This window comes from Rhea pennata, chromosome 3 (genome assembly GCF_028389875.1).
Source record: "Rhea pennata isolate bPtePen1 chromosome 3, bPtePen1.pri, whole genome shotgun sequence".
In the NCBI taxonomy this organism is placed as follows: Eukaryota; Metazoa; Chordata; class Aves; order Rheiformes; family Rheidae; genus Rhea; species Rhea pennata.
In genome coordinates, this window is record NC_084665.1 from 76,372,083 (window position 1) to 76,516,261 (window position 144,179).

Consider the following 144,179-nt stretch of genomic DNA (forward strand, 5'->3'; position numbering starts at 1 on the left):
AGCAGTTCCAAGGTGTTCATGTGTAAGCTGTTGCAAAGCTGGGCTGTGAAAAGAGTGGTACTTTTTAAAATGTATTTTTGTTAAGACTTTTACCATAATAGCTGTGTCAGCAAAGAAAACGACATGAGTAAAGCGATAATATGTTTAAGAACACACTAACTATGACTGAGAGACAGCTCCAAGGAGCCTAAAAATGAATGAGAAGAGTGCTGGAAAACTCTTCTCAGGGAAATGGCAGGATTCCTCTCCCATAGCTCCACAAAAGGTTAAGACCATAGCCATGGCAAATTTCCTGATTTCCCACTGCCCGTTGTATTCCCCAAATGAAGTTATCTGCTAGAGTGCTTCCAAAACACGACTCCTTTCAGCACATTTCTCCTGAGATTATTTCCATTCTCCCTGTTTGGGAAGAGGGGAGGCTGAGGTGTGGATGGCTGAAATGGTTTGTACAGTGCTACTCAGCCAGTCAATGATGCCACTAACTCGGTTACTGACGCCCGCCAGACTGTGACTTTACGTTCATTAGTACTGGATCTGTGCATCACTAGCTACAACTTTGCCTTCGACTAGGCATGAACATAAACCTTGCTGTCAAGCTAGCCAGGTATAAGGTATAGTGTTTATGTCAATTTTATACTGACCTTGTTTATGTCAATTTTATACTTGACCTTGTGAAGGTGAAACATCTCCAACCTTCAGCTCAGGAGCATTAAAGGTAGAGTTACCCCTGCAAAGTATTTGGTCACATTTGAAACAACAGCTGCCTGCTGTACAGTGCTGTGTGGCTACAGAAATCCTGATCTTCCTTAAGGTGCACTGAAAATGAATTTACCACCTCATGAAACTATGGCTGCAGGCTCCTTCTGTAACCACTAGCCAACCTCCCATCTCACTAATACCCACCTTTCATATGACTTTCACATTTTTTTCTGTACTGTATAAACATCCACTTTCCACAACTCCTGGAAGGCAGGTAAATGAAACGCTACTTTCCTTTGACGGATCAGGAAAAGGAGAAAGTGGCCAAATAACAGCTCCCTGCCAGTACACCAGCCTCTCTCAAGAGTACCAGGAAAGCGCTTCAATGACGCTCACCTTTGGCTAAGGTAAAAGAACAATAATGAACATGTTTTAACTCATGTTAAATTTTGAAACTTTTAAAAACGTGTTCTTACTTGCCATGGGTAGACAGGACACAATGTATTTTAACATGTTTGCTGGCAAATGCGCTGAAATGCAACACACCCTGTCAACACTGAGAATCTGAAGACATGTTAATTAAAAGTTTTCACTGACACATTATTTTTTAAATACACCTTTATCCTAGTCCAGACAAGCCTTTAAAGAAAGTGAATCCAAGAGTGGTTTTGGAAGCTGGAATCAGAGACCACTGCAGAAATTCTGAAACAATGTGTATTGTTTGGTGTTCTGCTTTGTGTACCACTTCTCAGAAATCTCCCTCAAGAGCTAGCTAAACTCTGGGAATGCAGTGAAAAGAGAACTGCAAAGAGAACTTTTCTGTGTGCAAAGAAGGCAAAAAAAAAAAAAAAAAAAAAAAAAAAAAAAAGATAATCAAAGTTTACACTGAGATATAATGCTCTGTATATGCCAATCTACCCTGAAGCCCTTTCTTCTTCTGTCCTCATCATTATGCAGAAACAATGTAACATATGCATAAGAAAGAAAACATCTTGCTTTCCCAGCAACTGTCAGACTGAGACAGTTAAGAAATTTCATTCTTTTTTTAATCTGTACATACTTTCTGATAATGAGAGAATGGGACTATATGATTGGAATAATATTAAAAGTTGCAAGTTCTAAAGCTAAATTTATATTATAAAATAGCTGCATCTGCCTGATTCCAAGAAATGAATATTTCATGATACCCTAAGTCAGCACTGAGATTTCTTTCTGACCCATCATTTCTATTTCTTTTAGTTTTATTCCAGTTTGGTATAATGCTACCAATAGCTTTTAAACTTAGTGTCACTCACAGAACATTACAAGCCCTTTACTAATATTTGCTAAGCTTTTATTAACTAAATACGCTCCACAATGTTTGCTAAATAGGATCCATTCTGTTTGAATGTCCTGCATGCTGGGAAACTTGAAACTTAACATAGCTTATGCATTTTAAAGGTATCATGCAGTTTGTCTTTCTCAAATAATAAAGAATTTTCTAATAAAGAAATCCATCAACCAACCAGATAACCAGCCTTTAGCAAGCAAGACTGGTTACAAAGAAAGAAAAAGAAAGGAACTAAAATCAAGAATAAGAAAAAACAACAACAAACCCAACCCAAAACAAACAAAAATTCCTTAGGCGATGCCAAAGCAAAAACACTCCAGTAAAGCTCAAGCCCCTCCTCTCCCTTAAAAGCAGACACAGGAAGACACAATAGCTTTCACAGAAGGTGCAATTATACCATTAAAGGACTGTTTCAAGGTATATGTTGATTCTGCTTTAAAGCAATATCATACTCATTCCAATAGCAAAAAATGAGCATTGGGGTCCCACTGTACTAAGTAGCATGTAGGCAAAAATAAGAGAAACAGCAGCTTTGCTGCGAGGCGTTAAGTATTTCCCACACTTCAGTTCAACAGGCAAAAATAAGAGAAACAGCAGCTTTGCTGCAAGGAGTTAAGTATTTCCCACACTTCGGTTCTACGGACAAACTGTAGTTCCCCAGCAGTTTCACTCTGGGTGATTCAGTGCTTCAGGAGCCCTTTGCTCCCTTCTTCCCTGCGCTCTGGCCGTGCAGTTCCACTCCCTCCATTGTGTGTGCCTGGCATTCAGCTGACCCCACGATAAACCATTTTAGCAAGCTAAACCAACAGAAAACTATTCTTTTTCTTTTCTTTTCTTTTCTTTTCTTTTCTTTTCTTTTCTTTTCTTTTCTTTTCTTTTCTTTTCTTTTCTTTTCTTTTCTTTTCTTTTCTTTTCTTCTTTTTCTTCTTTTTTTTTTTTTTGGGGGGGGGGGGGGGGAGAGGGAGTAGTTTCTTGATGGAGTAGCTCCTGTAACCGTTGGTGTGGCCAAACAAGTAGCAGCGATGACAAGCAGATGATACCTGATCTGACGTTAATCAGGTTAATCAAGTTAAGCTGTAGTGCCAATGACATTTGCTTCCGCAGCAGCGTTGCCTTGCACAATCTCTCCTGTCTGCAACTTCTGCTCATTTCCACTTCCATGCTCCTCCTTCCGCTGTGCTAGGGGAAGTGATCCGAGTAAAAGCGTATAATGAGGTATTCATTAGAATGACGTTGACATTTATAACTTTTTTTTTTTTTGAAATAACTTGTGTGCTTTAATGATGAATGCTGTCTGTCATGTTTCTACAGCATTTTTGATCAACAAGCCAGCCTGACTGGTAGTTTGCTGTCCGTTGATTTGCTTGCCTTTCATGAATTTCAGCTAGATTGAAGGGAACACTTAAATAAGAGTGTTTCCATGCAGAATTACACTGAAAAGTGTCATGAGGTATGAATTGAAATTGATGTTCTGGTTCAAGGCTAAATCAAGCAAGGAGGGGCTCAGGGCTGTGGAGTGAACAACTTCCATATCAAGTGCCTGGGGTCTCCCTGGAGCTCTTGCTGTGGGGAGAAAGTTAAGTGCCAAAGAATGTAATTTTGCCAGGCAGAGGCTAGAATGGTGAATCGGGCTTTAGGTTTCTTTGTACCTGAACAAACACACTGTAGCCACAAGGTGCAAAAGGCTAAACCAGTAAAGGTTAGAACATCATCATCACCTTTGCTCAGAAAGATTGTTTATGGTAGTCAGAATAAACACCATATGGTTCATCCTGGTCAATCTGGCAGAAATGTGTGTGATATGTACCATCATGTGTTCTGGTAGGGCAAGGATTTGATATCAGTGGTCTTGTAATCACCAGTTAACTAGAAAGCCACCTAAGATAGCAAGTCAAAAACATTTGTGACTCTCAGAGACTTGGATTCTTTATGTTTAGTTGTTGTGAAATATATCCCTTCACTCAGGAGCTAACGCTCTGACCTCTTTCTTTCCGTGAGGTGTGTTAGCCCCTTTGAAAGCTTAAGTCAGAAAGGCAGTCCCCTTTTATCAAGCTGCTCAGTGGTGGGGCTCAGGAAACATGAGTTTAATTCCCACCTAAGAAAATTTGAATCCTTTCATTTACCTCCCCCTGCTTTTCCCATGAAGTTTGAGGGTGAGGGTGTGTGAGCACAAATGTTTTCATTTTCTCTTGCTGAAGCTGTTCAGTAACTGAATTTAGAGTAGCTCTTTGGCATGGAGAATTACATAGTAATTGCTCAAAAAAAAAAAAAAAAAAAAAAAGAGCACGATTCTGCAGTCTAATTGTTTAGTGTGCTTGCTTGGGAGTGGGAGACAGCTTGCGTCAGCTTGTCATCCCTCTGAAAATGTTATTTTTTCTGGTTTCTAGGAGTTTTCTAGCTCTTGGAGTAAGGCCTGGCACGCTGTGTTAACTGACTGACCCAGTGACTACAATATACAATCACAGTCACTTTTTATCTAATACTTCAGCTCCCCCAATAATCAGTCCTTTGCAAAGAAGAACCAACTGATCAGGGAGAGCTGGTACTCCCTGGCACCGTGGTACTTGCACACATAGCCACATAACTTATGCTAGTGAGAAAAGAGGATTGTATGCCATGGGCCCTTCCCTACTACAGGGCAGGACCTTCTCCACACACACAACTGGGCCAAAGCCCACATAAACATCCGGTAGAGAGCATTACTCTGGAGATCACTTGTGCACAAGCCCACTCTGCCTTTCCAAGGAAGCCCAGGTGGCAGCCTGCTTTTAAAGAGCTGTCAAAACAGAGGACAGCTAAGGTGGGGCACAGGCCATTGGCTGGGCATCTCTGTTTCATAGCAGCTCTAGACTCATGGTTTTCCTTTATTCCTTTCACCTGGCATTTTGAAAAGCAGTGGCAGGTTATACATTTAAGTCCAGCCTGATGAATTCAACTGAGTCATAGAATCACAGAATGGGTAAGGTTGGAAGGGGCCTCTGGAGATCATTTAGTCCAACCTCCATGCTCAGCAGAGTCACCTACAGCATGTTAGACAGGGTTGCATCCAGGCGGCCCTGGAAGATCTCCAGAGAAGGAGACTCCACAACCTCCCTGGGCAACCTGTGCCAGTGCTCTGTCACTCTCACAGGGAAGAAATTCCCCCTCAAGGTCAGGCAGAACTTCCTGTGCTTCAGTTTCTGCCCATTGCCTCTTGTCCTGTCACACAGGACAACTGAAGAGAGTTTGTCCCCATCTCCTTCACAACCTCCCTTCAGGTACTTGTACACATTGATCAGATCCCCCCCTCAGGCTTCTCTTCCCCAGGCTGAAGAGGCCCAGCTCTCGCAGCCGTTCCTCACAGGACAGATGCTCCAGCCCTCTGATCATCTTTGTAATCCTACGCTGGACTCTCTCCAGTAGCTCCATGTCTCTCTTGTCCTGGGGAGCCCAGACCTGGACACAGGACTCGAGATGAGGCCTGCCCAGGGCTGAGTAGAGGGGCAGCATCACCTCCCTCAACCTGCTGGCAACACTCTTCCTAATGCACCCCAGGAGACCATTGGCCTTGGCCACAAGGGCACATTGCTGGCTCATGGCCAGCTTGTCATCCACGAGCACTGCCAGGTCCTTCTTTGCAAAGCTGCTCTCCAGAAGGTCAGCCCCCAGCTTGCACTGGTGCCTAGTGGTCGTTTTAAGTTCTGAGTTTGGGTTTAGATGACTGAAGCGCATATACATCCTCTTGTATATCCAGCTCCATTTTCTAATACCTCAGGAGAGACACTGGTTCATTGGTGCTTCACAGCAAATAAGTTAGATTTACCATCTTTTTCTTTTTTTCTTTTTTTTTTCAATCCATGGATCAGTGAAAAAATGAATCAGACTATTCAAATTATCATGCAGGAATTATATACTCACTACAACTTTGTTTTGAGTTACATTATGTCAAAGCATTTTTTAAATTAGAAAGTTTTTTCTGTTTGTAGTATGCCTTATAGTACCTTGTTTTTCATAATGACAATTCAAGAGGATGAATTTTGTATCCAGTTCTGCAAACTCCCAGAAGAGTCCGGTTATAAAGCAAGTGCTGTTGCCATGGGAGGATGGATATGTAGCATGAGAGCTACAAATCTAACAGGTAACTGAAATTACAGTATATTGAGGGGATTTGTTCAACTTCTTAGTGTGGGAAATGAATAAAGAAGGTCTTTTTCTTTCTTTCTTTCTTTCTTTCTTTCTTTCTTTCTTTTCTTTTTTCTTTTTTTTTTTTTTTTTTCCTCATGGTAGCTTCAGAGATTTGCTTTATAAATATTTCTACATCCACACAGGGAACTTTGAATATGTAGTGATGGATTATGACAACAGAAAGGACATTTCTGTAGCTGATACTCCAAGAAATCACATCTGGGAGGCAGAAAGGCTGCAAACTGCAGGCTAATAAATAAAGATGATTAAGAAATACGGGTTAACAGTAACTAATCTCATCTATTGAGCAGCTTGATTTAGAATGCCACATATGCATAATATAAGAGAAAGGAGGAAAGCAGGATCAATGCTCCAGGAGAACTATAGAAATACTGTCTGAATATGTAGGGACTGAGTTAGGAAAGCCAAAGTCCATCTGGAGGTGAATTTGGTGAATAATGTGAAGAGCAACAAGAGGGGCTTTTCAGGTATTTCAGCAGCAAAAGAAAGACTAGGGAAAATGCTGCTGAATGGGACAGAGGACCTGGTGACAAAGTACCTGGGAAAGGCAAGGTAGTGAACATCTTCTTTACCTTAGTCTTTACTGGTAAGACTGGCCTCCACAAAAGCCTTGAGACCAGAAGGGAAGTCTATAACAAGGAAGACTTACTCTTGGTAGAAGAGAACAAGTTAGGAAACACTGAAACAAACTGGACATGCACAGATCCATGGGCCTGATGGGATGCATCCACAAGTGCCGAGGGAGCTTGCTAATATCACTGCAAAGTCAATTTCAATTATCTTTGAAAGGTCATGGAGACCGGGAGGAGTTCCTGATGACTAGAAGAAAGCAAATGTCACTTCTACGCTCAACAAGGGCAGGAAGGAGGACCCAGGGAACTACAGGCTGGTCAGCCTCACATCAGTCCCGGAAAAATCAGGGAGCAACTAATCCTGGATACTATTTCCAGACATGTGAAGGGCAGGAAGGTGATAAGGAGTAGTTATGGATTTATGAAGCAGAAGTCATGCTGACCAGCCTGATAGCCTTCTAGAAAGAGATGACTAGCTTGATGAGTGAAGGGAGAGCAAAGGATGTTGTTTACCTTGACTTTAGTAAGGCTTTTGACACTGTCTCTCATAACATCCTCAAAGGCAAGCTGATGTATGGGCTAGATAAGAGGACAGTGAAGTGGACTGAATTGGCTGAACTGCCAGGCTCAGAGGGTTATTATGATCAGGGGCAGAAAGTTCAGCTGGAGGCCAGTCACTAATGATGTACCTCAGGGACTGATTCCGGGGCCAGCAGTGTTTAACCTCTTCGTTAATGATGGGACCAAATGCATCTACAGAAAGTTTGTAGATGATACAAAACTGTAAGGAGTGGCTGATACACCATATGGTTGTACTACCATTCAGAGTGACCTTGACAGGCTCAAGAAATGGGACAACAAGGACCTCATGAGGTTTTACAAAGGGAAGTGCAAAGTCTTGCACCTGGGGAGGAACAACCCCATGCACCAGCACAGGCTGGGAGCTGACTGGTGGGAGAGCAGCTTTACAGAGAAGCACCTGGGAGGCCTTCTGGACAAGATGAATGTGTGCCCACAGTATGCAGCACTGCAGCAAAGGTGGCCAACATCCTGGGCAGAATTAGAGAGAGCATTGCTAGAAGGTTGAAGGAGGTGATCCTTTCCCTCTGCTCAACACTGGTGAAGCCACATCTGCAGTGCTGTGTCCAGTGCTGGGGTCCCTAGTATGAGAGAGACATGTAAATACTGGAATGAATCTAGTGAGAGGCGACAAAGAAGATTAAGGAAGGGACTAGAGCAGCTGTCATACATGGAGAGGCTAAGAGAGCTGGGACTGTTGAAGGCCCATAGGGGATCTTATCAATCTGTATAAACACCTGGTGGGAAGGAGTAGAGAAAGCAGAGAAAGAGTCTTCTCAGGTGTATCCAATGCAGGACAACTGACAATGGGCACAAACTGAAATATAATAAATCATATATAAATGTAAGAAAAATCTTTTTTACCATGAGAGTGGTTGAACATTGGCACAAGTTGCCCAGAGGAGCTGTGGAGTCTCCATCCTTCAAGATATTCAAACCCTGACTGGCAGCGGCCCTGTGCAACCTGCTTTAGCTAACTCTGCTTGAGCAAGGAGTTTGGACTAGATGACCTCCAGAGGTGTCTGCCAACCCTCATTATTCTGCAATTCTTTGTCTTTAGAGATGCTTCTACTATGCTTTTACTCACTTCAGTGTAGGCATACTTTCAAGATGTTGTATTTCTATGACCTTATGTCTCAGTTGCATGCTTTATGAAACATGGATGTTAGCACTTCCTCTTACATGCCTTGTAAGAATAAATACAGTGAAGATTATGAGGTACTTTCAGTAAATGAGGCATACAAGTGCCTTCCACACACACTCATAGGAAAGAAAGACTTCAGAGTTATTCTTCCCCTGTACAGTACAAATTACAATAAAATGTGAGAAAACAATATCTGTAATAATTTTATTGAAACTATGTTCTAGGAAGCTGGGAAAATCATAGGTTAAATGCGAACCCCTGCCTCACAAGTTTCCATGCCTTCCTTCTATGTTATTATGTTAAAGCCTATACAGAACAGATGAAGTTGTGTCATAGTAATTTTTGTTTATTCCTTTTAAATTACACATTCTCACACCTTAGTAAGGTTTCCCATTTCCCCTATACAGCTATAAAAGGCTGGCTTCAGTCTGTTTAGGCTCAAGCAACACACACAGTCTTTTATTGACAAAAGCAGATGGCAATTTCCCTTGCGATCCGTTTTCTTTTCACTGGCCGGCATGTAAACCAGGGAGTGCATGCAGGAGGATACACTGCCATACCTCACTAGCCTCAGAGAACTCTCCTAGTGTGGTAAAGCCCCAAATCTGCCTGCCCATGATTGAGCTGAATTACTAGAAACTGTTTCACATTCTGCTTAGAGCTATTTTGACAATCTTTAGCTGTATCCTTTGTTTCTTTCTTCTTAGCATGTAAATGTTCTTTTTATAGCAGCTATTCTTACAGATTTTAGAGTTCTCTTTTCTTAGAGCTTCTCGTTCCTACTTCCTCATTTTTTATTTAAGTCGGTCCCTTTTCATACCATGGTACCTAAAATACATAAAGCCAAGCAGTGGAATCTTGGGTCTTTCTCAAATTATCCCATGATGCCTGCCTCTATTATACAGGTTTTAATCTGCAAAGTGACAGTTATGTGCTTTTTGCCATACTGCCTCTCACGCTTATGATGAGCTCTGGAAAACATATGATTATCTTCTTTCACATGCCTCTTTAGAACTCTTCTTTGCTATTACACCTACTGGCGCAGAGGAATGACTAGTTACTATATTGACTTCCATTTTTGCTTTGTATTTATTGGTAGTTCTTAGAGTTTGAGACCTCTCTGGGATCTGGCCTGTCCTTGTGGGCTGATGTTGCTTGTCAGTTAATACAATGATAGAAAAAGTGCAACATTAAGCTTCTGCTGTGCTTTAATCTCAGCAGTTCTGCCAGTGTCCCTGAGCAGAGTTCCCCTTTCTGAATCCTACTCGGCACTGCTAAAGAGTATGTGCAGCTCACTGGGTGTGTGGGCATAAAGCCTATAAAGAGCTTTGGAGCAACAACTGGTTTGACACAACACATGCAAGGAACAATTTATCTTTCTGTCTCAGACCAACATACACCATAGGCATGTTTGTTTGTTTTTCTTTATCACTGTCAGGATTTTTAGATTTTTTTTTTTTTTTTTTAATGGCTATGGCTATGTTCAACACTGTTTCTTTTAGAACTATTTCCATTTGGATTTTGCATTCATGTACAAAGAAAATTTTCTAAAATAAACTAGAAGTGCACCTGACAGTTAAATGCTTAGAGATCTAAGAGATCACACTCACATTACTGAAAAAAAACACAGTAAAATACTGAAAAGTTTTTCTTTAAATATGAATTTTATGAAACAGATAATATTTATAATTGCAGGAACTTCTTGCATTGTTAAACACCATGGAGCTTGTACATAGAACATTTGAAATGCAGCCATGGGTGATCTGGAAGACTTTAAGTAGCAAGCATGAAGATACACATTCTAGTCAGGACAGGGAAAATTCAGGCCAAAAATACTGGGAGGCACAACTGTTGTTGGACTTGCTGAGGGATTTTCAGTGCCCAAACAAAGCAGGTCTTTTTTTTTTTTTTTTTTTTTTTTTTTTTTTTTTTTTTTCCCTTAAGATCCCCTTCCAGGCTCTATGAACTTACAGCAAAGTGAAAATAAGTTCTTCTACAGGCTGCAGCTTCTGTGACAGCCTGAAATATAGTAATTCACATTCAGCCAGATTAAAAATGGAGCTTCCTATTGGCTCGAACAGGCAAATTGAGAGCATGCAGTCTGTAAAGTCCTTTCATTTTGGAAAACATGATTTGAGTCTTCACTGATACTGATAATAAAAAAGTCTCAAGATATAAACAAGATCTTATGATGCCGTCAACCTTTTCTGTCAAAGGGTCAGTGGATTCTTTTGAGATTTGGATAAGAAGAGTTTCTTTCTTCTTCACAAACACATCACTCCCCAGGTAGAGCTGACACCTGCCCATGAAAGCTTTTCATATCTCATCTTTCACACCTTGTATCTCCCACCTCATGCACACTCTCTTCATAGAGGCCAGAGCACAGGATGACTCCTGCCCTCCTCCTCTAGGGGTGCAGGACCCCATTCCCAGCACAAGCTCTTCTTCCTCTCCTATCCACTTCTTGGGACCTACAAGCCCATGTTTGACCCTAGGTAGGAGGCAGCTCTGCCCTGCTTCGGCATTTCATTGAGGAGAAAGAGGAGCTGGTTGGCTGACCAGGGATGAAGCCAGAGCCAGGAGTTGGGCTGGAGTTCGGCTGGACTAGGTCAGAAGGGCTCAGCACTGGTGCAATGTACGCTTAGTGCTACTGTAGCATCAGCAAGCAATCATTTCAGTATTTTTGGTATCATCTTCAGCAAGTACAGCGATGTTGCCCCTCTCTGTGCCGCTTAGTGTCATGGTAAAGGAAATTTATTCTGTTCTTTATCACCATGTTGCACTTTGAAGCTAATAACTGCATTGAAAAGGCATTGTGTAACTTTAGAAGGAGCCTGGGTGTCTGAAAGGTTTGACAAGAGAGGGTTTGGCATCACAGCACCAAAGTTCTCCTGGGACTGGGAAATGATTGTATTAGCTAGATGTTATTGTATTAGCTAGATACATATTGTGTCAGCCTGTGTGGCCAACAAAAGAGTGGAGAGGAATGCTGGCCACACCTTTCTTCAAACTGCTGTTTTGCTTTATCTTCTTCTGCCTGAGACAAGGCAGGAAACACAATTTAGATTTACATGGGAGTTGATACAGACAGTGATATAAGGCCATGCAGCACATGTACAGAATTAGGAGAAAATGTGAAAGATGAAATATTGCACTACCCAACTCACCAAATCACAAAATCTCTAGTTTCCAAAGAAGTTTCTGAAAACCTCATTGACTGCTGCATTTGGACACTATGCTACTATTATGTTAACAATGTTAGGTAGATACATATTGTTCCCTTTCAAGCAGATTTCACAGGGCTAGCTTCTGAAGTGCTTTGTTTTCTGACTAATTTCAATGATAGCTGATAACAAAATACACATGGAAATTGCAGGAATATGCTTTTTTGAGAACTGTTTTGCAACTGGATCTGAAAACCTTATAAAAGAATCTGCCATCCCCCAAGCTAGTTTCCTTACCTTATTGCAAATATTAATAACAACTATCATGTCTATTAGAGTAGCAGGACCAACAAAATAGAGATTTTCACTGTGGTAGTCTCTGATTGAATACCGAGTTAATAGGTAGCTCCTGCCAAGCCCAAGGTTTACAATTTAGATAGACAAGACAAACATGGGAATGAGGAAAAGGGAATGACAGCACAAGCAGAGACAGCTGCATAAGCATTGCCTTTTCAGGGGTGAGAAATTTTCCATTGATGGTTTATCAGTGAAGGTTAAACCTAAGGGGAATGGAAGAGCTTGTGGGAGGACAGGCTGGAAGGAGATAGAGAGGATGAGGTGCAGTTTGAAGCAGAGGAGAAGGTAAGCCAGGACCAGACCAAGCCTCCGATCAGCACAGAGCAAAAAAGTCTGCTGGAAAACTTCCAAAGATTCAAAGGTCCAGAGGTTCCTGGTTTGGCTCCTACTATTCCTATTATCTGGTAGCTGTCTTCCTCTTTTTTGCTGTCCTTCCCTAAAGCCATATGGCAGTAGGATTAAGGTGGGTGAAAAGCACCACTTTTCATAACCTCAAAGTAAGGGCATCTCCTCTGAATCACTTAGTGCCTGGCATTACTGCCACCATCTATTAAGTGCTCCTGTTTTTTATGGTGGTGTTCAAAGGTCTCGGACAAGATGCAGGATCTGCTGTCTGCAAACGTAGTAGGAGGCAGCTTTTCTCTTTGGCGTGCTCACAGAATTGTGTTGACAAAATGGACAAAGAAAATATTCTTGCTCACTTATTACAAATGGGAAACAAAGAGGTTACATGATTTCATTGAGGTCACATAAAATGTCAGCAGAAGAGAGAAAAGGGAAACTTAATTTTTCCTGAGCCAAAAGCTGCACTTTAAGTCTAAAATCTCTGCAGTCTGGTATGAACAGTAGGGAAGTTAAGGAAAGAGGAAAAAGGATTAGTGACGACAGAGCATACTGACTCACACCTCTTCATATAAAGAGCATCCATCAAAGCTAAGCTTTCACATGGCAGCACTGAAAAATGGCATGAAGTTCACATTCAGAATGAAAATATTGGCAGAAATGTAGTTTGGGATATATATTTTGTATATTTTGTGTGTTGTTTTTAAGGTCTATAGCATTGTATCTGACCACCAATGGATTTTATTCTCACAAAATCATGATGAGAAAGAAAAGTTTTATCCTCATCTTGGGAAGGGAGAATTCAGGCACAAGATAGATTAAATAAGTTATCTTCCTAGGAAGTCTGGGGCTGGGTTCAGTAGTGAAACAAAAGCTTTCTGAGTTTTATTCTGTATTCCTAAATGCCCTAAATTTCTTTTACTCAGCTGTATTTTTATGAAACTGAAATCCACTGTATATATTGTTCTCTGTGTGTATGTTGCTCTCTAATTGAGAGAGACATGTATGGCTCCTGCTTTCTTGCTTTGGGAGTTTGTTAGGAGTCTTTTTAACAGAATTAGGAGGAAAATATTGGACCTGCTGCAGGAGTAAGGAGGCTGAGGATGGTGAAGCTGAAGGAACACCTTTTTTGCTCACCAACCCCAGGACTGTTTGGCCATCTGAGTATTCCTAGGAAGCTGTTTGTGCAAGTAGCTGGAGGAATGTGGGTTTGGTGTTGAAAGAAGGAGTATTGGGAAGGGAAGCTTGCAAGAAGCAGCTTCATAAACATTGATCAACAGGATCTGGCAGGATGTGGTCATGATTGCTCCCAAAGGACACCCCCATCACCTCTTTCTCTTGAGTAATGCCCTGCGCATCATCAAGTCACACTCTCTTATGGTCTATGTGTTTGTCCTTGGAAGGTTGTGGATCAAGGGACTGGTTTAAAGATTGGGATGCTGGAAACCCTTCCTTAATTATCTCACAATTCATTTGGAAGAAATTTCAAACCTCTCCCATAGGTTTCCCTTGCTATTCTTCCCAAGTGAGCATTTTAGGATGCATTCTCTGTATTGGAATGTAGTGATAGTAATATGCTCTTGAGATCTTGTTTATTTTGCCTTTTTCCTCTTATACTGAGTCATAGCACAGCTATTCAGTTTACACCCCCCACCCTGCCTCAAGGATAAAGCAAACCATTGCATACAGTTTCCACTGCTTATAAATGCAGTTTTCCTGAGGCCTTAATCAGCAAAACATTTCAAGACTTAGTTCTACATTTTTCAGGTTGGGGCTCCGAACCTCAGACTGAATTTAGGTGATTACTAATAGGTTCATTAACCTGAAATAAATTCACATTCCTCCTATATGTATTCTAATACCTAGTCAACAACAAATGATAGGCTTATAAGTGGGCTTGCACCTGATATGCATTTGGGCACTGCAAGTTTAGATGCTAGAAGAAATCTGTAAAGATCTGGGAAAAGGACAGAGTACTGTATGGACATTAAATAGGTCAGTTATCTGTATTTTCTTACTCATACTTTGAACATTTTCTGTGAGTTCATAGCCTTCAATTGTCAATTATTTGATAGCTGTGTAGACAAGTATACATTGTATCCATTGTCTTATGGGAAAGAACAACCCATCATCCTAAACACTGTAAGTTTTACTCACCTTATCACTGCAGGAGCACATTGTGCCCTGTTAGCTGGTATCACAACAGAGGCTTTGCTTGTGTAAAGTTAGACTTCAGCATTCAACACAATGAGCACACTCTTACAACTAGTTTATACAAGGATTGTTGCCATTTTTCACAATGAGCAACATATGCCTGTATATAAACAGTCAACATAGCCTAGAAGAACTTGAAATTCCCATCTGGATAGTGTATGTGTCTCTCATATCCAGGAATTTTTCATACATAAGATACTCTATCAAAAAGTGATCTTTTTTTTTTTCCTGTAATTTGTGGAGAATGTTCGTGCACGGGATCCTTTTCTTTATTTCTGCTTACAGCTCAAATCTTCTAGGTATCATAATTTATTTTTAATTTATTTTTTAGGTAATCTGTCAGTTTCCCAGGAGTCTTTCAAATTGTCAGTCATTTTTATCCGATCTAAAGACCTTCTCTTTTGTAAAGCACTCTCTACCATGTTATGCTATTTTAATTTTTTTTCTCTGATTGTTGGTCTGTTTCACCCCTTGCAATGGCAGGAGAATAAACATGGTAGGTTCTCAGAGATTTGGTTTTATCATGAGAAAAGAAGGGCTTTGGCATTAGCTGGCTCCTATGTCTATTCAAGGTCCCAGAATCAAGCATAGAAATGAGAGCATCTAATCACAACCATCTTCTCTCAGAAGAGTAACTACCTTTGAATACTATCTACTCACAAACTTTTCTGCCACTCTAACCAGTGTAGTACATTCAAATGTAAGCAGTATTGTTACCACAGGAAGGACTATAAGGAATCATAAAATCAGTAAGGTTGGAAGGGACCTCTGGAGATCATCTAGTCCAACCTCCCTGCTCAGCAGAGTCACCTACAGCGTATTAGACAGGGTTGCATCCAGGCGGGCCTGGAAGATCTCCAGAGAAGGAGACTCCACAACCTCCCTGGGCAACCTGCTCCAGTGCTTCGTCATAATAATAAATTTATTTCTAGACACTCAGCAATTAAAATGTAGAGAGGAAAAGGCATAAAGACATCAAGGCTGTGCTTGAATATACCAGCTGCAAAGCAAGCAAGTTGGGGAGAGTCAGTGTCTATACACAGTGTCAAATCTCCAGTTGTGGCAGCCTTTATAGAACCTACTTTGCAGATAAGGCTAATGTTTTCAATTAGGCTATATTTTTTTCAGCAGTGACTATCTAACCCTGCTAACTTTGGGGTTAGTAAAAAAGTGAGCTTGTATGAGTCATTTTTGAACTTCATCTTCTACCTCTTTGTCCATGGTAGAGCTGAAATATGACTATAAGTAACTCTGAGGAAGATAAAACTAATACATCTAAGACAAACGAGAAATACAAAGCACCAGAGGGGAAAAACTCATTATTTGCATATAATGTGTGTATAATATTATGTGTATATACACAATATATTGTGTATAATCATACAATATGGTTACCCTTAACAGTTAATGTGCCTGTATAGTCCAGGCTCAAAATTTTAGCAAGAATTATTTTTCATTCGAAAAAGAGCATTTGCAGATTCTGTAGTACCTAATAAGACAGGATATTTTGCCAGAGGAGAACCTAACCGTCTGTAGCTTATTGCGTCATAACTTGGATGCTTATCTCAGAGCTGGGAGATTAGATTTCAGCTTTCAAAGCTGTTGCAGGGAGATTTCATCTCTCTCTCAGTTTGTGCTTTTGCATATACCCATCTCTACAATCCATTCATTATGTGCTATATAGGTAGGAAATGACAAATGACTGAAATCTTGAAAACTTTGATAGATGCTAAAACTGTTTTCTCAGTCTGAATAACAATAATAATATGATGTTTTGTTTTTACTAAAAATAAGCACAAAATTTATTGATGGCTTTCACTAATGTTTTGTGAATAGTCAGCATGTCAAACTCAGCCTAGTGTGCACTTCTAAAATTGTCCATTCCTGTGTACAGACTGTTCCGGACATATGTTTTATTAACCTTTTCTGCCAAGTTTCTCACTGTTGCTGTCACTAGTCCATCTCTTTTGCTGGCATCCATGGTAGCAATCACATATTATCAAGTAGGTCTGCTGAGAGAAGATGAAGTGGCATTGTAGGGCCAAGTGAGATTTTAATATTTGATTGAACTGATAGAAATCAAACCAATTCCACACTGCTCTCCCCATCATCCTAATATCTTCTGGAAGATATATTACTGAAAGTAACACCCAACTGTCACGTGAGATTTCTTCTTCCTGTCTTCTTTAGAGTGAAGTAGACATACCCAGGATATAATGATTAAATTGAATACTTTCTAGGGAGTGAATTTTTCCCATGCTAGAAAAGCCCTTATCCATATCAAAAAGAGATTTTGTAAAACTGTTGAGCATAAAATAGGAATTGTAGCATCATCAAAGTGAAATGAAAATGTTAATAACTGATGGTAGTTTCCCTTATTTGTTCTGCTATTAGAGCTGAACTTGTAGCCACCAAGAAAGCCTTTTCTTGCCAAAAAAGCCTGGCAAAGATGAAAATTCAGATACACTGAAGAAATTAGGAGGGAATGCTGAAGTATGGGTGTGGGTGGAGATGTCTGAAGGGATGTGTGAATCTGTCTTGTGCAGACAATCTTTACACACTAGAAAAAATAAATGTAGTCAAAGGGATAAATATTACCACCAACTGAAAAAAAAAAAAAGCACAAGAAGAATGCTCTCAAGCACCTGGCAGACAAAAATGCAGGAAATGTTTGTTCTTATGTGAGTCCATGCATTTAAAAACGAAGAAAAAATTACCCTGTAAGGATGACAGAATAGACATAAACTATAATAGGAGTATAGAGTAATTAAAGAAGAGTGCATACCTCTGATAATAATAAAGGACTGATTCCCCTAAACACTATGTAAGGATCAAAATCAGTGTCTGTTCTGGACAGTATCCTTGGAAATGATTCAGATATGTTAAATTAGATAGAAGTGGTTGTATATCTGGAGACTTTTATTCCTAATATGACTGTGTTTGAAAGAGTTACTCTGACAGGATTTGCACAAAAGAGAGTGGCAGAAAGATGTTGGAGTTAAAAAAGAAAGTCTCTGCATCAGTGAGAAGAGATCACAGGCAGCCTTGCTTGAAATGTTTGGATATGGACCTTCCAGCAACTGAGTTACCATTCAGATCTTGTTGTCCACAGCTGTCTGATGAACCTGACCTATAATACCTGTGCCAGGGAATGTGCCTGATTGGATAATTGGATAACTTTACAATCTCTTTTAAGGGTTAAAATCAAGCCTAAATGTCAGAAGAGGGGGCTCAGATGCAGTTGAAATGACAATGGTGAAGATTAATATTCAACCTCTGCCATTTACAAGTCTCTAGGGCTTGACAGCTTCTCACTAGAAGTCTATAAAATGCTTAGGCATGTTTGCTACACTTTGGGAAGAGCCAAATTCTTGAATTCTCTTAAGGGAACCAAGAAAAAAGAAATTATGTTCATCATATATAATTCACTCCCATGAGAAGGTTACTGAGTTGTTTGTATATTTTATATCAACTCATATCAGTTCTTAAAGTTGGCAATAAAACCATTACCAAAACTTTGGCAAGTAACTATGAAAATGTTCTGCCAGACACCATTAATATACATCAGTCTTGTTTCCTTTACATGAACCAGAAGACTATTTTCCTGAGGTGAATCACAAACAGTTTTTTTCCTAATAGACTTTTTTTTTTTCCAAGCTTACCATATGCCAATAAATCTAGGATAATTCATAGATTCATAAAGGTTAAGGCCAGAAGGCATGGTTAGGTCATCTGCTCTAACCTCCTGTACATTTCAGACCAGTGCATTTCACACAGTTACTGTTGTAACTTGCTCATTAACTGGTGTTTGGCAAAAGCACATCCTCAAAAAGTTACCTAGTCTTGATCTGGAGACATCAAGAAATCCACCACTCCCTGGGAAGTTTTTTCCCCCTATCAATTAATCACTCCCACAGTCATAAAAAATGGGCTTTTCTTTCTAGACTGGATTAGTCTGGCTTCAGCTCTGAGTCACTGATTCTTGGTATGCTTTTCTCTACTAGGTTAAAGATCCTCTTAGTGGCTGTATATAGAGAGCCTGAGACAAACTTAACAGACAAAATTGGAAACATTTTGAAAATATATTGAAAATAATTCAAAAAAAAAAAAAAAAAAAAAATTTCAACCTCCAGTCTTCTAAACTGAACATATGCCAAGGAAATATCCTGAAGCTCCTAATGGAGCAATACTTTATCACTTGCCACTAGTCCAGTTAAACTTGTTGGAAATACTGATTTGAATTCAGCTTTTCTGAAAGTATGGACATACCCAGAACTGAGGTTTACCTTCATGATTATCTCAGTCACAGACAGAGAATGTAAAAAAGCAAGGAACTTGTTCCATGTAACATTTTCTCAGGTAATCAAACAAATATAAGAAATTTCAAATATGAAAACTCCCCAGCCTTAGCTGCTTATTCTGTCAGGCTGCAGTTTATTGTTGTTATTGTTCTGCTTATAGTGCTGTGCAATAAACCATATTAGTGAAATGGTCCCATTTGTAAAGAAGCAAACAGGGAAATTGTTTGTTGAAGTATAAGGGAAAATGAGAATCTCTTAGTGAAACAATCTGATTAAGGGAGAACAACAGCAATAAAACCCAACTTTTTGGATGCTTAAAAAAATGTAACTCAGATTATTCCATAGGCCCTTCTAACAATGTAGCCCCAGAACAGTGTAGGCCCAGAACACAGAACAAATGATAGGGCAACAGAATGTGGTTCAGGGACGGAAATAAGTGGAAGTAAATGGAAATAAGAGGAAAGTGAAAAATGAAGGACTGTGGGAGAAACTTTACTATTGGAGAAATGTAGAAATTGTGGAACAGCAACCTGATATAAAGGATAAGAACTAAGATATAAACTTAGTAGGAATCAATAAAATTTGCAATAACTTTTTTTTTCAAGGTAGACTTATTATGCTAGAAAATTTTATTTTACGTTAGAAAATTATACTGTAATTAGCCTACATCTAAAGGCAGGTTGTAGAATCAATTTTAGTAATATTTTGCTGCTTTTGTCTACAAAGTACCTAGCAAGTTTCCTTGAACAAGCTTCAATTAGAGTAGTAAATATTCTTACAGCCAATTTCCCCCAGTATTATAACTGGTGGCAATGAAGATATGAATTCTTTGGCAAAAAAGAAAAAAAATATTTAAAATGAATATGCAGCTCCATTTACCTTATTTATTCAAGGGTAGACTATTGTCTTTCTTCTTATCTGCTGCTCCTGACAAATTCAGAGCCTAACAGTAGATGTTCCAGGTTATACCTGCTTCAACAGGAAGTTATAAACCTCTTAGCTTGGCTTCTTAAAAAAAAGAATTAAAAAATAATTATTTTTTTTTTGTCACACCATCTGAAACTACAAATATTATGAGGCAACATCTCACTGAGCATGGTCCTTGAAGCAATCCCTTACTGTCGTTTTTGCTCCATGGTCTTTCTTCATGATCTCCTTCTGTGAAAGAGGATACTGCAGGTCTTCAGGGGATCACTTATGGGGTCAGTTTTTCTCAGTCATTCCCCCATGCTGAAAGCCTTCATGCTTTATTTCTCCTCTTCCTGTAGACTCTTGGGTTCACTGTCAGGTCTCCTGGAGCTCTCTCAATGAGCACCTCTGTCCCTCATTGCCCCTTGCAGAGCTTGTTTATGGTCTCTTCCAGGTTGGGGCACCTCCATAATCTCAGACTATCTCCTCCGGGAGACAAAAGAGAGTACAGAGATACTGTTGGTTTCAAAAGGACCAAAGAGATCAGGTTACCAAAGAGATGAGATATGAAGTAGGTTTAAAAGATAGCTTCCAGAGCTTTGAAAATCTCCTCTTATTTCCTTGTGCTTGACAGCTCCAGAAAGTTATTTAGAGTGACTTTTTGTGGCTGAACTTAATGTTAAGTGATCCTTATATGGGATTCACTTGATACATGTTTGTATCTTGTCTAGAGACTCTTTACAACCAGTTGTGAAAAATGAGCTCTTTTTGAGTGCAGCTTTTCCCATTCTATGGCAGAGTTTTAAGATGAAATACATGAATTGCATCCCCAAAATACCTAATTCATAGATCTGAATTGCTCTTGTACCTTCCTCATGCATACGGCTTGCCCCATGATAAAATTTAGGGCAACTTTTGTGCTGCTTTGTGCTGTCTTCCATGAGCTAGGAGCTGCCAGGCTGCCATGTACAGCAGCTGAGCTCCCAACTAACCATCAAACCATTCTGCTTAACCCAGCTGTGCACATCATAGCACCAGCAAAGAAGATGACGACGACACTTAGCTTATATTTTCAGTCTAGAAGTATCCAGAGTAGCTGAAATCAGTGTGTCTACACCTATCTCTCCCATCAGCTCTGCTCATTTCCACCTCTCAAGCAGCAACATCTCTTATCTTTGTGACAATGACTGACAGAGTCACATAATCAGGGAGGCTTCTCTGCAAAGGCCATGCGGAGAGCGAGGGCTGCATTTCTGGGCTGCAGGTTTTATGGGAGGTTTTGAGCCATGCAGTCTCTTTTCCTCTTCATAACATCGTGCCAGACACAGCTGGGAGAGAGATCACAAATCAGCATTGTATAGATGCTGAAAGGAGGAAGGGAGTCTATAGTAGGAGCCATGTGTGAAAGATGAGAGTTGACAGGCGTGTGATTCTCAGCTTGGCCTGCCTGGTCTCTTCCCTGTCCTCCAGCACTGCGGAAACTTGTGGAGATGTCTCTTTTGGGTTCAAGAGGTATGAGAGTATGGTGGGAATTTTAACCCCTGTCTTCCTCCTAGAGGTGACCCATAGACCTAAGAGAGTGAGCTAAAAGATATATTCAATTAAGCGTAAAAAACTATTTGAAGGGAATTAAAAAACAAAAACAAAAAAACTCTCCCCACTCTGCTCTCGACCTTCCTTGCCTGATACCTGCAGTACCTTGTTAGATTTAACAGCAACTTAACAACACTTTACAAACGAACGTAAAAGGGGGAAATTATCCTTACTTGCAGCATTCTGACCCATTTGATGTGATTACCACTGCTGTAAATCTGGGTAAACTCTGTAATTTCAAACAAACAGCGCAAACTTTGAGACCAAAATTTGTTCTGCTAGTCCAGAATCCCTTGGGAACTTTATTGGAACCAATTTGGGGAATATGATCTCTTTAAAATACTTAAAATTCCCTTGAAAGTTCTGACAGTTTTTTTAAGCAATCAAACTGTTATAGTTACTCCTGCCTAAGGTCAGGTGAATGGGACATACGTCCTCCAGAGGTCCCTGTCAATCTAAATCTTGGAAGGCAGAGCTTCACTCTAGCTCTCCTCCCCTTCCCTTCCCTTATACAACTTGAGAGGAAGAGACAGAAAAGGAGAGGAGGACGTGTTGCTCTTTTCATCAGCTCTTTTTACAGTAGTCAGATTTAGTGCCTGTAGAAGTCATTTGTACAGCAAAAATGAGCCATTTTGCAGCACTAGAATAATTCTATTGTACTGTATTTCTGAAGAGTAGCAACGCTCATGGCTATTACTGTTAAATAGATTTGAATAGGAATTTTAGGCTGTATTTTAGGCTCAGTACATTATTCTAAATGAAAATAACACACTAATGTGTGAGTGATTTACACCAACATCAGCTGTCTCTGGGAAAAGTTAATGTTTGTTCTCATGCTTTCATTTTCCTGGGTGGAAGATTAAGTTCACATATATTTTCTGATTTCTTTCTTGAAGTGGTTTCATATTAGCATAATATTTTTGTTCCCACAATTTCACTCTCACATAGATTAGTAAACTGGAACACACCATTTTTGAAACATGCTTCTTATTCATGGAATGTGTTATTCAGACTTCTTTCCACACTCACAGCACACAAGCATAACTGTTGCAAGCACATTTTCCCCTTTGCTATAAGCAATACTCTTGCTTGTTTTCCTTTAGATGACTGTGTAAGGCTGTTGAGAGGACTGCATTTCAGTGCTCAAGAACTGGCTTTTTTCTTATAAGCCAAATACTGTGTTTAAGGAATATTGCTTGTAAATGTAAGTCGGAGGATTATTAACTGGGAACAGAATTTGGCCCTACATAAAGACTGATTTGGTATATACTGTTAGGAGACCTGTTATCAAAACCATGTCAATGACTGGAAAACAACTTACGTGAACATCTTACTTTAGGGTAATGAAATGCTGTGTATCCTGCTTCTAGGAAAGGAAAGCTATTTGCCCAGCAGTGAAAAAGCTTGTTCAGAGTTTTACTTACGTTACTACACTGCGAAGTGTTTAGACAAACTAGGGGTTCAACGAGCTACTTGTGCATTTTAACCACTCACAGTTTAACACCTTTTGGGGTAGGAACTGATGCCTCACATCAGTGGCCTAATCACTTGTTTAGAAGGTCTTGCTCTTTTCTCCATCTTCTCTCTACCTTGATTTATCTGTTTTTTTTTGTGGCGTGGTAGAATTTCATCATGAATTGGAAACATTCCCTGCCACCTCTTTTCATTCCTTGAAGAGTTGCTGCCCTGTGCTAGAGTTTTTCTCCTGCGAAAAGAGATGTGAGTCTCTTCTCCAGGCTCCCCTCCCCTGGGCTACAACAGGCAGTGAAACCAGGCTTGTTGTATCATACTTGAAGAGGAGAGAGTGCCTGGCTGTTAAAGTGAATCTTCCTTAGGCCTCAGCCTTCTGGGTTAAGAACCCATCCTGTGGCCTGTGTCTTCTTCTCTCCCAACCTTTCTCGTGGGCCTTCTCTTGCTCACAGAAAGTTACTGTGAAGCTTGTCTTCTTCTCTCCCAACCTTTCTCGTGGGCCTTCTCTTGCTCACAGAAAGTTGCTGTGAAGCTAACTGCTGCTGCAGAGCTCCATGACTATTTTAGATAAGTTATTCTGCTGATAGTATCAGCATAGTGTGATAGATCTGGGTGCCAACTCAAAGAGATGAAGTTATTAAATATATGCAGGAGCGCAAGCTTTTGGCAGGAGAAGGCAGGATAGAAATTATAACAAAATTTGAGGTTAATTTTTAGCATAAATAAGATAGGCAGAAAAGTCATTATTAAGATGCAAAATGGAAATCAGTTCTAACAGTTAATTAAGGAAAGTTTTCTGGCCATTTGGTATTAATGGAAATAATGATATGGGAAAACAGTAAAGATTTTAAATTGGAAATATCAAGACCTTCAATATTCGTTTCAGAGCTAGCACAGACATTAATAAATAACAGATTTACTTATGTTCTATTTTCTGAACTCACAACAACTCTTTCAATTTCTTAAATGATTTCCCTTTAATGAGCACTCAGGTGTTCAAAGTATTACAGGAGCATATTGACTTAGCCATGCTACTGAACATGAACCAGGAAGTCTCAGGATGTCAGCAGGCTTGCCTCCACTTTCACAAATACTTAAAAACTACTCATCACTTCCTCTGCCTGCAAATGGAAAAATAACATTTTTATCTGAGATTATACAGGAGTTTTCAGAAATCTGTCCCAAAGTATCAGCCTATTTAATCTCTGCCTCTCACTTAAAAGAGCTGTCATTTAAGCCCAAATTTTTGGTTCCAAATGAAGGGAAATGAAAAGCTTCTTAGGAGTTCAAGTGACTAGGGGAGGCAGTGGGGAGTGTTTGTTGGGGTGTGTCCATGGAAATGACATCTTTACTGGAGAAGCAAGAAGTAGCACTGCAGGCACCGGCAGAGACAGGAAAGCTGAGGGAGAAAGGGGCAGAATATGAGCACTTTGGGAAAGGCTCTGGCTGAATGCACAGAGATACAGTGCCATCATGTTCTGATCCGACTGATCTTCTGTGTTGAGGGAAAAAAAGCATTCTGAATTTCTTTTAAACAAGGTTGCATCAAAGGTATCTCAGGTCCATCACTAATTTGTCTACCCAGTTGGAAACACATACAAACAAACTAGTTACAACGAGACACTTGAGTCAAAGGTATAGCAGTAGTAACAAAGTCCTTGGAAATGAAGACTTGAACCTAGATAGCATATTCTTGCAGATTTCTACTGGAACTAAACCACTTTAAATGACTGGTTACCAAGCTTGTTACCATCAAGTAGCTTTCTTTCTTTTTTTTTTTTTTTTTTTTTTTTTTTAATGTGTGGCTATATGCAAATGTTTTGATACTTTCTTAAATAATAGAATTGCAAAACTCATCAGGACCTTTAACATCTGATCATGAGCGAAGGAACAGGTGGCGTTTTGAAGGCCACAGTTCTACCCACAGCTGAGGTCCATAATGTACTGCTCACTCTTGCTGAAATCTGAAGGTTTTGCTCCATCAGCTCCTTATTCTCCCTCCCACTCTCACCTGTTTTCTTTCTGTTCTTTTTTTTTAGTCTCAGCCATACCATCCTATTCCCATTTTGGCAGGTTAGTTTTCAGCAAGATTAGACTGGCTCACAGAAGGCCAGTGAGCACAGAAGGAGCTCAAGGAAGCACAAGAAAGACAAGAATATGTGCCCACAAGAATATGTGCCTGGCTGTGTGGTTGGTGCATGTCCTCCCTCTTTCCCCCCTATTCTTGATGACTGGTGATTTCTACTCATCCAATACAATGCAACTGTACGTGAACATGCAAATACACCTTCCCTTCAAGTTAGATGTAATCAGAGGAGCAATGCTCATCGAGCAGCTGTTCAAGCTATAGCCATGGCAGATAAACAGAAAGGTCTAGTTTGAATTTGCTTTATGCCTTCTGCTGTTGCTACATCTGCATTTCCACAAGAAAACATGAAGTCTGAAACGTTCTCGTTCAAAGAATGAGCTTCCTTTCGCACCTTGTTTGTTAGGAGCTGGACAGATGAATAGCTGCGGTCTCATAAAGGTGAGCAGGTAGTGACACACAAAACACTACATCAGATCTGCTCAGGAGGCATGAGCAATAGCGTTCCAGTGAGGACAATACAGCTGCTGGCCCAGGAATACATTTCTGTGACATTGAATTTTATTCACTGAGAGTTTGCCGTCTTGATTTCTACTCTTTGAGCACATACGCTATCTGAGGAGACAGTTAAGTCCTGTCTACACTATGCAAGTAACTAAATTTAATATCTTTTTTTTTTTTTTGCTTTCAGGTAGGATGTAGCTGTTTTTGTGTTAGAACACTAGCTAACTCCTTTCTTAACCTTTCTGTAAGGAACAAAACAGTATTCTAAATGGTCTGTTAAAACTTGCTCTATTTCTATCCACTATAGTAAGTATAATCAAACAATACTTTAACAGCAGGCATTTACAAACAGATTTTAAGTAACAGCAATTGTTTATTATACCTGTGCATCTGTTGTTAAAATACAGATGGAGACATTCCCCAGAAAAGGCTAGCTGTTCAGCAGTCATAAGGTGGCACAGATTGGTGGAATTAATAGAATTGCACTCATCACAGCTAAGGATCTGGCTCTTATTTATCTTTTCAGCAACTAAAATATTTCTTGAGAGAAGCTCCACCAAAGAACCACTCAATGGGCATGGTTTTCTGCAATTGCAAGCAATAAACAATGACACCATACTATTCTTCCTAGAGACTAATCAAATTTCATTTTAAAATCTATTAATATTTTTGTATCTAGTACACTTTTTGGGAGGCTGTTTAAGACCATTAGACTGCTTGTGGTTAGAAGCCTCCTTCTAACTTTCAGCTCAAATTTGTTGCAGGACACTGCTTACCCATTTTGTGGCAACACTGAGTTTTTAAGTTGCCTAATTTCTCCTCTCCTTTGAAAAAAAAGGAATCATCATCCCTCTCACCCTTTCTTTACTGGACTAAACAAGCCAAGCCTTTTTGGTTCTTCTCAGAGGATCTCAGAAGGCATCCTATTCCTCTAATTACCCAGAAACTCTTCTTCTTGCAACCAGTTCTCACTGACATTCACTTCCCTTGAGAAAGTCTGACCCAAACTGTGCAGAACATGCTGGTTTACCCTCTGTATGCTGACACAAGTGTTTTTCTGACTGAAGGCATACATCAAAGGCTTTGCATTTGCCTTTTTCATAATTGGACCACTAGCAGCTCCTAGGAAGCCTTGTGTTTAGTGAGTATTACCATGCTCTCCCTCTCTTTTATCATTTTCAGAAGTTAATCTTTCAATTTATAGCAGATGTTTTTGTTACTTGTTCTCAGATTCAAGGCCTTGCACTTAGTGCCTTTTAGATGCGTAGTTCTCAAGGTCATCCACTTATTTCTGCTTGGTATCTTCAGCCTCTCCTGTCCTGAGGATATCCTTAATTTTGTGTGTGGCTAGCAAATTTCATACCTCTGTGCTAAGAAAAAATATTAAGCAGGATCAGCCTCAGTTTTGCACAATCAGAAGAGTCACTTGGAACCAGACTTCCAGAAGTATTTAGATAGCTAAGATGAAGAGAAATCCATTGAAGGGTTTTCAAAAACACTTAAGGTGTTTTTCACCCCCACTTAAGGTGGGGTGAAAAATGCAGCAAAGTTCTGGTGTGTGATTGTAAAGCACTTTCCATCTTTTCTGAAGATGAAAAATATTTGTTTTGAGTGAGTGGATATAGACAGGATAAAAAAAAAAAAAAAACATTATTAGATACATAAAATCTTCCTGGATTCCTGTCTACATCTCTAGATACTGAAATATCTTTCAAAATATTAGAGGAGATCACGTTCCCTTCAGCCAGTGCTGTACCTGGGGCAGGTATTACGGTTGAAGACTGGGCAACACAATCAAGTGAGAAAATGTGTTTATTTAAATTTCTGTGGAACAATTTTGTAGACGAGAATGGAATTTGGCAACAGCAAGCAGAGCTGCTCCCAGAATCACAGGATACTAGAAAAATACAGTAGATGCTCTGCTAAAGAAATGTGATTCCTATTATTAAAGAGATGTTTTTGGTTTGAGTGTGGTGGGTAAGACATACTTTACTGAACTTTAACTGTAGCACGTAGGTGGAAGAAGTAAAAACAATTTAGAAAAGCGGAATGTATTATAGTTCATTTCTTGAAGGAAGAACTTCTTCCCACAGATGAAAAGATTACTCTAAGCTACTATTTTCTATTCCAGGTAATTCACTGAATTTACTGTACAGAACGTAACTGATGACAAAACAGGCCACACTGAAAGAACATTGTTGAAATTCAAAAGTTAGGATGTGTTACCACTGTGCTTTGTTACTGCAGCCAGTTCCCTTATGCACAAACATTATTGCATAGTTTTTAATTGCGTAAACACTCTGCTTTTTCCGAAGAGCTTCTTCAGCACTGCTTGAACAGAACAGCCAGCACTGATGGAACAGGCAGGCAGCCCGTGGTTTGCTTTCACCTCACTGTTCTGTGTGGCTGCATGCTTTGTAACCCTCCTTTAAAAACAGAATTACTAATTTCCATCTGGGCTTCCCTCACTGCTTTGTGAGACTGTTTTTTCAGCATGGGATTGTGAAGTTGGAGGGTTTATTTTTTCTAAAGAACAGAAAAATTAAACTGAAAGTGTCCATTGATTTTTGATGTCCAAACAGAGTTCCTGAGGAACTGATTTTTGACAGTACCTGTATTTACTATATAAAGCTTTCTATGTTCAAAGTCCAGCTCCCGCTAACTTTATCTTCAAGGCATGACATTTTTCTAAATCTGATCTCTAGTACTTGTTTTGAAGTGTCTGGGATTTCTGGTTGTCATTAGGGTTAAAAGATTTCCCTCAGATCAGTCTTCAGCCAGAAATGGTCATAGGGCCACAGAAAACTCAGGTTCAATTTTTGTTCCCTTGCCACATAGTACACAAGCTTTTGTTAGTGCCAGCTTTGCAGAAGGGTGGTGAGGAAAGTTTCACTGCCTTTTTCTTCAAAGGTCTCTGTTTTGTCCTGATGCACACACAGTAGGGCATTTTTGAAAACTTGAACAGCAAAAATGCCACTTGGCCAGGCCTGCTTCTGATTTACAACTCAGAAATAGCTTCAAAAGAAGAGCCAATTTATACATTAAATTTGGCTTTGGCTTAGTGTAATGATAACTGCAATGGATTGATTGCTTCATTTGAATTGTCCCCATTTTCCCTCCTCCATTCTTCCCTATGAATGTATGTTCATTGCTTATGTGTAAAAAAGGAAAATTTTCCTCTTTAAATATCCTTATTAAATTCTTTCAGGTTCTATGTTTGAGGTATGTCACATTTGGAAACTTTTCAGGGTTTTCCATACTGCTGGCTACTGTGCAATGTACATTTTTTTTTTTTTACTGCTAAGCCGTCCTATATGAGTTAAAATTCTTACTTTTTACAACATTTTAAAGGAGATAATTTTGTCATTAATCCAGAAACTTTGCAGCATACCACATCACAATTCACCTCCTACTCGTTCTTTAAGGCAATCAAAAATTCCAGATGTTTTCCTGCAACATCTGGTTCCCTGGCACACGCTTCTGAAGTAGTGCTTGCAGCCTTAAAGTTATGTCTTGGTTTTGTTATTTAGTTTATTGATGGGTTGTTGGAGTCATTGGTGGCACAGAGAGCAGTTTGCTAGACAGCTGCTTCAAGACTGACATGGTCCTGCAGATCTGCTGTGACTCTACTCAGAAATTTTTGGTACTCAGGAATGTGACGAGCTCAGCCACCTCAGCTTCCTGTCTTGCAGAAGTACGTGCAGCAGTATAAAAGCATACGGACCCAAAAGTGTTCCCTGCTCCGCCTCAGAAATGAGGAAGTTGGCCTCATGTCTAAATAATTAGCAGTTTTCTTGCCGAACACACTGTTAGGCTTTTGGAATCACAGCATCAGACTCTGTCCTGGGGGAAGGAGACAAAACACCAAAACATGCAGAGAGGGAGCTGGGGAGGGCCATACTGCCACAGTTTTCTTTTTCTTTTTTTTTTCTTTTTTTTTTTTTTTTGTTATATGCCTCATCTTGTAACTTTTACTTATGTAAAATCTTACTTCACTCATATCTCTTATCTATTCTCTGACCACCAAGCTAAACGGCCAGAATGTCTTTCAACCACTTTCTAACAGGGTATACACGGTGCAACAGGTCTTACAAGACACCTGCTCTCTTTATATTGATTGATAGATTAGCTTTAACATAAGATTTAAGGGTCCTGTACTAGGGGGTTAACAACTAGCTTCTAGTATTCCAGTTGAATGTCTGAACTTCTGGATTTTGCCTTTTTCAGGAGAGGAGAAGGTCTTGCTTTCATTCCTTTGCATTCTTCTCAACATCTCAACATTCCCCACGGCCCCTGAAAAAAAAAATCTAGAAAAGTTCTGTGTTCATCCCAGTGGGGAGAGAAACAAACATTGCAATGATTTTTCTGGGATGTAAAAAAACCCTTCCTCCCTATTTTAACAGTAAAGATACTGTCATCTAATGCATGTGCTACTGCTAGCAATATGTCCCAGCCAGGGGCATGTACTGCTTGCTTTTCATCAAAGCAGCAGAGAGAAATGGCTCTGTGGAACATACTCTGCAGTCACTTACTGAAACCTCAGAGAATGGCTCTGAATTTCCTGTTTTGAGCAGTTTTGCTGCCCCAGCAGAAAGGTTCATGAAGCTGGCATGAAGCAACCTGATCTCCAGCACACTCTTCCCATATGGGCAGGATGTGGCTCTCTATGTCCTGTCTTCTCCTGGTTATTTATTTGTGGAACTAAGTCTTTCATACTGACACAGTGTACTTGAATGCTTTTATATAAGCTTGGAGGCATACAATTTATAGTCCATAATACCATCAATTCCTTAATTCAAAATGTGTTTGCCTCCTCGTATCATTGTTGGTACTATCTGTGCATTATCAGAGAGCTGTTTTTCAGCTAGTTTCTGCTGACACTTGTGGCTGATGCTGGGTTATAGCTTTTCCAGAGTACTTAACTGAGAACTTTAGCTTACACACAGTGGTGAATTAAATGGGGTGGCTGAAGCAGACACCTCTTCTGCCCAACTTGTATGCTGGTGGTTGCTCCCCGCAGAACAGATAATTGAATAATTTATAAATTAGGATCTGAAAATAGCTTGGTTTAATAAGCTAGCTGTAAACTTCAACAGCTCAGAATCTTCTCCAAGAACTGCCCAGTTATCCCTGTAAGGGTAGCACTCCTTCAGGAAAGGATGGGGCAGATGGCAAAGCATCATGCACATTTCAGCCATCTGACTTCAATGTCCTGCTGCATGCAAGTAAGAATCCTTAGATATTTTATAGTGTCATTTTGTTTTATGGCAAAAAAACATATGAAAATTATTTAATGAATTAAATAATGGGAAGTAAACTAATGACCTAAATACGTGTGAGAGAATAAGCATGAGAAAAAGACACTAAAGACCAGCATACATGGCCAAAAGAAGAAGCAAGGGAAAGATGAAGACCTCAAATGTAAAGCAGATAAGGCTGTAGCCAGGAGGTCTTCTGCAAGTAAATGTGAACTTGTTCTGTGTTTTTGGTCCTCTGGCCAGGTGGGATACTATTAAAGATGGCTGCTTTTTAACCTAGCCAAACCTCAGTGTATGCTGTTATGCCAGAACATTTTGTACCTGTGCCAATTGGATGCAGAAGTCTCTTTGCTTGGAGGTATTTTTGGAGATTAGGAGGCCAAGGATTTCTCCAGATGTCCTGAACATCACCTTGAAGACCTATCATGCCTCTCTCTCGTGAAATGTTGCTTGGAGAAGAAGTAGGCTCATTTTTTTCCAGGTCATTTTTCTCACAATGCAGCTCTGATGTGCATGATGCTGTCATCTACCTCATCCTTTCTTGGAGGGATGCTGCCCTCGCAGGGATGACTGGGCAGCTCTTGAAGCAGATCCTGAGCTGCTGCAGTTTACAGAATAAGCAGAAGTCAACCTCAGACAATAGAACGGAGTGAAGTAACTTGTCATAAGTGATGGTTTAATGTCCTACTCCTCATTTGGGCCAGAAGCCCAAGGCTGAGTCTCCATTGCCTTGCAAATTTTCGTGCTGAACACAACAGTGAGGGACACAGATTGGGACCCTGGCTGAACTATTCAAAAAGACACAGTAAAACATACAGGTAACAAGTTTATTTGCTAACAAAAAATTTCTAACAGTTCTGTCAAAAGATGTACATGAAAGAGTGGGAAGGCTAGAAAGACCAAGGAGATGAGGAGTCCACGCCAATGAAGAAACACAGAGATGCAGAGCTGAGCAAAGGCCACGGGGAAGGATTTGTTTTACAAATGTTAGAGCTTTGGTAGACCTTGACAATATTCATGCTATGTAGTATCTGTGCCATTGTGAGATGTCTGAAATGGAACGGTTGTTTTATTTAAGCACATAAATTCAGCACTGAATACAGGTTTTTTTGTCCAGTACAGATAAGGAGCCTGCCATTGGGGATGAGTCAGAGTACTGGAGTGACAAATTCCTTATCTGCACCACGTTCCCATAGAAATGTCTGCTTCTGAATCAAAGTTACCAGTGTTGGGATGCTAGCTTCTCCTCTCACTCTCAGTATTGTATCAATTATTAGAACCCTTTACTTTCAGCAGATTTAATTAGTATGGTGCTAAATATGGTACTATGGCAACATGCCTACCCTAGGATTCCCTATGCTGCTAAGCCCAGTGCAGCTGAACTAATACAAAGGCTAATGGGAAAATTCTAATGACCATTATTAAAACTTAAATACCGGCCTTTTAATCTGACACTCCACAGGCTGCCAGTTGTTTCCCTGGGATGTCCATGGAGTAATTTAATGCAAAATAAACTTTGCAGTCAGTGGAGCTGCTTTACAAATGTTCCGTAACACTGAAAATCTTCAAAACTCCCTGAGTATAGCATTCAACAAATGATATCTGACCAGTTTTCCCCTACCAAAAAAAAGTTTAATGTGCACATACACTGCCACGATGCATAGGAAAAATCCTATGGAGCAGTCCAGCACACACAATCTGTCAGACTAAGAAGAAATAAAGGTCTGTTGTTAATTCAGACAAATGGTCAGCAGCTGCAAAATAGTTTCCACAAGAAACAGAGCAAAACCCTCTTAGTTATGGATAGAATATTTTACAATTTTCTGTTGCCATTTCCAGGGCCAAATACTACATATATTCCTACATAACTTTTATTCATATTCTCTATTATTTCAGCACCATAAGCTATAGCAACAAAAAACTTGTTTTAGTTTAAAAAATAATGTGATTTTTATAATGCTTCCTGATACCATAATCAAATTTATTGCCCCAGTCATATCATTGCAGAAGGTAAAAAGGCCTCAGCAGTGCAACTGCATGTTTCCTTATGAGAGTGCAGAGTAAGCTGCAAACACAAGGCATTTCCAGAACTGCATCTCCAGTGCTCCAACACTATTTTTATGAGTTATTTTCACCTATTTAAAAGGAATAGGTTAAATGGACATGTTTGCCAGCCTACTGTACTTCTCAACTTGCAGTACTGTCACTGAATCAGGGTGTCTGATCATTACATTCAAGAATACCTGTCATTTTTATTTTAGGTGTTTTTCTTCGCTGAGTCACTTTTTATGTGTGTTACGAGAATATACTACATCTCTAATACTTTGCTACTTCTGAGAGCATTGACAGTTTTAACAATTCTAATTCAAAGTATGCCAAGAAAGAAAAACATGGTGCTATACAAAACCTTTTCTGCTGCTAGGATGAGCTCGTGGCTGTTGGTACATGTTTCTGCATCTGAGGGATGACTACCTGGGACTGCAGCAGCACTGCAACATCTTTATTCTCTCCTGTGGCTTTACAGAAGCTGGCAGCAGGGTTTGCCAGGTCAGGAGCTCCTTTGTTAACCTCCTAGTGTCAGTGTTTGGCACTGTGTTAGCCAGCTCTACATTTGCAGGTGACGAGGAAACAAACACTGCGTTATGACTCTGTAACTCCTATCCCTTAATCACTATTTCTGTGATTTTTTTTCAGGATTGTATTGATGTTCCCCAGCATAAATCCTGGAGTGAAATCTTCACCTATGTTATTTAAAATGCAAATAGGATGCTGAAAACTTTTTGCTAGATACACTGAACGAAATCCATTCAGGGTATAACTTCTCTAGTCATTATTTTAGCCTATAATTTAGGAGACTTGAAAGACTATTGAGTTAGCAGACACTGGTATATTCCTGTTGTCCTTTGTGATCTGATAAAGGCCACATCATCTGCCACTTTTTTAATGTTAAAAAAAAGTGACAATGAAATAGTCCTTATTTGTCTACTTGAGACTGCCCCACTCAATAGAGGCTGGATGTAGATTTGAATGTAAAATAGATACACATTTCCTCCTGGTTTAGAGAGCGTGGGATCTTTCCCTTGCCCACTGCTGATTACATTGCCTGTCAGATTTAAGAATATCTACATAAACTACAGGATGCAATTTCTTCCCTCTCATCTGCGTTAAAACCTGACAGGGAAGTTCCCTGAGTTGAATGCATTGATTCAGCCCCAGAGACATGCGATCTGTGAGAACTGCATGGGGAGACATAGTCAAAAGGATTTAAAAATAGCTCAACATTTAACAGAGACAGAAGAGAGCAAACTGCAAATCCAAAACATTTCCAGAACTGCATCTCTAGCACTCCAACACTATTTTTATGAGATATTTTCACCCATATGAGAGGATATTCCTGTTTCTATACAAATGAAACAGCGTCATATAAGCTACGTTAAGCGCCACAGACCTAGTAATACATTTATGAAGGGTGGTTTGCTGCTGTGTTTTCTTGGGTATTTAAATATTCAAAGTTGACCCCTCTTGAGCTGTGGGTGAGGACATGGAGCCCTCTGGACTGAGCAGGATTTATGATGACATAGGTTCAACTCGTCTAAGGAGCTGAAAGGCTCATGGGCTGACATCGCAGAAGGGACGTACCCTGTCCTTCCGAGTGGAGCTGGTTTCTTATAAGTTCTTTGACAGGCAGTTCCATGAGAAGGGTGAACTTCGATACGTGCAATTCTTGTTTAAGTGTCTTAAAATGTCTGAAGGCACTGGCTTACTTCAGTGTCTTTCCGAGGAAAGGGCCAGCTTCCTCCTCTGAAAGGTTCTAATTAAACCGTACTGAGCTGCAATTCAGTCACACAGAATAAAAACACTGTTGTTAGACCCTCATGTCAAGAAATCTGTAAGCTCCATTGGACCTTTCCACACATTTTAGTCTCGTTTGCTATAAATGCTTCTGAAGGATAAAAGGACCGTGATTCTTCATTGCTTCCCCCACACATAGTCACTGACATTTTGGTCAAGTGAGAAAAAAGGAGTATAGAAGAGGATGCTGGTTTAACAATGCACATTTAAGGTGCAAAATAATCTTCTGCTCACAGCACTCATCATGATTCCAAATTAGACATAGGGTTATGTTAAGAACATTATTACATTTATTTTGCCCAGTTGGTTGTATTGTTTTTTTTTATTATTTTTCATTCAGTTTTCACTCTTGAAATATTTAAAAATTCTGTTACCTGCATTTTAATGGGAAAAACTATGGAACAGTTTTGATGCAGAAATTTTCATGAGATGCTTTTATGCATAGGTGAATGTTACAGGCCTGATCCAGAATGGAACCTTAGCAAAGCGTTAAGTTTAACTTAAAGTTAGGTGCCTGGCTCCAAAAATGGGATTTATATTGCTGAATCCCCTGCACTTTGAATGGAGAGGAGTTTATGAATAGGATTTGCAGCAGCCAGCACATTATGGAGGAAATGTTGGCAGCAGCTGTGTATGAAGTGCTCTTCCCCAGAAGTTTAACTCGGCATTAGTATAGGTATCCCTGTGAAAATGGATTCCTTGCCTAAAAACCCTGCCTGCACTTCAGTATCTAAGACAGCTGTCCTACTAGTCCTTTTTAAGGTGGCAGTGCTAGTGTAGAGCTGTGTGAAAGTAATGGGTGACCTTTTATCCTTCTCAGGAGCTGCAATGAGCAATCATCTTGGATGATAAATTGCTCTCTCCTGTTAAATATTACTTGGGGATTGCAAATCCCATCTCCTTAATGTTGCAAGCAAATATCTTCTATAGTTGCTGAAGTGGGCTCAGTTGATTTTATTCCCTTGTGAAACTTTATTTCCTCTCCCTTTAGGTCCTGGGTGTTTTAGTCGCACAATTTCCATAATTGTTTCTCAGCTGAAAACAACAACAAAAAAAAAAAAAAAAAAAAAAAAAGAACTTTTTTATTTATCTTAAAGAAAAAGCCAGAAATGGTCATTTTCATTTCTCTTCTGAGTAAACAGTGGGCATTTGTCTTATTTATTTACAGAAAAAAAAAAAAAAAAGAAAGAAATGAATCCACCTTGAATTGTTTCATGGGAAACTATGGCTTTTAAGCTGCCTCATGACACCATCTGTTTCTTCTATTGACCTGACATGAGGCAGCATGGGAGGGAGTGCAAGTTTTTTTGCCTCCTATACCAGCAGTAGCATAAGAAAGTATCTTTTTCTGAGCTACTGTTTCTTTAAAGTGCTTCTTAATTGTGTATGAGGAGCAAGAGAGATTTTTCTGAGGTGGTGGCTTTACCAAGAAATGACAGTGCACTTAATACCAGCATGTGTATGGTGCCCCATGGCCCCTCGTCCAAGAATGAAGGCATCTGTTTGCAACCTCGACCCAAATGAACAATGATCCTGCAGCAACTCGTGTTGTGGCTTCTGTAAAACAGGCTGCAGCAAGGAGACCTCATGCAATGCAGGTACATCCAGGGCAGCGTGTGCAAGAGACTGGTATGTGATGGTGCTGAACTGGAATTTCCCACAGAAAAGCTAGAAGTAAAACAGGAAAACTCATGATGAAAATCTAAAATGAAAAGCAAGTAGTAAGCTCACAACAACAACAACAAATTCCCCTTTAAGCGTAGTTTGGGTAAAAATTTTGAATTCTCTTTCTCAATAACTTTTTGTTTCTCTCTCTCTGTTAAATGTCTTAAAAGTTTAGTGACCTGGTAAATTCAAACTTGTATAAACAATCAGATTTTTGTCATTGAATAAGTTATAGTTATCGAACCTCATTGAAGTCATGTTTGTAATTCTACAACAATATGTCTTGAACTAGTAGACATAGATTTTTGTCTGACATTTTACCATTTGTAAGTAGTCTACTATCACCTTATTTCACTATGAATGTTTAATAAGCTGCCTTTTTCAAAGCACCCTGGAGTGAACTGTGGAATTTTAAATGTACCATTTCCTTTATAAATTCTTCAACCTCTGAGTTACAGATAAAAAAAGGTATAAGTATTATTATTGCCTCAAACTATCTTACCAATAGCTTGTTGATTTAGCAAGTAAATATTGCTTTAATTTTAGTATGAATGAGCAATAGTTGCAATTACTATTTAGACATAATTATATTAGACATCCTTCAGATTCCTTGCAGAAAAAATGCTTCAAAACTAGCACTAACTTAATTAAGCCTAGGCAAATACTCAGTATTTATTAGAGTATATATTAGATATGTACTGTAAAGTTACAGTATTTGTACAGCTGATATTATAGTCCGATGCTTCAGTGATGATTATGAAAACTAATTCCACCTAGCACCTACTGAGGTATCCAAATTATGCTTTTAAGACAGTGAAGTTGTAAACCAAAGAAGCTTAAGTTCATCTCTTAAGGATACCAGTTCCTGTCATTTGATAGAGATTTTTGCATATTCGGGTACATCCCTGTTTTACAGGACTCAGACAGATGAGCATGGCTGATCTTGCTATGGCATTTTTGGATGTTTTTGCCCCAAGTTGTTTGCTTGGCCCCTCTGTTGGACTCTGCTTCTCCACGGGGGAGCCGGCAGCAGGGAGTCCAACCACACCACTGCCAGACCGACACTTCAGATAAACCTGCCCTCTCCAGCCATTGAACTTAGCCCAAACTTTTATTGAAATGGCTGAGACAGAGGCACGTATTTCTTTCTGTTGTCTGGCAGAAGTAGCCTTGGGCACTGGGGCAAAGTAAAAAGCTGAGAACGGAATAGCTTTGTGAAACCTATGCATTTTTCCAGAATTTGCTCCCTTACTTCATTGAAGCTGCTTCCTATCTCTGTATAAAATTCTTTTTTGGGTTAATTATTACTCTTTTTTTTTTTTTTTTTTTTCAAGCAGATATCTTAGGCCTGAGTCTTGTCTTACTTGTGCAATTTTGCACTGATGCGATTCTACTGAGTTCGATTTATTCTTGACTCACACTAGTAAAAGCAAAAAGCTTACTGGGTACTTGGAACTTGTGTGGCTTCTAACTCCATTTTACGGTAGTCATTTGAGTGAGAGGAATTCTAGTATTAGGTAAAAGCTAAGACAAAATTCTCATTATAACAGCTCAAATAGCCGTTTCCCACATCAGTGACCTTTTCTATCTGGACATGTTCTTTCCTTGACAATGTAGCAAAATATTGCGGGATCAATGAATTCCCTGTGACTGCACAACAAGCTGAAAAGTTCTGTTTATTTGTCCCTGCTAATTTGTACGCTGCAATGTTTCCAAAAACTGCAGTGAACTGCTAAAATTAATGGATGCTCTGAAGGACAATGTATTTTTATTTGTGAGACCTCTCACAAAACTAGAAGTCAATCTTCAAAAGCAAACCTTTTGAAATTCCTTATAAAAAGAAAGCAAGGTTCTTATTTGCTTTTCATGGATATCAAAGGAATTTTGTATTTGACTCAGGGCATCTGGCTCTAATTGTGTTAAATAGCCGTAAGCATCTGACTTGAGCCATAGAAGCTGAGAAATCTCACTATGAGTACCACTTCCTCGTATATCTTTCAGATGCAGAAGGAATTGGGATTTTATTTGTTATTTTAGCAACCAGCCTCAAAGAGAAAGAAACCTGTCAGAAGCAGAATATTACAGTAAGTTTTGATTTTGGACTCTGCAACATGCTCTACCTGGATCAGAACAGGAGATAGAAATAGAAAGCTTTTTCTCAAAACAAATTGATTTGCTCTGTATGGTGTGCATTTTCAGTTTCATATGTTATGAATGCAAAATATTATATACATATTTACACACATATATTAACAGTATGTGTAGCACATGCTATTCTGTGAATGCCTTAGTTTTCAGTTCATGAGTTTTACAATGCTACTAAAGCGTTTTAGACACTAACATTTCATTATACTTAGAGTATACACGTGGCTCTTCCTGAAATTGTGTATATTTAGGAAATTACATTTTAGAGCTACGATGGAGTATTGGGAGGATAAAAAAAGAGCATAAAATCAAATTTAATGTCAGGCTGCCCTTTAAGATTGAGTCTTTTCTTTCATCGCAGTGTTCATTCATTTCTATGGAGTATGAGTAAACAGAAAGGAAATAGCTTTTGGCCTGACAAGTACTGGGAGGATGTTTCTGTGCAAGAATACTTTGTATGCTGTACATCCAGATAGTTTTCATTGCACTGGCTGGAAGAGATTGCCAGGCATTAATGTTATTAGTGCAAAATGCTGAAGCTGAAGAAGATAAATCCTCACCTAAATGTTATAGCTCAAGCATTTAAGAAGCCCAGTGAAACTGTGATATAGTTTTAAGGTAAAGAGGGCAAGAAAAATGAGTTTGTAAGCAGAAGCTGTCACAATATACAAATGGCTTTAATAGTCCAAAATTATACCTGCTGCAAATGTGTTCTGAGCTGGATTCTGCAAATTATGGAGGACAGTGGCCCGGATCCAACAAAGACCTGATTTTATATCATCCATGTTCCATTGATCAGGACTTTACAGTCCTGATGCACACAGGAAAAGTGGAACAGCCCAAAAGATTTTCTTACAGAAAGTGGCAAAGCACTGGACTGTGTTAATGACAGCTTCCTAGTCTCTTGCTTAATCCACCCTTGCCTTATGATTTTAGAAACAAGCATATGCCTACACCTGGACAAGAGTACCCCAAATAAGGCTAGGTGAATGGAAAAAAAAAGCTTCTTGCATAATAAATTAATAAGCATTCCATTCATTACAATATAATTTAAACAAAATCTCTTTAAACAGGAAAGTTTGACCGTCTTTTTTTGGTCTTATTTAGTTTTAAATGGAATGTCCTTTGTGTTTACAGTCTACTGTTCAGACAACTCCAGGCTGATGTGTTTGTCCTTGTGGTATTTCAGATTTCACACCTCATGCTGTAAAACTTTCCAGGACGAGTTCTGTGCTTTGAAGTATACAGTGTATGGCAGTAAACATTAATGAGTCATAAATATATTTAGCCCCAAAAATGTTTTACAGATTATACTTGCCTTAGTCTCTGTATCATTCATTATTCTGTAATTTCAAGAATGTGTAGGATGGCAAATAGCTCAAAATCATGAAGAAGTGAACAGATTTAATTGAAAACTTTGTATTTTAAAGGCTTAAAATAAACAATTAGATAATAGAGCAAATTCTTGTAGCCATGTGTTTTCTTGATCTGAATTACCAATAGGTTTATGCTGCTTCTTTACAATGGATAAATTGTTGCTCGAATGATAGAGTACTGTACCAAAAACAGCCGAGAGAACTAACAAACTCTGAAGAATACGGAAGTTAAAAGTGTAATGCTTAAGAGTTAATATTTTAATGAAGATAATGCTTGCCAACGTAGGCTAAGGGCTGGTCTAATGAAAGCAGTGTGTAATTAGTTGCCCTACATGCCAAGTCTCAGTGTGTGTGTGTAATATGTGTGTGTGTGTGTGTGTGTGTGTGTGTATTATATATATATATACATGTAGTACATTCAAGTGTATAGAGCTGAAGATAAATGTACAAAACCTCTAACAGGCATCTGCAGCTGTATAGCTGTGCTTATGTGCCTGTACTAAGCCATGTTTTCACAGACTTTGTGTGTACAAAGCTGTAGAGACACACACTCAGCAGAGCTGCAGCGAGATAAGAAGTTACCGTCCACCAAGCAGGCAGGGTGACACTAGTAAAGGGTGAGGGCTCTTCTGGGAGTGATGATCCCTTTCTGCCACCTTGATGGGTGAGGTCATCTGTCTGCTGCTCAGAAATATGTAGAGAACGTGGTTTTACCTGCTACTGTGCAAACTGAAAATAGAGGATGCTTCAAAATCACAGTTACAGTGATACAGGTATGTCTGTCATGAGAGTTACTCATATAATTCTGGCTAATTCCTGGCATTCTGGTGACATGTTTTGGGGTAGACAAGGCCTCAACACTAAGCTCAGAATGAAAGGTCATCACAGAGCTCGGACATTTTCTTTCGTGCTGTTTTCTCAGGGACTGTAATGGCAATGACACCTTTCTCGGTTCATTCCACCGGTGCATTCCTACTCCTTCTGTTTTTCATGTCATCTCACTTTTACTCCTGAGCCCCTGGGTAATATTAAGCACTCTGTTTCCTGTCTTAATTGGTGTGGCCTCCTCACACTTATTTAAGGTTTCAGCCCTGTGATTAGAGTCTTTGCAGGCTGACTCTGGAGGGTTTTGTAGGCTTGCTGGGAAATAGATTGGGCCTCTGTGTGCATGCACTGGCAGAACTATGTATTAAGTGCAAAGTCCTCACGGAAAGAAACTGCTTAATTATGACAATAATATGGAATACTAGAAAATTAGAAAAGTGCACACACACATATATATATGCAAATACACATAGTGAGGATATACAAGGAGTAATTCTTCCCATGATACCGAGCATGAGACATTTATTTTTTTAATAACAAAATAAAATATTTCTAATTGTCTAACTGATAGATGGGAAACTGCAGAAAAGCACTGAACATAAGGGAACCTGACATTAAATGGTTGGTATGCTGCCATGACATTTACTGAATTTTATTTTTATGCTGAATGTAAACCATCAGTGCTGCTAAATTTTATTCTTTGAGGAATAATGCAAAGTAATAGGAACATAAAATAGAAAAGAATGTAACTCTTGTGCGTGTGGTCAGATATTATATTTTATATTTCTGATTCAGAGAAAATGATCAAAAAAGATTTGTTTTACTTTGAAATTCCTCTACATACAAAGAGTAGAATGTTCTTTAAGAATTACTGTGTTACTTGAAAGTACAATCTTTAGCTTTCCTTCATTTTAAATCTAGGATTCTCACTATATTCATTTTCTTTCTTATTTCTTTCTTTTATCTCTTCTCTTTTTGAAAGGAGAAAATAAATACCACTTTCTGATGTGAACATTTTATGTGAATCCTTCAGCTGCTGAAGTTTAGGCTTGCTATATCCATTTTGTTAAACTGCACCAGTGGTAAATTACGACCATGATTCAGTATTTGTCTTTCCTTATGCATGTTAGGTAAACTAGGTAATTTATTGGCTTTACCTGCATTAGAAAGATAACCAGTACTGATCATTGGTTTTACCCCAGGTATATTTCAAGTCTCTTGCAAGCTGAAAATATTTGGGTACTAGAGCATGCCATATTCTTAAAGAGATGAACTGGCTGTGGAGAAAGTCCTTGAAAGAACAAACTCTGGGCAAGCAAAACAGGAATTCTGTATGGACTGGTAATTTCCTGGATGGTAACCTACCGTAGGTAGCTTAAGATCTCAGATTGATCCAATTGGTCAAGACCATTTGGGAGTCCAAGGAAATGACTTAGGCTGGGTCATTTTAACGACTTTCTTTTCTTAACTTGAATTAACATTAAGCCTGAAGAGGAATATATCTTCTTTGTGCCATGTCTGCAATTGGAGGGGAAAAAATATTTTAATGTTTTTGAACTCATACATATTCAAAGACCTAGTAGAAATAAAACAGCTCAGCTTTAATATACAGACCTCTTGAAGTAAGCGGCAGTAGAAAAATCTTGACCAGTCAACATTTTTTAAAACTTCAGCTTGCCTTGCCTATACTGATCTTTTTGCAGACATTAGCTAGAAATTTGCCCATTTTTTGTGAAAATAGGCCAGGCTGTGAGTCCATCAACACAATTTGTGGCTTGGGGCCCTTAGCTGTAGTAGAGCTGACCTAGAAAGAACTGGGAGCCTCCTTTTCTTCTGGTGAAGTTTCTTTCCAGGGGACTTTAAGGGTGTGGCAAAAGTTTTATGTTTAATTATAATAAAGCTGCAACCTATGAAAAGAAATGTATGCTTGCTGTTTATGTGTTCACTCTAACCCTCTGTCAAGGATGCTCTACCTTTTTTGTTTGTGGACATCAGTTTCCCAAAGAATCAACATGCACTGTTGTCCTGGTTTGTCTTTAAGGAAAAAATGGTTTTCAGACAAAGGATACAAATAGTAATGTTCTCAAATCTTCATGCACGTCAGTGAGGTGTTAATTTCCAAGCCTAGTCAGAACACTTAAGTGCAGTTTAGCAACACTCAGATAACCACGGCTCACCTCTTCCTGAAAGGGGCTGAGAGGGAAGGTTGCACCTCCTTTCTAACACATGATCTTTTCCCTGGAATACTTAGGGATACACTGAGGCAGGTTTTTCTCCCCATACCTCTTTCCAAACACAGGAATTTGAACTCTTTGCTTATTCTTTGTTTAAAGAAGGGGTTATGCTGCCTTAGTTGGGAAGACGATTTACCCTACCCGTCCTATCTTGCAGCTCCGCCTCCTTCCTAGTGATAGTTAACAGAGAATGAACGTTTTGTATCTCTGAGGGGTCCAGGACTTCACACAAACTCCCTCATGTTTGTAGAGAGCCTGGCACAATGCTACCCCAGGATCTACTGCAGTAATGATAAACTTGCCTGCAGAGACTCAGCAAAAGACAGACTTTCTCCATGGGGAATAGTGCTTTCAAGATATGACTGCATCCCAAAACAACACATTCTTAATCCAAGTGAACCTTGGCTGAAATACCTTCCATGGATTAAGACATCAGTGAATTAGTCTGTAATTCAGATTAGCAGCTCAAACTGTACTACATTCAGCTGCTCATTCGTCCGCTTTGCATTATTCCAACAACACAAAGCAGTGAGTGAATATGTCTCCGTACATTTCGTGTGAAATCATGGATCTGTATAATAGCTAGCTTGATTTGCCTCTTTTACAAGAAACTTCAGTGAGAGAGAAGTAAGCTGGAAAGGTCTGCAGTATGGCAGCTCTAAGATGTTTTTTGCCTAAGGGAGCATCATGTGTTACAGAAATCATGAGAAAAAAACATCCCTTTGAATGTTTTCTTCAGTTCAATTGCAATTTCCATTGTACTTAGTACAAAATATACAACCCTAATATTTCTCCATTTTTTTGTGGGACTTGCTTAGATTTCTGGTTTCTTTTCAGGGGTTTACCTCACAGTTTCACTCTTTCAATTCCCTCTTTCAGGTTGTGAAAAATCTCCCTAGAATAAGCACCCCATGGAGCCAATTATTTGCATGATTTGAAATGAGGAATTTGTCAAACGTAACCCTTTTTTCCCATCCTTTAACAGACAAACTCCCACAAACACATTTGCTGCTTAAAATTGCCTGTCAATGTAAAGTAAAGTCTTGTTAGAAAGAACTACGGGAAAGAACCTTTTAATTTTTCAGCATAACAAGCTTTAGGTATGTTGAGGTTGTGTGCCATATGTACTATGAATTCTGGTAGAAATTCTTTCATAATGCTGAGTCAAGCATTTCCCAGGACTTGCTTACACATAGCAAAATAGCACAGTATTATAAAAAGTGGTAGCTGCAGTAAAAATGACAATGCATAAAGGCTGCTTACAGTAACATGGAACTAATTTATTGAACGTAAACTTAACTTTCTGTACCCTATACATTGTATAATTCAGCAGTTCTAGAAACAGCGCATACAGCAATAAAAATAGGAACATGGACTCCTTACTGAAATTAGAGTAAATTTATCAATGGCTTCGGTGGGAAGGTGCTGAGCCCTGGGATTGTTTTCTAAAGAGTATTGATAAACAGAGCAGTACATTCCAAAACATGATGACTGGAAATACTTGGCAGTCTGAGTATGTACTTTGCTGAGAGTGTAGTTTGGAATACACATGGTATAGTCACAAAATGGAAATCTGGGCTTTAGTCCAAATAAATTTGATACTTTTATAGGGAAAGGGTTTAGGATATCTTTTTGTCTTCCATTTAAGACTAGTCCATATATTGTTTGTACATTGATTTAATTTTATGAGTGATAATAAACGTATGATAAGCTAGTTAGAACACTTTTGTTTTAGATAGAATTCAGACACATTTAAGTCATTTGTAATGATTTAAATGAAGTAAATTTTATAGTCCAGTCATTAAAAATGCTGACACCCCTCCCCTCCCCCCCCAAAAAAAGAAACAGTGTATAAACAAGCCATAGGATGCATTTTGTTCAATTGTCAGAACGGAGGATAAGTTTCTTTAGTATTATTGGTAAAACATGAGCTGCATAGTGCAATCTCTCAAGATAAAGTAAACACATTCTTTTGCAATTAGGATTAAAACCAAATCCTAATTATAAGGGATTTGTAGTATTAATTTGCTCTAAAATGGTAAATGTGGCAAGAAGTATTTACTCTAGGAAGAGAAATGCTGAATGTTGTTTAAGACATTTTACACAGAAGCTTACTGAATAAAAATAAAACTTACAAATGGATAAGACGCACTTGTCTAGAAGTGGATGCTGAATCAATGAGTAGATGTTACTGAATGTTTAAAACACAGGAAATAAGGTTTGGGCCTTAAATCTCCCTTGCGTGGACTAGTCTTCTCAGTTTTAAAAGGGTAGAAGGTATGGAAAAGACAGCACAGGGACAGTGACTGAAACTCAGGAGAGCAACATACTATTTCTAGCTCCTCCAGAGACCATGCATGTGTTTGTGGGAAGCATTTCCTTGTAAGAGAAAGCATTAGGCTTGACCTTGGTGGAAACTACAGGCTGTCAACCACTAAGGCTCTAAAATTCCTTAGACTTGTTTCGCTCTAGACATTTGAATCAGCTAGTTTTACACCAGCCCTGCAAACCGTCTTCATTCTGTGCTTATCTTTACTAAAAGTATTAGAAACAAACACACCTAGTTACTCAGCTGTCAAAATTCATACAGGGATTTGTATGAATAAAGTATAAGTTGCATTTATCCTGATATTTGGCTTCTCTTCTGAAACTTATTTAATATACTGAAGGATAGAGACTGCTCTTTATCAGAGGAAAATGGAGACAGGAGAGAAGTATATGGTGTTGTGGTGTACAGATCTCAGTAGATGGCTTTAAATTTCAGGTGGTGATTTAGAAGCAGCCAAAGAAAGAGGGACAAAGTCCTTAATGGGTAACATTCCTGGTGTATTCAAGAGAATGCCCATAGATAGCAGGTCTGTATTTATTGAAATGCCCAATTTTTGTTCAGAAAGGAGTCCTGAAAGGTGTTTAAACAAAGGCTACTCTACTTTATCCAATAGCTAGAGACAAATGTTTTAGTTGCTAGAAAAAAGAAAAATCCAGAAATGACTTTTTGGATATTCCCTTTTTCCTTGATTATAGGGTTTCTTGAAACCAGTTGAAACTCTGCAAGTTGGAACATTATTCCAGGTGTGTTCTATTACATCTATTTTAATAATTATTTCTATTACATAGGTATTTTAGGGCAGTTGCAAACTATATACTGTGAGGAATAATGACCACAGTCTCTTCAGTAAAGTTTCATTGGAAGTATTTCCTTTGTGCACAGTTTGGCTGGAGCAAAGAAGAATCTATAAGGAGGTTTTACGTTGACTCCACAAGGTTATAGGTAGTGGAATTACTTTCTATATAATAAAATACCTGTTTGCTCATATATCTTTGAGTGTATGCCAAAAGCACTTTCCCATTGTATAGAATGCAGAATATGGGTAGTTCAGACTGAATTGTATAAACTTTTATAAAGATTTCCGTTAATGTCAATGTACTATTTGAGCATTACTGCTTTGAACTTGTTAAATTAATTGTTTTTCCTCCTTACTTTGCTTATATTTTCTTTTTTTTTTCAGTAGAAAACATCTTAAAAGAAAGGTGTAATAAGATGAAAGTGATGATAAAATGAGCATAACTGTTAAAATGCTTGAGCCAGTAAAATTTGTGCTCACATCAAAGAACTGAGAATAATATATAATTTATGTTTCTTGGTTCCCATATAATCAATCCCACATCTTAATTAAAGATATGCAACCTAAAAATATGTAATTAAGGGTATGCAATAAACTTGTTATGTGATGTTTTCCTAATCAGGAACAATACAGATATCTCCATATGTATCTAAACCATAGATGTCTAAAATTCTTTATGTGCACACAGTGTCTGCTGGGTATGTATATATAACCATAAATACACAAATAGGGTATGTTAATGTCACCAAGCAGAAGCTGAAAAGTCCATAGATGGTGAAGGGGCGGGTTAGATGGGTAAAAGGAGAAGACTAGGAGCAAGACAATTATGTCATATGTAAATTATTCTAGGCAAGGCCTAAAACACATGTAGTATTTTATGTTTCTAAAAAACATGTATTTGTTGCATTTTTTTTTCTGGAAGATATATTTCAAGACACATATGGCAAATGCAGAAACAATAAAGACACAAACATTTGCACAGAGCTTTGAAGTGGCTTTGGGTCCTGTCTGAGGATTAGTTCACTCTGTGCTGCAAAATGACAGACTCATGAAAAGTATGTGTGTTGAAATAAGCAGGTCTGAAGTATGTATGATGAAAAATATAGTGCAAGGCATGATATAGGATTCCACTGTCTAGTCTATCAGATTGGTGTAGAAATGCCAGGAGTCAGCCAGTTTGTTGCTGAGACAGTGAGTTTGTGAACCTGCCAGATGGCATCTGGTTCTGATATTCTGTGGCTTTTCATGGGTGATTGAAGAGTCTTTCTATTTCTATGATGCATTTTGCCAGTCATAGTTGCTGCTGCTGTTTTTTTTTCCTTTCCTCAAAGTGGCCTGTACCACTAGTAGGTGCTGGCCTGTAACTATCAGAACTCGACAAAACTTACAGAAATGAAAATTCCTACTTCTCTGTTAACATTATAAAGTCAAGCAGTGTTATTGAACCTTTTCCTTATTATTTCAGGAGAATATTTAATAAAATTTGGATGAGCTTCAGCTTCTGGTGGCACTAGTGCCAGTCAGTCACAGCTAGAACCTAGAGAGAGAAAATTTGCTGAGATTAAAAGAATGTTCATATCAGAAAGGGAACAATTTTTGTAGCAATGCAGACAGAGTATGTGAAATACAAGTCCTTCTCCATTCCTCTTCCAAATATAGGTATCCTCAGTTTTTAATGACAAACTATTGCCTTCAGCTGCCTACCCCATTCTGCTACCAAACTGGTGGAGTAGAGGCAGCAGAATGGGTGGTGTCTTACTGCTTGATATTTATTACCTAGTTGGTGAATACAGATGGAAGCTGGTAGTTGTTTGATTGTGTTCATCAGATTGCAAATGAGGATGTTCTAGCATCCAGGAAATATTGCACTTAATACTCCTGAGAAGCAGGTAGAAATCTCCTGTGGATGACAGTGTGATGGGCAGCAGGAAACGTCCCCTCCACCTTGGCAGTTAAACGGTAATAGAGGCTTCACGTCAAGTTTTTCAGGCTGTCAGGCTTTCCCTACATTTAATTTTATATATAAAAAGCTGGAAATTCACAAGGTAATTGTAAGAAAATCTTGCTCCAGCTTAACTGGTATCCTGGGAGTGACTTTATCTTTTGAACTGTAGGAGATTTAAAACCAAGTTCCTTGTTTCACTCAGATATATTCCTATAAAATGTTTTTGTTCTGACAAAATGAATTGTTCCACTGAGACATTTCTGACTAACTTCAGTCATAATCCATTGAATACAATTAAACTCCTGCACCAGAAAGAAATAATTGTGCAGTTTGTGTTCTTGAATCTGTGATGCTTCAGAGGAGCTGGATCTACACAATATTTCCTTAATTATAATTTCCTAATTTTATGCATTAGAAGTCTGGGTGTGCAGTTACAGGGCTGTGAGCTCACTGGAGTCATGGAGATGTGATGGGATAGCTCATACAACTGAAGTGCTGTAGTGGATGGATACAAGCTCCTTAGGAAGGACAGGCCAGGATAGTGAGGAAGAGGAGTTGCTTTCTGTATGTGAGAGTAGTTTGTTTACATGGAGCTCTGACTGAGGATGGGTGAGGGGCCAAGTGAGAGCTTATGGGTCAGGATTAGCTGGCAGACCATAATGGATGATACTGTAGTGGGCATTTTCTATAGATCATCTGATTAGGAAGAATCAGATGAGACTTTCTGCAGACAATTAGAAGCTTCATATTCATAGGCCCTGGTCCTCATCGGGGACTTTAACAACCCTACTGGATCTGCTGGAGAGACAACACAGATGCAGGGCACAAGCAATCCAGGAGAGTTCTGGAATGCATTGATGACAATATCTTAACACAGGTAATCGAGGATCCAACAAGAAAATGTGCTCTGTTGGACTTCATCTTTACAAACTGGTTAGAGATTTGAAAGTTGGGGCAATGTTGGCTGCAGCAATTATGAGATGGTAGAGTTCAGGATACTACAAGGAGGCAGCAGGGCAAAAATCAGGATACAACCTTGCACTTTAGGAAAGTAGCCTTTTATTCTTTTCAGGGACTTGCTTGGAAGAAGTGGGATATATCACTGCAAAGAAGAGGGATCCAAAAGAGTTGGCTGAAATTCAAGAATCATCTCCTCCAAACACAAGAATGGTCCATCCCAACAAACAGGAAATCAAGCAAAGGTGGCAGGAAGCTGGTGCAAATGAGCAAGGAGCTTCTGATAAAACTTGAACATATGAGGGAAGGTGGAAGCAGAGACAGGCAACCCAAGAGGAATATAGAGACTCTGTCTGAGCATGCAGGGATGACGTTAGGAGAGCTAAAGCCCATGTGGAGTGGATACTGGCAAGAGAAGTGAAAGGCAGTAAGAAATGCTTCTGTAAGTATGTAAGCAATGGAAGAATGGCTAGGGAAAATATGGACCTGTTACAGGGCAGGAGTCCTGGTGACAAAGGACACAGAAAGGGCAGAGATATTGAATGCCTTCTTTACCTCAGTCTTTGCTGGTAAGCAATCTCAGACCCCTGAGACTAGAGGGGAAGTCTAGAACAATGAAGACTTACCCTCAGGGGAGGAGGATCAGGTTAGGGAAACTGGACATACACAAGTCAAGAGGCCCTGACTGGATGCACCCACAAGTGCTGGGGATTTGGCTAATATCATTTCGAGGTCACTCTTCATTTTCTTTGAAAGGTCATGGTGATCAGGAATGGTCCCAGAGGACTGGAAGAAAGCAGATGTCATTCTTATGTTCAACAAGGATAAGAAGTTGTGTCTGGAGAACTGCAGACCAGTCAGCCTCACTTTGATCCTTGTGAAGATGAAAAAGCAACTAATCCTGGATACTATTTCCAGACATGTGAAAGACAGGAAGGTGATCAGGAGTTGTCAGCATGGATTTACAAAGCAGAAATTGTGCTTAACCAATGTGATAGCCTTTATGATGAGATGATAGCCTGATGAGTGAAGGGAGAGCAACGGATGTTGTTTACCTTAACTTAGTAAGGCTTATGACACTGTCTCTCGCAGCATCCTCATAGATAAGCTGATGAAGTACAGGCTAGATAAGTGGACAGTGAAATGGATTGAAAACTGGCTGAACTGCAGGCTCAGAGAGCTGTGATCAGGGATGTGAAGTCCAGCTAGAGGCCATTCACTAGTGGTGTCCCTCACAGGCTGATATGGGGGCCAATGTTGTTCAACTTATTCATCAATGACCTGGATGAAGGGACAGAGTGCACCCTCAGTAAGTCTGCAGATGACACAAAACTGGGGCTGACTGTGCTGCTTTTCAGCAAGGCTTTGACAGGCCAGCAAAATGAGACAATTCATGAGGTTCAACAAAAGGAAGTGCAAGATCTTGCACCACAGGAAGAATAACCTCATGCACCAGTACAGGTTCAGTGCTGACCAGGTGGAAAGCAACTTTGCTGAGAAGGTCCTTTTTTTTTTTCTGCGTAAAAAAAAGAAAGAGACAGACTCTTCTCAGGGATGCCTGGAGATACGACAAGAGGCAATGGGCAGAAACTGAAATACAGACAATTCCATATGAACACAACACTTCCTCACTGTGAGGGTAGATGAAATAATAGGTAACCTGTAATAGGTTGCCCAGAAAGGCAATGAAGTCTCCATTCTTTGAGATATTCAAAAAGTGACTATACCTGGTCCTGGGTAAGCTGATCCTGTGTGAGCAAAGTGTTTAGACTAGATGATCTCCTGAAGTGCTTTCTAACCCCAAATATTCTTTGATTCTGTGAATTTTTAGCTATAACATCAATACTGATCATGACATACATCCAGTGTCTGAATAATTACAAAACCACAGGGATATCCTCACATCACAGATAGCTTGAGCTATCTGAGTTTCGGATGCCCCTCATTTTTCAAATTACAAAAGAAAACCTCCATTTAAGTTTTTATATATCTTAAGTCCAAGTTACCTGATTTAGTCAGCAAAAAATTTAGAAAACAAACTTTGTTTTGGTTTGGAAAGGAATCGGAAAGGAATCATATTTCTGGTTAAATTACCAGAGTCCCAACAATCCTAAAGTGTCTTCACAATTTTATCTCTCTTTTGCCCTTGAAAGCACATAAGTTCTTCACGAGGAAGAACTAGAAAGGTGTCTGCACCCAGTAAACGTGGCATGTAATTACACAGACATGAAGTGAGAGCAGAAACAGTGAAGACACAGACATTTGTGTAAGGCTTTGAAGTGATGACTTTCAGAGGTCCTGACGGAGGCTATCAAACTGCTGAGTTAACTGGCAGGTTAACAGTGCCGTATAAAAAGCCTGCCATTCATTTACTGAATTAGTTATGCTGCACAGATACATGTTCTTCCTTTATTTCTCTTGCTGTCTTGCAAGTCTATGGGGAGAAGTGTGAACAATTAGCTAATGAAGAGCACACTATGTCTAGACAGAGCTAACTGTTAGCAGATGACCACTGTTTATATTTGTCAGTGAGCTGAGTGACATGAGCTAAATAGATGTACATCAGGAATAGAGACCACTATATTCCAAATTACTTTCCTTCTTACAGTGTTTTCCCCCCACTTCATTGTCAGAAGCACAGATCGTGCTGAGTCTCAGCCTCAGCATTTGTTCAGTGATGGAGAGACATGATGATCAGACCTTTGAAATACTTACCTGCTACACAGGGTTTCCTCTTCTGTTCCTGCAAATTTTAAATAGAAATAAGGGTATGTGTTGCTTTTCACCCACTAGGGATTAAAGGCTCAAGGCTTAAATATTGCACTGGCAGCACTGTAAGAAACCAGAACTAAACTTGATGATAGGTGTTAGCTTGGAACTCAGGAATCAACAGATCAGTTCCTGGCTTTGTCACACATTTCCTGTCTGACCTTGGACAAATCATTTTGCTTCATTTTGCAGTGCCTTGCTTTCTCATTTTTAAGTGTGGATAAAGGTGCATTGTGCAAGGATAGAGATGTGAAAAGTATTTTGTTACTGCAGTTGGCAGAAGGACATGCAGATACTCCTTTCAATGAGCTTGTGAGTAGACTTTGTAGTAGATTTTCTTTTACATAATTATTTTGTGGAAGGTAGATGCACGCAGAAATGAAGGCATGCAAGTTCTGCTGTTTGCTAGTTCTTTTATCTGGCTTCAGGCACAGCTAGAGAGCTAGACCATTTTGTGGTCCTACAAGTATAAAACAAGAAAGTAAATATTCAACAAAACATACAACTGTAATACTTAGGTTGTACCATTAGTTGGTACAACCTAATGGTCCTAATGACATCATCTATCTTCTAGAAGTAAAATTTTCGATAAGCAAGAAATTTATGGTTCTGTCTCCTTTGAAATGGAATGGAAATATTCTTAAAGGGATTGCTATTAGGAAATGGTTTGGCTTTTCTTTCTAGCTATAAACAGATGCTTATTCATATTATGTCTGATTTACTAGCTAAGGCTGCTCTTCATCAGCAATGCATAAATCCCCCTAGACTGATTGGCAAGGCACAACAAATAAGCTGGCATACAGTGGAGGAGCTTGCACACTGTCTTTGCATTGATTTTACAGTCTTTCTCATACACTATTCTTACTGACTTTGGTGTTCCTACCTCGGTTTTAAAAATTTGTTCCCAAGAAGAAAAAGGGAAGGATCATGCTTTGTTTGTTCCCAGAGCTGGATACAAGCTGCACCATATATAATATGAAGATTTCAAAGCCTAGAAGGGACTGAGCACACCCTGTCTGCTTTGTGGTAAATATTTCCTTGAGTAAATAACATGGAAGATGTAAAAGGAGAAGGAAACATTGTGACTCCACCAATGCAGTACTGTGACATTGTCTATGTAGCCTTTTGAACAGCTGTCCATCCAGCCCTCCATTTGTTAGGCTGTCTGCTTTCCTGGGAGTGATCTGAAAAAGAACGAAAGCAAAGAGTGCATCATAAATCCCTAACAGACTGATAATGACCAAAAATTGTTACTTTTCTAGGGATGAGCTTGCTTATTATACAATCAGTTGTCTATAACAAATGGTGGCATAGGTAGGCATGATAATGTAAAGCTACCACCACAGAGGCCCTGGGCAGAGGCCTCGGCAGTGGTGGTACAAAATTCTCTTACCCACAGTGGTGGTCTCTTAGTCTAAGTGCGAGAGTGCTTTCGTTCATTACTGGGGCTTGTATTCTGGTGATAAGGAGCTTAGATATCAAGACTGCTGCTGACCCTGTTACACAGAACAAAATTCAATCACAATTCTGAGGTGAAAAAATGAAGTTTAGACATCTATATGTAGACTTCTACATTCTAATCATCACTCGTTGCTGCCTTTTCAGCTGCATGAAGAAAAAAAGGCACTTTTAGGTCATGATCTATGTGACTAATTTCAGACCTCTGTGTCAGCATGAGATAAATGTGAAACTACAGATATTAAGGATCTCTGCTGACTGTGAAGGAAGTCTAAGGTGACTCACTAAAATGAAAGTGGCAACACTGAATACCTTCTCCAGATTAGATTAATGTCACCCCAAAAGTTTTGACTTATTCTTCAGAGTTTGAGAATCACAAGGGTTATGTCCCCTTTTAAAATCAATGCACTTTCAAATTTCTCTTCCAAAAGCCACAACGCAAACTGAATTAAAAGACTCACATCTGAATAGGAGGACCTCTTTCTTGCTTGCTGTCTAAGGTAATTCCATTCCACACCTTCATCCCCCACGCATTAGAGAACCTGGCATTAAAATCTTTTCTGTAGATCAGACTGGTTGACAAACCTCTGCTCTAACTTAGAGGAACCAGTCTTTTTGAAGGTTGCCATTTTTGCACAATGCAAAAGGATAGAGAGAGGTCAGCTACAGTTCAGTAGGAAATGAGTGGAACACCACTGGATTCACTTTACCCAGGCTCCCTTACAGACATTTAATCAGAATGAATTTCTCTTCAGTCTCGTCAAGGCTGATAAACTTGTCGAGAAGGCCAAGCAGTTTATCTCTGCTATTAAAAGGTCGAGATTTGGAGAAGACTAAATCAAGGGAGCCCTTATTATTTGTATTTATACAGGATACACAAAGAGTTATCTTTAGCTTTCATTCTGTATTCTCAAAGTATTTGAAGTATAGAAGTGGAAACTGGGAATAATTTGTCTGTGAACTAGATGCCTGTGGGGTGTAAGCTAAAATGCTTTCTTTAATCTGACAATGAAGAGAATTTGTGTCATGGACCACACACTTGAAACAAGGCAACCAGTGGAAAGATAGAGGGAAGGGTTCAAGCATTAACACTAGGGTTTATGTACAGTATGTCTTTTCCTCTCCATTCTGCTCTAAGATGAAAAGGCAGTTGGTGGGGTATTTAAAAAGAGTTCTGAGTTGCTATGGAGCGTAGTAAGACTTTGGGCTTAAAACTAATGCACATTAGTGGAAAAAAAGAATCTTCATTGCTCTGCTGGTGTCTGTTTTCAACAATTTTCTTGTCTTTCTTTGAGTGCTCTCTCTTTGTTCAGAGGTGGGGGAAATCAGTTCATTAGGTGACCTCTTTAACTGAGTTACTTTCTATTTTTTACTAGCTGATGGTGTAATGGATTTCAGGGCTTTTGGTCAATGCAGGGTTTGTTTTTATGCAGCTTCTTCTTTGTCCTTTCTTTAATATACTAACCTCATTTTTTGCAGGCTGAAAGTTTGAGTCTGTGGTTATTCAGCGTGAAGTGTGCACATATTCTATAAATATGTTTGCTTTAAAATATATAGAGCCAAATTCAACCCTGTTACACTACCACTGGTTTTGCTAAGGTTATATGAGGCTGGGTTTGCCTCTGTGTGAAAGTCAGCTCAAGGGTTTCATCGTGATGAAGAGTCTGAATAAATGCATGTCACTTATTTGGGCTATCCTGTTTGTTCCCTCTAGAAGAGATGAAAATGTGCTAATAGTGATTTCATCATGCTGCTTCCCATTAGATACAAATACTATCTTGCTGACATGAAACACTGGGTAGTTTTTCATAATAAACGAAGCATAAATAAAATATAGTCCTTATGCTAGAGGACAAACAAAGGGTATTAAAAACATTCTAACTGTGATCAGTGAAATTCTCGTGTTCCAGAGTGACTTAGGCTCACTAGTCTGATTACATTTTCCATAGAATTTACGCTCCTGAACCACTCAGATTTTTTAGAAATCTCAAATGCAAGTACATAGAAATAAGAACTAGGCCTGACTTGCTGCAGGATATTAAAATCAGATGGCTGAAGACAGCCTCTAGCTGTCTGCTCTGCCTCTCTTCTGGATGGTGTTGCCCACAAGCTAAGGATCCCTTATAAAGAAGCTTTTGAGTTGCTACAGTGTTCTATGCAATACACTAAGAGAAAACTGAAATCAGAGCTTGTTTGCCTTACATGACTAGTTGAAAACAGGAGCTGATTTGCGAGTACATTAGATATTGCTGTCTTGAGCTGTTCACAAAGGTGGGGTGGACAGTTCAGGGAGTGAACAGCATAGCTATCCAACTTTAAAATGCCACTGCAAGTCTATCAGAAGCTCTGGTTGAAAAAGAATAGCCTTAGACACTCAATAATTACCCTTTATAGGGGAAGCCACCGTCTTAGCAGAAGGCTTGGTCCTGGTCTCTGTCTCTGTTACTGATAACAATAGAAGGAATTTTGCCCAAATAAGGGTACCATGGTTATGGCTGGGGAAGATGACACAGAAAAATGTTCCACATAGTTTTAGAAGGGCAGAAGACTTTCTGAGTTTGTTGACAGATTTTTAACCTGATCCTGGTGTAAAGCAAAATAGCCAGCACAAACAATATCAAGTACTCACCCTTCTACCTTAAGTGATTAATGTTTGGACATAAAAATTACCTCCAGCTCCCTAGACTCTCATCCTAGTCCCTTCTCAGTGACCCTGAAAACCTGTGTAGCTGGTTAGTAAATCAGCCCAGGAGGATGGAGCCATAGGAGAAAACAAGGTCAGCAGTGTGTCCATTTTCAGAAATGCCTTGCAGGTGGCATAAAGTGGTACCAAGTGCCATAGATGTGGAAGCACTTGTTTGTGTTAACCTGAACTGGTTTCAAATCTAGGACTGATCCTGGCTGCTTATGCCTAAGGGGAAGTATGTAGGGGAGGTCATAGCCCACTTTTCCCACCCCAGATGTTGTCTCATGGTCTGCGGCAAACACAGGGAGGGGATGCACTAACTCCAGAGAAGGGGTTTCCAGGAGAGGAAATGAAATTGTCTGAAAGAAATGAAGCTGAATGGATAGCAGGGGAAACAGAAATGAAACCAACCTGAAGCGATTTAGCAAGCCACATTCCTGTCTGCTTCTTTGCTTTGTCTTTTTAAGGACACAATATCTATGCAGTGTGAAAACTGCTGTCTGGAGTAAAAAATAATTGTAGCTGCTGTCTATCTCCAAAGCTAATGGGTTTTACTGATTCCATCAGGGTGAAAAAAGGAGCAGAGGACAGATAGACAGACAAAGAAAGAGAAAGGAGAGAAAGAAAGACAGGGAAAGAGCGAGCGAGAGAGAGAAAGCAAGGAAGGGAGGGAGAGAGGGAAGGAGGGAGAATTCTCCAACCATCCAATGATTTCCATTAAAAGTTCCTAAAAAACAGATAAGTAACAAGGAAAATCATGTATAAATCACTCATTTTATCAAAACAACGATTTACTTCACTTCTGGCAGACATATGTCTTCAACGATTTGTTCTCTGGCTTTCTGGTACCATCCTTGCAGAGAAAAACAGTGAAAGGAAGGACTTTAGGCTATGAGCTTCATAGCTTGAAAACATCAATATTTATAGGAGTTTGGGGATAACCTTGTAAAGCATTTTCATTTATATTTTCAAAAGTTTCAAAACCAGCCTTGGTGAGAGCTTTTCAGCTGTCAGTAGTCACTTCAAATCATCTTCATATTGTATTTTTCAAAACCAGCTGTTGGTAGGGAAAACTGCAGCATTACAAGATTGTGTATGGGTAACATACAGGCAAAGAGAATGTGGATTTGACAGGGGAACTGAAAGGGCTGGAACAATCCCTTCTTTCAGTAATGCAGCTCAATGCATAAACATGTTTCCATACATCCAAGTAGTGTGTGGCTGACCACCCTCCTCTCTGTATTCTCTCCATTACAGTAGCTACATCTGTGTATCACTATCAACTTTTTACAGCCAGCTCAATGAGGACACTTCAAGAACAACACTGGGTACTGGCTCCTAAACATTCACATCCTGGGGCTGATGGAGTCCACTGAAGGCAAGCAAAAAAGAAATGGTTTGCACCTTCGGTTCTTTCCAATCCAAGATATATTGACATATTTTCTAGATATTTATTTAGAATTTTTTCTCAAACTATATTTCTCCCTTCAGACAAAGGTATGAAATTGCTAGGAACTGGGCAGTAAGTTAGTTTTTAATACATTTAGTATTTTTGGAAAACACCATTTTTGAGGTTTTTCTTTTTTTTACTTTTTGGTCCCAATTATTTAGAATGTATTTTTGGAAATCTTGAAAACTTTCACACATAAAAAGGTTTTCACTACCTAACAACAATAGCTGCATAAGATGATGAAGTGAAAAGAGACATGAATTTCTTTATCTTTTATGATAACACAAATGTGCTAGATGAATAAATATAATAGCTATATTATAACTCCCCTTGAGTGTCAAAACTGTTAGTTTATCTGGATCTGTAGCATGTTATTAGAAGTCAATTATAGGAGTTAATTAAAAGTCAGAATTAGGCCTGCAGAAATTGGAAGCTAAAAAACAGGATAAAATAGAGTCTTTATGATAAAGCTGTTTTTGCTATTTTATAACCTTCCCTTTTGGTACTGAAAGAAAGTCACTGTCCTTATGTTCTTTTGGCTTTATTGTATAACAAAATAATTCTTGAAATCTCTTTAGCCTTTCAGGTAATACATGTTTCATTTTGGTGCTTAACACAGAATTTGGGATAAGCAGCTAAAATTAGAATCAGCCAAAAATATCAAAGAGGAGTCAAAAATCAGGCACACTTCTGTAGAAATTCATTTTCTAGCATGAGAAACCGTCAACTTGGAAAAATATTTTTTTCTGGCTTCCTGAGTCAGCCTAGAGCTTAGAATCAGTCCAAGCTCTTGAGCCAATAACAGAATTAAGTTATGGATCTGAAAGCCTCTCTAAGACTGAAACGAATCATGACATTTAAAACAAAAAGGTGGAAACATGGTGCTTGTATTGCTCTTTGCTTACACGATTTCCATATAATTAAAGCCGCGGGTCTGCCTATGATTATACAGGTAAACTGCTGTTTGGTTCTGTGTAAATAATATGTTTGCTCTGCTTGCTGGCAGGCTGTTCATCATGAGCTCATTTATTTGGGTTTCCCATACAAATAAGAAAACATAAGCCAAATTTTGGGCTAGTTTTCTTTGTCTTGTGAGAAAACCTGCACTCAGGGATAAAGAAGTTTTTTTTTTCCTTTTTTTTTTTTCCTTTTTTTTTCTTTTTTTTTTTCTGTGAATGGAATAATATCCCTGCTTTCCCTCCCTATTAGCAAATTCAGCTTCTCCTGCTAAGCAATATTTAAGAAACATCACAGGAGCTATAGAGAAGCTCCTCCTGAGTTCTCTATTTCCTGAAACTCAAGAAAGTAGCACCACTGCACAACTAGGTTTCTCCCTGTACTGTGAACCCTCTGGTCATTTCTCCCGAAGGGAGCACATGTTACTGAAGGAGACTGGAAAAATGCAGTCTTGAGCTGCATTCATATTGCACTAGATCCCCTCAGGAACTGATTGTGGAATGGTGCTCATAGTCTTCCCTTCTCCTCTTGAGGACAACAACCCGCATTGTGAATTCCTGATATGTGTTCACATTCAATAAGTGTTCTGGAGCGCTGCAGAAGTTCCTGTCCTCTCTGCTGAAAGACGCTCATGCGTGGAGAGTTTTATCAATCGTGATGGTGAGACTGATATTTCTGGTCATTTATGCTAAATAAATTCTGAAAAATTCCAAAGTCTGTGGGTTTTATTTGAGATAAAACCTGACCCTTTATGTGTTCTTCTGCCTAAGACATTCGAATACTTTAGATAGAAGAAGAGAGAGTTGAGGAAGTATGGCGCTTGCTTCAGTCAGACTTATCCATAAGTTCCTGCAAAGCTTTACCTTGTGCTGTAGCAATAACTTAATTTCAGCCTCCAGCTGTACGTATATTTACAGGCTACATCACATGTCATGTACTAAGGCATGCTCTTTCGCATAATACCAAACACATGTCAGTCTTTTGGATCCTCTGACCTTTGTAGCAGTTCATAATTACAGCAGTCAGGATTCAAGCTTCACAAAAAATCCTAAAATCTGAAGGCTCCACATGTGCATATTTAACCCCAGGAGAAGCATATTTTTGCCACCCTGATCCTTCCTTTCTTTTCTCTGTGATGTGAGAATAAAGCATTTCAGTTAACTAGTTTCAGATATTTTGATTGCTGACTCTGTTAATCTATTTGAAGAGAGTTCTCTTCCAATATAATTTGTAAGGTCTAATTTTAAAGTAACCAACAAATCTGTTTCTGAGACACCACTAAGAAACAACTCAAATAAAACAGCTAAATATCAAGACTGCAAGTGCAAATTATCTTTTGCAAGGCACTGATGAAATTCCTTTTCCATTGTCACTTCGGATGCTTACTTTCTGACAATCAGTTAATCATGGAAAATAATCTTTTAAATATGCGTTAAACCATAGCTATGCCTAATCATCCCATTAAACGTCATCAGGTCATTCTTTGCAAGATAAACAGCTTAAGGAGCATTCTTCCTTTGATCATGTTATCCCCTGATGCTTTTCAAAGAAGGGTGAATGCATCCTCCAGATTTCATCATTCCAAATCTTCAGTGAGCTTCTGCATTGTTCTTGCAATCTCCTCAGGTAACTGGGGTGTGCAGCTCTTTGCCACTTCAGACAGCAAAGATGTGTATGAATTGTGAAGTTTGGCAGGCTGTACTACTCTGTGTCTAAACGTTCACTGTTCACTTCATATGTGGAAGGGGCACTGGAGCACATTACTGAGGAAGAAGCTCCCACAGTGGTAATAAGCATATGGCTAAGTTATTAGGAACTATTCTAGGCACTGTTTACACTATAAATAAAGCTGACATTTTCCTCATGTGTTTAGACTGAAGTAAGTTAGGCCTTTAAAGCCTAAGGAGCTAGACTGCATTTGAGCTTAGTAGGGTGATATGCAGCAGCTGTGTGTGGATGTGCTTCTTCACAACAAGGGTGCTTTAGTCCTTCACAGTCAATCCCTGGGGCACCTCCTTTTCTTTCCAGTGACTATGTTGGGCCAAGGAACCAAGAATGAGGCACTCTCAAACTCTTTGCTGGGCCATCTGCCAACTGCTTAGATATCATGAGTATCAATAAGTAGGCTGAAAAAAAAAAGTCTCACAGTGTCTGGGCTCTTCAGCTTTGAGAGTAGTGAGAGTCTAGGGCATGCCATACTTAGTAAATTGAGGGATTTATCTTAAGTCCTGGTCTCAGAGGAGACACCCTGTCTCAGAACTGGAACTGTGGAAGTTCTCTGTGGAGAGCCACTTTCTGCAGTGTGACTACGCAAAGCTGGGAGTTTGTTTGCCTACAGCGTTTACACCAGGAGGCATACCCCTGGTCTGTGCTGTTACAAGAAATGGGGAAATCCAGGCATCTGGCTGCTGTAGAAACAGATGTAACAGTGAGGTAAGCCCCACTGGCTACCTCAGTGTGAGAAATGTAAACATGCAAAGCATGTAGTGCTTTACCGATAAGGGGCAGAATAGTAGGTAGACCTGCTTTAAGGCTATGAGGAAGAACACAAAACAGAGCTAAGATGATGACAGAAGTTGTTGCAGCCTTGATAGCCCCACTTAGAGTCTGTAGTGTAAATGCAAGCACGTTCATACACTGATGCTGAAAAGATATTAACACTGGTCAGGACACAAAGCCTGTCTATGCTCCTGATATACATTGCTAGAAGAATAATCCTTGTAGCACACTGTGATACAGACTGAGCATGCCTTGAAAGGCAAAGTGCCAAATGACAGACAAAGTCCAATCTGCCACATGGGCACAGATATGCGTTGCTCAGTGGTGGATATCCACTAGCTTTGTTGATGTGTATGTCACTGTGTCAAAGGGAAGTAATTGCTGCATATTAGAGGCTTCTGAACTCAGAAGTAACAGCTGGCCGTATGCTTTGCTTTGCAGTTATTTTATTGATGTGTATACATAAGACCAAAGGTCCAATGTGTACCTCCTTTATATGTTATATTTATTATTTTATAGCCCTACTTGGCAGATTGTCAGAGTAGATGGTAGTAATGTAATTTCTCTTACTGCTTTTAGCAGGGATTTTGAAGTAAGAGAATTTTCCTCAATGTATCCCAAAGTATTGTGTATCAGTATGGCATAAGAAAAACTAGACCTGGATCTTTAGGAATGCTTAATCTGCACTGTTGCAACAAATCTTTTTCATTAACTAAAAGTCTTTCATTGTTTTTTTAATTATTATTTTTTTCCCCAGCACTGATTTAAAAGATCTTTGTTTCAACAGTTTCAGTGGTAGAACTTCAAATATGGTGTCATCTGAGGAGAATCAGAAGAAAGACATCGGTTACAGGTTGCTGGGGCATTTAAGTCTGACCAGATGAGCCAGCACTTGTCTGAGTTCATCTGGCTATGCTCTGAGGAGAACGTGTGGTGCTGTGTGTTGTCTTGTAGTATGGTTTGCACCTTGCAGGAAGATGACATTATGCTTCCAGAGAACAGCTGTTTTCCTCTTCATTCCTGCTACAGGAAGCTTTGCCTTTTATGTCTGCCTACTTAATACCTCGGTATGATGACATGTTTAGAAGGATGGAGGTTCCCTATAGCTCAGCATAGAAAAAAAGTCACTGCTTATATTTTTGCTATGTTCCTGTTTTCCTCTCAAAGCTTTACCCAAGTGCAGGTTGCTGCTTAAATGGTGGCCTGTTCTACAAACATGTTTATAGCAGTGTTCATGTAGCTTGACATCGAGCTGGGTCGAAGAACTGACTCCAGGAAAAAACAACCTGATCAAAAACTTAGATGGAAATGTTTTTGAAGCTGCAGACTCAAGGGCTGTGAACTGACATCTCTCTGCTGACCTTACTGGATTCAGGAATGTGCAATTTAACAGCGTAGGCAATTGCCTTTTCCCTTCCACTGCTAAGCACTTAGTAAATACCAGGTATGCAAAGGGATTGTTGCAATAGTTTAATTTACCTATAGAGTCTGTCAGGAGTGCCTCCAGCATAGGTCTGGGATCTCTCTATGAGAGATGTGATGATTAGAATTAAGGTCTGAGGAAGGAAGAGACTCATTTCTAAAGTAATGAATGAGAAGATGCAATAGATGGAATCACTGTCTATAAGAGGGTCATTCAGAAAAAAGTCAATTCGTATTCTCCTCAGATGACACCATATTTGAAGTTCTACCACTGAAACTGTTGAAACAAAGATCTTTTAAATCAGTGCTGGGGAAAAAAATAATAATTAAAAAAACAATGAAAGACTTTTAGTTAATGAAAAAGATTTGTTGCAACAGTGCAGATTAAGCATTCCTAATTCCAATAATTTTTGTACATTACTGAAAATCATGCTAAAGACCCATTTGATCCTGTACTTTGTCTTACAGTGGCCTTTAGTGCAATTTCATAGAACTTGTCTAACAGTATATGATGATATATTTTGCACACAAATATTATATATATATATATAAAGATGTATAAAGATATATATATTATATCATACATCATCTTTCATCGCATTCTCCTATCTTCCTCCTATGTTTTGGATTTCTTGAGGTGGAAATTATATCATATCTTATATATATATATATATATATATATATATATATATATATATATATATACATACACACATATATATGTATAAAATAAACTACTTTTCCATGCATTTGTCTAGTAGCATTTAATGATTTTCTTACACTATTGGCATTTTGTGTCAATGTGTTATATAATGTAATTTTTTAATGCATAGATCAAAAGATTTTTTTTAAAATTGAAATCTGATTTCATTGTTTTCTTCCTAGTTCTTATTATGAAAATTATATATAATTTTTCTGTATTCACTTTCTCTAGACTATTCATATTTTTAAGGACCTCTGTCATTTTTTCCTGTACAAATTTGAAGAGTTCCAGTCTACTTAATTTTTGTCACAAAGAAGCCACATGACACTTCTGTATCTTTTTTTCATATCGACACTTTTTGTACTTATTCTGGATTCAACATATTCTTTTAAAGATGAACTCAACAGGATTGTACACATTGTGCAAAAATTGTTTACACTGTGAACTTACAGACTGGCAGGATGATATTTTATACTTCTCCCTTTATCTTGTTCTGGGGATTTTGCAGTCTGGTTGCTATTGTACCTCTGCTGCTGCCCTGGTCACCTCAGGGCCCTGCTGGCTTGGAGGGAGGGGACACGGGCCCAGGTGGTCCTGCCTCTCCAGGAGCTCTTGGTCATTTTTTTTTCCTTTTTTTTTCTTCTTTATTCTCCCCCTAAAACCTCCCTCAGCATCTCAAAACAGAACAAGAGTTCTCAATCAGGAAGAACAGGTTAAGTGGTAAAGTCATGCATCACAGTTAGTAGTAAGGATATTCATATTGGAGATGTTGTAGAACTATTGGGACAATATTATCTGTCCTTTCTGATTTCTTTATTTTATGGACTTGCTCTAAAGGTCATCTGTTCATACTTCAGTGTGAAACATTTTCATTCACTTCCCTCTAGCAGAAAACTTGCAAACTTCTCTGTAGTAAATATTGATGTAAATCAATCATTTTTTTATGATATGACTTCCTAGAGTGCTCTTTCTGTACTTCAGTAACCTATTAGCTCTGGAAACTCACTTGCTTCCTGTTTTATATTTTTTTTTGGGGGGGGGGAAAGCTTTTTATATGACTAGCAAGCAGTTTTTCAGACTCTTTTTTTGACACCTTATTACACATTTATCAGCATTTAAACACTTCTCATTTTTCTGGGTTTCTTCTGCAAATTTCTGCTTTTGAATGATGCCCCCCCTTAATAGTTTCTTGTACTCCCTCTTGTAATTATGCTAACTTTTCTTATGCTTTTTTTAGAATCTTTTCACTGTGGTATACATTTACTTTGAGCATCTCATTTTCATTTCATAAACTGTCTCCATAGCAACTGTAAGCATTTTTATCCTCTTAGCCACTCCTTTTAATTTAGCAAGCTTCTTAATTTTTAGTGATTCCTTTTCCTGAAGTAAACTACTACAGTAACAGAGTTAGTAGGCTTTTTTTTTTTTTTTTTTTTTTTTTTTTTTTTTTTTTTGGTTCTTGTAAGAATGCTGAATCTGGGTATACTGAATGCAGTATTGCAGAGTAAAATAGTGTTTATACACCAACACCATTCATAACCCCATAAGGGTATTTTCTTCTCTTACGGGTTCACTGATTAATTGCCTCAATAAGCAGTTGATTACAGAGTCTAAAAACTTCATCTCCACATCATACCAGTAACAACTGAAGTCATAGCACCTGAAGCCTACCTCTGTTATCTCCCATCCTGTGAGTCACTAGCCAGCTCTAATCCATATATATATCAATGGTAGTACAGAACTTAAATGTATAGGCATTTCCTTATATTTACCAATAATTTGATTTCCTTACCCTCTTCTCTTAAAAATATTGCACTTCTCTTCATCACTGCCCAGTACTTTATTATTTATGTATGGTTTTATCCATATATCAGTTTCACACAGGTGGTCTTCCTTCCATTAAATCTCTGAATGTCTATTAAATTAATACGGATATTTGAGTTTATTTACCTTTTTTCTTTTTTAAAAAATATTTGTTTAAAAACAGTTACCTAGCCTTTTTTTCCCCTGTAACCAATGCAATTAAGCTAATTCCTACAGGAAGCATTCTTGTGAATAGTGCTGTCTTGTGTACCTATTAGCTTTCCCTTTCTCTTCAGAAATTTAAAAAGGTTACTGGGTGGTATTTAAACTAATGCCAACAGTGTGATTCCAAGTTGGTTGGAAGTCATATTTCATCTGAACACTGGGAGTTTACATGATGCTGCCTTCCCATCTCTGGGACTACCCTTCATCCTCGGCTTTATCACTGTTTAGGTAAACAAGCATTGATTTCTAAGTCCTTTGGCCACAGAAGAACTGTTCAGTGAAGACAGACCTCACTTGAGACCTGCCTCAGCTCCTATAACAACTTTAAGCCTCTTTCTGCCTGTTGATGACAGCTTCAGCCTATTTGTGGGCTAAGTTTTCTACGTGCTGCTATTAAACAGACGCTGGTTTCCAGTGGGATTGCTGTTGCCTGGCATGTCAAATCATTTCTTTACAACAGAGCTTATCATTGTGTCACCTATCCAGCTCCACTGATCCTTCCCAAAAGTCCTTTTTAGCGTACGCACAGACTTATTTCCATCCCTTGATGTGCTGAGTGCAATAATCACTGGAGGCCCACGGTAACTTGCTATCCCTCTGGTCTGGCTAGCATGCTCTGATAGGCATATCTGGCAGCTGGGTCATGTGTACGTGTAGTTGGGGGAGGGCTGTTCCTGGGCTGGTGTGTGTGTGTAGTGGGACGCTAGAAATGGTTGAAGGAGAAGTGACAAGGTGTCACTGTCTTCACTGCCTCAGCTGCTTCTGGGGGCTTATGCAGCTGCACAGCTGGATGTCCAGCGGATAAAATAGAAGCTTTGCTCTTGGCTCCTTTCCAACAGGCTCCAAATGCACTTGAGAAATGTCCATGTGATAGTAAATGTAGCACCTGCTCAACAAACAAAACCCAAGTTCCCCCTCCTCCATTATACTGTACATCTGTTATTTTGCTGACATGGATACTAGCATAACAATTAGATTCACTGCTTGCCCTCTAAGTTGATTCCAGTTAAGTAGAAAAGACCTTAGTGTATTCACTCAATGATTTTTAGGCCCTAGTAAACATCAGCAAATTCTCCCTCCAATAAGATTTGTTCTACCTTGTAATAGCACTTGCGTGTGTAATGTTTATAATCGAAGTGAGACTGAGAGGCAACATTTCGTTCTGTCCAAATGCAGATTCCAGGCCTTAGCAGAGGAGTACTTGCATGTGGAGATCTAGTTCCAGATCTAATTAGAGATCCAAGAGAGGATATAGGCAAATAAAAGAAGGTAGCCACGTCAGAAATGACACTTATACACACAGCTAACCACCTCACTTGTCCTCTGCCCTTTAAGCCTTCCCTTCAGCTGGGACTAACTGGGACATCCTAGCTATCTGCTCAGTTTCAGACAGCTGCTGTTAACAGTGGAATCTGCCAGAGAAATATTCCCTTTTTCCCCACAAATGTGGAATTTCTCCCTTCAGGAAATCATACTAGTTCATGGTCAGGACAGTCAACAGTCATTCTTGAAGGAGTGACAAGGTTAAAGTTCAACTTCTCTCCTACTCCTCAACCTCTACACCTGGTATTTACTGTTGCTGCATGACTTTTTTTAATAATCTATCCTGAAAACATTTGCGCTTCATGGGGTTGTTCATATGCTGTGGGGAAGTATATGCCTACAACTGGAGGCTAAGTAGTTGTTTTCCCACATCCACGTCTATTTCTGACTTCATTTTAAGTCACTTCATATTTTTACTGCATGGTTTAGACCTCCTGCTATTCAGACAGCTCCTTAGCTTGGAATTAATGAGGATAAGATAATACCCCTAAGCATAGATTTAAAACATGCTGCATTTTGGGAGATTCTGATTCCTAATATAAACACTGAACTCTGTATGGTCCCCTAGAATGTATATTGCTCTGAAGCTGACATTTTGCAGTAACCAAGTGCAGGATCGCTTGTTCAGCATGTGGAGAAAGATGTGGAGGGGCAATTGGTGTGTGTTTATTTCCTTATCTTGAGTTATCTGGTTTAGGTTGGTACAAAATAATAACCATTTTATTCTGGGCCCTCATTGAAGACTTACCACAGAAATGCTCTCAAAAAGTAAATAAATCCATTACAGTAACAACTTTTTTGATAAATCAAACCAAATGAAATTCCCAAAGACCTTCATATCTCTGGAAATTAGCAAAATATGTTAAAGTAATTTAAGACAAAATGTATGCTTTTCACCAAGCATCTAAAAAACAATAGAGGAGAAGAGGACTGAGTAAGAGTAGCTCTGTATTCAACGCTGAATTTTCACTCACATATCATCACTGTTTTCCTTTTTGCCTACTTTTGGTGCAGTGTCCCTGATCCAAAAGCTCTAGTGAGATTTTACTCACTGCTTAGAAAACTGCCTCCATAAAAGTACTTACCCAGGCTGGGAGCAACTCAGTGCAGTCCTAACAGCTGGCGAACAAAAAAGGTACCTGCTTTCCTACGAGCCTTGTGTAATGGAGAAGCTCCGTTTCATTTTTCATTCACTTTTGTTAGAAGTCCTGAGGCCTACTTGTTTACCAAGTTTTGGGCGTGCTATTTTGACCTTTAGACTATTTTGGCTTTTTAGAATGCAGGAATTTACTTGGAGCAAATATGAACTGCATTTATTATGCTTCTGTTAGTTTATGATATGACTGCAGTGGCTATAACATAAGGAAGGTCTGGTGCTGTCCTCTGCCATGCAGAGCTATGCAGCAGGTAAAACAGAGGACGTAAGGGTATCTTCTTGGTGTGGAGAAGGATGGCTTGGAGCCCAGGAGGAGTCTGTTCAGGCACCCTGTAAGCAGCTGCTGAGAAAAGAATTAGTTTCCCATCACCCATACAGGCACCAGGGCACTATGCAGCCCCATCTAATGTTCAGGACATCAGCCCAGGCCCCAGTGAGACAGTGAAATTTCTGTGAGTGCTTTGGTTAGGTAACAGCTCAAGCCTGCTACTTAGCAACTCCTGTTAATTTAGACTCTGTGTGATCCAGCTACTGCACGTTTTTATCTCCTCTCCACCAGTAGCACCAATCTGTGTTAAAACAGGAATTTGTTCCATAAAAACTCTCCTTTGGGGAGCAGGGATGGTAGAAGAGGTACTCTCCCCATCATTCATGCTGCCTATGCAAGGATGTCCTATTAAGTTAGAAAAAATATTTTTCTTTCTCTCTGTCCCTTTTTTTTTGCTACCCAGTGTAAGGGCAGAGCACAAGTCATCTATTTTACAGAAAAAGCCTTGTTTTTATAGGGGATGTGAGGCTTCATCATTCAAAAGAAAGCACGATGCAGCTTTGCATAACTATTGAGGTTCTTTTCAAAGGTTAATTTGTTACGTCACATAGATTATCTGCTCAAATACTGTACATTCCCTTACCCTGAGGCACAGAGGTTCATTAAATGAGCTATGCAGTGAAAAAACAGCCTTTTTCTAATACAGTTTCTAAGCCTCCTGGCAGTTCTGTGCAAAACATCCTTCCTATGCTCTCAGTTATGCACAATCTTCCAAAAGAGACCCACTGTGCATCTGTCATAAGCTTTTTCCAGTGTCACTAGTAATAAGGATTAACCTCTCTATGGCTAACTCCAGAGAGTTAGCTTTTTTTACAGAGACATAATGAATGTCTGGGGGCAGAGAGCAAAGCTAAACTGGTGCAGGATCCTGGGCTTTAGCATCCACATCACCCTGAATCTTTTGACCTTCAAGGTATGGTGAAAAGCCAGTCTATTTACTCAGCCTTGTGCCCAAGGGAGGTAATTGTAGGAATTGGAAACATTAAACAAAGCAGTGCTCAAGGATGACACGTTATCTAAGACAATATTTTGTCAATTAACTATGCAAATTGTCTGAAAGTTTTTGCTGAGTAGAGAGAGTGGGGGGACACATTATGCAGCTCCCCAAACAAACAAATAAATAAATAAAACCATACGTTCTAATGATGGAGATGAAAGTCACTGAACTCCTGCTGTTTTGAACTCCTGTTCAAAAACCACCAGAGCACTATCATTTATTAATAGGCAGCACATAAAACTGGACTACTGCAACCGCTTTATCCTAACCTTCCATACAGTATTTATAGTGGGCCAAACTCACTCTCTTCTGGCACAGGTTGCAGCACAAAAGGCTGTCAGAAAGTGATGTTTCTGGAGATTCAGCACCTACCCTCATGGCCTCAGTTATGTTCTTTCTCAAGCTAGTATCTTCTACTTTTTCCAACTGTGACAAAAAACTGTATCCCCTGCAAAGAAGGGGCTCAGAAAGACACTGGGTGGTGAACTGTGCTCAGTGGTGGGTTTTACAGAAGTCTCCCTCAGTACAGGTCATAGTCTGAAGCCAGCCTTTGTGTTGCCTATGAGCTTGATAAGTTTGTGTGTTTTTGTGTTTTTGTGCTTCTTTAGGAGCTGACACTCTTCTGTGATGCAGTCTCGACTGGGAGGGAGAGCTGCTTACCTAAGCCAGCTTAGCCCACCACAAAGCCCAGCAGGGTTGCAAACATTTTCAAGGATGCCCAAAGACTGATCTCTCTTTATTGCTTCCAGGGTGCTGAGTTACTCCAAGAGGAGTCCTCTGTTTGCAGTTCAGCCACCCAGGACTGGGCAAGGCCAAAGCTTCACCCCACAGAGTGGTTAACTGCAAGAGGGCCAGTGAGTGATATTGCTGACATCTCGCCTGAATCTTTTTACTGGTTTGAAACGTGGCCTCTTGATGCAATCGGCTTGTTAGAGCTCAAATTTGGGTTTTAATTTTTTTTGGTTGAACAGATATCCTTTAAGAAACAGACTGCTTTGCTTTCTTAAAAATATCAGTTATGCAAGCAGAAGCAACTAGTACTGTGGCAACAGAACTGTTTTGCACAAATGTGACCTAAATTTCTCCACCCCGAGGCTTCAGTTGGTTTCAATGCATGAACCTGAAGGCTAAATGAAACTCATGGTGTCTTTTGTTGTTTTCTGAGGTATTTTCACCTCTTTAAAAGCACATCAGAAAACTCAGGCCTAGTATATGAGTCTGTAACCATGAAAAACTAAGGTAACATAAAGGAAAATATGTAGTAGATGTAAGGTAGGCAGTAAATAATTTCTATATAAAACCTGTGATTGTATTCTTACTTCTAAATAAAAAGTGGCTGAGCTAATTACATACAGATGGGGATTTGCACTTTGGTCCATTAAAGAACAGGTTATAGATGAGAATTGCTAATATTTTGTTGTCTGTGTGTCATGAATTAGATAGATAGATGTATCTCTTGCTGTTTTTTTATTATTATTATTATTTGAGAAACATTATATACCTTCCACATGTAAATCCACTAACTGGAAGTTAGTGCATATGGAAGTCTTCGGCACTTGTCACTAACTTGTGTAAGTAAATGAATGTTTAGCCACCACTGTGTGAATGGATTCAAGCACTGCTAATGATTTTGGAATTAGTTTATATACTGGGATGCATGGATTTCTTTATTTACTGGAGTGGCTAACTAACAAGCTTTGTTAGTCTAAAAGCTGTGGGCTTTTGTGTGTACATGCACTAGACATCTACTGCAGATTCTCAGATTGCATCCACTTTCTTGCCAAGATGGCAGGCAGCTGTCCATGTGGACACTAGCAAACACAGATGGAGCAAGTCATTCAGGATGGGATGTGTTATTTGCCAATTCAGACTTGCAAGGGGCTTAGCAGGTCGGCAGCTACCACAGCCTCACGTTGTCTTATTCTCTCAGATCAGCATAACGAATCATGCCTGGGAGACCAAGTTAATCCCTTTCAGGTTCCCTGGACTGTAGATCTTTCTGAATTTTCCTTTCTTTAGCCCTTTGTTTTCTTCCTGCTTTGTGCTGAAAGTTAACCACAGCAGCGAGAATGCATTAGGCTGCCTGGAATACTGTCTTCAATTCATTGTGTCCTGCTGGCACACGGCAAAGGCTGCACAGTGAAGAAACCCCTGCGTTACTTCTGGAATGAGTCAACAAGGGTTTTTTAAAATACAATATCTTTAAACACACACAAACATGCACACATAAGCTGGAGAGGCTCTTGTCCTGGTTTGAGGGTGGATACAAATCTGCTGTTTGAAGCCACCATGTGCCAAAAGGCTGCTCAGTCTGCATCTGTCAATCCAAGGAGTTATTAACTCCCTGAGTACTTCCCCATTTCCCAGTCCATGGCATGCAGGTGGCCTTCTCCAGCTGGCTAGAGGAACCATTCATCACTTCAAAAGAAGCTACAATGCCCTCTTCTGCACTCAGCCAGACTCACTCCTGCTCCTGCTAGGAGCAGACTCCTAGCTTGGGGCATTCTTCTTGTATGAACGACTCCCATTGTGTCCTATAGCTGGGGATATGGGATCTTTGAGGATTAATCCTGTCCTCACCAAGTCACATCTGTTCTCCATTAGATCAGAGAAAGGAGCCACAAATACCATCTGTACCTAGGGCTATTGTCTATCAATGCAACTCTAGCCTGCCCTGCAGTTGGACCTGTCCTTTCCTTGACCTGACTCTACAGTGATTCTTCCCAGCCTTGAGACCATTAAGTGTGATGCTGGCAAGATGAAATGCATTTATATGCTCTTATAAGAGTAAGTAGTGTGTGAGTAAACATTAGCATTTTGATAGCCGGGGCAAAATACACTTTATAGCACGTTAGTTGTGGTGGTGTTAGTCATCTACTGGAGATGGGTGCTTCTATATAGTAAATCCCTAGGAAAGAGAGGGTTGAACCTTTTATCTGTAAAAAAGAGTTATACTATCCCTAAATTAAAACCATATTTGGATTGCCTCACAAAGATCAAAGGTCATTTCCAGCCCTTTTGCATTTCTTCAGCATATCTTCACCCATTTACATTAGTGCTGAGTTGATCTGAGAAGTTTTCTGTATGAAATGAAACTTTTCCCGTTTACTCAGGGCTTGAATCAGCCCAGGAGTATTCAATAGCCAGGAAACATCTGTGTTTCCTAATAACATAGTCAGTAGGTATCTCATCTGCTTTGGGAAAAATATACAAAAACAGTGCTATCTACCTTCAGAGTTGTTGTTCCCTAACCGTGCTCTTATGGCTCTCTAACTGATCCATTAAATCATAACACTTTTATTGTGTCTTCATCTGCAACGTCAAAACATGATGATCTTTGAGACATTGTGAACACTAACACAGTGCTTTGAGAACCTCTGTTTCAGAAGGGGTTACCAGAAACTCCTTCAGATCTCCTCAAGCATTTAGACCATAACATTATAACAAATGTGCAGGACACACAGATTAGATGGAAGCCTTCAGACATCAGTAAGGCATTTATTATTACAATTATAATTAATGTTAAAAAACTACAAGTAAATAAAATGTATTTTAAAGCAGATTAAAGTATATATCCCCAAACCATGAGATGTAATTTACTATTCCAGTAATTCACTATTCCAGTTGTACTAGATTTGATTCAAGCTGTTTCCTTACACTTCAGTTTCCTCTCTAGCTCATCATGGAAGGTAAACTTCCCATGAAGAAATTTCCTGAAAAAATGATATCTAAGCAGAAGAAACTGGAAAATGAGCAAAAGTATGACAGTGAAGAAAGGAGACTGATAATTTTGGAAGAGGGGATATTTCTTCTGGATTTGAGCAGCCTTTTTATGGAATAAGGCAGCAAATTCTTTGCAGATGAAACTAGGCCAATATAAGTAACCGATTTTAATGATTCAGCAATGGAATTTAAAAATAAAACTGATACAGATGAAAATGATTCAAAATTTTAATTTGTACTTGACAAAACAAAACACTGCTAAATGTCTTTTTTTTTTTTTTTTTTTTTTTTTTTTTTTTGGCATGGGATGTTCCATTAAACTTAAACTTGAAATGAAATGCTTCAATTTTTAAGGAACACACACACACACAAAGCAATGAAAGATTAATTAGAGTTATAAAATATTCAGAAAGAATTGTCCAGCACCAGTCAAATGAACAGATAAAATGAATCACTAGCAAATGCAGAAGACAGAGAATAGACAAGTGGTGGCCAAAACCATCATTGATAAAGGACTGAGGAACAGACATTTAACACTTTTAGACACGGCTGCATATTTGCTTATTACATATCCAAAACATAAAATTTGGTTTTAATATTCTGGAAAGTGTCTCCCTATTGGTATAAAACTTTATTAATAACTAAATAATAATTTGTCCTAAATCGTGTCTGGTGAGGTTTCCTATTCCAGGTCATTAACAGCAGCAGACATTTTCACTCTGATTTCACTCTGATTAGGGATTTGATCCCCAAAGGATTTGCGTATTAAAAAGAGAGAGGAAAAGCAAATCATATATGAATCATCAGAAGAGTCTGACTTATCAAGTAGAAGTATCAAATAGAAGACACATCTACGTCCAAGGGGACACTGGATGTCATGAGCCTTGCCATGGACAGATGAACAAAGCTTGAATAAAAATTTTACTTTGGTTAAAACATGTTACAGTGCTGCAAGATGGAGAAAAGAGAGTTGTAAGCTACATCATGATTACCTAAGAGTCATAAAGTTTTGCTCCTGACATTCCTTGCTTACTGTTGTGATGGCAGAGGAGGACTTTGCATGTTACACGCTCTTTAATTTTGGGGAGGTTAAATTATAGAACTACAGGACAGGAAGAGACTTCAAGAAATCCCCTAGTCAACTCCACTGGCCCCAAAAGGCCTAGGCTTTTCCTAGGACAACCAGTCTGTGGTATAGGCAACAAGAGATTCTTTGACACCACTTTTTACTGGGTTATTTGCTACATCCCTTTAGCTGGTTAGCTGCTGCCACCTCTTTTCCCCTTTTGTGGTTACTGCTATGTTAGTTATGTTTCTCTTCATAGATTATATACTGATTTTCCTTCCTTGCTCTGACCATGAAAATCCTTTCTTCGACCATATTGTCCTATGCATACTCTTGCAGGTATTGGACTAGATTCATTAGCAGCTTTTTTTAGGCCATTTAGAAAAAATCTGGAATCTGTCAGTATAAGCAAGTAAAATGTTCCTAAAAGGCTAAACTGTACACACATATAATCTATATACATAGAATTAAGAGTAGCATCAAAGATATTTTAATTATCTTGTCAAATTGCAATAGGTTGTATTTTAGGTTTTGAAATGAAGTCAAGGTGGAGAGGCCAAAGCTCAACATACCTGAAATTAATGAGCAGATCAGCTGCAGGGATTAGCAAAGCTGTTATTCCTAAAACCACAAATTATTGTATTCTGCTATTTCTTCCATGACTCAAGCCTTTCATCTGGTAAAAGAAGTAAATTCAGAAGTCTAGTCACCAAAAACACTGGGTAGAGACAAGTTAAGTAGGTTGTCAGATTTCATCCAAGAACTTTTCAGACATGATGATATAATGCAAGAGGAGGTTACTTGTACTGCAATGAATAACTCAAAGTGTCAGCAGGATGAAGGGAAATAGTTCTGCATTCATTCTCATCAGGTTTTGTCCTTTTTTAATATTATAAGGATGTCAGAAATGTCAGAAATTGTAATTTTATCAGTTTGTCTCTTACATAATTTATTTCTTCTTCTTTATAAAAAGGAAAGAAGAGTGTATATCAAATTGACAGCAGTATTACAGTATTTCACCACTGTGTGAGATTTTGATAGCTTTATTTCCAAAATGTAGGAGGAGTTAACTACTGTTTCTAGTCTACTTTCAAATCCACTATACAATAATGGTTTTCATGGGGATATTAAGAGTGCTTGGCTGCTCTTTACATATTGTCTTATTCAATAATTGTTAGCTATCAAACTACTATTTACATTTACTGAGACAGTTTTCTTTTGGGGTTTCTCTTTCTTAGAAATATATCTAGTGAAAAAATTCTTACGCAGTCTTAATTCTGCTCATATCAAGCTTATAACATAAAACTGATTCCAAAGTAACCATTATTCAATAATCCTTGTAAGGTATATTGTGTTAACTGAAATGGGATCCATCTCAGCTAACCTGGGTTGGACTGGATGATCTCCAGAGGTCCCTTCCAACCTCAATCATTCTGTGAAAAGAACTTCTGTAATGGCCTAAAAGAGAGCTGCCTAACCTATTCATCTGAATTTGTCAATTTATCTCATCCTAGAATGGAGGTGTAAGGAATATGATGACAATAGCCATTTGGATATGGATTCTTTTGTTTTGTTTTGTTTTTAATTGCCTATTAAGGGACCCTACAGCAGTGATTATGGATATAGGTGACTAACTTCTGGTGAGATGAACACTGTCCTAAGTGAAGTTAGTAAGTTACATTTCTGTCTCCCTTTTTTATTTATTTTTTTGTTTCTTTTTTGCATGTGGATGACCTCTTATATACCTTGGATATTTACAGTGATTTACTAGCTCCTCTTAACGCAGTGGATTAGTTACAAAGAGTTAGTTATTCATCTTTCAAGATATAGTAGTTAGTTACAATTGAGCAAACAAAATACATGCATTGTTGCTCCTCGGTGCTCCCTGAATGACAGCTTAAAGTGATTCCAGAACAAATAGTTCAAAATGAAAATGAAAATGAAAAATTCTATCAATATCGGAACTGAGCTTCTAAAAAGAGGAAGAAATTCATCTGAGAGAGAAAAATGACTGATAGTGGCCTCTGGAGATAGGCTTTGAGAGTTGGCCTCAAACAAAATAAATAAGTTTTGGACAAGTTACTGTCTTCATTGATGTTGCATGGGTTACAAGAGAAGTAAAATAACAGAAGAAAGGAACACTATAGCTCTGAAAGCCAAAATGGTCTTCCTGTTGGATCTGAGGGAGGAACCTTATTTCTTTCCATGTGTGTGCACAGGCACATGCACATTTGTACGGGAAGGTAGAGAAGAAGGGGGTGGTAGTGTTAAATGTAACATGATGACAGTATTCATTTTCTTAAATTTGGAATAGACTTCCTGAATTTCCATGTGTTCTGCCAATTGTAGAGCCTATGTCAAATCTTATAGGAGCTGGAATTATATTTTACAATGTAAAAACTGTTTAAAAATGGAAAACTTTATATACAGATGGAAATAAGTTTTGATTTGTATGTTTTGTGGAGTATATATCTTTGAATTAATCAGAGGGTAGCCAACAATTATCCATATCAGTTTTTACATCCAGGATAATAATTCACTTACAATTCACAGCTAAAAATATATGTTTTACATTTATTTAAACAATATCTTCCATCTACAGGTATCTCTATCATGATATGTAGGTCATATAATGGAGTTGTTGCTTCTTATAGGCCATTTTTTTAAGAAAAAGAAATATTACTTTGCTGAAATCTAATCAGTTTGAGAGGACTGTGAATGTCTGTAAAGCTCAGAAGAAAAGATCAATAACAGCTACATTTTCAGATGGGCTTGAATGAACAGTTTCAAGACCTACAGTTGGCAGTGCATTATCCATATAAAGATAAACTCAAGCTACAAACAGAACTTTATGCAACTCAAATATAGGCTATATTTGAATTTCTTATAAAGATCTTATCAAAATTACTTATTTCTAAGGATGATGAAAAATCCTTTGCACGTGTGCAGATTTCCATAGTCAAACAATGCTAATTTCTAATGGGGTGTAACAGGCTTCATCATAAACTCCTTGAAGAATGATATGAATTGAATGCTAAAATTATATTAGGATGTGATTTATGTTATATGGTGTTGAACCATCCAAGTCTTTTGGGGAAATGGCTGTGAAAAGAGAATAGCTTCTAAAAGCTGGCTGTGCCCCAAATGCTAATAGATTAAGGAAACATAATACACAAGGTGTTAGATGGGTTTTTTCTCTAGTTACTTTGTTTAGCCAAAATTAATTTGAGGGACAGCACAAACTTCCTCCCTAGAGAATTTTTCTTTGTCTGAACGGCAATGACAAATTATGATTACAGGCTAATGTTGCATGTGAAGTTTCCCAGTTGTCACTGTGAGAAAGAGAGACATAAGACAATATAGTATTACTGTTTTTTTTTTTTTTTTTTAAGGTGATTTTTTTTTCCTAAAATATGAGATTGAAACAAGTTGCTGTATGATTGTAGCAGGGGTGAGAGCTTAGAGCAGATATTCTGGGAAGCCTGGAACAGTTGTGACAATTCCAGGCCAGGCTCAGATGAGACTTTTGGCTTAGGAAAGAGACAGCAGACAACCTGTACAGTTTTGCAGATTTGTGAAAAGCGTTTTCTTTTTCTCTCTCCGTTCTTTTCTGGCAGTTTCAGATGGATTTTTGTTTTGCCCAATTATATTGCAGTATGGACCATAGTGCATATAAATTTGGAAGTGCTTAATCAGTGAGCATGTGCAGATATGAAATTTATTTCCTGTATTTACAAAATTCAACTGTTGATTCATTTATTTGAACAATGCTAATCACTGATCAAATATTCTGTAAGATGAATAGCAGTGGCATAAAGCTCTTGTATTACTAGGCTTTGATTAGCTTTATAATGATGTTAAAAGCAGTGCTTTCCCAGTTTATCTAATCTTTCTGACTTTTCATCTGTGGCAACAGAAAACTGTGGATTATCCTTCTCAGTAAATGGCCTGGGTCCAATTTTCTGTTCAAATATTTTTAAAAAGCTGTAATAATACTAATACATTCCTGAAAATGCATTTCTAAGAGACAACTACATTCATCTGCTACTAGGAATCATCCTGAGCACATATCTTGACCTCCCAACATGTACATTGCTACTTTTCTTACAAGGCAAAAAACACAGTGGAGGGAGATATATTTTGAAAGAAGAGACCTTGCAGTGCAGTGTTCTGCCTAGCTTCTGTTTACAAACTGACAGTCTTGGACAGAATAGCTTAGTCTTTATATCCTTGTTTTTCTAACAAGCTCAGACAAACTTCTCTGATCACTGTTTCAAATATTAGTTCACCTAGCAAAACAAAAGTTAAATCTACAAATACCTGATTATTGGGACATTTTAGACACTCTGGATGGGGTATTAACAGCCTCTGAGCTTTAGTCTTCCCCTCATAACCTTCTCTTGTGTTGACCTTTGAAAGACAAGCAACTCTTTCTTCAAAGCCTGTATTGAATAGCTGTAAATGATTAGTTCAGTAAATATAGCTAAATATTGGCTGCAAAAGATACTCTTGAATAAGCACACAATACATGTGACAATGAAAAAAAGATGGACAGTTGCAATGCTGTTAAATTAAGAAGGCCTATAGTTTTTTTGATATTCATAAATGTCAGATGACATAATGATAAACAGTTGAAAATATAGATTAGGTTCTTAACATTAGATTTTGAACAAAATGCATAACCTTTCAAATGAAGATCCTGACTGTGGTTTTTAACTCATGACATGAATTCTGAGTTAGGATGAATCACACTCTACAGGGTTTTTTTTCATAAGCTTTGAGAAAACAAACATGAGAGCAGTAACTCTATCATCTTTTGAAATGTTCCTAGACTGATTTAGATTTTCTAGCTGAGGAGGTGGCGAGGACCCTGTTCTTGCAGTTGCTTCTACATAGGGCTTTCTACAATCATATTGCCTCTCGTGCATCCTAAGAGACAAGTCACATATCTCTTCTGTTTCAGCAACTTTGTATCTGAGACAGAGATATTTGACCTTCTGTAAAGAGATAACACTGCTTGCAGCATGCTTACAGACTGAATTTTTATGGAAGAGCCTATTTTGGGGTGTAACTTTCCTTTTTCCCCTTTGCAGAAATTGGTTTAAGGCGTAAATGTACTTCTTTTTCTTTTTCACTTCCAAAAGCTCTCAAACTACCCTGTGAAGATTATCCCCTGCTAAAACCAAAATCAGAGTATCACAAAAATCTTCTTCATAGTTAAATATTAAAAACACTCAACACATCACATATATCAACATGAGTCATTAAAGTTCAAAGCCTGGAGAAAACACAGCTATGGTCTAGTAAACAGCAGCATGCTTACAGTGGCATTACAGAGAACAAATCACTTACATACTTTAAAGGCATGCAGGCTAAGAACTAAGTTGAACAGGGATGGGTTGAAAGTTGCATGGTTGGACAAGGGGAAGTAATCCAACACTAGCAGCTGGCTTGAAAAAATAAGATGTTTTGCTCTTCAGTCATCCAAAGTTCATCTTGCAATTCACTGATGCAGCCACTGCCTGGAGGAGTCTGTGCATCTGTGCCGGAGGGGGCTTTTCTGACTAGCTTGTTAAGTTCCTGCAGGCAGTTCAGGGCCAACCACCTGCGCTTCAGAAACGTATTCTTGCCTTGGTGAGTAACTGAATTGCAGGGACTCCATCAATAAATATTCCTCCTATATAATGTAATTGAAGTGGTCCTAAAAGTAGCAACTTAATTAAATTAAGCGGATGATATTATTCACTCTACCAATTATCATAGGTCATTTTATATATAAGGAGATAATTTCTTGAAAACAGTGTCCTATGTATCCCCTAAGTGTTTTCATCATCTCATAATTGGATCTCAAACTGCCTCAAAGCAATTCTCATAACCTAAAATTGTACTGTTTGGACATTCCTCAGGGAACTGGGTGCTCGCATTTGAGATCATGCTCCCAGTGGTCATAGAAACATAGATAACAGTTTTGATGATTGTAATATCCAGGAATTAACCTCTTCAGACTCTCAGAGCTCAGAAATGAATAAGAAAGTGAATAACCTCCCACCCCAACTTTTGTCTCCTTATAGACATCTAAAATTCTACTCTATTCTAATTCACTTCAATTGGAATTCCGATTCCAATTACCTAATATAAACCACATCTCATAGCTGCCAAAAATTCTTGAGGAAAAGAAGAGAATGTGCAGACTAAGCATAGTGGACCCAACAGTATTATAGCCCAAGCAGGGAGAAGAACCAAAGATCTATATATAAGTGGCTGTGATTTTAAGCCTACACAAGTATAGGTTGTAGTCAAAAGGGATAGTTTTTCTCCTATCCTTTCTTTCTCCTTGCTTACCTAAGGCCCTGGTCACATCCTTTTGCTGCCACTAGTACTTGTGGACATGCAGAGAGCTCGATATCTTGAAAAGGATCCAGATGATGAAAAAAACACAGTTTTTGTTAGGTTAGCTTTTTAGGTCTCTGATCAAATTTACTCTGTGGCCACGTGAACTTTAGGGGAGGCAGTGAAACCAAACAAAAGGACCAGGAAAGGGCAGGTCTACCCCTCACATTTGATTTGGCTTAAAGCAAACAGGAAGGTGATTCACTCTCTAAGATTCATGTAAGCAATCTTCATTCCAAAAGGACAATATGGGAGTGGGTAATGCTCTCATGAACTCGGCAAAGTGACTCTATCCAGTCCTATGGCATTATGATCAGAATCTGTGCTACTTTTGCAAACAATGTCCTGAGAGATGAAAAAATTCGAAACGAAAGGGCAGTGCAAGTGCTGAAAACAAGATCTAATACCTTGCATCTGGTACTGACTTGTGACAGAAACATTCTGATCTCTGAACCAACGGCATTGGTTCTGAGGAAAAACAACAGCCTCACATCTTATCTTCTCTGAGAAATAACCATTGGGTTGACATCGCTTTAGTAGATCATAGGTGTGTCTTAATCAAGACTACAAGCATAATGTGTTCTCCTACCAAGGGCAAAATGAAATATAGGCCTGCAGGGCTGAAGTTGCAGTCATTATGACACTGCCAAAAGCATTTAATAAACCCATTCTCGTTTACTCTGTTCTATCTGATTGTAACTCTGTTGATAGTCATATCATTGCACTTGCAAAACCTGTATGGTGACTCTATAGCTCTCATGAAATGTACTGAGCTAATAATTCTAAAAGAAAATTTAAAATGCTTTAACTATATCTTAGCTGCCAACTCACACTGCTTACAAGAGATTTTAGCTGCCCACAAAATATAGAAATGACTAGGACATAGAGGAATGATTTCCATTATTCCAGTTTCTCAAACGTGGCTTCTCCTTTACAAGCACTTGAACCTTCTAGTACTTTATGGCCTTTCCTGGCCTGTCATATCCCATCCTATCCCAACCTATTCTATTCTATTCTTCCTCTGCATCCATTACATATCTAATGAAGAGGCAATTTGGCTTCCCTGTTGGTTACTAATCTGGATTATCAGGTATGCCATCCTGTTGCACTGAGCTAGTCCCAGTCAGTAAGTAGTCAATCAATGTAACAGGAAAAGAAGAGCTGCACTGACCATGTGTTTCACTTGTGGGCTATGGGGAGGAGTAAGCTCAGGGCTTTGGCAGAGGCTTCTCCAGTTACTTGCACGGTTGAATCATGGGTTTCAAGCCATGACAACAGAGGCCAAGAACTAAATGAACTTCTTTTTTTGAACTGTATTATTATTGAGCAGCACAGAGCGTATGAGTTGGGAAATAGGGAAGGGAAGAGGGCAGACACACACAAGGTGGGGGCATGAGAGGTGGAAGCACAACCTTGCTAGTAATACTTTCCATCACCTACTTAGGAGTGAACTTCTCCTTTTCCTACTCCTGGACTAACTCTTTGTTACTGTGGAGTAACTCACAGTGGCTTTGGCATTGACCACTGTGACAGCGATGTTACCATTCTCTGGTGAATTCATTTAAAGTAGGAGACAAAAGCTGAAGGTAGACCAATTCATCCTAAAAATAAAGCTTTAAATAAAGCCTCTTAAAGCCTCCTCTTTTTTTTTTTTTTTTTAAGATTACTAACCACTAAGAGCTTTTATGGTTAATGTAATGGATTCTCTGTCACTTAAGGGTCAAAATTTACAGCTCAAATAAATGCTTAATGCAAGAATTGCAAGGTGGCATTCTGTAGCCTGTGTCCTCTGTGATGATTGCAGTCCCTTCTGGTCTTCATAAGTGTGGGTTAGAGCTTTCCCAGACTAAGGAAGATATGCAGCAGTTAAATATCTGTGACCGTCAGGATCAAATTCAAAATTTTGTAGTAAGGAGACCAAAATATGGTGTCCACTCCTTGTACTTACACACAGAGAACGTTGAGCGTGCATGTGTATCTGTGTGTATATTCCTCCTCCTACAGTTAAGCTGGTTTTCCTGGACTCCTCTCCTATAGTGGCACATTTCCAGATCTGTGCTCCAGTTTATTGCCCATTCAGTCGTGCTGGTGCTGTTTGTGTGAAATAATCTGTATTAAGAAAAAAAAAAAAAAATCAGGAAAAACATACAGATGGGAAAGAATGGCAAGTGGCCAGGGAGGATGGGAGGTTCTCACTGTGCTTTTGCTACCAGCGAATCATTACACTGACCTGTACCTCTGTGCTTATTTGCCCTACCCTGGGCTAAGCAATGATTTCCTAAATTTACAAATTAATCTTATAAAAACGTGTCAGATCAACTGTGAGTTTTAACAGTGATATGGACCAAGAAAATTTGGAACGAGAATCCAGATGATTGGGTATAGGTGTGAAGAGATTAATGATAAGGTATTATATCATAAAAAAGAAGAAACTACCTGGGAAGAGTTAAGGAAAAAGAAAGAAAAGAGATTTATAACATTTCTACAGCCTACAAGGCACAGAACATTTATTTTGGCTAGGAGGAGAAGTTCAGAAAGAAGAAATAAATGGTGACTTTTTAAACTCTTGAAACTTCTTCAAATGAGTTATACTCCACCAGCATTTCAGTCAAGATTAAGAGTCCTAATCCTTTCCCTCTGACAAAGTCTCAGAAAGTGTCTCTACTTAGTGGATTTAAAACTGCTGATGTTAAGCTGAATGCTTTACATTTACATAGAAATGTAGTTACGAAACAAATGCAAATGATTTCAGAGCTTTATGAAGTCTAGCATCAAGCTGCTTTCATTGTCTAACACAACCCAAAAGTTGTGGAAGATAATCAGCTGCTGCCCTGAACAAGAAAAACACCTTTCTCATAAAAACAAATGATCTTTTCTTTCTGTAAATAATATCTTAAATATACAACCTACTATAACCACAGTGTTATTAAATCTGGTTCAGTGTCACAAATACTGAGTAGGACTATTAATTTTATGATGTGCTTCAAAATTATTTTAGACTAGCTTTTTAAGAACCTCTTTTTATGTATTGACATAACACAGAACTATTAAGGTACAAGTTAAATTATGCTGATTCTTTCCTTTCTTTCTTTAGTAATTTTTAGTGTGTGTTTTCTTTTTTTTTTTTTTTTTCCCCCCATAGCAGATACTATGTACAAAAGGACATAACTCCTAATGATGTAGGAACCTGTGGAACAATTTTTGTCCTGTTTCCTGGCATGGTCCTGCAGTAAGAGCATTTGCATTTTGAAAAAGCTGTAGGCAATTTTTATAAAGTTTTATAAAGGGTCTAGAATTTGTGGCAGGTCTATTTTTAAGTTGTTCCCAGAGTACAGGAACATGGATCAGAATGAATGATTTAACTGGGGGGAGATTTCTAATGTATCTTTAAAATGAGAATTAATCTGACCTTATAAATATGTTGAAAATAGGTTCATCAGATGACTAGTTGGGTGTATACTGCAGCTTGCATATATGTGTTGCTGTAAATCATAGGAATGAGAAAAAGGAAACTTTTCATACCATCTCATGTACCCGATTGTCAGTGTGGTTTTGTTCGTTGTATCATATATTTAAAGAACTTCTTGCAGTCTTTTAGAAATATGTACAATTTTGGCAATACATGATAGAGGGAAGAGTTTTTTCTCATTTCTTACTGCCACTCTGCATATCATACAACATCCCAGCCTTTTATCTCATTCCTTATTTTTGAGAACTGAAAATAGAAACATGAAAAAGAGAGGGATTTCTCTTGAGACAGGGGCTAATTGGCAGACCTTGACATTTGGGATCGCAAGTGTACACAATCACATCCAGCTCAGGTACCTTGCACACAGTGTTTCTTGTAATAGTTGTAGGATCATAACACTGCGCCTTGACAGCAGAATCCTGCAACAGAAACCCTGCCAAGTTTTTGTACACAGAGGTTTGCATTAAAAATGTTTGAAAACATGAATCTTCTTTCAGGGTGTATTTCAATGCATTGTCTATATAGGGATCACCGCCACTCTGGATGGTGCTGTTTTCAGGCACTGTAGTGCCTAATTTGGAAGTAATCAAAATTAGTATCTTACTAAGCTTCATACTATTTGAAGCTAGCCAAAACTATGATTTTTTTTTTCTGTTTAGATTACAATTGCTGAAAAGGATTTTGCAAAATCCAAACCTTCTAGCACAGGAACATCCAGAACTAAGAAAGTTCTGGCTCTCAGGCAGCAAATGCTGATGCTGGATACTTTAATGAAAGGTCAACAATTTTCTGGGAAAATGTATATTTAAATAAAAAAATATAAATAACCAGTTAATTTGATATTTACCTACTAGACTGTAATTTAAAATTAAATTACTAAAAGACATCTTTTTTCTCATCTTCTTTATGACAGTACCTTCTTATTTTGCAGTAAAGAGATTTAAACAAGATTTAAGTAAGAATATAGTGAAAGGAATCTGTATCTCTGATTTTCTCTGTTTACCTGTTTTTTAGCCCATTTCGAAGGCATAACCTTTCACAGATTATTCTCCTGCATATTTCTAACAGAGTAACTTCAAATGACTAATAGGAAGGCATTTATCCCAGTTTCTTCTGACGTTGGTGATGGGGGAGAAAGAGTGACAGAAATGTTTCCACAAAGTTGAAATCTAATAGAAAATATGAAGTACACTTAAAATATAATCATGTAGGAACAAAAACTGTGATGGAAATGGATATCAAGGTGTGTGAAATGAATAAAATTTGAAAAATAAACAGTTAATAAGAGTCTGTGCTTGTTCCTAGAGTGTCCTTGAACTTCCTTCTCCAGATGAACTCCATTTTATGAGTGAAATACAACCCTCCAATGTATAATGGCAGCATCTATCATTTGTTATACAACTGATCAGGTAACTCCTAAGTTACTCTTTACATGCCTGTTTCCCAATAGTTTGACAAGAAATCAAATTTAGAGACAAGCACTAATGAGTCAAAATTTTGGGAAATGACTATAACAACAGTACCTTACTAGAACAGTATGTAAAGTGGTATGCCGTAAGCTGATATTTTTATTAAGCGTAAATATACTTCCTAATTTTGCCTTCCAATTACATAAGGCATGGGCTGGCTCGCATTCTGAGAAGTGATAAGAATTCAGACTTTTACACCACCTCTTCAGCTTCTTGGTATGTAAATCACCCCATCTTTAAACACTGCTAGGCACCAGCACCCGACTGAACCTGTGTGTGTGTGTGCGCGCAAAAATTTCAGTCCTTGCAGCGAGTTTAAGGAGCTTATCCAGTTCCTAATAACTTCAATGACAGCTAGATGAAGTTTTGATGTCTTATATACAGTTTTACTTCACTTCTAAATCTGACCTCATCTAATTTTTCAGCAATATTGAAAGCCAGAATGCATCAAAAAGACTGAAAGCAGAGCCAAATGAACAAGGAAACCCAATTTTCCCTGTTCCTCAGGGGAAAGAAAAAAAAAAATCCAACCCTCATTTTAGCTCCCTGAATGAGGAGAAATAGCTTTTTAAGCATTTTTTTATTCTTTTTTTTTTATTTTTACAGCTAGATACCTCACTTGAAAATGCACAGTTAAAGCAATTATACCATCAGATATTTTTCCCATTATTTCATCTGCTTAAAACATCAGCCAATACTGCTCATAGGAATAATTTAGTTTGAAAAGAAAAATAACTTCATTATTGGAAAAAAGAGGTGACATGCATTCTGTTTTCCTTCCAGTTCCCTACCACTTTCTCTGTCACTAGTTGTAAAAATTCTCTGGGCACTAACCATGCCACCAATGGTTTTCAATGGTGAAATATTTGATCTTTAAAGTACATTATTTCTTAAGCAAGGGAAAAGTGTTACAGAATAGAATGTACCACTAATAAAGTTTGACCAAATATTCCTTTTCCACTTTCTTTAAGAGAAGAGTTTTTTATCCACAGTTCCCCTTCTGTCTCTCCTCACTTAATATACCTACCCAGGAGCCTGCTCTGCTCCAGACCAATCCAAGAGTAATGGGGCTAGTAGAACAAGATAGGATAGGAATAAGATATCAGGCTGCATATCTGGTTGCCATTGAGTGTCTGTACACTTCCTTGTCTAACATGTAACCTAAATAAATAATGAAAAATAGATCTTCATCTGAAATGGATTTTTATACTAAAACTCGGTAACATACTTCCTACACTGTAAATTGCAGGTGCTCCCGGTAACAAGGCTAATGTTTGCTTTAAAAAGTACAGAAAATTCAGGGAAACAAGGCCAATCTATACTAAATAAGGCTTTAACTTTTGTAGATTTTATTGTCCATGTACCTGACAGATTCAAAGGTTAAGCAATAACATACAGGCTTAGGCAAACACACAGATGCACATGAAAATATGTTTTTGAATGAAGCACAATAAAAGGATTTTGTTCAATTTTCACAACTGTATAGATTACACAGGGTATTTTTAATGGCTTGTATCAAAACATCATCAAGGTGCTGTAACTGGCCAGATTCAGGTCCCAGTCCCACCAGAAGAACTGTTGCCCAAACCTTTCTGTTTTTTTTATTCTCAGTCTCCAGAACATGAGAATGAAAGATACAGTGGCAGTCCACAGCTATACTGCCAAAATATCTTGCGAGAAAAAATGGGAAGTCACACATTTTGAATAGATTGGTTTACATTTTATTTCTGCACCTCTGTACTTTCCAGACTGTGCTCTTCTGTAACCCAGTCTTGTCTGAAGAAGTCTTCAGGTCACATTTCCATATTTTTACTAAAAATGAATGGTACCTACTTCTTGAGCAACCTAATTGGAATTAGGCAATCATGGCATATTTCTCTTCTGAGCTGCAAATACTCATTTAACAATTAAGTAAAGACAGTGAAATCTGGCCCTATTTGATTTAACTCCCCTATGCATAGCTCTTTAAGCTCAAGGCATTTTCTTATCTGCTGCTCTTCCTCTCTAAAAGAACTTACGAACTACAGGGACACCATGAATCCTTGTCACAGCAGGTAGGGGATTGAGAACAATGTGAAAATGCATTGCTTTACAACATTTCAGGTTGGCAGACCTGGCTGCACTTAGCATTTCATGACTTAGTTCAGTGATGTTCAAACGGCATCTCTGAGGCAGAGGACCACGTCTGGCTGCCACCGCTGTCTTTTCCCCAGAGGAGACAGGCAGCGGCTGCTTGAGCCATGCATTGTCTTTTTACTGCGTGCTGTGAAGCGCTTTGCTGTGTCAGCCTGAATCAATGGAAGCGGTCAAATGAAAACACTCTGGGGCCATGCTGTGTTACTAAGTGGACACAGTGTTAAAGATATGAAGGTTACTGTCATGATGGTGATAATAATTAAGCTGTGTTATCTTCAAATCAAATTTTCTACAAGAAGAGTCGTTAATTAGGCTAAAGTTTTCTCATGTTTCTAGATCTCTACTTTTCTCCCCAGGCTAGAAATCTCATTGTCATTGCTGACCCTGAACTTTTTTTTCTACCAGCTTCTCCCTCTGGTGTATTACTGGTTGGGTCTTTGCCAGAGTTTGCCCTCACCCTGACCCTGTCTTAGATGAAATACTTGTTTATACCTTACTCAGTTCTCAACTCAGCTAATGCAATCCCTTCCTTTAAATTCCCTCCTGGATGGTCTCCTTGAATTGTCTGGATTTAATTCAGTGTTGCCAGGAGAGCACAAGATGCAATAGGCCTGTTGTAATATGATTATTTGGTGTTGGAGAAAGAAGTGCAAGCTGAAGATAGAGGATTAGTACACTTTTTTTTTTTTTTTTTTTTTTTTTTTTTTTTTTAACATACTCTCTGTCTCTGATGTCAGAGCCTTGTTTGGCTAGATTGTTATCGAATGTGTCTGGGGTCTCAAAAACTCTACTACATGTAGGAGCTGAACCTTGGCTTCTGCACCAGGAGACAGGCAGGTGGGCAGTCTCACTTAGCAACAACAGCCAGCCAGGGAAGGGCAGGGGGAGCTGGCACTCTCCACTGGGATAGTGGGCTGTCAGCTTGCCTTTGCCTTTGATAAATCAGAGGACTCCAGCCTCAACTGTGGCTGCTGTTTTGAGGGAAAATGGAAATGATCTGCAAGATAACTCTGGCTGAGAGTGTCTTTAGCTGAGGGGTAGTAGTAAGAGAGAAGACTGGACAAGCTGGAGGGGTCTGTGGGAGATGGGTGTTTCTGAGGAATGGTTTCTAACAAAGTTGATAGAGAGCATGCTACTCCTAGCTATAACAACTTTTTAGGAGGTTAGCTTTCTCCCCAGTATAAAGAGACTGTGACCACTTCTAATTTTAGTTAGCTTCCATGAAGAATAGAGCTCTAAAGCAAAAGAGACTGAGAGAAAGCCTTTCAAGTGAAAAATGTATTTTGGGAAAAGATTGATAACGTTTGGGGGAAGTGAGCATTTATGAGCTCTAGGAAGGAAGGGACTGTGAGATGAGATCTTTAAAACTTTGGAAGAGAAATAGGAGAAGGTGTCAGAGGCATGAGGGATTCTACCCTAGAAAAGACTGTTTCTCTAAACACTAATCATCTCTAATTGGAGTAATCTCTAATCTAACTTCTGTCCCACACACATTTAACCTGGAGGTCCCTGTACAACATTGCCTTTGTTCTCACAGTCTCGCAAAAACGAGGGACTGACAGTGAGAAAGACCTTGAATAGGGAATAAACTGACTCAGTGCTTTTTTAAAACCACTTTCAAGGATAAGACTCTTTCAGAGACCAAACCTAAATTAAAATATTCCTAACAGTGTTGAAAGTGAGAGAACCTCCTTGCTTACTCCTTTCCTATTGACTCCTTCATGCTCTGCCTAGCCCATTCTTTGATTCTTCTTTCAGGACCTCATTACTTTCTAATTTAATCTAGTCTACCCTTGCCTTGAGCTGTACCTTTCCAGAAGGAAAGGAGGCAGGATCCGTCAGTGAGCACATTGCCTTGGCCATAAGGTTTAACAAAATCTTAATTGAAACAATCACACTTCATATAATTAGAACACATTTCTGAAGTATATCCCACCTTGATCCATCTTTATATCTATCATCTTTGATGTCTTAGTACCAAAAAGATTTGCTCAGATATTTTTTATTATTTTCATTTATAAATAAAATTATGATATACTGTTTTGGACAGTTATCCATTTTCATCTCACCATAGCTTAAAATTTCTTCAGAATGATTCCATTGCCTGTCAATGAGATGGGAAGACTGCTGTTGTCAAATTCTGATTCAGAGTTGCCCTGGAGTATTAATAACGAAGATCTTAATAGTACTCTTTTTTCATAATAAATATTAAGTTCCAATCGTATTTATATCAGGCACATACCCAAATAATTAAAGTCATCATTGAAACTATTAGCAATTACTGCTCTTAACTATATTGGCAGAAATGACAAAATCCTTGCTATGTTTTTCCTGTTAACTAATGGAAGACATGGTTTCCATGGGCTTTCAATCAGGCTTTAACATCAAAGAAATTTTAAGAAGACTTTAAAAATATATAAATGAATTTGTAGTACTTTGATTCTTCTTGCTTAGAATATCAGCTCTGACTTAGAACATTGATATACTTGGGCTTTTTAATTTGTGGTCATCAACACAGTAAAAATAATACGCCTTTCTGCTACTGAATAGAAAAAGTATTCTTACAAATAATAGCCACATTATAGTAGGAAATCCTCATTATCCATGCAGGAATTGTTGCAGGAATGAAAAGCCTTGTTCCCCAATTTCAAAGTCTTTCCTGGGCTTTCTTAGGGATCTTCATTATGTTACTTTACCTTTATGTGCCTTTTTTTCCATCTGAAAAACTGAGATAATGAAATTTTATGAAGTATTTTGAAATATAAGGTCATGAACTTTACGTATTTCATATTGCTATTCTTATTTTAAGAAAAAAACTCTGAAGCAGTTATACTGAGTGAATGATTCTGGTGAATAAGTGGTCAAAATTGTCTCAAAACTTTCTGAATCAGTTCTCAAATAGGTGCACATTAGAATATCTAAAAATGTAGGTCAGAAGACCATATTAATTGTAGCCATAAAAATCCACAAAAAGACAAGTTCAGAACACAGCTTAATATCTTCTTGCAATGCTACTGTGATCAAATTTCAGTTCACTGCTAGGTCTTCATCAGGGCATGATCAGATGGGAAAAATACATTTTTAACGATATGGAAGCTGCAATTGGTAAGACACCTAGAATGCATGTATACCCTATGAGGTTCACGTTACCCTTGTTTCAATTTTCCAGCTGAAGCAATAAACCAGTTTAACAGTTGTGATGTAACACAACTTGAATCCTTGTAACACTTTGTAAAACTTTTAGTTTTTGAAGAATTAGAATCTGGTTCTGGATCTGACCTTTGAAATTTAGAGTTATTTCTCTTTGACTTTGAATGTAGACCAAATAAAATAATTTACAACTTTAAATTGTATTCAGAGAGCGCATTGTTGCCATCCATTTTCTTTAATTCAGCCCTCTCAATCTACCATTTAAAGAACTTCCCTATTGTTCTAATCCGGGGTTGAAAACAACGAGAAAAGTATGTAAATGTTGGTTTAAAGAATCGTCGTTACAACTCTTTTTTTGTCATTTTTATTTTATTTTACTTCATTAAATATCCTCTATTTTACTATGGTTACAATGGATAAACACAATTTGACCTTTTTGTTTACCATATCCTCCAAACCATTCTGAAAATGAGTATGTGCAGTACCAAACATATGTGTCTGGGGGAATTTTGACTAGTGAGATCGTTAAAATTTGTGTAAGCATGTAAGAAGAAGGTAGACAACAAGAAATAGATCCTCAAAACAATTAAAATACATCAAGTTTATCCACTCTTATATGTAAGTATATAACATTTTAGATCTTCCACTCTCCAAAACAGCTTCTACCTAATGGTGGAAACATCCAGAAACTCCAGTTCCTCGGGAACCCAAAACTGCAAAGAAATATTTTTTTTCAGCTCACTATTTTTCTCCACCCAAACTCATCAGGTTCTTCATTGCCTGAGTTGCTAAACAAGCTTTATCCTACAGCGCAGAATGCAGTAATGGATGCTGTTTCCCTTCAGATCATGGTTATAGGAGGATATAGTGCCCTTGTTTTCCTAGCACTCAGTAGTTAGAGTACTCATTCAAGATGTGAGCTGAATTTCTTCTCTTGCCTGAGGGCATCTAAGTTCTACCTCCCCTGGAGGCAAACAGTTTTTAGGACATATGAATGCCATGAAGGCATGGGAAGTTGTTTTGGATCCTTGCTCCTGCTAGAGCTTTTCACCATTGTAGAAAATAGGCAATGATGCACGGAACAGAAAAGGATGTGTGACACCAGCAAGGAAGGGTGCAAGGGGCAAGTGGGACACACTCCTGTGGGGACAGACCTTAGTTCCAGCTATACACAATAAACAATTCATGTATTAGTGCATTTAAAACTATGTCTGAACTATCTCCCTTCCCAAAGACATGACTGAACTGCTGGTCAGTGGTTGTCAGCCTGCAGATGATGGCTGATGGGCCACTTACACTCTCAGTTGACTGTTTCTGAGAAAAACAAGCCTTCTTTTAACTGACTTAAATCTGCTAGGTGAGATTCTGCCATTGCCTGGAAATAACTCTAGAGATCTACAGCCCAAGGGGCATTAAGTAACTGTTACCTGTACAGAAATGTGAAAATGTCAAAGAGAAGCTCAGCTAAAAATCTTTTTGACCAAAAAGGCATTCTGGGTACTAGTTACAGACATCATGAGCATGTTTAAAAAAAACATTATATATATATATATAAAAATAAATATACATATATAATATATATACATATATATGTGTGTGTTATATATATGGTATGTTATACCATTATATATACATAACATATATATAATACACTTAAATTAAAGTATATATGCATAAAGTTGCCTCTTTTGCCTTAAGGTAATTAGTGCTCTATAATGTGAAAGTTATAGTTATAAGTGGTCTGGCACTTCAGTGATGTAAAAGTGTCACTCCACTACAATGCCAATATAGTTTCTTTAAGCTATTCTTTCAGTAAAGTGACTTAGTCCATACCAGACTCCTGCTGTATGGGCAGCACTGTCTAGGCCAGTTCAAATACTGCATTCCAGGTGCGTGGAGTAGGGGAACCCTTTTACACTAATAAAGGTTTAGGGGTTGATAAAGGCTAGGGTTTCCCCCTTGGATTTTGCCTTCACTTCTGTGGAATAACTGTTATCATACTGAATATATATTTTTATATTTTTAGAACTCATAATGCAGGCTTAGCTCTGAATAATAGCAACTGTTTTAACTACAAACAGTTAATTAAAGATTTGAAGAACTTACTGCTTTTATTTAAGAAAAATTCCATGAGGCCAAAATTAGTCTGTGTTAACTCATTTAAATTGAGTGACTTTGTATTCTCCCTTTGCCCCAATTACCAGATTTCTCTTGCGCTGAAGGAGCTCCTCCCATTGCCATTTCATTTTGAAGGGAAAAAAAATCTTCAGCCTCTTTCTCAGATGCTAATATATGCTAAAGTCCATTCCCATCTCATACTAGAACTATGAATTAGGCTCTTCAGGATTAAGAGAAAGATTGGTAAGTGCATGAAGAAAAATCTGATTTACATGCTGTAGTGTAGGCATAAGTTAAAAAGAGTAAGGTTTGTCTCTTTTAAACCCTTAAATTTATAATCGTTTAGAGAGAGACTGTGTTAGTAAGAACAAAAAATCATCCTTTACTCATGTATTAGCAAACAAATGTTAACTAAAAGTAAGTTTTTTGATATAAACAAAGCCATTCACAGCAAGAACTAAGGTACTTCAAATGTCACTGGAGATGTTCAAAACTCGGCTGGACAAGGTTCAGAGGAACAGGATGTAGCTTTGAAGCTGGTCCTGCTTTGAAAAAAGTGTTGAACTTTTTGACCTCCAAGGGTCCCTTCCAACCTAAATTATTCTATGATTCTACAACTATTAGTTTATATTAAAAGTATGGTTGCCCCTTCCACACTCAGATTTTGCATAGCATACCTGTGGAGTTATTGCTGATTGATTAGCACTTACTAGCTCCAAAGCAGAACAGTTTTACTTCAAATTCAGAACATTTAGTTTTCACTCTGAATTTTAGTCTGCCTCATTTGTGAGTTAAGCTATATGAGTACAAGTCCCTCAAAGGCCACGTAGAAAAGCAGGGTCTGTGCAGGGTGACATCTGGGTACTGTCCCAATGCCAAATCTTTGTCCAAAGCTGAGCTGGCAAATAGATAAAGTGAAGCAGAACACATTCAGTTTGAATTAAAGGCAGACAGCCCCTTTCAGGGCACACTTGCTCTGTCCTTCACTGTCTACATGTTCTTCCTGCTTTCCTACCATCAGACATAGAAATTGTGCAGCCACATCAATTTACCGGATTAACTTGCACTCTTAGTCTACTCCCCCACAAAAGGCGGTTTGGATCAGTGTGAGTGGCTTGAGTTTGAAGCGCCTGAGGGGTAATAGCACAATCTGTTCAGCCAGTTCAGGTTCAGAGTGGAAAACAGCAAGAGTCCAAACAGATAAAGCCTACATAGCAATATGTTAAATAAACCTACTCCTCATTAGCATTGACATCTTTTCCTTGAACATGTCAGCTTTTGGTTTTAATCTGCAACATGTGGATAAACCCTTAATTTCATGGTTCTCTCTTACACACAATATACATTACTTTACCCAGCAAAGCATGTTTCTAATGGTTTATCGTGTTTCCTGAAAGGGCTTTGTGAGCCTCCAATTGCAGCAGCCAGCCCCACATGTGCACTTCTGTGTGACATGTTTGTGCTAAGTTACTTGACAGCACTGAGGATGGACTGAGACTTCTTTCCAACTCTGAAGTATCTGATGTAGGATAACCTATCTTCTCATTCCTTGGTGGGTCACATAACTCACTGCAGGAGATGGAAATGATGATGATAGTTCAAGGTCTTGCTTTCCTGCTTCCCTGCTCAAGGTTATGTCTTGAAATACAAGACTCAGAGAATGCAGCTTCTCAAGGTGTGGTCATACCTGTAGTTGAAAAAGATACAGCAAAATTGCACCCTGAGGACCCTCTTTGAGGCAGCCCCCATATTCCTGGACTCTCCCAGTCTAGTTGTCCTTGCAAAGGCAATATAACTTTCCTTCCACCTCAGGAACTGTTTCAGGAATTAGTTTAAGCCATGCACTTGCAGTATTAATTTTCAGAGCATAACTTAAGTGGAGTCATAGAGTTAGAATTACTCTCTTAATTAACAGATGAGCTCTAGGATCATGTCCTTACTTGAATCAGCATAGGAACTTTTATAGAAATCATGATGAGAGACTACTTCAAGAAAAAGATCTTCTTGAAGGGCTCCTTTGTATAATTCCACAAATCTCTCCAAGTCACTCCAAATCACAGATTTACTGAGGAAAGGCTATAGAGATTAACCCCATGCAAAAAGTTATGAGTTAAAAAAAAATAAATCCCTAACAAATCTCCACTAGAGTTGTGCTGGAAAAAAAATCTGCCATATTTTATTCTACTACTTCACCTAATACTGAAATCTCAGTATGTATTATCCAGTATGTATATTTTTATGCACATTGTAATAAATTTGTGGGACCATGACTGTCAGTTTTTCCAGTCCAACAATATAAAGTTCAGGTCTTCCAAATTCTGCACCCTGCAGACCTCAGATTAGTCTCGAATGGCTTGACATGCTCTAATACTGCACTTGTATGTTTGTGAAGGCTCAATGGATTGGATATTACTTATGCTTGGATAATATCAGTGTAGACAGAATTGACATGTTTAAAACAAATTGGAGTCTGAGCAACTATTGATTTTTTTTTTGCAGCCAGTGTTTGGGCAGTTCTTCGTCAGGAAGACTGATTCTCTTTTTGACATTGTTATAGAGTATTTAGGGACTTCTGCATTTGTTTGTTTGGGGCTTTTTTTTTCTTTCCCTAGGCCCAGCAGTTGGTAGGCTAGTTGTTTACTTTAGCTCTGGTCACTTTGAATACCTATTCTTCCTCTTATCTCTCCAGTGGTATCCTCTCCATCTGTTCAGTTCATGCTAGCAACTTTCAGCCTTATCTTTTCAAACTATCTTCAGGAGCAGCTTTGCAAATGTTTTCCTGAAAGGACTTGGCACTCCAAACATCCAGCTGAAGAACTATTTAACTGAGATTTCAGGGGAGACCATGGAGAAATGAACATATGTAGCGTTGCCTTTTTCTGAACACTGAGCACTTTTAAAGGAGGAATACATGATCTTTAACCTGAGCATTTTATAAGCAGCAGATGTAATACACAGTAGAGATGAATGAACACAGTATTTTTGTCATCGCTCCTTCTTCCTCATTTTCAAATGGAACCTTGAAATTAAATTGATTACTGTGAGACTGAAAATTTATTTGGCTTTTGGAATACACTTCCAAGCAGGTGTAGCACATAATGTAAGCTTCATCTGTAAGAGTATTAACACATTTTAATTAATAAACAGTATAATCAATCATCTGGCTTGTTGCTGAGTGTCTTGTCTGAAGGAAGGAGACTGTAACAGTAAAGGACACTTCATTATCCAGGTCACCATCTTCATCTTCCAGATTCACCACAGGAAACAGGAAAAAGAAACAAGAGCTGAATAAAAATTCTGCAAAATTCTTGTGCGAATTATGACATTTCCCAGTGTGCTTAACCTTGAATTAGGGTAAAGAAAATCTAAAATTGCCTTAAAAAGGAGTTACATTTCAGTATAGATAAACGTTTAAAAAGATTGTTCATCAGAGTCTCTTAAGAGAAGAGGTAATAGCAAAATAGGAAAACTCTTCATGTGGATAAAAATAGTTTAAAAAAAGGAAACTCAAAGCAGAAATGTGTGGTCAGTTTTGAGTGGATTGAAATCACCACTGAATTCCCACAGGGATCTCTGCTTGGGCCTGTGTTTTTCAAGAAAATTATAAAAGATTAGAAAAAAAAAGGGTGGGAGACTGGTGAAGTAGCAAATTTCTCTGATAATACTAAATTTTTAAAGATAATAAAGACAAAATTGAACTTCAGAGCATTTCAGAAGCACCTCACAGTATTGAATTACTGGACAATACAATAGCAGATAATATTCAATGCACATACATGTAAAAGAATGCTCATGGAAAAAAAAATTTACATTATAAAGCCATGGGCTCTAAGTTGACTGTTATTACTGAAAGAGGTCTTAGGGCTAAAACAGAAACCTTCCTGAGAACATCAGCTCAAGGCTCAGTCTTGTTCAAAAATATGGACTGAAGATTACAAGGTGTTGGGAAAAGGCAAAGAATAGAGTAGTGAATGTTATTACACATCTCTATGAAACCATCTGGGGGACTGAATAAGAAAGCAAGAGAGGAGGCAGTAGTCTGTCACAAGGATTTCCATGCACTGCTGGCCACCTGACATTTATCAGATATCTCCTTTGTCTTGAGTCACTGGCATTTGTAGACAATTTTTGATATTCAGGAGAAGAATCAGAAGAGTTAAAATCTTCGTTTTCCTCATTCACATAAATGAGTGAAGATTCATACTGATTGGGAGAGTCATACTGAGAAGTAAACAAGCAAAGCAGTCTACTCTTAGACATTTTTAAAGGCAGCACATTTTGAGAATTAATGATACAATAAGAACCATAATTTTAAAATACATTCTCTTTCTTAGGAACATTTGTAATGACCTGCAGAAGCCAAAATGACTAAGTTACATATGTACAGAGGTATTGTCTGTACAAATAATTGAAAGGGCATATTTTTTTAATTTTTATGTTTAATGAGAAATTCAAAATTCTTCAAATGCAAAATATTGCTGATGTTAATCAGGCTGGATAAGATTTTCCTCGAGAGTTCATATGTTTTACGACTGTGATCAAGAGTCATATATTGTACTATTTCAAAACTTTGTTTCATTTTCAGTGTGAACAATTGGGCTTTATGGATTAGTGAAGAGAGAGTCAGCAAGATTTTCCTGACCTATATTAAAGTGTCATTAACATAGGGCACACTGGGAAATCTTGCAGAGTAGGAAATATGGAATCAATGGAAACTGCATTTCACAAAACCAAAAAGAAAAGAAAAAATAAAATGTTCAACATCATTGATAAAACGTCCATTAAACTTATTTCAATGGCTACTCAATCTCTTGTTGGAGGAGTTAAACTCCTTCACTGAAATGCTGATGGCATATCTGATAAACTAAAAAAGCACCTGGCTGCAACCTTACTCTTGGGAGAAAAGATAGATGCCATAATATTTCACACCTGTTCTCACAGGCAATTATATGAACTACCACTGATTTCTAACTCACCTCTAACAAAAATGGACATGTTCCTCATCAGTATTATATTTTTTATCCATATGCATGGTTCTTACAATTATTTTTGTATGTCTGTGTGAAATATATACAATACTTCCCTCAGTGAAACAGTGGAAAACCTCAGAAAGAACCAAAAATGCACCTAAGGGGTAAACTTTGCTGTTTTTGAAGTCTTTGGGTGGTATTAAATACTAACACAAACCTAGATGGTAATTTGTTTTGCTGTCCCGTTAATTGAGGGGTAGGGATTAAAGATACACTTCATCATGCTGTCAGGTGATAGTAATAGCTGTTGGCTTTCTGACAGATCCCTTTTGTCAGTCCATAGTCTTGAGTTTAGGGCAATAACCCAGGAAAGAGAAAATAAGCACAGAAAGAGAAAATAATTCAGCTAAAGCATGTAATGGAGAAAATGCAGAGAAAATCAAACATCTTAGCTCAAAAACTCTGCTTCTGGGTCTGATATCTCTAAATACTGCAGCGTTGTACCACAGAGGGACTGGGCATAGATGTTTTTGCGGTGTGTTTCATTACCTCTTCTTTAGCAATATGGCCTCCAGTGTAAAGATATAGTCCTCTGCATTGATCTTAAGTCAATCAGGTCTGCCAGGGTCCTGTCCTCACTCTCTTTCAACTCATCTCCCACTCTATCACAGCTGAGTGTTCCTACCTCAAACACTGGGAATCATCTGGCTTCATTTTGAGCTGATTCTGGGAGCAAAGGTGAAGAGCACTAAACCGAATAGAAAACCATTTTTTTTCCTGGTTTAATACTTGGAAACTAAGGTGTTTGGCCAGGCTTTGCAGAGCAGTTTCCATGCCCAAGCCATATTTATTTTGGATTAAATTAAAGTGAAAGATGTGCCCTAGGAGCACACCTAATAGTCTCCAACCACAGAAGCACACTCAGCTTATGGGACTGGACCAGACTCTGGAACTCTGAAATCTGAAAGTGGACTCTGAAAATCCCCCCTCAAACACGCACACACACACAAACCTTTTTGGCTCTGCAGATCTGCTCCTATTGCACGGTATAGTGTCTTACCAGTGCAGATGCAGCCTCCCTTTTTGGAGGGAGGGTTATCATAAAGCAAACCGGGATTTTTTTTTCTTTTCTCTCTCTCTCTCTCTCTTTTTTTTTTTTTTTTTTTTTTTTTTTTTGTGGCTTCAGTTATCTTCCAGAGTAGATTAGTTCTCTGTGAAAGAACCTCTATTAAGAGCCAGTAATTTCGTTATCCCAAAACAAGAGCCACTGATTTAAGTATGTACTCTTACCTTGGCATATGAATAAGTAATTGTGACCTTAGGCAGGAATAAGTAGTGACCTATATAGGTCTTGCAAACAGTCTCTCAATACAGGGGATCAGGCTGCATTGCACTCTTGATGGTTCCTCACTGTGCCCATGCATATAACACTCTAGTGTTAATACCTGCCTAGTACAGGTTAACTCACAAATCTAAAAAATAGTAAGGTACACAGAATATGAGGAAGTATTTACTGTGTGGCCAACCCAGATATCCAAAATGTTATCAGTTAAATCATCTAAAACAATAATATTTAACTTACAGATTGTAAGATAAACCTATTTTTTCTAGTTGAAGTTTGAATGTCCTCTTTGTTTTTTTCTTCACATTAAACTTAAAAAAATAAGAAAATGTAAAATTCTTGTGTATTCTAATGATTCACATGGGTCAAATCATTGTGAAAGTAGTAACAAAATGCCAAGATCTGACAACACTCTAATAAAACAAAAGAGGAAATTGCTTAGGACAAAAAAAAAAAAAAAAAGTGTCTCAGACATAACCTCGTAATAGAGCAAATAATAGTGACTGACCATTTTCCTCTGCCCCAGTATAAGCATCAGGATACTACTGAATTCAGTGGCTACTCTTTCTAAATGTGCCTTATTTACTCTTTTTTTTTCCTCTTGATTTTTCTCATATATATCTTCCACCATCTTGAATTTCACTGCAAAACTTATATATGATAGGAAAACAAAACTATCTGTCATCTTCCCATAGCAAACACATGCTAGCTTTTCTGTTTACCTTTAAAGAAAGCATTATTGGTTGCCAGCCCAGCAACATATGATTGCAGTCACATCCACAGCACCTGAGTCTAATGAGTTTAGGGGGTATTAACCAGAGGAATGGTAATTCAGAGAGGATGTTAATAGACACTGACTATATTGTTCTAACAGTTTGATGTGAAAAGGCACCCAGTTGTTTAGAAGTATACTCATAGCCCCAGCAGTGCCATTAAATGTCTAAAATCTATAGTATGCTACAAGCTTCCCTTAAGTCACCCAGTCATTGCGGCAAAATGGGAAAACAAATGTTATTTCTGTATGTTGCATACTAGCACTGTTTAACTTACACAATTTTTGTATCTTCTGTCCTTCATCTTTCCTAGAAAAAGGAGCAAATTTTTATTCTTGCCCATGGGCTGTTTCAGTTGCCCACATAGTCACCAGTATTTGCTCCTCCCACGAACACACTGTACTTCCAGTTTCACTCAGTTTTTGGATTATTTTTTTCCAGTATAAACATTGAGGGAATGACCCTTTGTTGTACTCCATATTTTGTTCATTGACTCAATTAATTATTTTCTTGGAGACTCTTTCAGTGTATTAGAAATGGCTTCTAGTCAGATTCTTCTGACTAGTGCACTAATTAGTATTTGTGTTCAGAGATAAGTATGTAGGGTTTTTTTTTGTTTCTGCCATAAGTTCATCAAGTGAACTAGTACAAGTCACAGTTTCCCAGAGTCTTTTTTTTTCTGTTTACGCATTTCTTAATGTGTGTATATAAACGACTGATCTCCTTTCTGAACGATCCCATAGAGGTGCAAAAGTATTATAAAAGAATAATAGAACACACATTTATTAAGACATGAGGTGCCAATTTGCAGAAGAGATAAGACTGAATAGTTCAGCAACAGAACTAATAACTATAACTTCTCTGTTACCCTACCAAAGCTCTTCATCCCATCTAACTGCACAGAAGAGAGCTGTCTCATTTTTCCCAGCAGTACTGTGCTGGAGTGCACATTAGACAGCTGCCCAGAGGTAATGTCTACAACTCTGTCTGTGGAGAAGCATCTTTAAAAACAACACTATTTAGTGTTGTGAAATATTTCTAAGGGGCTGTTTGTTTTTTCTGGAGTTTTTCTTTTTTTTTACATGAATCACTGGAGACCAGTCAGATAACAGAAGAGAGCGCCTTTTCATCTCTGAACAACTCTTCAAAGAGGTGGATGGGAATTTAGCCACATGATTTTCATTGATAGGAGATGTACAATTAGATCTAAGCATTACTTAACCAATGTTTTTTGACCTTTGTCAGTCTATGGAGCTGTAAACAATTTTCATGGAAGATATGGACTCTTTAGAGATTTCACACATATGACTTGTTCCATGCACATATGAATATGTTTTTCATAACCAACTTTCATGTATGCATTAAAAAGAGTATGTGAGTCACTTTAGCCATCAACAGGCCACTCCCCAGAGGAATTTCATAAACCATTTCACTATGTCATACTTATGTGCAGCTCACAAACCTAACAGTGAAGAAAAGTCTTGCTAATTTAGCTCTAGATGTCAGCTTTATGTCTCATTAACTAAATGTGACTTATAAGCAACATGTCATTTCTATGATTTCTAAATAACTCAGGGACTGTGTAGGAGAAGAACATGTAGGCCCTGATCCAAAATCTATCGAAAGCTATTGAAACTTCTGGGATCCTTTCCATCAACGGAAATTCTTTTGGCCTTTCATGAAAAAAAAAAAAAAAAGACAAAAAACCCCCCACTCTGACAGAGCTGACATTGAAGAAAAAGGGAATGCTTTTCTTCATCTAGCTTTGCTTTTCTTGAATATATTGAGTGTCCTCTGGCTAGAGTTTCTCTTGCTGTAGAGACTTTATCTTCTGCGCTTGTAAGTCAACTACATTTCATTGTAAATCTTTCATGCATTGTTGAGGTCTTCTAACCAGTAGAGGTGAGCTTTAATGTCTAGTTAGGACTGCAGAGAAATATTGCTGCTTAAATTACTACATTAGGTACTTCTCCTTCCTCTACTTAATCAACACCATTGCCTCTTAATGTGCTATATGTAACTCATTGTGGCTCCATTTCAGAGGCACTTGTTCTACCACAGACTTGTCCATTATATATCACATCTTCTGCTGTGCTTATAAGAGCTAGCATAAACCAGAAGTGAACTGAGCTTGTGGTCGGCAAAATGCATTTTCTGGATGAAAATTCTCTGATAGCAACTCTAGCTACTGTATATAACAGTACAGTTCACTCATTCTCCTAAGATTAACTTATCTAACTGGAACTACACAGAGAATGAATTTAGGTCATTCAGAATATAATTATCGAACCTGAAATTTGGCCAGGATGTGGGAGTTAGCAACATCCACCTGGAAAAAAATTTTAGTGATTTTTTTGTCACTTTTTATAAGAGAATCTTAGTGATCTTCTCACTGTGAGATAGAAATTGTTGTTTCTGTAGTGACTGCTGCAGGTGACTGCACAGCTGACATTCCTCTCATGATGCAGTGGAGCTTTATTTGTATTCCTTCATTGCTAGGGAGAAGATGGGTCAATTTGTTTTTATCATTGCAGAAAGAAAATTAAATTGTGAATGGGCTATTGTTAAAGGTATGAAAGGAGAGATTATTGGGATAAAAGCTCCAGTTGTGATGAGGAAAAGAAATGTCAAATGACATGTGGCTAGTTGCTCTGGGGTGGGAGGACTTAGCCATTTACTGGCACACAATTGCTAGGTATGGCATATCTTTAGTAGTACAATGCCTGCTAGCATACCCATCTCACAGAAGAAAACAATGAAAATTTGGGGTTTAGGATGCTTTTAGTGGCTAGAAGGCTTCACTTCTGTCTTTCACCAGAAACTTTCTATGTGATTATAGGGAAAGCAAATTCTAATGTGAAGGTATATATTTTGCCACAGGAGCCAAGCATCTAAATGGGAGATGCTGTGACATGGGGCTGTTGCAGTGTTCAAGCCCGTGTTGTAGATCTGAGCCTTGATCTCTCCCTTTCTCAGTTCCCAGTGCCTGTGAAATGTAAGTAGCTACTCTTTTCTATCAAGGAAGTGTGGTAGAATGAATGCAACAGGACAGATGATGTGCTCAGGTACCTATATAAATACTGTATTTAAGACTGATGAATACAAACAATAACTCATGCAGAAAAATCTGTTTAGTGTTATGGACATTCCTTAATAGCAGTTATATACGTTCTGCATCTTCTGGTGGCTGTGCTGTATAGAGGGTAAAAGCCTGGTCCTGCTGCCAGATTACAGGATGGCATCCCTCTCATTTGACTTAGCTGACAAAACATAAACCATCTTGTTTAAACTGTGGATTCTGTGTATAGTCAAGGAAGGGAGTGAGCATCATCAGAAGGCAGTTTGTACCATCTTAAAATGGACCCAGAAGGCTCTAAAGAGACAGGCCCTTTCAGGAAGCCTGTCTCTTCACAGATCAGTGACTAAGGCCCCTGTTTGGCTAGCTCAGCCAAGGCCCTTACCTACCTTTCTGATGTCTAAATGAGATGGAACAAATCTCACTCTGTACCCTTCCAAGCGATAGTGCTTTGAGAAAGATCCAAGGTTTAATGCCTCCTCATGATATTCAAGATACAGAGATATTAAAAATAGAGGTCTATAAAAAATGCCTCTTTATAAAACATTCTTACCAGGAAGTCTATGATGGGTCCTTTTTCTTTAGCTCTTGGAATTATTCCTTTACAAGCCCTGAATAAAATGAGTTTTGATAAAGCTCCATCCACTGTGAAGGAAAGGCTAGTGTGGCTAGACTTCCTTTACGTGGGCTGGACACCGATGAAGCTTATCCCTCTTGTATCAGCTATACAATTAAAAGTTGACTTGTGAAAGATTTCTTACCTTTAGTGAGTCACCTGCGGTTAATAGTGAAAACAACAGCAACCAGATCTCAATATATGATTGGTTTAACTGGAAACATGACTCTTTCAGCCTAAGCTAAAGCAAAATCAAATGAAACCACTGTAATACCAATCCCTCTCCCAGCTCCAGAGTTGTACATATAGCCTAACGTTGTCCTATCTGCTATCGTGTTAAACCAGGAAAGGAGAGCTTTGATGCTGAACTGACTCGGGAGAAAGTGAGTATGAGGCTGGCTTTTGTGTCTCAGTTTTCAGGCTACAGCAAGTCCTCAACTCTAGGAAACTGAGACAGGTTTCTCCAAACCAGAAATCCTAAACTTCATGTCACAGCTTGAATGGTCTGAAGGACTTTTTCAAAAAGCCAAAAATTTTAACAGTTCATGAAAACTTATTGATCATCAGTGTAATGAAGCATATATGATATTATGATTCTAGTTGCAAAAGAAATATTGCACTCACAGTATATGCAGTGGTGGAGAGACTGTGACATATCTTATACACACTGCCACCCTTCCTCATATTTTGTAACACCTTATGATCCCCACTGAAAATATATGTAAAATGGATGTTTCAAGTATTTAATATTAAATAACTATTTAAATAACTATCACTGAACAGAACGAAGTATAGACAAGGACATCTGTATGTCATTTGGAAAGCTAAAACAGATGTGTAAAGTTCCTCACCTTTTCAGAGCCTTTTCTTCCATATTCTCTATTATCCCCTAAATGAATACATATATGCTTCTATCGTGGGGACTTCATTATCCCTTGAAATGTAAGAAAGACATGTGAAGCTTTTATCTATATTCCTAAAAAAAAAAAAAAAAAAAAAAAAAAAGAAGAAGTGGTGATGCAGATGGATCAATGTAAACGTATATGACAGTAGCTTGGAGCTGCATGCAGTAGCCTAAGTAAACAGAGTGACAGGATGACTTTTCAAAACAAGCTTGTCATGTTTATACTTGTTATCAGCTCTCCTGACAAGCATTTTCCTATCAGCTAACTACAGACTTAATTAGGGCATTAACACAGTCCTGCCCCCACACCTCCTGTCTTTCCCCCAAAAGAACTCATTGCTGTGCTGCTTCTGGGAAAAGAGCTAACAAGCAAGTAAGCAAGAGAGAAATAGGAGAGAAAGAAGATGGAAGAAAGGAAGGAAGGAAGGAAGGAAAGAAGAAATGAAGAATGTAATGAAGGAAGGAAGGAAGGAGCATGATTACGCAGGGTGGAAGGAAACAAGCAGTACTCTGGCATGTTTTGTACCAGATTTTGCAAAACAAACAGTCCATGGGAACAAGCAGGCCAGACTGCTCCACTGAAAGAAACCAGACTCATTTCTGTGATTTCCATTTGTAAATGCTTGAGGCAAGAAAGGAGAATTCCTCCACCACTATTTAAGATTCAGCCCTCTCCTTCATGCAACATCAATGCCGTGTGTAAGATCTTTCCTCTGCCCAAGACACAGCATAACAATCTATAAGATGCTTTCAGTAGACTGTATATTTTTTGGGGGTAAAGATATTAATTGCTCATCTTGTGCAATGCTTGTGCAATGACTTCAGTTAAAAACACAATGGTGCATTTTGTAGAATTAAGTTCCTTCATGTAGTTCCTAGGTGTCATATGCAGACCAGAGCTCCATAACAGAGACTTACCAATAGTGCTTGGAGAAATCATCACCATTTCCATGACAGTATTATTCTTCATAATTACAGCTTTTTATTCACTACGACTTCTAAACCTTAGTGGTTTATGACTGATCAAAGACTCAATTTTCATATTTTTCATTTATGATTTGAACATTTTCCTGGCATTTTTGCTCTACTGGAGACCATGTCTTTGGGACTGGGGGATTTGCATTGCTATAAGACTTCTCAGTTAAGTCCAAGCACTATTAGTTGAAGCTCTTACCTGTCAGAATTACCTGGTCAATATAATCATTCATGAATTCAAATCTTTATTTTTCAGATGTGCTACTAAAGTATGTAGTTGAGGGCCAATGATAGAGCATCCTACTGGATACACCAGACCTGGACAAGCCCAGGAATGGTGGTACCCAAACCTAAGGCTAAACTATGGCATGGATGTCTGCAACATGCATGAGCAAATCCTACATCCACTGAATGGCTTCCAGGCAAATGAGTGAAATGATTTCCATTCCAGTACTTATAAAGTGTTAAACAGTAGCTATTAAAAATATACCAGATTTTAAATCCACATGTCCAGATGAGTTGTTTTAGATGAGATATTAGAGAAGGGTTACTTAATATTATTCCTAGCCTTGAGAAAGGACATGTAGCTCTTCAAAAGAGCAAAGAGAATACCTAGCTAACCTTAATCTGCATGTTCTTAATCTGCATGATCTAAACATTTTTTCAGTCTAATATAGAATAACATAATAATCTTCATTAAGAAAGACACAAGAACAGACAATAGTCTACATTAAGAAAGAGGTAAGAAAGGACAATAAAACTAGTGCCAGGCAACATGATGAATATGGAAAATAAAATTTGTTATTTTTGATTAGACTACTTCACTTGATAAGGATAATAGAATGAATATAATAGATTTCTGTGAAATATTCCTCACTGAGGTCTTGCATTGCTTTCTGAGTTAGAATCTAGATAAAATAACATAGAATCTAGATAAAATAAATAAAATGGCACATACTAAAGGAAATAAAAACTGGATAAATATCAGATCTCAAAATATAACCAAGTATGGAATCAGCAATGAACAGATGCATTTCAAGCAGAATTCTGAAGTGATCACTTCTTTTCCTATCATATTTAACATTTTTATAAAGAATCCAGAAGGCAAAACAATTGCTGACTCAGCTTACAAAAGATGCATGGATTAAGGTGAGTGATAAATTAAAAAGAGAGCCAGTCACTATTACAGAAAAACATGAATCAATATGTGATTCAGTTGGGCCATATAGGAAAAATGATAGCAATAAAGGAGATAGATCTTATAAGAAGACCCTGAAAAGAACAAGGGGTTATCATCACAAGAATAATATTTTTATTGTTGCTAGCATTATGACTATGACTACTCTTCTGTGTAATGTCTAGGAACACCTGTCCTCAGCAAGGGTTATATGATGCTGCACAGATGCAGAATAAAAAGGCAGTTTCTATCCCCCAGGAGCTGCCAGTGTACATTTGCATCCAAAAGGCTTGTACCATTTTTGGATATACAAACAGGACAATTTTTAATTGGAATGGAGAAGTTTTAAATCCTTCAGAATGAGTGCTAAGGTGGCAGACAGATGCATGACGATGCTTCAGAGCCCTGAACATGATCTAAAAATGGAAAATCTGTTTTATATGAGATTTACATGGTGTCCAACAGAGTTAGGAGTATCTGAGAGAGGTTATGGGTATCTCCATCACACTTAAGAAAGAAGTATTGAAAAGCTGGTAGAAAAGAGTTTCTGCAGGGTGTCAGTCAAGGATATAATACTAGTTAAAAGCTGGAAGTTAAAGGTAAACATATTCAAATTTAAGATAGCTCAATTTTTTAATAGCATTTGTATAACTCATAAGATCTAATAGGGTGAATCAAGACTGATTTTCTTTTTTAAACTCTACACTCCAAGAATAGAGATGTCAGAGATGTCCCTTGGCCTGTGATACTTAGAAAGTCAAAGCAAATCTGTCCTTTTTGGCTTCACTGATCTCTGAATCTAGGAAATATATTACGTTCTTTTAATCTGAGTCTCCCTCTCTTTGCCAATGAAGAATAACCAACCAAAGTTATTGCTATACTCAGGGAATTGAGATGTTGATGTACTTTGATCTAAGCATCTTACCTTCTTAGGGTAAATTATAGCTATGAAAGAAGTGATAACATTCTGGACAGTTTGCTTTTATCAGTTACAGATCCTTATTAAAACAAAAATGTCGAAGATAATTCCACCACATTGTTCCCTTAAGGTTTCTCTGAAGGACTCTAGTTGCCAGATATAAATATCTGTTGCCATTGGCTTTCATAATGTTCTCTCAACTGAGGGAGTCCCAGTGAAATTATATGTTCTTTTAAGATGGGTCACTTAGCTGAAGTAAGTCTCAAAATGCTGGATGGAGTTTCAGCTGCATAATTTGTAGCACTTATTGTGGGACATATTGTTCCTGAGCCTTGGGCAATGCTTTGAAATTTCAGGGGCTATTGCCCAATCTTTATATCTCTGAAAGGGGATAAAATTAGAGCAGTTTTTAGACCAAGCCCTGCAGGTCCACTGAGCAGCTGCCTTCAAAGCAAAATTCCTTGACTTGATAAACAAGAAAACAGAAGCACCTGGGTTTGGACACATCCGTCTTTTACCTTGGAATATTAACATTTCAAATCAGACTGTTGAAAAAAGAATATATTATCATTAGAATAACACTGAGTTTCTCAACATACTTTATCCTAAAGTGATATTAAGCAGTTTTATTTCTACAATTCCGCTAGCCTAGAGTAAAAGCTTCAAGGTCATATGAGTGAAGGCTGAGTTACCTTTGACCAGATGTTTTAGTTTACAGCTCTACTTTTGACTCTGTTTGTGAAGTTCAAAGAATACTAAACTCTTCGGATAGGTCTTTTTTTTCTAAAATGTTTTAAGAAATTCTCATTAGCTGGAATCAGCTACACTACTGTTATCATGCATATAAAAAACACTTGAAAGGTTTAGCATATGTTGATTTTGTTCAAACAAACCACTCAGTAGAGACTGCAACAGTGGAAATAAGTGTCAAACCTTCCATAGAAACAACTGAATTACAGGTAATATGGACTGAATCTAACACAGAATATAGTACAGTATATGACCGGGAAAGCTGAGTCAAGATAAAAGTGTATTTTTGTTTATTGGTTTGCTTTTCTGTCATTCCAAAATTGCTTTTGGTATCCACTATGCTTCTGAATACCAGACCTGGGTTTTATCTACTGTCAATCAATCAAAGAAGGCCAAATTTACATTTGGATTGGAATTCAAGTGAGTAAAGTAAAATAGTCCCTTCAAAATATAATAAAAATATTTAATCCCTGAGACTAATGTAATTACTTTCAATCAGACTATGAAAGATCAGGTTCTATTGTGAAGTAGATCATGTTCATGCAGAATAATGGTAAATTTGTATTAATTTTAATAGTGACAATCAATATCTTGAAATATCTTTTGCTAGTCATGGGGAGGGTACTTTGCAAGTCTGAAGCCACAGACAAATTAAAGAAGTTAAAGTTTACTCACTAGTTGCAGCACATGAACTTGAATACTCTTTTGCTCTTCGCTATACCCAACTTTCTGCTTAATGAATAATTCCTGTTTCTGATTTTATTTAAGGTGTAATTGATGTCAGGAGGCTAGAAAGTGAACAGAGGGAATTAGAATGAAAGACCACAGTGAGGTTTTAATATACAGATATACACACAAGCTTTCCGTGAACATTTCCTAGTAATAGGAATAGACAATCTAACCTAAAAGAAATGAGTCAAGTCTTTTACAATATGGGCTGATACTGAAAGTCGGCAAATTACAACATCACAGATGCTTTCTCTCCTTCAAGGTATGACCTGGGAGTTGAAATGGTATAGTTTTAGCACTTAGTTCTTCTGAAATACCAGTCTAAATGTCTGACAACTGATACCATTTGGAAAGATCAGCTATATTCATGTGTAAGCAGTTTTGGAAAATATCACAGACTTATTCTGCCTGATCTAGTCACCTAGCAAATGCCAAGTTGAGCAACAGAAAGGTATTTTTTAGAAAGCGTAAGAAAAATATTTCAGTACTTCCAGCAAGAGACTGAAGCCTGTTATTCAATGTGATTCTCCTGGCTTTATCAGTGTAACAGAATGATGCTGATTTGTATTGTCTGAAATATGTCTGGAGGGACTGAAAGAAGTCACCTCGCCAACACTTCATCTTAAAAAAAGAAAAGTGATAACATTTCAGTAGAATTTCTAGGAATTCCTCTTAGCTTTTTTGCTCTCTTTATAGAAAGAACAAAAATGAAGAGTCAAAACAAGCCAATGGCCACAGAGAATTAATATCAAAAGCTAAACCTCAGCTGTTGAATTTTTATTCTCCTTATGAATAGTAGACTTCTTGGGTGGCAGCGGGTTTTTGTGCATCACTGTCTTTGACCTTGGATACTGCACATTGACCTGGGAATTAAGATTATTAGTCTGCTGACTCACTGTGGCTTTGAGGAAACTGTGGAGCTAAAACTTTGAGTGTTGGCTGTGTTTGGGGCTTCACTTATGGCTGCAGTTGTGGACCTCTCTGGCCTTATGCTGAAGGCATTTCCTCTCAAGGGAGAAGGAACCTTAACAACATGTGCTAATGAAGTTTTGTAGGCAAAGTTTGTCTGCAAGGGGAGAGGAAATGTCTCCTGCGTTCTAGTGGTAGGTTAGGCGACTGAAGAAGGAGGCAAATCCTGTTTGTCCTCTATCCTCTTTACTCCTTCCACTTTTATAACCTTGTTGAAAAGTCTTTGATCCCTTTTGTAAGCAATATCTGCAGAAACATCTATTACACACCATAGAATCACAGAATCAGTAAGGTTGGAAGGGACCTCTGGAGATCATCTAGTCCAACCTCCATGCTCAGCAGGGTCACCTACAGCATGTTAGACAGGGTTGCATCCAGGCAGGCCTGGAAGATCTCCAGAGAAGGAGACTCCACAACCTCTCTGGGCAACCTGTTCCAGGGCTCCGTCACTCTCACAGGGAAGAAATTCCCCCTCACGGTCAGGCGGAGCTTCCTGTGCTTCAGTTTCTGCCCATTGCCTCTTGTCCTGTCACACGGGACAACTGAAAAGAGTTTGTCCCCGTCCCCTTGACACCCTCCCTTCAGGTACTTGTACACATTGATAAGATCCCCCCTCAGTCTTCTCTTCCCCAGGCTGAAGAGGCCCAGCTCTGCAGCCGTTCCTCACAGGGCAGGTGCTCCAGCCCTCTGATCATCTTCGTAGCCCTACACTGGACCCTCTCCAGTAGCTCCATGTCTCTCTTGTCCTGGGGAGCCCAGACCTGGACACAGGACTCGAGATGAGGCCTGCCCAGGGCTGAGTAGAGGGGCAGGATCACCTCCCTCATCCTGCCGACAACACTCTGCCCAATGCACCCCAGGAAACCATTGGCCTTCCTGGCCACAAGGGCACATTGCTGGCTCATAGTCAACTTGTCATCCACCAGCACCCCCAGGTCCTTCTCTGCAGAGCTGCTCTCCAGAAGGTCAGCCTTCAACTTGTACTGGTGCCAAGGGTTATTTTTCCCTAGGTGCAGGACCCTGCACTTGCCCTTGTTGAACCTCATGAGGTTCCTCTCCGCCCATCTCTCCAGCCTGTCCAGGTCTCTCTGAATGGTAGCACAGCCCTCAGGTATGTCAGCCACTCCTCCCAGCTTGGTATCATCAGCAAACTTGCTGAAGAGGCACTCCAGGTCATTGATGAAGAAGTTGAACAGGATGGGATCAGGGACTGAGCCCTGGTGAACTCTACTAGCCACAGGCCTCCACCTAGACTCCACACCACTGATGATGACCCTCTGAGCTCTGCCTTTCAGACAGTTCTCAATTCACCTCACTGTCCTCGTCTAACTTCGTCTAACATATACCTCCTGAGCTTATCTAGGAGAATGTTATGGGAGACGGTGTCAAAAGCCTTGCTGATGTTAAGGTACACAACGTGCACTGCTCTACCCTTGTCTACCCAGCCACCCATTCCATCATAGAAGGCTATCAGATTGGTTAAGCAGGATTTCCCCTTAGTGAATCCATGCTGGCTACTCCTGATCACCTTCTTATCCTCCATATGCCTGGAGATGATGATTTAGACCATGATTTAGACCAGTGGTTCCCAGTTTGTCTCTAGCTGTGCCATGCTTGAAATAGTTGTCATGTCCCATACCTCACTGGTAAACTGGTAATGTGATTTCCCCCCAGCACATAAGGGCACAAAGGAGAATGAATATGGAAATTATGATGATAATAACAATGAAAGAATGATAACAATAATAGTACCAATAAAAATAATAATGATAGTAGTGTTTCAGGGTCACAGAGAGAATGCATTTACTATATTTAAATCAGCACAAAATGAATCATGTCTTCTATTTTATTCAAATAAGATGTAACGCTGCACATCTACTGTCCTACTCCCTACATCCACTTTCTCTAAGCTCCAGCATTTGCTGCATCCTCTCCCAGCTCTCCCTATGCTGTTTACCCCCCATGCCCAGCTGCCTTAGGCCTCTGCTCTGCTGAACAGCACAGGTCAGGGCTTCTATCAGTTCTCCAGGCTCTGTGGAGCAATTTTGAGAGCTTCTGCCTTGTACAGATAGCTGATAACCTGCTCGTATCTGAGCAGCCTGTGCCTGTAGGGAATACATTGCCTGCAGGTGTTTGGTGGGACCCAGGGGAGATTGTCTCCAGAGATCTAAGAAACCAGAGTTCCCATCTGTGAGTCAGTAAATATTTAGCCGAGCTTATTTCTTGCATAGAGGTGTTGACTGATTTGTAAGAGGTACTCAGCTCTACTACATCTGCAGAAATTCAGACTACCTTAACCTCTAAGGTGTTTGAACCTTACAAGTGAAGAAAACTTGATCTTGTCTACAAGTGACAAATAGACAGTACCAGGCTTGTTTTAGTACCTCCACATAAAGCTATCATCTCCACTGTATTTAGGTAGACTTGTAGAGGAATCAAAATACCAGAGTAAATGTCTCCTTTTCCATAAAAGACAACTGCTAAATTCCAAAGAGCTTTAAGTTCGGGAATGTCTTTTCCAAATGACCTCCAAATCAACTTATCTTTTATTGGAGGGTGAATGGCTGAATCAACTCTGCAATGATTTAGAACTAGCATTTTTTGGTGCATAGGTAGGTAATCAGCACTTTATCAGGTGATATGTCTTGCAAATGATTAAATCAAGTGTTTGATACAATGAATTATAGAGATATTTTCTAACAAATTCTCCTATTGCCCTTTTTAGAGCAAGTTAATTCCTTTGCTCAGTGCTGAAAATAAATGAATGAAAACAAAATTACAAGCACAAGGCTAATATTTAAAAATATACACCTCCAAAAGAGTTATCATGGTCTTACACTGGATCAGACTAATCTCCAGAGTGGTATGCTTTATTAGTTTAGAAATATTATGTTTGCAAATAGTAACATCATGTGCTAATGACAATTAATCCACATTTTAACTTAATTTAAGATTAGAAGTAGACCCCCATTAGCTGAAATGAATTTCATAAAATCATAGAATCGGTAAGGTTGGAAGGGACCTCTGGAGATCATCTAGTCCAACCTCCATGCTCAGCAGGGTCACCTACAGCATGTTAGACAGGGTTGCATCCAGGCAGGCCTGGAAGATCTCCAGAGAAGGAGACTCCACAACCTCTCTGGGCAACCTGTTCCAGGGCTCCGTCACTCTCACAGGGAAGAAATTCCCCCTCACGGTCAGGCGGAGCTTCCTGTGCTTCAGTTTCTGCCCATTGCCTCTTGTCCTGTCACACGGGACAACTGAAAAGAGTTTGTCCCCGTCCCCTTGACACCCTCCCTTCAGGTACTTGTACACATTGATAAGATCCCCCCTCAGTCTTCTCTTCCCCAGGCTGAACAGGTTCCCATTCTTCAAAGCACTTTAGCACATGTATAACTTCAGGTATGGGAATATATTAGTTCTTTTGCTTCCATAGGGAATATTCACTTTTTAAAAACACCTTGGAAGAATGAGCACTTGAGAACAATTTTAGCCCTGTGCTCCTTTTGCATCTAAGATTTTGGTTTAGTTGATTATTTAAAGTTCTGGGAAGGTAAAGGTTACTGTTGCAGGTCAACAAGCAGCAAAGCCAATCTAACAGCTTGCTGCTGCCGTAGGAGGTCTCATTCATTCTCTACCCCTGCTCTGCACCTTCCCTTCATATTCTTCCTTCTCACAGTCCTGTGCCCATTACTTTGTCCCACCTCTTCCTTCTGCAGAGCCTCCTTCCTTGAGCCATTTCATTCGGTTAACTCAGAAGAGAGTTATCCAAATCTCTGAATATTGTCTTCCAAGTCAGTAAGATGAATTGGCTAATGGAGGCATCTGAGCAACACTGCAGCCAGCAAAAGGTACGTAGCAGGACTATGGAGCCAGGAGTACAAGTGGAAACTGTATGTACGAGGCAATGGGATCTCCACTTTCTGTCAGCAATGAGCTGTTAGAGCCATCCACCACTTTTTGCAGAAGTGGACTATGAGTTATATCAGGTCTGATTCTCTGCCATCAAGCAAAGAGTATAACTGTTCATATATAACATGTGGAAAATACTAGCAAGTTGGAGTAGCCATATTTTATTCTCTTTCATTTGGATTCCCTCTATCTTCCTTTTTTATACATAAATAGCTGTTCATATGAACAAGGGAAAATCAGACTAAATATGTCAACTTCTTTGCTCTCTAAGACAGTGGATCCATTCTGAGAGTCTGAAGTGGTTCCTGAAGGGATAGGTGACTTCAGAAGAGCACTGAAAAATAACAAATATGTGAGTGAACGTTATTGACAAAGGTTTAAGGTTTTTTCTGATGCTTGAAAAAACATGTTGAAAGTACAGAAAATAGCTCTAATCCATCAGAGGTAGAATATTTGATAAACATCTCAATGAACATCTCAGTGACATTCATCATCTGTAGTATATCTGACTGGTTCTTCTGTATGTTTTTTTGTTTGTGGAGCTGGAGAGAAAATAGAATTCAACCTTAAGCTCTGTTTTGCTCACTTTGGCTAATTGGAAGTGAAGATTTGCTTCCCACTTTCCCCAGTTGGGAAAGCTTGCTTATTGGGCTATAAAATAACTAAATGAACTACTTGTAATAATAAAAAAAAATCTTCCATTTATTAAGAAGTGAAATATATCAAATATATCGTGAGTGGATTGGCTTATGCATTTTCTAAAAAATAGTGTGTTGTGAACATCTTCTCTACACCAAGGATTACAGAGAGTATTTGTTATACTCTAAAGTAGGAGTAGCAAGGTTGTATTATAGAAATTCTATCATCCTTGATGATGCATGGAAATTATGCATGAGTAAACCTAAAGCCTGATTTCACCCTTCTTCACTTCATTTATCATAATAATTCAACATTTACTTGTCTCACAGGAATGAGGCTTTTCACAAAGTATATAGTCATTTGGTTGACGTTTTAGAGCCATATCCAGCTGTTGACTTACTGCCGAGGGAGAGGGCAAGGAAGTTTTAGTCCCCTTAAGAGCACTTGCTGATGTGCTATACTGTCCTGTGTTATGAGATATAATTGTAACTAGATGTCTCTGCCATGTTCACTCTTGATATTCCATCTTCTTTGTCCTTCATTATACTATAATTCCTTGGTGACTCTGAATAGTAAAATTATCTGAAAGAATTGTGTAGATAGGACTAGACAAAGAAAGATGAGACAACCATAGTATTTGGGGTTGATGCTGGAGACAAATAACAGACAAGGCATAGTATTCATTAAAAATTCTCCTGTGTGAAATAGCACACTCTCTTATACATTATCCAAAATATTTTGTGTTTTTGTTTGAACACAAATTTCTTGACAGTTGCTCTCCTGCTAAAGCTATCTGCCTTATCTTGATTGCTATAATTTCCTCTTCTTGTACTGTCTACGCTTGGATCAGAGCATGTCTTGAGACTGAGCTCTTCAGTGCCATTAAGAAAGGAAAATTTTGCTCTGAGCTTGGATTCCCACATTCCACTTAAATGAGAGCGCATCTATCTTTTAAAATAGTATGTGTTCTATTTGTAGGGAATTTTTGGTGAAGACCTCTGATTTTAAGATATTATATCTGATGCTTCTCAGTTTGAGATGGAATGAAACCACCAAGATTTCCTTTACTATTGCAACATTTGAGTACAGAAAAAAGCTTGAAATGGGAAGACCGGAGTTGACTGAACATTTCAAAATGGTGTAGTTTATCACTACAGTGTGTAATTTCAGGGTGTTTTGGGGTTCATTTCTGTTAGTATAAAGTCTATAGAGTTAAGTAGATGCATAAAAGTAGTGGAAGAACAAAACTGGGGCTATTAATATATACCTGGTATCAACCAAATGTTTGCTGAAATTTCATCTATTTTTGCAATGATCTTTGACCAGGCAGTACGTGAGAGAATTTACTGATTACCCTTCCAGCTTTTTCTTGCTATGTTTTATTTGTTCATTTATTTTTGTTTTGTACTAACTAATGCCAAAAAATTCTATATTATGTATTCCAGAAATGGAAAATGTTCTCTAGATATTAACATACACAACTAAATTATCTAAAACACTAGTTGTTTCTCAGATAGACTGCAGCAGCTTCATACCAGGACACAAAAATACCAATAACCAATTTATCTTTAGCAGTACCTAATACTTTTGAAGTAGAAGGAACATTTATGTTGGCCTTTTGTAATTACCTGAACTGGAACCTGGCCAGGACACCATGGTTGTTATTACAACTGTCACGAAAAACTTCAAGAGATTTGTTTTTGTTGTAAGTGAACAAGACTTTATTTCTCCTTAAGATTGAAATTCCCTTTCTCTTTATTTTTTGAAGCCTCTTCCAACTGCTTCTGAAAGAGAAACCTGCTCCTGTGCCAGAAACCTGCTGCTTTGAAGAAACATCTGAATACACTTACCTGCTCCCAGGACACATGTTCTGAAGTGCTGCTTAGTTCTATCGCAGATCAATGGCTTGGCAGCCCTTGTGAAGTGGCCTTACACTTTGGAGGAAGGTTAGAAAATTGTATAGTGTGGAAAAAATAGGGAATTTATTATCTTCAAAACTATATTATTATAACTACCCTCCTCAGGGTCTTTTACTCCCTACCTAGTATACATAGGTTCATATTCAAACAGAAGAAAGATAAAAACCTAAGTTTTTTGCAGGACAATTGAAAGCTGTGATGTACAGCAACTAGAAACCTGTTTCAGCTCCTCTCCAGGAGAGGCTTCAGCCTTAATTTATTTCCTATTCTTACCCCTGGCTTTGCCAGCTTTTGAAACTGGTTGTAAAATGAAGCCAACGCTGCTCTTGATGGTAGGCCTGGATTAACAACAAGTCAAAGTAGGCCATGCATAAAATCCCTGGCTATAAGGTCTCATTGTCACCAGCCCATGCAGCTGTGATGAGGGAAGCTCTCCTGTCAACACAAAAGACCAATTTTTTTTTCTTTTCTCTTAAGAAATCATTGCCAGCATCACCAGGTTGGCAGAATGCCATACCCAGCACAGAACCTCCTGCTTGTGTTGCAGGGGGATGGGTAGCCCCATGTTGTTGTGGCTGGAGCCTTAGTGTTGGTATTGTATGTGGGGTAGGCAGTGCTCTCCCTGGAGTCTGCCGGCAGGCACGAGGGATGTCTGCATGAGGTGCTTTGGCTGGCTGGGGCTCCTGAAACCTCTAGTCTCCTGGAAGAAGTCTTAGCTCTGTTGAAGTCAGAAAGAGAAAAGGAAAGAGGAGACTCTGGACCAGTTCTGTATCTTTTATATAATTATCACATTAAGAATACTGTAAAATAAGGACACAGTGAATTGCTGATTCTTGAAGCAGTTATCCAGCATATGTTCTGGCCCATCATACTGCAAAATGCATGATGTAAGCCTATAACGTTTTGCCCGCTGCTATTTAAAGCTACTCTGGCTTTTTACGGAAAGCTACTCACCTGTCTGTCAAAGGCATAGATATTAAATTTGTTCTTACAAATGGATTAATGTGTATGTCATATTATCTGTGTTTCCTCCTTGTTCCCATTGTTCCCTTCACCATTAGTTGTTGATATAATAGATATGACTTTATTTTAAATAGATCAAATATTGAAATGTATACTTTACAGAAATATGGAGTGTTTTCACTAGAAATTTTGATGTGCCAAGAATGGTGTATGAGAAAGCCAAGGATTTTTTCCGATGTTACTTATTTTTCCTGGGAAATAATTCAGAAAAAGGATAAATTGCTCCCTGGTACTTTAACAAAAATGTTCTGTGAATTTCTCCTTTTTGAATTTTTCACCTCTTGCATTTTGTGCATTCTTCTGGATAGTTAAGTCTGAAAACCAATGGTGTTTGTCACCCCTACTGTTCAATACTCAGTCCCCTCACAAATGCTTTCACGCTTAGGCTATTAGATCAACTGATTCTAAGAATTCTCTGTCCATCCTACAATGAACAGTTTGTTTCCATGCAAACCAATAGAAATAAATATCTGAGGACATCAGAAGACTTTTCATTGGAAAAGACTTTAATTAACTGTTGCCTACATATAGTCAGGCTTTGGGAGAAAAATACACTTAGCACAGGGGAACTATGTTTACGAAGAAAAGAAAACAGACTTGGGCTACATAATATTGCCTGCCTACCTATAATATGGAAGATAAATAAAGGTATATCGGAGCTAATCTGCTAATAATATTAGCTATATCTAAAATATAGCTATAAAATATCCCTTTGCTCAAGGATTATGCTAGTACAAATTAAAAGTACGAATGCTCATACAGCAGTGTTTGAGCTGTGCCCTGGCCACACTTGGTTAATTAGCAGACATGTAGCCTAGGATTCTTGGGTCCTCAGATATATATGGTCAAATGTAATTATCACAGGCAGAATTCCCCTGACATACAGTGGAGGCTGCAAGCCAATAGAAAAATATTGCTTCAGTGGCGATTTTCTTGTAGGGTTCCTTTTATAGCTTGATGAAAAGGAATTAGGATGGGAAGCTCATGTGCAAGGACACTGTTGAACCTTTCACTCCTCTATTAGTCCATAATTTTAAATGTATAGATGATTGATGCAACTTGTGATTGGCCACTGGGATTTTAACTGAAGTATTCAGACAATTTTATGTGTCACAGTTGGTGGCTAGGCTTTTGATAGGAGAAGGGTAACAGATGATATCAACTCTTCAGAGGGCATTGGCCAATGAAGGAGAAAAGGGTGGCTGCTGGCAACTTTAAGAGAAAAAAGACTTATAGCTAGTACTGATACCAAGCATCAGTTACACTGTAACACACTTTTTTTTTATTGCTGAAATAAAGGTGAGGCTGTAAATGCAAAGATCTTGTTTGAACTTCCTGCTTTATATAAACATTGCCTCATAGTAGAGAGCACAGGTAGAAGGGTTTGCAAATATCAGTATGCTCTGGTAAAGTTACTTTACTGATGAACTTGAATCTATCTATGTGCACATATTTTTTATTTGTTTCTTTTTGATCAAGTGATCTGCATATTCTGTAGGGTGGGAAGGAAATAATTATATTTCCCCATAAGAAAGTCATTAAGTGTTAGGGCAGTCAAAACTGTTAGGGTAGTCAAAATAATGACATTTTTTCTTTCTACTTACGATGTGATTTAACTGAAGAAAAATGTATATACATACATATATAAATAAAGATTATTACAAGCTTCTTTCTCCAGATATGCAAGTCCAACATGAGGAAATAGTTCTGAAGAAGTAAAATTAAGAAAGCCCACTGAAGATTGAAACATTACAGACTCTTCCTCTCTATTTATATCTCTCCATATTTCTGAATATTGCAATGGTTAGATAAATACCTCTCTTGGTTACTTTTATATCGATATTTTAAATTTGAGATCCTAGGTAAACAAGACTTTCATGCTGTCACATTGTATGTGTTCTCTGTCTTTGTACTCCTATGTATGTCTACTCCAACAGCTTTTGAATCTAAATCATATGTGACAGAACGCTAGAAGTCTAAAGGTAAATGAGATCCTACAGGTTTTGTGAAAACAGTGACCAAGGTAAGATGGAGAAACCCTATAAATGACCTCACTGACATAAAGATTTCAGTGTAAGATCACACTTAACAGAGTTCAGTTAGATAAGTGTTTGCTGATGATACCAAGCTTGGAGGAGTGGCTGACACACCTGAGGGCTGTGCTGCCATTCAGAGAGACCTGGACAGGCTGGAGAGATGGGCGGAGAGGAACCTCATGAGGTTCAACAAGGGCAAGTGCAGGGTCCTGCACCTAGGGAAAAATAACCCTTGGCACCAGTACAAGTTAAGGGCTGACCTTCTGGAGAGCAGCTCTGCAGAGAAGGACCTGGGGGTGCTGGTGGATGACAAGTTGACTATGAGCCAGCAATGTGCCCTTGTGGCCAGGAAGGCCAATGGTTTCCTGGGGTGCATTGGGCAGAGTGTTGTCGGCAGGATGAGGGAGGTGATCCTGCCCCTCTACTCAGCCCTGGGCAGGCCTCATCTCGAGTCCTGTGTCCAGGTCTGGGCTCCCCAGGACAAGAGAGACATGGAGCTACTGGAGAGGGTCCAGTGTAGGGCTACGAAGATGATCAGAGGGCTGGAGCACCTGCCCTGTGAGGAACGGCTGCGAGAGCTGGGCCTCTTCAGCCTGGGGAAGAGAAGCCTGAGGGGGGATCTTATCAATGTGTACAAGTACCTGAAGGGAGGGTGTCAAGGGGACGGGGACAAACTCTTTTCAGTTGTCCCGTGTGACAGGACAAGAGGCAATGGGCAGAAATTGAAGCACAGGCAGTTCCGCCTGACCGTGAGGGGGAATTTCTTCCCTGTGAGAGTGAGGGAGCACTGGCACAGGTTGCCCAGAGAGGTTGTGGAGTCTCCTTCTCTGGAGATCTTCCAGGCCTGCCTGGATGCAACCCTGTCTAACATGCTGTAGGTGACCCTGCTGAGCATGGAGGTTGGACTAGATGATCTCCAGAGGTCCCTTCCAACCTTACTGATTCTGTGATTCTGTGATTATAAGTGCTCTTAAACAAAAGCTTCTGTCAGGATTAACATCATCTTAGACACTGAAGTGAATCACAGGACAGAAATTTTCAGGAAAGCAAGAACTGGCGGGAAATATGTAAGAAATCCACAGTAGTTCCATGGAGCTACTAGTTTAAATGAGGCTATCTCTAATTTCTGGCCAAGGAGTAACATAGACTCCACAGAAGTCAATGGAGAGACTGCAGTAGAAAGCAGATGCCCAATACTGGCCATATACTGTCATGTAAGGAGTTAAGTATTTACCTATTACAATATACAGATTCCTATTTTGTCTCCATCTCCACTAAAACAAATTGGACATAAATGTATCAGTTACTGAAGCTGTCACAATCACAATGGGCTTTAGAATAGTGACTTTTCAAATGTGTTCACATTTTCAAATACAAAGACAGGCAGTATAATCTTAAAGTTTAATTTGTTGTCAGAAAGATTAACTGGAAGGATAGGGATATCTCAAGCAATATTACAGAGATCTAGTGTAAAGGATGAGGTCTGGGTGGGAGAAATGTTATAACATGTGATAATAAATAGTACAGGTGATAGTAACTTCTTTGCGTTTTACGACTGTCCTTTGAAAGTGCTTAAAGTTATGTGCAAAAGCAATAAAATACAAACAAATAAAAATTGAAAAAAATAAAATCTAGAAAAGTTAAAACCAGCATGTATGGCAAAGATTGAAGATTAACAATAGAGCTATTTTATATTGGTGAAGTCCTGCAATTCCTCTTCAGGGAAGTCTCTCTCTCGCTTTGGTATGTTTTCTGTTTGATCTATGAAAGCCTGATCCAGTTCCATTTGGAAAGTTAATGGAACATTGAATCAAATCCTGAGGAAAGACTGATGAAAGATGTATGATATTTTTAGGAAGGATAATACAGTGTTATATGCTGAGAGTAAAAATATGTAACTGATGTTACAAAAAATGTCAGTTTGATGTTCCTTTTGCACTATCCTATAACACATGAAGGCAATACAAAGAGTGTTTCTAAGCTATTTGAAGGCTCAGACTGTAATTTTTTTTTTCTGATGGAGTATCTCTCATATGATGACCTCAAAATCTTTATTGACATTATATAAGCATACATTTTTCCTGAGAGACTTGTCTACATTTATGGAAGTTCCTTCACATCAAATCACAGTGCATACATCCTATACTGCAGAGTACTATGTTACCCTTCCGAAGGCCTCATCCGGTTTAACTCCTAGCAGTTATTTCCTGTCATTATTATGGTTATATCCAGTTTAGTAAACACTACATCCAACAGGCCTTATCCATAAGGCAAAACAGTCAGTACTGAGGACTTTCTGTTCACACTATGCATGTTTTGGAGGAGTTTATTTCAGACTAACTCTCATCTGGTCCTATGGACTGAAAATTCATTGTAGTTGGAGTATGTTAGTCATTTTCCTGAAGCACATCTTTTAGTTTAATTATGCCTGAGAGGAATTCATTTTGTGTGCTCTGAGACCACTCCATGATATGAATCAAAGGACATCAACTGGGGAAACTGCTTTGGGGGACATCCTTTTCACAAAGGCACTGCTGATTCCCAAAGCAGTAATGCAGAGATAAGCTATCATAGAATATAGAATAGTTTGGGTTAGAAGCCAACTCTGGAGATCATCTGGTCCAACCTTCCAGCTCAAACAGGATCAGCTAGAGCATGTTGCCCAAGGCCATGTCCAGCTTGATTCTGAGTATCTCCAAGGATGGAGAATCCACAGCATCTTTGGGCAACCTGTTGCAATGTTTAACCACTGTCACAACAAAGAAGTGTTCTCTTGTGTTCAAGTGGAATTTCCTGTGTTTCAGTTTCTACCCATTGTCTCTCGTCTTGTCACTAGGCACCACTGAGAAGCATCTGTCTCCACCCTCTTTACACCCTCCATTCAGATCTGTGTACATGTTGATAACATCCCTCCTGGGCCTTCTCTTCTCCAGGCAGAACAGTCCTAGCTCTCTCAGCCTCTCCTCTTATGAGAGATACTCTAATCTCTTAATCATTCTTATGGCCCTTCACTCCACCTGTGCCAGTAGTCCCATGTCTTTCTTGTACTGGAGAGCCCAACACTGCACACAGCACTCCAGATGTAGCCTCTCCAGTATTTGCTCAGAGGGGAGCTCTGAGCTCCCTCAAAATACTGCCAACACTCTCCCCAATTCAGCCCAGAATACCATCGGTCTTCTTTGCCATGAGGGTGCATTGCTGGCTCATGGTCAACTTGTTCACCAGGACTCCCAGGCGAGCTGGGAATCTGCAAAGCTACATTCCATCTGGTCAGCCCACAGCCTGTATTGGTGCCTGGGGTTGTACTTCTCCAGATGCAAGACTTTGCACTTCCTTTTGTCAAACTTCATGAAGTTTTTCTCTGCACACTTCTGCATCCTCCTGTTGAGGTCCCTCTGACTGACAGCACAACCATCTGGTCTTTGCCAACCACACCTTGCAGTTTTGTATTGCCTGTGAACTTGCTCCGAGTGCATTCAGTCCAATCATCTAGGTCATTAATGAATAAGTTAAACAGTGTTGACCCCAGTGTCAACTCCTCAGGGACACCTCAAGTTTGATTTCCTGCCCCTGATCGCAACTTTCTGAGCCTGGCAGTTCAGCCAGTTATCAGTCCACCTCATTGTCCACTTACCTTGCCAGTACTTTGTCAGTGTATCGATATTGCTGGGGGCAGCGTCAAAAACCTTACCGATGTCAAGTCGTATGAAATTTTCTTTCCATGAATGTACTTATGTTGCCAGCCTTGTGGCTTTTTGGGAGATTTTTGGTGACCAAAAGAGCAGTTCTGTTTGGAAGAGCAGAAAGCACTACCTTTCTTTGGATATGCATAGAAATGGTTGCAGCTCATTCTATTCTCCTGAAACTATAACAGGAAAATTTAAGGTCTTCTTCTTACCTTCTGGGAGGTCTTCATTCAAATAATGTTCCAGATAATGGATTTGAAGGACAATTATGACTTTCTTCTGAAGATGCTGACTGTAGAGCATACCAGAGGTCTAGGACAAGTTTGCTGGACTAAACAAGCAGTAAGGAGGTGTATGAGAGAGGCTATGTGGGATTTACTTTTATTAGAAAAATAAAAAGAGAGAAAAAAAAGGATGTAGTTCTGTGAGTATCAAAACCTAGAAAGCCTGATTCCCAATGGATTTTTGTCGGTTTATTGAAGATTTGGGGGTCTAAAGAGGAGCAGGCTCTAGCTGAAGCTTCTCCCATGGTAGGGACATTTATAGGATCTCCTGCAGGAGTTTTTGGATGGCTAATAATGTATGTCTTCATGCTTCTTCTCAGCCAGGGCATCTATGAAATACATTTTTATATAGACATAGAGTTTGCCTAAACAATTCTCCTTTTTCATGGTAAATATAATTAAGTACTATCCTTAAATATGATAAAGTATTGACAATATTTTTTCAAGGATATAAAATTTTAAGTTACTTTCATCATTGTACTAAACTACCCATTCTAAATATTTACTTTTTGAGCATTTTTTCAAGAATGTGCTAATATTCATAATGATTTCCATGAAAAGAAATAAGACAGCATTTATGCAAAAGTACTTCCCTATTTGCATTTTTGGGTAAAAATGGTTAATAGACTTGTATGATTAAGTTAACTTCTCTCAATATACTAAGAGGGTAGTGCTGTGAAGCATTTTTTTAATTGTCTATAAAATAAAATTCCAGAAAAAAACAAAAAAGTGTTCAAAAGAGATTTTATGATGAGCATTTTGTGGCATTTGACTGGAATGACTAAAAGTGGAAGTAGGCTGAAATATTATATCTTCCTGGATGTGACCAAGTTATAGAAAAAGTTCTACCAAACTAGTGGAAGATCTAAGAAGCGACATTCTTCAGGAAGCACAATCCCTCCCTTATGTCCCGACTGTGTGCAAGGGAAGTGAACACACAGACACACATACACGCACCCACACACACACAGAGCTCCCTGTTGACAGTCATCGCAGAACTAGAACCATTCCTCACATTCCTCACTCTTTCTTGGACTTTGGCTCAATTTATTTTCAGCTTTAAAGAGGCAGGGCTATCTCTGTGTTGTTTTCTTTTCCATGAAATAAAACAGATCACAAAAGTGTTTAAACTCTGCTGAAGTATGTAAAATCTTTTCCTGCTCTCACTGACACATAAAACACATGATTTTCATAAATGTCTAGTAGATCTCAGTGCTGAAAGGGTCTTCTTTCATTTGATCCCACATATACATAATGCTAAAGAACAACAGCTCAAAGAATAGCAGAATTTGAAAATTGTAATTACTTACTCGTTTCCTCTTATCTGTCATTGCTAAAGGACATTGATTCTTATCCATGGTGTAACTTTATTGATTGGTGACATTATGAAGAAGTGAGACAAGTAAACTTGGTAATTAATTACACATACCTTTTTCTTCAGAAACACATTTTTTTTAAAAAAAAAGGAATTTATTCCATTTATTTTGCTCTGCATGGTCTCACTTTTCTTCACATTATCATTTTCTGAAGGTTTTCCTTTCTTCATTAAAAAAGCTTGAAGAATTTCCTCTAATTGGTTTCTAATAGCAAGCAACATCTTGACCTCATTTGTCAGAAAATGCGGAGCTGAACTGTATCATTTAACAAGGGAATACTACACATGTATGATTAATGTATGGCACTTTCTATGACCCTATTTGACTCCCTTTGTGAATATTTAATGTATTTAGCATTGTATTTTCAATCTCAGATGACGTAAAAGTCAACTCATAACATACGGTGCTTCATCTTATCAAGTGAGCAATAATAAATGAAAAACAGAGCTTCATGATACTTTTACAATAATTACAAAAACCAAATACAATCAAATATTGTGGAAAAACACGCAATCTATTTCATCTATAACCTAAACAAAAATATCCTGGCACAAAGTGAAAGTGGGGTTACACGGAGATGTGCATGCAAAAAAGCTGTCAGTGTACCCAGTTTTCAGACAAGAATGCAAAGGCAGAGTGAGAGAGAATGCTCTGAAAAGAACATGCTGTAATCTGCAGGCACCAAAATCCCCTCCGCCTGCAAACTGGGATGCCCTATTACATCAGCACTAATAAATGGGCTGACCTGACCCAGCCCATGTTACTTGAGCCCTAAAATTTATTACTAACTTTACGCGGACGATATAGGATGAGGGTCAGAATATAAAACGTTCTGTTGATGGACAGCTTGGCTACCGTAAAACCTAAATACATGCTCTTTTGTCTTCTACAACTTGCATACACCATCCTGCAGGAGGGTGATATCATTTCATAGTCTTCACCTTTGTGCTCTCCATCCTTCTTGGAACAATGCCACGCACGCTATTCAGACAAAACTCTCATTGAAAGCACTGGAATTTAGCTTGAGCCTAACATTAAGAACCAGCTCTTGTTTTGTCTCAAGGACAAAAGGACAAAGAGGATTCCTGCTGTTTTTTATTTAACTTGGGACAAAATTATAATGCTCAGAACTATCTATGACCTTCTCTAAGCAGCAGAGAGATGACGCGGTATGTATATCCTTTTTGAGGTACAGTCTTCTGTCTGTGCCGAGCCAGCATCATCCAAATGGCTTACATACCTTTAGGAATAAATAAATAGTAATGAAGCATAGGACTGGTGTAGACTTGTGTTACTATCAAATAAATGCCTACATCACAACTTTAGTTTTCCTTTGGAACTTTGTTATTCAAATACTGGCCAAGTTCAGATCACTTTTTTTGCTTGACTGGATCACAGCCTCATACAATATGATATTACCTCATCCTCCTTCATCACAGCCCAAGTATTTTAGCTCACAACTCATACTCAGGCATGACTGGAGACTATACTATGTCTGTAGTCTCTGGTATATACATATATAATATATATGTATACACTATATGTATATGTGCTGTATAAACTATGCTATTAAACACATACACACACATATATATACACACACACACAGCTATAGTGAACGTATCAGTATATTTGTTGCTAATTTTCTTTGAGGTCATATAAATTGACCCAAAGTTAGAGTCCATGATATATGTACACAATAGTCTCTAAAATTTTAGATATATTGTGTCTTTGCTTATTTTCATTTCTGTTTTCAATGAATAGTACAACAGAAACAAACACTATGATAAGAAGTGGAATTCTTGCTCCATAAATTTAATAAGAATATTTGTTTGTCATAATAAATTTATTTGTCTCTAGATACGTCTAATTTACAGGTCTCTTTTTATATTTTTCATTTCCAACAATACCACACATTTGAAAGCCAATTATCTTCCATAAATGTAGATTTATTTAAATTAAGTACAATAGAAAAATATGGATCTGAAAAAAAATCAGATAAAATAAAAATTCTGATGGCTTGAGAGGACCACATGATAGACACAGATTTTATAAACAGACATTTTAACAATGTAAAGTGCAACTGGATCTTTGTGTCCTTCAGCTGGATTCAGCACAGAGACAGGGTCGCTGGAGAGCAATGTAGGGGTTAGATTATCTCACAAGGAAACCAAAAAAAATTTTTTTTCAGATTGTAATGATCCTACAAGCACTAGTTCTGGGAAAATATACTAAATCCCTTGTTAGGAAATATTATATGGCAGTCTGTAGTAAAACAAGATCATTTTTTAGGAGAAAGAGCCACAGTAGGCTTTCAAGGTGATAGTGGCACCTGCATTCTTCAAGCCAGCCTTTGAAAACTGATGCCTTTCACTCTATCTACATTCATTGTTCAGAGCTATTCCAGAAAGTTATTGAGTGCTCACAGTGGCTTTTGGCTGTTTATAGGTGGTGGTATTGCTGCCTCAGAGCTTGCAACTGGAATGTGGTTTGTGCAATATACTGCTTTGCTCAATACATAAACAGGCAGTAAAGCAGCTGATTCTGTGTAGAGCAACATCTAACAAAGAAATAACAGAAATGAGCAGCCCAGAGAATTCACATTTTGTGTGACTCCTTAGACTGTCTTGGTTTAAATGGTTATAACTCAGCTTTTTGTCATATTATAGGAAGGAAAACTCCTCAGGCACCTTCTAAACTTTTTTTTTTTTTTTTTTTTTTTGTGTGTGTGTGTGTGTGTTAGGACAATGCCAGCAGGGATTTTTTGTTATGGCTGGGAAGACAGACATACGTGGTCTCTGCTGCCATATTGCTGGTTTCGGCTTAAGCCAAATCCTCCTGGGTGGTTTATAGACACTGCAATGATAGATATTCTTGAATTCTGAAACTGTAGAGTGACTATGGTATGCTGTTAAAGACACATTGCTCCAGAGTATTAAATGACTAACACTTGACACAGTATTTATTCACTTGTCGTTTATCATTCTCAAAATATTTCAAGGAATATCTTGGTATTCAAACATCATGTAAGAGACTAATATTTTTAGCATTTTTCTCACTGAAAGTGATTCATTTCTATTTGTGCCCTTTATTCCAACTCTCCAGAGGTCATTGTATGGCTTACACAAGAGCTTCTTGGATTCTCAGGAGCATCTCTAAAATGTTCAGTGAACAAATAAAGAGATTCATGTGGCCTTTCTGCTCCCATGATCCTGTTAGTTGAGTCCATCTCTCTGATGAAGGCTCCTAGATATAGACTCCACTGGTCACCAATGGTAATCATTATTGAGCTCTAAGGAATGCTGTCACTCTGCCCTACAATACACTTAATATAATATGGAGAAGGATTGTAATGGAGTCTTCTTCAGTACACCAATACAGTAATGGAGAATTCCTCTAGGCTACTGGAGCTTGCTGTCAGTCTCTCTATTTCATGTGATCTTGCTCATGCTCCTGTTTTTCTGCACATGAACAACAGCAGCAATACAATATAGATTTTCTTTTCCTTTGCCTTGCTTTCCCTTCCCTTAAATTTAAGAAGACATCAAGGAAATGTTTGGAAGAATGCAAAATGAGGAACAATTTCAGTAAACACATCTCACTATATATAATTACATTCCAGAGTATAATACTGTCAGCTGTACTGATATTCCTTTGAGTGAGATCCATATGGGTGGACATGCTGGATAATATCTTGGGTTTTGTAACACTGTATATAGTGACTACTTTGGCACAGTATTTGGAAAGTCTGCACATGAGTGATCTAAAATTAATCTATAACATAGGGAGAGCAAAATTTTCTTATCAGAGATGTGGTGTGTGTTAATTTGCTAATGATTGAAGGACTTTTAAATGCAACAGTGACAAGATTTATATAGTAAAAGTGCTTGGATAGTTCACAGCCATCTCTATGCTATTACAGCATCATACTCCTCTAAGCTGTAGTGATGGCTGAACAGGTTTTCATATTTCGTTACTAGATATTTGGAAAAAAAATGTTACATTTGGAGAGAAACTGAAAGTTTTATGAAGAAAGGTTGATTTTGCCTTTCAAGGTTGTCAGTGAACATTTTATTTGAATATAATTGTTATGTTCAAGTCAAGTTATGTCCAATTGTCTTACTCTTCCTTAATTACAGTAGCAGAAAACAACAACAACAAAACTGTTCAGAATCTCCAGGAAAAACTGCAGTATTGTTTTATTTCATCTGTATAAAAATAGACAAATTGTAACTGCTCATGTTATCTTGCTACGGAACTTCAGAATGATTTTGGAGTTTAGAACTCAACTTGAAGCCATGTGAGTTCAGTTTGTAGGTTTAATGTAAGTATACTCAGGTCCCTTCATTAAAAATCATTTTCCTGGTACCATATGTCATATATGTAGCATCTTAACATGATGCAGTATCAGCTGCATATTGTCATAGTTTGGATCAAATGTAATAGAAACACCGGTTTCTGAGCACTAGAGATAATAAAGATATCCCAGAGAAGGTTTTTATTGTGGTAGAAAAATTATGGTCATATTTTGACTCTAGTTGTTAACCAAATGTTACGCATCTTCACATTACTTCTCTTAAAAGGTAGAAGTGATGATGGTACCAGGCCATACGGATGGACTCATGGCTGTTTATAGTGAATGTACAAAGTTCTGCTTCTCCGACCACTGGACAAACTGGCACATTGATGCTTCTCACCATACACTCTCAAGGACTCTCAAGACCACAGTGCAGTCCCGTCTTATCTTCTGGATTGGCTTTGATACCCTTCCTCTTCCTTTCACGGACAGTTGAGCATACATAAAAGTACTTGCAGCAAAAGATCTACCCTCATGTTATTTTCCTTCTTGAGAGTGGTCCATTCCTGTTTCTTGAGGAAAGCATCTATTGCTTTTAAGTTGTCTTTTTCTCTAAAGGAATTCCAATTGGTTCTCAGATTTATCTCAAAAAAGGATCACAGGTTTACCCACTATCAGCAACACATTTTAAGTCAAAACACAACAGTATTAAGCTTGCTTTCTTAAGGGACTGATCTAATACCTCTTAAATTATGAGTAACTCTTCCAAGTTATGATCAGGCTGATTCATTACTTTCTGCCCCTCCTCTCCTCCCACCCCCTTCATTTGGCTTATTGGCATTTTTCACTTCCTATCCTAAACTATCAGCTCAGGCTTCTGTGAACTGTAAACAGTGGCAGGGTTTCCACCAAAGAAACCTCTGTGGTGGGCAATGTGTATAGACAGTTTAAGTAAAGTACCTGGGAAACCTTTGTAGTGACAGAGATAAGATAAATGCCTGGGGGGTTTCAAATGCAGAACCTTGCAAGGCCTTTTTTACAGGAAGCATTAAAGTAGGGCTGTCCCCTAATCGAGACAGATGGCAATCCCAATTAAGAAGCATATTTCTCTCTTATTTTTACAATACTGTCAAGGCAGATATTTCATCTCCTTACCCATTCGATTACAGCTACTTTCTCTCTTCCTTTGTGCTTTATTGCTTGCAGAATGCTACTCTCCCCAGACCACTGTCACAGGCCACTAGCCTGTGACAAAGCTCAGTCTCAAGCTCCCACAAAGCTGAAAAGGGGGACGTCACAAAAGAGCCTTTTTTCCCCCTTGATGGCTTTGCCCTCTTCCTCACCCAGCCTGCTCAGGATGGTGCACAGTGCGGGGTGGGGGGACCGCTTGCAACAGACTGCAGGAGCAATGCTGCAGGCAGGGGCTGGGAGCAGACCCCTAACCCTCCACACCCAGGCTGAGCATGCCAGCTCAGCTAACCATCCAGCTGTTTGGTGACAAATCATTCAAATAGCAGTTATTATTGGCTGTTCTTTTTGCTCAGTATTTGGGAAGAAATACATCAAATTAAATTATGTTCAGATATATTTTCAGGAATAATTAAAACTTACAGTTTTATACAACTATTTCCAGTGGACTGAGACATAGCTCAAAGGTTTGGTGATGCCACTGTCAGAGTTTAAAGCTAGGTTAAACTATTAACAACATAACTGAACTTCACAGAACCCTATGATAGAATAGGAAATCCACCTGAGAATCTAAGGGATGGTTAGCCCACACTCATCTTGAAGTTCCTTAGCAATACTGTTTAGTGATACTTTCACTTGGCCTGCTTAGCTAGCTTAATTTGGATCTGTTGACACAACATTTCTTGCAGGAAGATATATCCTCGACCAAGTCAGGCTATGATGGACCCTGAGAATCGGAGACTTATAAGCATCCCTCATCTCCTTTCTTTCCTCTTATGAAAGGAAATAGCCACTGAAATTCATCATCCACAGCAAGAGATGGGACTGAGAAGTTAAGGTTGAGTCCATTTGTGAATGAGAATACCTCAAGGTTTAGATGCCTCTGTGTTTTTGTTCTAGACGATGATCTGCTGCACTTGCTGTGAGCGGCCTCTTTCCCTGATGACTGGTTGATGCTCTGTCTCCTGAGTACATTCCACCGGGGTCTCCTGCTCAGCTCCACTGTGCACCTTTATCTAGTAGGCATTTGCAGAACTCATCCTCAAGCGGAGTAGAGATGATCTCATGCTTCAAATGATGATTGCATGTTCTTCATCCTTTTTTTAAAAAAATGCAATAATGTTGTAGTTAGAGCACTGAAGAAGGAAGTGGAAAACTGAGGTAATCTTTCTTCTTTCTTTGAGGTCCATGGCAGAGTAGTGTTAGCATTAGTGCAAACAATGTGATAGGATATCTTGTTCAGTAACATACTTTTGTTTACTTCTACATTCGTAGTCTTCATGACTAATCTTGAGAGTCCTGGCCTGGGAGACCACAGTGCATCTACAGTGCCCACGGTTGAAAATATACAAAGGGACATCATTTCCCTCATGGATATTCCCTTCTAAAAAGGAAGATAAATATTCTTACTTGCTTTATTCAAGGTAGGATAGACAGGGGAAACGATCTGCTTCTCTAGTGAAGAGAGAATGGAAGAGAAACACATTTTTTATAATTGATGTATTTGGTTGGGAAGAACAGGAGTCTTGGTTCTCATTCCAAGGACCTTCTCCAATGGCTCTTTCATTCAAACATCAAGAAAAGCTAGACACTATAACGTATGTCTATCTCAATTTGTCTCTTTAATTAAGATTTGATTTTTATTTTCTTAATCTGATAATTACGATTTTTTTTTCAAGGAAGTTCCATTTTAAACTCTAAATTCCATATTTGTATTTATTACCCACCTTTTGGAACTTCGATTATGTTTAGGAACCATAGTTCCAGGAATGCCATTAGTTGCCTGGTTGTTCTTTCTATGCATTTACTTCTGTGCTACAACTGTATACAGGAAAATATGATCATAGCACACTTACAATCTTAAGTAAAGCAGTATGTTTTTGGTTAAATTCTGTTATTACTTAGCTTCACATGATGGAGAACACAACCTCTCAAAGTTTTCTTTTCTTTATAGTTTTACACAGCTAGGCAAAGTCATTCCTGGCATAACTCCATTAAATCTAATGAAATTAACCTTGGCATTGGTTTGGCCCAGTGTGTTTCTATTTTGAAGTGATAAATTCTCCATAAGAAGCATAATCTTTTATTTTGCATGTGGTTAATTTCACAAGAATGGCAACAGCCATTTTTGAGGCCCAACATCCTTGAAAGTATTTTTGCGGATCACGCTGAGAATGAAAAATATTATGGATATATAGCATCAAAGGCACTAACATAAAGCTATAGTTTAAAAAGTCAGCATTCCTGTGGTATTAAAAGGAATTCAACTGAGGAAAATGGCTGAAATCATTCCTCTGAGAGGAGCAACACTGAACAAATGATGCATATTAAAATGTCTAAATGTTTTACTGTTGTCTATAATTGAATTAGGTTCCAAGTGAATGAAGGGAAAATAAGACTGTTTGAGGAAGACCAATCGCTCATACTACCTAACGATGGAAAGACGGAATGAGACAAACTAATGAACCCATGGCTGTCATTCACCTGAAAACAAGAGGACACTGTCCAAATAAAGCCACCAAAGAAGATTTTCTTCAAAATAACATCCAGGGTATTTTCACATATTTATATTTATCTTTGACAGGGAATTATCACTGCTATTTCTGAATGCAGTGACCAAAACAATAGTTTATTACAAAGACATAAATAACCTCACTTCATATTGATTCCTTGTGTGGTTTTCTGACCATGCCAGGAAACTGTGCAGAAATCAGGACATACAATGTCATTCCTAGAGGCTAGATTCAGTTTGAGAACTAAAATGCTTTAAGCACTAAGTACTATTTTAAGTACTTTTATTTATTGAGTGAACTATGAATTATGGCTCTGTTCACAATGCTGTTTCAAATCAAGCAAATAAGGGACACAGCTGTTAAGCGCCTGTATTTCTCATGGCTGTTGAACTACTATGATATAGGTCCTAGAACTGAGACACTATGATAAACTCAGTAGGCAACCTGCAATTACCCTGTTCCTGTGGTAGTACTGTTCTGTTTTGTAAAAATTATTCAAAATTCATGTAAATATGCCAAAACTAGTAACAGTAGCTCTCTAGTCCAATGGCTAGTCCACTTCCTGGGGAGATGTAACACCTAGATTTTTGTCCCTGGTCCAAAGTGTACTTATTCAAAATGGAAAATCTACAGAATATATAAAAGTGAAATGTTTTACAGTCTAGTGGTTAAGGTTCTGTCCTGAGAAGGAGAGATAATGGATTGAAAGTAGATGATGTAACTCTCTTCTGCAGTTGTTTTCTGAGTGGAGGCTTTCATTTTCTGCTTGAAAATGCAGTACATTCTGCAATACATTAGTTTGATTTGAAAGGCTGAATGAAATATTTCTTATAGAAACAAGCACAGTTTTGCTTGGATTCAATCATGCAGTAATTTAGGTCATAAGTGACCTCTGGAAGCTATCTAGTCTGATCTCCTGCTTGAAGCAGGGCTAACTTCACAGTTACATTAGGTTCCTCAGAGTCTTATCTAGACAAGTTTTTAAAACCTGACAAGTTTTTAAAATCTTTGTGGATCAGTTCTCCTTAACTGTTTACACAAAAGAAAATTGGTTTCTGATTTCTTTATTCAAATATTACGGGTTGATGCATGATAAAAAGCTGTGTTAGGGTAGTCTGGAGCAAATACTATCCATAAAGGACAATTTTACCTTGGAAAGGCTAGAGATGCTGTAAAGTGAAGAAATAGAGATAGGTCCTCTTCATGGTGATCCAGAATAGCAATGTACACTAGCTACTATGAATCATCTCTGGGGGAGGTTCCCTCTGTGAACCTAAAGAGCTTTCTGAGGTTTTGAGTATCCTTTGATCTTCCATATTTGCAGACTGCTCTTCAATACAAACTTGCATGAAATTTCCTGTTCCAATATTTTGGATTGTTCTGATCGTATTTGTCCCTATACAGGAGTGCCTGAAGAATTTCACAGCATGAGTTCATCTTATGCTTACTGTATAAGTTAAGTTTTGTTTTGATTTTGAGCTAGGCAAGTCACTATTTATTTACATGCCACCATTTATTTGTTGTTATTCCTGAGATCACACTGTAATCAGCTTCACTATTTATTTTGAAATCCATTCTTCATTTGTTTGTAGCACCCAACCCCCCCCCCACCAGCCAAACTCTTATGGAATTCTTCTGTGAATGTTTACTAAGAGGCTTAAATAAGATAGTGGCTTGTCCCTGAATCATAATCAGAGCTTTGTTCTCCAGCTGTATGTCTTGAACAGACTCTGATTTTGATCTCTACAGTTTCTGGAGAGACTCACATGCACTCTGCAAGAAGGTTGCTTTCTTCACAAGATGTGACATCCCACAGCCTGATGCACTTACGTTGCGACTGTAGACACATTTATTGTGTCTACTATTTGCTGTCTCTACAGCTTATTTACTTCAAGTCTTTCTGTCTTTGTATCCATTTTGGACCAGATACACTTCAGTCCTTCCACTATTTGCTAACACTTTGATTTCCAGTTCCATTTTATTAGCACTAGTTACACTCTCATTTTTTGAAAAGTCAAATCTACTCTGCTCAATGTCATGGCCCTCAATGTCATTCATATGAAGTTACTGTTCCAAAAATTATTTGGTTTCTAATTAAATTGTTTGTTGACCATCAAATTCACACTACTTTGTTTGAATGGATAGATACACATATAATAAACAACAGTATCAACTACCTACTCTTTGCTTTTAAAGCAAATGCGCCTTTCTCTTCTGATTTGCTGCTTCTCCTCTTTCCTGGCACCATACACCATGGACACGAACTTGTCTTTCAAAATTTGCCATCATCTTTTTTGGCCAAGGGATTTTTTTTTCCAATCTACTTGCAATTCCTGTTATAAGCAATTGGGTCATGTTCCATGATATATCTCTGGTGCCTCCTGAATTACTCAGGAACATTAAATCTCAGGAATAACTTTTCTAGAGATTCTTAGTTCCTGTCTGTCATCCTAAGTGTGATCTCCATATAAGGATACTCATGTATTTACCTTCTCATAGATCTTCTGTAAATCCTTTTTAGAATATCTCACATATTTAACCTTTTGGCTTCCCTGAATACTTTAATTTTAAATGTGTTCATTTTCTTTCTCTTACTCTGTGTCTGTCTCTTCTAGTCTACGTCCCATTCTCACGTCTACCTAGAATAATGCATTTTTGTTGATCTTGCATATTTACAGGTTGATCTTTCTGAAAGTATGACTCCTTTAGACAGTGGAGCATATCTAACATCTCACTGTCAACAGAGACAGTTTCTTTATATATCCTCTTTATATATCCCCACCTTTTGTGCTTCTGTGACAGCTCTGTTACTTGTTTAACTCCTTGATTAAGTTGATTAAATAAGCTTCCCCCCAGCCCCCCCAGTTAGTTTTCTGTCCGTTTAGGGATTTGAGTTAGCTCACTGAAGTACCAGATGACTCCTGGAACCAGAAAACAAAGAAGTGGTCTGCAGTTGGAGGTCAGTGGAAAAGTATCCCTCTCTAGAGGCAGGGAATTGTTTGAACAGATCAGATGGGCTCATGGAACTGCAACTTTCATACTTTTGAAGCTAGGCACTCTTTCTAGCAAAATGTAACAGGTTTCTCTTTCCTGTGCCTTAATTTCCCTCTTCATCGTTTTATTATTACCTAATTTTTAAGATTCCTTGATATTTAACCTCCTAATGTGCTGATGACTATGATGAGCTTTTCCTGCATCTTCAAACTTAATTTAAAATTATATTTTCTATTAGCTTTTCACAGATTTTCAAGTTTCATTTACTACTGCTCACTTGATTTTATATGCATTGACTTAAATTTAATTTTTCTGGCTCCTTGTTAACACAGAGTTAAAGAACATTATTAGTGTATAGCAGAATATCAATGATCAGATTTTGTAGTTTACAAAAAATTAGTATTTGACTCTCTTCTCTTTGTTTGGAGCTTTTTCAGTTATCCCTTTGCCCTTGTGATCTAGTTTCTTAAGTCTTTGGTTTGGCTTATTCCTTCCTTTTCATAAGCATTAACATCAACAACTCTTGATATGTTGTTTCTCTTGACCATTTTGACTATTCGTTACTTCTTTTCAAAGACTCGCTCTTCTACAAAACAAGGCTTCACAGCCTCTGAGGATTAACTATGCTTTGTTTTGTTTGTTTGTTTTCTTTCTCCCCACTTACTAACTCATTACATCACTCCATAATTGCAGTCAAGAAACTAAAAGATTTAACTTTGTACTTTATTGCTCTCATTCTTTTTCTTTCACATGTAGTTACCTTTCTAAACCCTTTTTCAATTATTAACCTTTACATCCCCTCCACCATGGTATACTTTTTTTTTTTTTGTCTTATAAGCCTTTTGGCTTCTTTTTTCTGTTTTGTCAAGGCCCTCAGCATAAGACACACTCAAATTCTGGAGACAGCTAGCCTTTGATGCTTGTTCATTCCAAGTCATTTTCATGCCATATAGATCAAACTATCTTGTGAGTGATATTAACAGCCTTTTGTTCAGCTCTGCTTATCTGGTCTCTGATAGCTGTCTTCTAAATATTAGCATGCTTTGCAGTTTTAACAAGGTCTTTTAAAATTTCAAACCTGTTCATCTGCTATGCCTATCCTTATTTTGGATACTTCATATATTCTCTCTTCTAACAGACTCTCTTCTTTATTTCTCTCTCATTTGCTCTTACACAACAGTGGTCAGTACTGTGACGGTTCTGCTGTGAACAGTAAGTCACAGTTGGCTTCCATGAGGCTTTGTGCAGTCAGATAATACTCTTGTGTCTTGAATCAATAAATATACTAGGTTGATCATAACACTTAAAAATTTTCTCAGTGACTTTGTTTAGCAATTTGAGCTCTCCAGTGATTTTATTCACCCCAATTTCTAATCAACAAAATGTGCTTCCAGGAAAACCTGGAAATTTTGCAGCCATCTCTGCCTTCTCTGCCACATTCCTCCCCCTTAATACTCTCAGGGATTTTTTTCTCCGCCACTATTCTCATCAGAGATTCAGTTTTCTTATGCACCATGCTACACAGCTATGATGAAAAGGACTATTGCTAGGAGACAGTTCTGTGTATCTTGGCCCTGCTCACCTGACAGGTGCCAGCAAGATTATCAAATCTAATATTTCCTTGTCATATGGCAGGACTCAGTATCCACTCGAATCAAATGGCTACTAGCTGAATGTAGCTCTTGGCAACTTTTTATTTTATGAAGTGGAAAATTATTCTTTTTTCCTTTTGTTATTCATTGTAGTAACACTGAAGATGAACTTTTTTTTTTTTCTTTTTTCCTTTTTGGCATCCATTACAGTTCTATGGAAGTCATTGTAATTTAGTATTAATTAATATCCACTTATAGCAAAGTATTGACAATAACTTTCTAAAATTATGAATTTGACATTTAGCAGCATCATTTAACAGACCTAGAGGACCTTCTCCAAGTACAGTTGAAAATAAATTAGCTGTGATATAAATGTTTATAACTTTAGTTACTTACTGAGTGGTTAAGGAAGCTTTTGTTATAGCTGGAGACTTCCACAAGGATGACATGAGATACTTCCTCCCCAGTTATCTTGCCAGATGTTATCTCTTGCCTAAAGTATTTCTCTTTAAAATGTCCAGTATTTTGTTTTGCACAGTTGGAACTAAAATTCTGTATAGGCCAGTGTGCTCCAGTTGTTTGTCTTTTTATTTCAAATCTTTTACGACTGACAGTTGGTTTAATACATATCCCACTGTGTAGAGGTTCAAAACAAAATGTTTGGGGAGACTGGATAATAGTCTAATGGCAGGTAAGAGCCTCTGTCAGACTTTTTGGTCATTTACAGAATAAGTCAAAACTGCTACTTGTCATTACAGCTTCAATACCCTTAATTAACTCATTTACCTGATGGCTGAATCGTAGTTACGTTTTCAGTTTTTAATATACTCACATGGTGCATATACATATATACTAAGAGTATGTATACAGGAAGAATCCTCTAGCCTGTTTGCTAAAGAATCTCTTGAAAAGTCATTTGACTGAGCTATGAAGAGCTCTAAAGTACTTTGAAGGAGTTTGTTTCTTAGAAAAGGGATTTAATCCTTTTTATTGACTGAGGAACTGGTCTTTTCCTAACCCATTCCAGGAAGAGAAACGTGCATCAGATGTTTGTCTTTTTTCCACCCTCCTGAGTGTTTGAAGAGGTATGAGGCCCTGTTAAAGCATTCCCTGATGTCAGTAAACAAGAGAGGAGTCCATAGTTACACTAGGTGATAGAGCGGGAAACTGCTAGCTCTTGTCTGGTGAAATTCATAAGGTCATTGCTGAGGCAATGTATATCACAGCATACAGATGAACAGTCATGAGCTTCAGTCTGGAAAGTAGATGATACTTATGCTTGCAGCCTTCAGTATAGGCATTCGCTAAAATGTAGTTAAACTTATCCCTTGTTATTCCATTCTGGACAGCACAAAGTGGAGGAACACGGTGTTTATCAACTGAAAAGGAAGCAAATTTGAAAGTTTCCCTGTGAATTTCAAGAGGAGTGTTTGCAATTTCCACTTTTTGTCTCTTTAGGAAGACCACATATGTTGCTGCAATAATGATGATCTCTTTCAACATACTGAAATATGTTATTAGGAGCCACTTTTATGCAAGCCTGCACTGCATTTTATTTAAATAAAGCTTGAATAAATGCTTTGCACAGGTAATTATTTAGCCAGCTAGATCACTTCCCTCCCTCTCTTTCCTTTCTTCCTTTTTTCCTTCCTTCCTTCCTTTGAAAACATTTCCCAATATAAGGAGGAAGAGAAAATCAGTTTAGAAGGGGATTTTTTATCAGATAGCCTTTTCTGCAGCCCTCCTCCAGTCAACACCCACTCCACCCTGCTTAGAGAAGGGAGTGTGACAGAAGTGTGTCAGGTACTTCAGGTCTTCCAATACCTTACAAAGTTAATTAGCTCTTTGCCATGAATTGCCTGTTTGTCCAGGGTTAAGAAAATGACCTCTTATCTGGAGCTCACAGCCCTTTAACAATGGAATGTGCAGATATACTGCAACATGGGATTTATCTGGCAATTTTACTTCCATGGAATGCTACTTTCATGCCTGTAAAACTGTCCCTCCCTCCCCACACCCTGGAATCTGTTCACTTGGTAAATGTCTGTATAGTCCCCTGAGTTTGTGATTTACTGCCTTTTTGGGGAACAGGAAGGCTAAAGCTATTTGCAAATATAAAATTGTATCTATATCAGAGTTAGGAAATAAAATAGTTTTTTTTTTTTTCCTCTGTTTTATGTGCAGACGTTTTTTAGGCACATTGTTATAGGCAAAAGGTCTTCAGAACACATCTGATGTTGAAATCAAATTATAATTTCTGTGCTAGGGTATGTAATTCTGAAATCAAATGAAAATCACAACCCTCTTGACCCTCTGACAGCCATAGAAAGGTAAGGCTATGCCTGACTGGTGTCGTTGCCATTATATAGACTTACCTATTAAGGTATCAGTGGCATGAAAAGAATTTTATCAACAGAATAGCAGATCTTTTTCTCTCTGGGGATATCTCTGAATGAGTCTGTTGTGGTGATCGTTAGGCATAAACCCCCATATGCAGAATACTTCACCAATGATGAATATGACTGTCTTCCTTTGAACAAAGTGGTATTTATTTTCTTTACAACGACAATGCCTGGTAGACAAATATTTCCGTCATTTTGCTGTATCAGATGCGTTATCGGTGCTATTTAAGTGCCATTGAATAATCAAGGAGAAGAATGCTGAAGGGCTTAAGACTGGTTGTTGTGAAAATTAGAAAAAGGATTATGTATATGTGGTGGATGGAATAAGCCAAGGTCTTTTTTTTTTATGTATATCATCTTTATTATTGCTGAGAGAAGTGAAGCTCTGAGTGATCATCAGGAAAGAAACACATCCTTGAACATGTCCTAGAAACTTCTTCCTTTTTCTTTTTGCTACAACTTTCTTGAAGAAATGTAGCAATATATTGCATTGATTGTGTATGATACATACAACTAACTTCAGCATTTGCAAGCTATCTGTGTCTGATTAGTGACCAATAGTATGGGCAACTGTCCAAAGTGCTTGCAGCAGTTCTGCATGTACAAATGAGAGATTTTGCTTCAGTTACAAACTGACCATATTTAAAATACAGTCCTTAAATTCTCCGTTAAAAATATGTGTGTTAAACATTTTCCAGAAAAGCATTGTTTTCAGTTATTTAGTTAATTGAATAAATCCTAGTACTTCTACTGTCTTTGGATTTTGACCTTGCCATGGATTAATCCTGGCCTGCCTGGTGTTTCCGTTATTCCTTACACATTTCTAATCTCAGTTTCCACGTTAAAACACAAGGCTTGGAGGGCAGGAACTTCGCTTCATGCTTAATTTATGCAGGTGGCCCACTGACTCTGAGGCTCTGAGCTACTGTTGTCCTTCCTCCGTCCTCTGCCCTCATACAACCCGGGAATAGGTAAGAAGTCTTGATGCAGTAGCGATAGATGTGTCAGTTAAGAAAAAAAATGGGAAGGTTGTTACTCCTGGAGCCTGGATGACTTTTGCTCCTTGCATTGGGCCAGGAACACTTTAAGTTCCAGCCTGATATTTTTAAGTATGCACAAAGCACATCCTGTGATATTGTTTGTTTGGTTGGTCTGATGTAGTTTTCTGAAGCAGAAATGTCTAATATCCTGTGGCTGGCACAGAGAAAATTCATATGTATCCAATACTGTACCAAAACAATATCCAAAAGCTGAATACTTCACTCTGTCATTAATATTCTCTTCCTAGGGTTGCTGTACATCTATTCAAGATTTTTGCACAAGCCAGAAGAAATTAAGTCTGACAGTAACAGGTCTGACATTTGACATGCCAGACTTATAGTGCATATAACGTAAGAGCGATTCAGTACGTGTGCCTGGACGAGCCACACATGAGGCTGAGACTACTGGGAAGCTTCAGGCTTGCTATGTGCTTGTTGTGTGGTTGATAACTACACGCACAATAAATCTGGCATACCCTGGATGCACCAGACTCACTCTGAACGCTCTGAAGGCCAATAAGTCTGCATGCAGGGGTAATTAGATATCTCTTACTAGGTATCCATGAATTCCAGACAAATGCAGGGAATTCTGCGCAGACAGATTTTCTAAACATAAAAAGGAAAGAGGCAGGAAAGCCCGGAGACATGGTAGCTGTTGTATTCAGAACAGATATCTACCTAACCATGTAGGAGTATAACTTTTCTTCTATTCCTTATAAATCTTCATTATAGATCATTTTGCTTCTCCCTGCACTAGGGTAAGAACAATGCCTGTACTTGAAATTGAACCCTGAGCCAGCATAACCTCGTGTACTTCCACTGCCGTCAGTGAGGCATATGCTAGTTTACTCCTGCTTCTGATTTGGCCCCATTGCCAGGCTTTCTAATAGATGATTGTTGCTCCTTTCTTTCTTTCCTTTTTTTTTTTTTTTTTTAACAGTCACAGAATAGTAAATGATAATAATAGATTACTGCATGGATGGGTGTATCAGCATATGTTTGTAGGGGGATGTGAGAGACTGAACTGTGGGACGACCTCCCTGACATTCTCCAAAGCCCTTTTTCTTTTCCCAGGCTTTTTGGGAGGGCGTTTGTCTGAGGGGGGGGGATTCATTAGATATGCTAGGGAAGAGATTTCTTATGTTTGCTTGCAGATCTTTATAGGCTTCATGGAGTGGGATGCATGGTTCCCATAAATATGTGATAATGATCATTTGGAGTGTGAATGTTAATTTGTTTAACGGGTTCCCAAAATATGGGCCCTGTGCCTGCCGAGTATGTTTTATTTTAAAATAAATGTGCATAGATAATACACACAGACACATGCTGCCTGCATACGCATCCATAATTAAAAATCTAAAATCATAATTTGTTTTTGAAGGAGACAAAGCAACAGCTCCCACAGTACGTTCGTAACCGTTAAGCAGGAGCCCAGCCGTCAGGACGGTTTTGTGAGCCCTGCCGGAGATCACAGTCCCACACGGACAGCTGCAGCTGCAAAGCACCCCAGTGACCTAGATTCAGCTGTAGATTACTGTCTGCCTTGGCCTCTGCCTTCTATCACTGCACCAGGAGTCTGATTTTGTTGCACAAGCTAACTTGCTTACTGCTCTGACCCATTTTACCATAGCAACCTGGTTTGCTGTACTAGGGGCTAGAAAAAGCACACAGGCGACTTTTTAAGGATTCCAAGATTAAGTTCACTCTCTGCTCTTGATTTTTTTTTTTCCCTGAATGTGCTTAGCAGACATGACGAAGAAGAACTGACACTTTCCAACAGCACTGGAAGCCAGGAAAAGATTTAGGCGAGGTATTACTTATGTACTTCTAATTCATTGTTCGTCTTGACAAGTGGTTTTGACTTATTTTTCTTTTCTTGGCAGAATTAGCCAGATGCTTCCCTTGCCCCAAATGCCTCATTCCTGGTTTTCCCTTGTCCTTCTCCATTCCCTTCCCCCCAACATCCTGCCTATTTTACTTTCATAAGTATATTTCATTATCTGTTATGTTTTTGATTTTCTGATAATACATGAGTAAGTGCAATCAGATGTTCAGGAATTAAGCTATTCTCATGGTATATGTTTGTTGTTGTCTATAAATATATATATATATGTCTTTATATGTATATAAATATATATATATATATATGTCCTTCTTAGGAGGAAGCAGTAGAGACAATTCTTTTTAAAAACAATTTTAGTCTTTTGTAGATGTCAATCTAACTGGAAAAAAAAAACAAAAACACTAGAGATAATTATTTACAGAGTTGAGAAAATCAGATGTTGATAATTTTACAATAATTTTCTTCCTTTTTTTTTTTTTTTTTTTTTTTTTTTGGTTAATATCCCTTCCTCCTCACATTTTGTTTCTGTCTGGAGAAACACTTTGTGTTTGTTAAGCTTCTCTACAGATGTAAGCATTTGCAAAAAAATACACAAAATTACAAGAAAATCAAAAGGAGAGAAGGTTTATGAAAGAAACTGACTGCTCCTTCTTTCTGTGTTTCATGTATTTCTGAGACATTCTTGAAACACCTGAGCATTTAAGGTAACTAGTTAAAGGAACTTTGCTCAGTGACTCTCACATCCAGCGTTGACTGCTTCTGCCCTCATAGGTACTGATGAGGCGTGGACAGGCAGGTTTGGAGGCTAACAGTGATCAGAGATGCAAAACATTTTGCAAAGGGTGTTGACTGTGTATCTGTTTAGCAGATCCACACAGAAAGTCTCAGATATTTATGAAATTTTTGAGTTAACTGGTGGTAGTACTGCTCTGGGTTAGTGGTTTGGTTGAGACTCATTTCTTTTGTAGACAGGTAACTCCTGATTTTGTTTGTTTATTTTCAGCTTTAAGAAACTGGTTAAGTGGCTTCTTGGCTTGTTAATCAATGCTTATCTGAGGCTGAAGTCGCGTATCTCTCCTAACTCACTAGTAATACAGGGTACATAAGCAATACTACCTAATGCTCTCAAAAAAACAATGTGAGTTGCCTAAATGGTACTCATGTAATTGAAAAGTACATCTACCCACATTCTTTTTTTCAAAAGGACTGTCCTTGTCTCCAGGAGCTTAGATGTTTGAGCTATTTGAGCTGAGTGCTCTTTCAAGCATTTTGATTCTTACACAAGGGGAACTTATACAGTTGAAGATCAACACCTTGAACTGCATCTGAAAGCAAACTAGTAGCCAGCATGAGCTGTCTGACACTCCTTGTGAGAAGCATCGCTAGGGACATGGGCAGAGGAACATATCAGTACAAACTAAGTGGCTGTGCATTTTTGAGGTCTTTGATATGCCATGGTCATTGCTTGTGTACAGGTCTTTACACCATAGTGAATTTGAGGCTGTCCATCAGTCCTGATCATGCAGCTTGCTTTGCCAATGTGTGGTAAAGTCCTATCTCAGTTTACCTAAGGGTAATATTTGTCCCATATCCTCAGTGAGCTGAATGTAACGGGAAGTTGAGTTCTGTATAAATGCATTTTCTAAGATGTTTCAAAGGTAGATCATACATCAGTAATCCACTCTGGATGGATGAATGTAAAAAGGTCTACTACGTTCACAGAGCTGCAGACTTCTTATCAAAAGGAAAGATTTTTTAAAAGTCACCTCATTGTATCTATTTAACCGTCTAGAAAGAGCCAAGGACCTCAGATCATACACTTTACTGACAACTTTTCCCCAAATGAAATAAAAATTTATGCTGAAGGAAATTGTAGCAACTATTACTGACTCATCTCAGCATCTGGATATTCACCATAATTTTTACTCACTGGAAGTTATCTACTAGACCTTATCTAGAGGATGTAGAACTGAGTTTTGTCACAGATAAGTTTGACAGCTGCCAGGTCTACTGCTGGTGAGCAACAGCCCTATCATCTATGCCTGCCCTGACTCTACACCTTCCTCCTCTCTCTTTGCCACACCTAATTGTGACTATCCCTGCCAGG